Source organism: Magnolia sinica, chromosome 10 (assembly GCF_029962835.1).
Source record: "Magnolia sinica isolate HGM2019 chromosome 10, MsV1, whole genome shotgun sequence".
Classification (NCBI taxonomy): Eukaryota; Viridiplantae; Streptophyta; class Magnoliopsida; order Magnoliales; family Magnoliaceae; genus Magnolia; species Magnolia sinica.
Genome location: NC_080582.1, coordinates 83,688,504 through 83,832,682, shown reverse-complemented (window position 1 = coordinate 83,832,682; position 144,179 = coordinate 83,688,504). Strand labels below are relative to the sequence as shown.

The 144,179-nt window shown below is 39.5% G+C and overlaps 3 protein-coding genes and 1 long non-coding RNA gene across 9 annotated transcripts; 3 read left to right on the top strand and 1 right to left on the bottom strand.

The window, feature by feature from the left end:
- Positions 1-30,440: 30,440 nt before the first annotated feature.
- Positions 30,441-49,493, top strand: LOC131217211 (villin-4). The gene is made up of 24 exons (XM_058212058.1): positions 30,441-30,597; positions 32,011-32,129; positions 33,488-33,587; positions 40,611-40,679; positions 40,800-41,036; positions 41,131-41,308; positions 41,396-41,528; positions 41,690-41,852; positions 41,952-42,099; positions 42,233-42,333; positions 42,684-42,839; positions 44,917-44,985; positions 45,097-45,165; positions 45,276-45,413; positions 45,627-45,755; positions 46,253-46,400; positions 46,594-46,604; positions 46,772-46,912; positions 46,997-47,122; positions 47,357-47,422; positions 47,835-48,159; positions 48,250-48,458; positions 48,539-48,724; positions 49,055-49,493. Exons 2-23 carry the CDS (start codon positions 32,074-32,076, stop codon positions 48,650-48,652), a joined length of 2,886 nt encoding a protein of 961 aa, XP_058068041.1. The 5' UTR covers positions 30,441-30,597; positions 32,011-32,073; the 3' UTR covers positions 48,653-48,724; positions 49,055-49,493.
- A 4,522-nt stretch (positions 49,494-54,015) lies between these two features.
- On the bottom strand, positions 54,016-86,473 carry LOC131217209 (ribulose bisphosphate carboxylase/oxygenase activase, chloroplastic). 6 transcript variants are annotated; one of them, XM_058212057.1, is made up of 13 exons: positions 86,021-86,472; positions 81,497-81,582; positions 75,495-75,504; positions 72,081-72,143; positions 70,359-70,472; positions 70,027-70,088; positions 69,592-69,646; positions 68,797-68,998; positions 65,848-65,954; positions 65,370-65,425; positions 56,059-56,151; positions 54,611-54,744; positions 54,016-54,438 (listed from the first exon to the last, which is right to left on the bottom strand). In XM_058212057.1, the coding sequence occupies exons 1-12, from the start codon at positions 86,412-86,414 to the stop codon at positions 54,637-54,639; spliced, it is 1,350 nt and encodes a 449-aa protein (XP_058068040.1). In that variant the 5' UTR covers positions 86,415-86,472; the 3' UTR covers positions 54,016-54,438; positions 54,611-54,636. The 6 variants fall into 6 exon arrangements, 5 of the variants coding, with proteins under 5 accessions (XP_058068040.1, XP_058068038.1, XP_058068036.1 ...); XM_058212055.1 differs by lacking the exons at positions 72,081-72,143; positions 75,495-75,504 and having other exon boundaries at positions 54,016-54,434; positions 54,596-54,744; positions 70,359-70,416; XM_058212053.1 differs by lacking the exons at positions 72,081-72,143; positions 75,495-75,504 and having other exon boundaries at positions 70,359-70,416.
- A 9,179-nt stretch (positions 86,474-95,652) lies between these two features.
- LOC131217652 (uncharacterized) lies at positions 95,653-96,888 on the top strand. Its single transcript, XM_058212600.1, has one exon. It carries the CDS (start codon positions 95,653-95,655, stop codon positions 96,886-96,888), a length of 1,236 nt encoding a protein of 411 aa, XP_058068583.1.
- Positions 96,889-119,776: 22,888 nt separating this feature from the next.
- LOC131217208 (uncharacterized) lies at positions 119,777-133,253 on the top strand. The gene is made up of 2 exons (XR_009157225.1): positions 119,777-120,088; positions 132,533-133,253. It is a non-coding gene; the product is annotated as an uncharacterized LOC131217208 (long non-coding RNA).
- Positions 133,254-144,179: the final 10,926 nt, after the last annotated feature.

Genomic DNA, 144,179 nt, shown 5'->3' with positions numbered 1-144,179 from the left:
CCAATCTATTCATAAGGTCACAAAGGCTTAGATGAAGAGGAAAAACAAATTTCATAATGATCCAAAACTTGTGTAACCCCTAAAAGGGTTTCAGTGGTAGACGTTCAATTCCCCACTACCTTTTACAGTGTGGTCCACTTGATAGCTAGATCTCTCTTATTTTTCATCTCAAGCCTTAATATGAGTATGCTAAATAGATAGATGGTTTGGATATAACACATACCTCATAATGGGACCCACAAAAATCAGTAGGGATTACAACAAGAATTAAAAAAAAAAAAAAAAAAAGAGGAAGAAGAAGAAGCGGCAGCCAACGAGCTGGGGTCGACCGGGTCAGAGCTGGCCCTATGGCTTCGGATTATAATCGTAGCCATAACTGTAGTGCTCTGCACTTTTTTCTCTTTTTTATTTTTATTTTTTACATGGAGAACATTTTCCCCCTTATATTTTTTTATAGTACATAATTATATAAATGTATATATATATATAAGTATATAAAAATATTTTTCTATCTTTTAATTCATTTCTTTGTCTATTTATTTAACAAGTATATCTCCTAAATTAGTATGATTTACTGAACTTACCGCATATGATTTTGGGGTAGGAGAAGCTAATTTAGCCAACCAACTTAGTTATTTTCCAAGATTCCATTGGGTCGATGGTCAAAAATCCATTTTATTTAGTTCATGGTCAATTTCAATCACTTCGCGGGCAAACTAGAAATTGAGCGGGACAAACATGAAATTGAGTGGGCAAATTGAAAATTGAGCGGGGCAAGGTAGGAATTGAGCGAGGGAACCTAGAAATTGAGCGAAGCAAGGTAGGAGTTCAGCGAGGGAATCTAGAAATTGAGCGAGGCAACCTAGAAATTGAGCGAGGCAACGTAGAAGATGAGCGAGGGAACCTACGATTTGAGCTAGGCAACCTAGGAATTGAGCGAGGGAAGTTAGAAATTGAGCGAGGGAAGCTAGAATTTAAGCGAGGGAACCTACAAATTCAGCGAGACAACCTAAGATTTGAGCGAGGGAAGCTACAAATTATGCGAGGGAACCTATAAATTGAGCGAGGCAACCAGGATTTAAGCAAGACAACGTAGGAATTAAGCGAGGGAACCCAGGAAATGATCGAGGCAACGTAGAAATTTAGCGAGGAATCCTTGGAATTGAGCGAGAGAAGCTAGAAATTAAGTGAGGGAACCTAGAAATTCAGCGAGGCAACCTAGGATTTGAGTGAGGGAAGTTAGAAATTGAGCGAGGGAACCTAGAAATTGAGCGAGGCAAGGTAGAAATTCAGCCAAGAAACCTAGGATTTGAGCGAGGCAACCTAGGAATTAAGCGAGAGAAGTTAGAAATTGAGTGAAGGAAGCTAGAATTTGAGCGAGGGAACCTATAAATTCAGCGAGGCAACCTAGGATTTAAGCGAGGGAAGCTACAAATTGTGCAAAGGAACTTAGAAATTGAGCGAGGCAACCTAGGATTTGAGGGAGACAACGTAGGAATTGAGCGAGGGAACATAGGAAATGAGCGAGGCAACGTAGAAATTCAACGAGGAATCCTAGGAATTGAGCAAGGGAAGCTAGAAATTAAGCGAGGGAACCTAAAAATTCAGCGAGACAACCTAAGATTTGAGCGGGGGAAGCTAAAAATTGAGTGAGGGAACCTAGAAATTGAGTGAGGCAAGGTAAGAATTGAGCGAGGCAACCTAGGAATTGAGCAAGGGAAGCTAGAACTTGAGCGAGGCAACATAGGAATTGAGCGAGGCAACCTAGCAATTGAGTGAGGGAACCTAGGAATTGAGCGAGGGAACCTAGGAATTGAGCGAAGCAACATAAGAACTCAGCGAGGCAACCGAGAGAACCTAGGAATTGAGCGAGGGAACCTAGAAATTGAGCGAGACAATCTATCAATTGAACGAGGCAACCTAGGAATTGAGCAAGGGAAGTTACCCGGTCGGCCGGGTCAGAGCTGGGCCTATGGCTACAGATTATAACCGTAGCATAACTGGAGTGCTATGCACTTTTTTCTCTTTTTATTTTTATTTTTTACATAGAGAACTTTACTCTACCTACATTTTTCTCTAATACATACATACATACATACATACATACATATATATATATATATATATATATATATATTATATGCATATAAAAAAAATTTCTCTCTCTCTCTCTCTCTCTCTCTCTCTCTCTCTCTCTCTTTTTTCATTTATTTCTTTATTCATTTAACAAGAATATCTTCTAAACTAAAATTAGTTACTTGATGTACCACATATGATTTTAGGGTAGGAGAAGCTACATTAGCCAACCAACCTAGTTATTTTTCAAGATTCCATCAGGTCGATGGTCGAACATATATTTCATTCACTTCGCGGTCAATTTCAATCACTTCGTGGTTAAACTAAAAATTGAGCGGGGCAAACATGAAATTGAGTGGGCAAATTGAAAATTGAGCGGGGCAAGGTAGGAATTGAGCGAGGGAACTTAGAAATTGAGCGAGGCAAGGTAGGAGTTCAACGAGAGAATCTAGAAATTGAGCGAGGGAAGCTAGAAATTGAGCGAGACAACTTAGAAATTGAGCGAGGCAATGTGGAAGATGAGCAAGAGAACCTACGATTTGAGCTAGGCAACCTAGGAATTGAGTGAGGGAAGTTAGAAATTGAGTGAGGGAAGCTAGAATTTGAGCGAGGGAACCTACAAATTCAGCAAGACAACCTAGGATTTGAGTGATGGAAGCTACAAATTATGCGAGGGAACCTAGAAATTGAGCGAGACAACTTAGGATTTGAGCGAGACAACATAGGAATTGAGCGAGGGAACCTAGGAAATGAGCGAGGCAACGTAGAAATTCAGCGAGGGAAGCTAGAAATTAGGCGAGGCAACCTATGAATTGAGCGAGGGAACCTACAAATTGAGCGAGACAACCTAGGAATTGAGCGAGGCAACGTAAAAATTGAGTGAGGGAACCTAGAGATTCAATGAGGAAACCTAGGAATTGAGCGAAGCAATTTAGGAATTGAGCGAGGGAAGTCAGAAATTGAGTGAGATAAAATAGAATTTGAGCGAGGGAACCTAGAAATTCAACGAGGCAACCTAGGATTTGAGCGAGGGAACCTAGAAATTGAGCGAGGCAACCTAGAAATTGAGCGAGGAACCCTAGGAATTGAGCGAGGGAACCTAAAAATTTAGCGAGGCAACTTAGGATTTGAGCGAGGGAACCTAGAAATTGAGCGAGCAAGGTAGAAATTCAATGAGGAAACCTAGGATTTCAGCGAGGCAACCTAGGAATTGAGCGAGGAAAGTTAGAAATTCAGCGAGGGAAGCTAGAATTTGAGCGAGGGAACTTAGCAATTGAGCGAGGCAACGTAAATATTCAGCGAGGTAACCTATGAATTGAGCGAGGCAACCTAGGAATAAATTGATGGAAGACCTAAGAATTGAGCGAGGGAAGCTAAAAATTCAGCTAGGTAACGTATAAATTGAGCGAGGGAAGCTAGGAATTAAGCAAGGCAACGTAGGAACTGTAACGGAGCAATTCATAAATTTGATGGAGATATCATAAAAATATGATGGGGAACTTCCACGGATTCATGTAATGTAACGAAAAATTTTATAAACTGCTTGGTCAATTTCATCGGTCAAATTCACCGAAGAGAATTTCATGTAAAGCTCGGTCAATTTCATTAAGTGCTTGGCCAAATTCACTAAAGAGCAAATTGTTAAGCTAGGTCAATTACATTTAAAGTTTATTCCAATTCATGTTAGCCTCACCCAATTTCAAGCTTGCCTCGCTGAATTTCTACGTTACTTTACTCAATTCCTAGGTTCCCTTGCTCAATTTTTAGGTTGCCTCGCTCAATTTCTAGCTTCCCTCGCTCAATTCAAAAGACTTTTTTTTACTGCATAAATCTTATCTTCCAGAACCCTAGCCGAGGAATGAGGATAATCTCATTTGGTAGCTCAATCCTCGCGGTCATAATTATGCTAATTCTGCCTACAAATTTCTTCAGGTGATCAAGATGGCCCCCTTTTATAGTAGATGAGATTAGGATGAAAGGTATTATCTCAACGCTTCTTTTCTCTGTCTTGCTCTTAAAAATCGTTCAATCCAAAGTCCTCGGAGAAAAAAGATATCTCTCCTGATAAAAAATGAGAGGGATCTCTCTTATATATTATATCTATGAGGAAAGATATAGAGATCTTCTCTGTTCTATCTATTCCTTTATGTATGAGAGGATAAATAGTCTCTCCAAAAAAGTTGTTCTCATCTTTGTTGATGATTTAACTAGCGCTCAATCTGTTGGTTGCCTCGCTGAATTTCTACGTTGCCTCGCTGAATTTCAAGGTTTCCTCGCTCAATTTCTAGCTTCCCTTGCTCAATTCTTAGGTTACCTCACTGAATTTCTACGTTGCCTCGCTCAATTTATAGGTTGTCTCGCTGAATTTCTAGCTTCCCTTGCTCAATTTCTAAGTTGCCTCGTTCAATTTATAGGTTGCCTCGCTAAATTTGTAGGTTCCCTCTCTCAATTTCTAGCTTCCCTCGCTTAATTTCTAGCTTCCCTAGCTCAATTCCTAGGTTTCCTCGCTGAATTTCCACGTTGTCTCACTCAATTCCTAGGTTGCCTCGCTCAAGTTATAGGTTGCCTTGCTGAATTTCTAGGTTCTCTTGCTCAATTTCTAACTTCCCTCGCTCAATTTCTAGCTTCACTCGCTCAATTCCTAGGTTGTCTCGTTTAATTGATAGGTTGTCTCGCTCAATTTTTAGGTTCCTTCGCTCAATTTGTAGTTGTCCTCGCTCAATTCCTAGGTTCCCTCGGTTGCCTCGCTTAAATCCTACGTTGCCTTGCTCAAATCCTAGGTTGCCGCGCTCAATTCCTAGGTTGTCTCGCTAAATTCTCACCTTGCCTCACTCAATTTCTAGGTTCCCTTGCTCAATTTCTAGCTTCCCTCACTCAAATCCTAAGTTGTCTCACTGAATTTCTAGGTTCCCTCGCTCAATTCCTAGGATTCCTCGCTGAATTTCTACGTTGCCTCGCTCATTTTCTAGGTTCTCTCGCTCAATTCCTACGTTGTCTCGCTCAAATCCTAGGTTGCCTCACTCAATTTCTGAGTTCTCTCGCACAATTTGTTGCTTCCCTTACTCAAATCCTAGGTTGCCTCGCTGAATTTATAGGTTCCCTCGCTCAAATTCTAGCTTCCCTCATTCAATTTCTAACTTCCCTCGCTCAATTCCTAGGTTGCCTCGCTCAAATTATAGGTTTCCTCGCTGAATTTCTACCTTGCCTCGCTCAATTTCTAGGTTCCCTCGCTTAATTTATAGGTTCCCTCACTCAAATCCTAGGTTCCCTCGCTAAATTTCTAGGTTCCCTCGCTCAATTTCTAGGTTCCCTCGCTCAATTCCTAGGATTCCTCGCTGAATTTCTACGTTACCTCGCTCATTTCCTAAGTTCCCTCGCTCAATTCCTATGTTGCCTCGCTCAATTCCTAGGTTGCCTCGCTCAATTTCTAAGTTCCCTCACACAATTTGTAGCTTCCCTCGCTCAAATCCTAGGTTGTCTTACTAAATTTGTAGGTTCCCTCGCTTAAATTCTAGCTTCCCTCACTCAATTTCTAACTTCCCTCGCTCAATTCCTAGGTTGTCTAGCTCAAATCGTAGGTTCCCTCGCTCATCATCTGCGTTGCCTCGCTCAATTTCTAGGTTGCCTCACTCAATTTCTAGATTCCCTCGCTGAACTCTTACCTTGCCTCGCTCAGTTTCTAAGTTCCCTCGCTCAATTCCTACCTTGCCCTGCTCAATTTTTAATTGTCCGTGAAGTGGAGGGAATTGACGGTGAAATGCATGGAAATGACCATGAAGTGATTGAAATTGACCACGAACTGAATGAAATGGATTTTCGACCATCGACCCGATGGAATCTTGGAAAATAACTAGGTTGGTTGGCTAAATTAGCTTCTCCTACCCCAAAATCATATGTGGTAAGTTAAGTAAATCATTCTAATTTAGGAGATATGCTTGTTAAATAAATAGACAAAGAAATGAATTAAAAGATAATTTTTTTTTTTATATATACTTATATATGCACATTTACATAATTATGTACTATAGAAAAATATAAGGGGGGAAAATGTTCTCCATGTAAAAAATAAAAATAAAAAAGAGAAAAAAGTGCATAGCACTACAGTTATGGCTACGGTTATAATCCGTAGTTATAGGCCAAGCTCTAACCCGATCGACCCCAACTCACTAGCTTCTTCTTCTTCTTCTTCTTCTTCTTTTTTCCTGTTGCAATCCCCACCGATTTTTGTGGGTCCCATTATGAGGTATGTGTTATATCCAAATCGTCCATCTATTTAGCGAACTCGTATTAAGGCTTGAGATGAAAAATAAGAGAGATCTAGCTATCAAGTGGACCACACTGTAAAAGGCAGTGGGGAATTGAATGTCTACCATTGAAACCCTTTTATGGGTTATAGAAGTTTTGGATCATTATGAAATTTGTTTTTCCTCTTCATTCAGGCCTTTGTGACCCTATGAATAGATTGGATGGAAAATAAATGTTATGATGGGCCTTACAAAATTTTTAACGGTGAAAATCAATTTCCCCGCGGCTCTTTGTGGTGTGGTCCAGTTGATCTTTGGATATGATTTCTTTTTTTTTGGATAATGCTCCGAAATGATCTCGAAATATGGGTGAACGTTGTGGATATAACAAGTACATAGCTGCGGGGCCATGTAACTTTGATCTCTTCTAAGCCGTTCGTACAACTCTCAGTTCGAGGAGCGTCAGCGCTCGTCTTCGCAGTGAAAAGGAGGGGTAGTCTCGTCCTCAAAGTCGCTGTCCGCACGTGCTAGTCTAAGTTAGTAACTTAAGTTTGTATTCTTCATAAAAACCGCTGGACAAAAGGTTTAGTCTACAGCGGTCATTTTCTATTATGCCACAATGTAACGAGTACACACGCAGGTACACCTGCTATTACAGAGTACGAATTCAAGTTCTAAACTTTCCATCTGGTTGAAATGTTGAGAAAATCTTTTTCCTAAAAAATAAGGTAATTTCACTTCCCAGATAGGCCACGAAGCTATTTTTTAAAAAACCGTCCATTTTTTTATATACTGTAGAAATTTTTAAAAGTAAAATGGCCTGATTTATGGACTAGAAGATCTAAACAATTTAACTCATCTAATGGAAAGATTTGATCTCTTACATGTTCTCCATAATGTCATGTGTGATTGCGTCTGAATGGCCCGAACCGTAGTCCAAAACGCACCAAAACCACCAACAGCACGTAATCTTTATGAAAATCTAGACGCATGTGAAGAAATTCTGTCGTCAGTCTCGAAAAAACTGTGGCATTATCGTAAATAATAAACAAAAGTTTGACTAGGAATAAACAAAACAGAGAAAGCCAACATCCACATCGCTGTATAGAGTTCTATCCATTTCGCGATCGGTAAATACGTAGAAGATTTCATAGTAATCGAGACCGTTGTTACAGTGGGAAATAACATAAATAACATATATGAATAAAATACATGGAATTAGACCTTATATCCATCCAATTTTTTCACATAAAATAAAGGTTCTAGATGCAGTCTACAATCAACCAGAAAACGCAGAAAGAATATATGGTCATTTTCCATAAATCACCGAGATATTTTTCATGAATATGATCCACGTGGAGGGACAATCTATATACAGTCCAGATTACCAAACACATTTGACACGTGTAGAAACAGAAGGGAAGTACTTACAAATTATATACAGAACGTTGTATATTAGAATTCCTCGGATACGGGAGAGCGAGAAAACAGAGAACGGCCGCGAGTCTGCAAGCTTCGAGACAGGGGAACCAGGTCGTCATGGCCCAGCTTACATACTGCTGGTCGGATGTCACATCGCCTCGACCGAATCACATGCTTACACGTGTCGTACTCTCCCACGTGAGCTGCTGATATTCTATGAATTATTTGATAATACGGCAGCGTGTAACACTTGATACGCATGCACTCAGAAATTGTCCACTTGGGGTACACTAAATCAACTTCACCCGACTAAATTGTGGAACCCAATATCAATAAGCCCTAACAAAATCAGACTAGTTAAACATTCCTACGCTCTGATCCGTGGATACTTGTTTGTTGAAATTGGACGGTTGGATTTTTTCATTTTTATCCGTCCAATAAATGGCCACCAATCCGATAGGGAGACAATCGAACAGTTTAATTTTGATATCTATACCTGAACTCATAACTTGGGTAGTTTAAAGTTTAAATTACCTTTATGCAACGTATGTAATTCCTAAATGCCTGCGTATCATCTATCACACTCTGCCAGAGTATCATTATTTTTCTCTCGTATTCCTCTTTACAAACATGTCTCGCATGTGTGGCCCAGATTTCCCGATTCATTGTTTGTGAAGCCGGATGATGCGCATGATGAGTGTGATCTTATCTCCGTTATGCGAATGTGGGCCCTTGCTTGGGATTGGAATCATGTACAACATCCGCAAAGCCTAACAAGCCCAAGATCTGCGAAATCCACTCCGTCCATCAAGTTAGAAAACTTGAATCAGCCCGGTAAGAAATTCAGATAGGCCACACTACTGGAACAATGTAAAAATGTGTCTAAAACCTCTGAGTTCATATAGTTTGGCCTGCCAAAGTATTGAATTTGGCCGATTTTTGCACGTTATTCACATCCTAGTGAGCCACGCCTGGTGAACGGATTTGATGAAAGATACGCATCATGTGGATAATTATTTTTATATTAGTGAGTAGTTGGTTTCTTGAATAATAGAGTGAAAAAGACGTTTTTGCAGTTGCAACCTTTCCGAGCTCCCCACATTGTGAAAATAAGCTGGATTTCATTAAGTGGGCCATGCATGTACAGATAATGGGTGGCTAAGAGAAACCTGACAACGGTCCATATTCAAAGAAATTTTGTACCTTGCATGGTGATTAGTGAGTCATCTAGCCTGGGGATGCGGATTGCGTCCTACCCTCACCTGTATATAGCCATGAATGGTGAATTCTGTGGGTAGGCCCACTGTAATGTATCGTTCATCCACTCATATTATTTTTAGATATGTCACAAAAATTAAATAAAGTCAACGCTTAAAAGAACCAAACAAAATAATAAGCTTAGGTTGCATAAAATGTATGAAACATTAAAAGCTAGAGTCATGTGTAGCCTACTTTTTTCTTTTTCTTTTTTACATACGCGCACACACCCACACAGTAGTTTCACCACTTATGGGTCACTCGAACCCATGACCGGGTGTTGAAACTCCAAGAATCTACCACTGAAGCAAGAGTACATACCCAGTGGGTGTAGTCCACTTGAGTGTTGGATCTTACTCATTTTTATACTTATACTTCAAAATGATATGAAGCAATGGATGGACATGATAGATAAAATAGATACATCACGGTGGCCCACCCACAGAACTGCCGGTTCATGGCTAGAGACCGGCAGGGTAGGATGCAATCCACGTCCAGTTGTACGCTCGTGCATGTCCTATGGATTTGGGACATGCGTGCCATTTCAACTGACATATTCACAAGCGCTGCTCAATATATCACAAGCCAGGACACATCATATGCGTGCAAACTACTAGACAGGGGGACCATATGCTAGATTGATCAAAAACATTATAATGATTTGACAATTTTTACCATTGATTGATGGGCATTTCTTTGTTCACTCAACCCTTTATTGCTTTTCATTTTTACACAAACAGTTACAATCACAGTCTAAAAACTAGAGAAAGCTCACCTGAGTTAACCCAACTTGACCAGATTTACTGGGAGTTGAACTTGCCATGACTCGAATATCAGAAAAAATCATAGCATTGGAAAATTAAAATGGTCATACTATATGAATTCTAATGTTTTAATGGTCCATTTTTAAGTTTTTCATTTTTTTAGTACATGCCATTATTGCCATGTTTGAGGCACAGGGATTCAACCTTAGTGCACTTGGATATTCTATTCTAAAACCAAAAAAATGGTGGAATGGATTCTGGCCATTCATTGGGTGGACCATATATACAACTGTATATTTATTGCCTTCAAAATAGGCTTATCGAGCCATCAGGTGGCCACATCTTTCTATAGATTGATAGCTCCAATGGATTCACTGGTGATTTAGAGTCAAATGCCCATGTGTGGCCCATCACTAAGACTGGCCTAATTTCCGGCCAAGGAACATAAAAGGTGGGGTCCATCTGATGATGGGCCTGGATCTTTAACTTACATGCAACATGGGATCTGGAGAGTGGGATTTGAAATCCCATTTTGCCATTATTGCTACAGAATACAATGGGATTTCAGCCGTTGGATCTGGAGTCATTTTGGTGATCCCAACGGTTGATCTGACTAAAAATGCAGATGAAGTAGGCTTCCTTGAAAATATTCGAGATCGGATGATTGCAACTGTTTGATGATGGCCCACCAAACCGGTTTATATCAAAGGAAGTGTTCAGAGATCAAAGTGTTAAGAAATCCTAATCTGAGAGTTTGATAAATGGTTATCCCCCATCCATGGTGTGGCCCATTATATAAATGGTTTAGATCACCCAATATGATCACAGATCCAACGGCTACACCTCAGATGTATCCTGTAGCAATACGTCCGGATGTATTATGGCATTACATATCCCAGGTATTGGATTGATCCGGAAACATTGGAGGGGCATTTCCGTAATTTCAATATTTTTATGTGTTGTCCGGTATTTCATTGTCTAGGAAAATGCTATCCTTGGCTTTTCTCGAAGTGATAACTCCAGGACGTCTTTCTCTTGGCTTGAATTGCAGGCAAATCGCAGCTAGTTACGCGGACTACCGAAGTGAGATCGTAGCTCGCCATTTAGGTTCCGTGCAAGACCCGCTTCTTGAGGTGAGCCCCACCGTTGAACGACCACCGTCGATCTTCTTATTTGTCGGCAACCTAATCTTGAATCTCAAAAGTCGGCGCAATTCAACGATTTCAAATGTATATAGATTGAATGACTACAGCCCATGTTTGTTTACGATGGGACATACCCCTTGAACGGCTCCAATCACCCGAAGACACGGCCCAACTAGAGGACTATAAGACCGAGCTTCTTGCTTGTAATTGTTTGCTTTGTTTTTTTGTTTTTTTTTGTTTTTTGATAAATTTTTGTTTACTTGTTAGTATACGCCCCTTATATATATATATATATATATGGGAAAATGTACTATGCGCTCGAGTCCGTCCCATGAGGTTGAGCTGTGTGGGCCCCTCCGTGATGCGTTTCGAACATCTACCACATTAGTCAGATGTGTCATTCCATCGTGGGCCTAGGTCTCAAAAATCAAGTCAATCTGTGACTTGTGTGGACCACACCACATACAGAAGTGGGAAGGGGCCGTGCACCATTAAAACATTCATAATCATTTTTTGGGCCCACCGAGATGTGGTTTGCAAATCCAGCCCATCCATTATGTGTGTCCCACTTGGATGAGGGTTCAAACCAAGTTTCAACAACATTCAAAACTCAGGTGGGCCCCACCAAGTGCTTTTATATGTTTTAATGGTGTCTTCACATGATTTTAGATGGTATGGCCCACCTGAGTTCCGTATATGGCTGATTTTTGGGATATCCCATAATTTAAAGGGAATCTATCATATGCACGATGTTGATGGTCTACACGCATCACGATGGGGCACACAAAGTTTGACCTCACGGGAGCTTATCGTGAGGCTGAGCGCATTGTACCTTTTCCATATATATATATATATATATATATATATATATATATATATATTGTTAGCATGTAATTGTTTACTCAAGGTTTGTTTTGGGTTCCATATGGTGTGTGCGGGTGTGCCAAAAATCAATTCTGTGGCCTGATTCAAATTAAATAACTTAACCCCAAACATCAACATATGTAGGAATATTAAGTGTGATAGTATATGGGCGAGATCTAAGAAGACTAATTATCTATTCAACCACTTGCAATATTGTTGTAAGATAATTAAATAATTACTGGATGATATGATTATTTTTTAAAAGATGGGCTGCAACTTGTCTTTAGTATGAAATGACTTTTATACTACGAGATTTGGTGATGCATTTTTGAAAATAAAACTAATTGTATTGAAACCATAAATAGTCAATCATAAAAGCGTAGAATTAGATTACGGTTGATGATTACTTTTACTAGATTATTATTACTCCTATGGTAGAACTATAATATGATAAAGGATGATAATTTAATTAATTTGATTGGCTTTTTCATAAGACAGTTTGCTTTGCTAAGCTTATTGCTACTTATAGATATCTAGCGTAATTTTTCTTCAGGCGTTTTAGTTTTTCTTATTTCAACGGTTATGTTGAATCTTCATCACACTGGTCTTTTATATGTTTTTGTTTATTTATATCTCTAATTATTATTTTTTTGTCACTCAACCACTTTTCATCTCCTAAACGTCTTGTTCGCATGTTGTCATCAAATGATGTAGATTTGCTTGCTAAAAAGCATTCCAAATATCTTTAAATATGGGTAAAATAATAAAAAGAAACTTACCCTGCTAGTTATATCCATCACCTTAGCCTACAATTAAGAAGACCAGGGACAGCTGGAGTACTGATCTAACTACTCCTTCGAACTTGCATTAGGGCATACTAATGGCGGGCACGCTTTGGTGGATCCCTAGATCCACCAAGGTCGATTTCCTTGGACATGGGGGTCCACATTGATGTAAATTTATTTACATCCATGCCGTCAATCAGCTTCGAAAGCTCACTTTAAGGCATGATACTAAAAATGAAGCAGATTCAAATATTAGGTGGACCATACCACAGGAAACGGTGGTGATTGAATACTCATCATTAAGAGCTTATTGAGGGCCACTTGATTGTTTTATTTTCCATCCAACCTGTTGATATGATCACGATGACCCGGATGAAGGGGCAACATAATATATAAACTTGATCCAAACTTCCGTGGCCTGCAAGAAGTTTTAACCGTTAATCACCCCTGTTTCCTGTGGTGTGGTCCACCTAAGATTCGGAATATCGTTTTTTGGATCATGCCTTGAAATGATCCGTCAAAACAGCTGTACAGCGTGGATGTAAGGCACATACATGACAGTGGGCCCCACAGCCAGGGATCCACGGTTGTAACGTGGGTCCCTTCCATCAATGAGATTTTCGCGGATTAAATAATTTAGTAATCTGGTGGAGTGCCAGACTATCACCATCATGAGAATTAAAATACTCTACCAATCTACCCTTTTCATTGATTTCTTCTCGCACAATTCGGTACGTGCCCTCCATCTCTGGCCGTCGATCACAGGGCTGGATTTCTTATCTACTCCAGCTACAGAAAAAGTAAGGATGCCGAATCCACTACAACGCATTGTCCGGAAGCCTAACCTACAATGCGATTTGTGGGGGCCCACCGTGTCGTGGCCCCTCGTGTTTGGTTCCCAAAATATGGAGGCGGATTACGTTCTAACCCAAGACGGACTCCCTCGTCGCAGGGGCTGTGGGGCCCACCGTGATGTATGTTTTTTAATCAATGCCGTTCATGTATTTTAAAATATCATTTTAAGGCATGTGTCCATAACGGAGGGAGATCCAAGGCTCAATTCTGCCACACCATACAGTAAACAGTAGGAATTTACGCTGCCGTAGAAATCTCATTGGGCTAAAAAAGTTTTTTTTTTCACCAAACTGATATTTATGGTTTTCCTTCGTCCAAGTCCACGTGACCTTATGAATAGATTGGATGGCAAATACACATCACGGTGGGGCCAGGATGGTTTCAATGGTGGTTGATTATTACTTCTTGTTCTCGTGGTGTGGCCCATGTGAGCCTTGGATCTGCATATTTTTTGGTTCCATGTTTAAAAACAATCTGTTAAAATGGATGGAGGAATAGATAAAACACATAGGTCGCAGTGCGCCACAAAAGAGCCCTTCCCCAACCGAGTCCAGTACACAATCCACGTCTCAAACAATGGTACTCGGATTGGGTATTGATACTCCGGTGCCAACGTTGGTGCTGGAAATAGGGCTATACACGAACTGAGTTAGCTTGAATAGCTAGCTCGACTCAACTCGAAAAACCTTGATCTGACTTGGTTTAAAACAGAGTTGGAGTCAAGTTGAGTTGATTTTTTGAGCTTGAAATTTTTTTTTACCAAGTTTGAGATTACCCGAGCTGGGATCTACTTGATTCAAACCAGTTTAATGACACTGGTTATTTTGATATTGATGTTGCTTATCAAGTGTTTGATGAAATAGCTCAACGAAGTGTTGCTGATGGCAAGAAAGATCTGTATATGAAACAAATACTATTTTTTTTTCTTAATTTTTATATTGCTTAAAAGATATTAGATGAAATACATGTAAAACTAATATTGCTATTTTATATATAGTGAGATTTTGAAGGTGCGATAGGCAAACTTAGCTTATTCTTGGCTTGAACTCAGATCAGAATGGCTTGATCTGCTAACTAAATTGAGCCAAGCTGGCTAGTTAGGCTCAGGGACTGAGCCGAGCTAATTAATTAGGCTCAAGGACCGAGCTGAGTTTGAGCTTGGGTCGGCAAGTAACCGAGCGTGGTCAAGTTGTGCTTGGCTCAACTCGTGTACACCTGTAGCTAAAAAGGTTATATGAGCCCCACCTTGATGTATGTGTTTTATGCAGACAATCCATTCATTTTTTCAACTCGATTTACGGGCATAAGCCAGTAAATGAGGTAGATCCAAATCTCAGGTGGACCACACCATGGGAAATAGTGGTGAGCGAATGCTCACTATTAAAAACTTCCTAGGGTCTACCGTAATGTTTGTTTACCATCCGACATGTTGATTAGGCTTGATCCAAAACTACAATAGCGCTCCAAAAGTTTCTAATGTTTCGCGTTCAATGGTCACTATTTCTCGTAGTGTGCTCCACCTAAGATTGCTTGTGATCTACCTCATTTTTTTCCATGCCTAAAATGAGTTGATAGAATGGATGGACGGCGTGGATAAAACATATACATCATGGTGGTCTCACACAGCTTTAACAGCACCGACCAGGACGGACGTAGACAGTGGAGGGTAACCACCGAATCCGAGTCCGAATATTCGGTGCCTCCAAAAGAAAATCAAGCCCGTTCCAAGTGTGCCACGTGTCTAGATAGATTTCGGTCGACTTTTCTCCCTGCGGTTGGTTTGTCAGTCCCACACGCGCCTCCACAGCGGACGCGTGCTGACCTGGCTAGTATCTAGGACATCCCAGCCGTGTATCAAGTGGGGCACACCATGTTGATCATCTGGTGAAAAACTCAGGCCGGTTAAATCTCAGGTATCCGGACATGTATGAAAAAAAATACGGACGGTTGAAAAAACACAAGCAAGTGTTTCCCATTATTCTTGTACATCTGAGGCCTACCTTACATATGGATTTTTAGCCAGATACCTAGACTATAAATCCCACCTGATAAATGGCTCAGATTTCCAACTTGGCACATGTCTCCAACTGTAGATGTGCATTAGGTACTAGGTGGCCCACATGATGGCCATGATCGCCCCACCAACTGAATGGCACGGATCATGCACACAAGTGCCACATCAGCACGTGCGAGAAGAGCAAGATTTTGATGACCCCATTTTCTTCAAAAGCTGAAGATCCACGTCAGAATGACAAAGCTACTTTCCCCACAAAGGAATCCAACGGTGGCTCCTACTTCTCTCTCTTTATTTCTGTTTTGCACTCTTCCTTCGCTGGCGCCATGTGCTTTCAAAACCGCATCTGCACTGGAGATCGCCTAGCCAGAGGCGGTCTTACCTCCGGCGCGTTGGATCAACGAAGCGTATTCGTCACCTTATAAAATGATACTTGTAAGATGATTGGTTCATCCAGGTCGCTCATCTAGTTGGTCCCACTATTGGATGGTTAGAAGTTGAAAATCATCCCAAATAGATGATCCTGTCTACAGGAAATATGACAAAAAATTCAAACTCAAGGGTTATATAGATTTAGCTGAGAAAAAGATACAGGTACCATTAATTGGACGGTCTTGATTGCCATCCTCATTTACGATCATACACAGCATTGTACAATTAGTTTTTTTTTCTTACTTGGGAATGAAATCCAAGACGTGAGAAAGGTGTGCCATTCATCAGGCGGGCTACACCGTTGAAGTCAATGTAGAGCCAGCTCAAAGTACGCGTGTGGCCCACCAGATGGGTGGGCTTATCCCAAGTTTGACTCAGGTGATCTTTATGTACGATCCCCTATTTCACGGCTGGATTACACACTGACGTGACACCTAAGCGAAAAATAAATATGCTTTATCGCAAGATGCAAACGGTGTAAGTTTCTCCGTTCGAGGTGGGCGTGATTTGCGTGAGCCCTGCCAAGAAGTCGTTCCTGCAAGAGGAAGCTATGTGGGGCCGTGGAGATGTCCGTGTGACATCCACTCCATCGATGAGTTTTGTAAGCTTACGGTTGGACACGTGTTAAAAAATGAGGCTGATCTAAAACTCTAATGGGCCCCACTCACTCAAGGAGGACACGAATTGCCTGTGCCCCTCAACAAAAAATTTCATGTGGGTTGAAGTAACGTGGGGCTACCATCGTGCGCATAGCTGTCCATTAGTTTTTTGAGCTTATGTCGTGGTCCAAAAATAAAATAGAACTTTATAAGTAGGCCCCATCTCATTTGAAAAGGACATGAGGTAGGAGTAATATGCGGCCATTACCATATTTGCGTGACATCCGCTCTCTTCATCAGTTTCCCAGTAGAGTTGGGCATCTAGTCAAGTCGGACTGAGTTAGGGTTGACTCGGCTCAATCTAGTTATGAAATAGGCTAGATCCGAACTCGACTCAACTCAGTACCAAATCCGGCATGCATAAACCAATCTAAATTCAGGTCTAGCTTGGACTAATTTAGACTAAGTCTGATATGATAAAATGTACTGAGTTGGTTCGAGTTGGTACCAAGTCAAATTAAGAGATGAGGGAGAGAGGGAATGGAGAGGAGAGAGAGGAGGGTGGTGGGCTTGGAAGAAGAGGAAGGGACTGGCGAGGAGAGAGAGGGTGGCAGTGATGAAGGGGGGTGGTTACCGGGATTGGAAGAGGAGGACGATGAGGGAGGAAACGAGGGTTTGGAATAGAGCTAGGGTTTTTTTATTATATATATACCCGGAACTGAGCTGAGTCGGTGCCCTCCACACCATATCTGGCCGTCGATCACAGGGCTGGATTTCTTATCTACTCCAGCTACAGAAAAAGTAAGGATGCCGAATCCACTACAACGCATTGTAGGTCCAGCCTAACCTACAATGCGATTTGTGGGGGCCCACCGTGTCGTGGCCCCTCGTGTTTGGATCCCAAAATATGGAGGCGGATTACGTCTAATCCAAGACGGACTCCCTCGTCGCAGGGGCTGTGGGGCCCACCGTGATGTATGTTTTTTAATCAATGCCGTTCATGTAATTTAAAATATCATTTTTAAGGCATGAGTCCAAAACGGAGGGAGATCCAAGGCTCAATTCTGCCACACCATACAGTAAACAGTAGGAATTTACGCTGCCGTAGAAATCTCATTGGGCTAAAAAGTTTTTTTTTTCACCAAACTGATATTTATGGTTTTCCTTCGTCCGAGTCCACGTGACCTCATGAATAGGTTGGATGGCAAATAAACATCACGGTGGGGCCAGGATGGTTTCAATGGTGGTGTGATTTTTACTTCTTGTTCTCGTGGTGTGGCCCATGTGAGCCTTGGATCCGCATATTTTTTGGTTCCATGTTTAAAAACTGTTGATGCAAAAATCCGGTTCGTCCTCTTAGACCTTCGAATACCTGCACGGAAAGAGGACAAAGGAGACCCTGGCTTGAGCAGGGGACCCTCCGATGCCAAAGTCAGGCCTGGATTCTGGGTCTAAATGTATTGAGGGGTTTTGAGAAAGAATTTTTACCCTTTGATTGCTATCTTCGGTCTGTATTGAATGTCAAACTCACTCAGTTCGATAGCCCACTTCGTGAGTCGGCTGGAAGCTTCTGGTTTCTGCAATACCTGGCGAAGCGGAAGATCGGTCATCACGATGATGGTATGGGCATGGAAATACGGCCTGAGTCGGCGAGAGAAAGTTATTAAAGCCAAGGCCACTTTTTCCAAGCTTGGGTATCTCGTTTATGCTGGAATAATGCTTTGCTGACGTAATAAACCGGCAGTTGCTTTCCTTCGGATTCTCGTATCAAAGCCGAGCTAACCACTGCCTCAGATACTGCTAGGTAAAGGAGCAGGGACTCCCCTGATTCGGGTTTTGATAAGAGAGGTGGAGAACCGAGATATGATTTTAATTGTTGGAATGCCACTTCACATTCTTCCGTCCAACCCATTGTTTATCTTCCTTTCAACTGTTTGAAGAAAGGGAGACATTTATCCGTGGCTCTGGACAGGAACCGATTAAGTGCTGCGACTCGTCCAGTCAACCTTTGGATGTCCTTAATGGTTTTAGGGGATTCCATATCAATTAAAGCCTTTATCTTCTCAGAGTTTGCCTCTATTCCTCGCTGACTAACCAAGAAACCGAGGAACTTTCCAGAGCCCACCCCAAAAGCACATTTACTCGGATTCAGCTTCATCCGAAACTTCCGTAGGATGAGAAACGTTTCTTCCAAATCATTCACATGATCTGCCGCGTGTATACTTTTGACGAGCATGTCGTCAATGTATACTTCTATGGTTCGGCCTATAAGCCGAGCAAAGATTTTGTTAACTAATCTTTGATAAGTTGCGCCGGCATTCTTCAGACCAAATGGCATCACTCGGTAACAATAAAGGCCTTTGTCGATGACAAAGGTAGTTTTCGATTTATCTGTTTGATGCATTACAATTTGATTATACCCTGAATATGCATCCATGAAGCTACGGAGCTCATGTCCAGCGGTACTATCTACTAGCTGGTCTATCCTCGGAAGCGGAAAGCTATCCTTCGGGCAGGCTTTATTTAAGTCAGTATAGTCAATACAGACTCGCCACTTCCCGTTGGATTTCTTTACAAGCACGACATTCGCGACCCATTCTGGATAGTGTATTTCTTCTATGAAATTAGCCTGGAGGAATTTGTTGACTTCTTCTTCAATGATGGCGTATCGTTCAGGGCCGAGCGGTCGTCGCTTCTGTCGGATCGGTCGATATGACGGATCGATGTTGAGTCGGTGAGTCATCACAGAGGGGTCGATCTCGGGCATATCTTCATGACACCAGGCAAATACGTCGGCGTACCTACGGAGCAGGGCTATCAGCTTTTCTTTCAAGGGGGACTGTAAAGACGAGCCAATTCGTACCGTCTTGGATCCATCTGTTTCGACCAAGGGGACTGAGATAAGATCTTCGACCGGCTGCCCTCGTTCATGACTGTCGTCCCGAGGGTCCAATGATTCGATCGTTGATATGTTGATCGGACTTTGGCATCGGAGGGTCCCCTGCTCAAGCCAGGGTCTCCTTTGTCCTCTTTCCGTGCAGGTATACGAAGGTCTAAGAGGACGAACCAGATTTTTGCATCAACAAAAACAATCTGTTAAAATAGATGGAGGAATAGATAAAACACATAGGTCGCAGTGCGCCACAAAAGAGTTCTTCCCCAACTGAGTCCAGTATACAATCCACGTGTCAAACAATGGTACTCGGATTCGGTATTGATACTCCAGTGCCAACGTTGGTGCTGGAAATAGGGCTATACACGAACTAAGTTAGCTTGGATAGCTAGCTCGACTCATCTCGAAAAACCTTGATTTGACTTGGTTTGAAACTGAGTTAGAGTCAAGTTGAGTTGATTTTTGGAGCTCAAAATTTTTTTTAACTGAGTCCGAGATTACCCAAGCTCGTCTCTACTCGATTCAGACCAACTTAATGACTCTGGTTATTTTGATATTGATGTTGTTTTTTTTTTTTTTTTTAAGCTTGTTAGTACCCCCTTGCAATCAGTTCACACTTCCCCCACTAGGGATCGATGCCAAGACCTCAGTGTTGAAACAAGGTATCTTTCACTTAGTCTACGAATTGAGCTTTGGACCGATACTAAGACCTCAGTGTTTGATATTGATGTTGCTTACCAAGTGCTTGATGAAATGGCTCAACGAAGTGTTGTTGGTGGCAAGAAAGATATGTATATGAAACAAGTTCTATTTTTTTTCTTGATTTTTATATTACTTAAAAGATATTTGATGAAATACCTGTGAAACCAATGTTATTATTTTATATATAGTGAGATTTTGAAGGTGCGGTATGCAAACTCAGCTTATTCTTAACTTGAACTCCGCTTGATTTGTCTTGATCTGCTAATCAAATCGTGCCGAGCTGGCTAGTTAGGCTCCAGGACTAAGCCAAGCTGATTAGTTAGGCTCAAGGACCGAGCTGAGTTTGAGCTTGGGTTGGTTACCAACGGTGCCTAGTCAAGTTGTACTTGGCACGACTCATGTACACCTGTAGCTAAAAAGGTTATATGAGCCCCACCTTGATGTATGTGTTTTATACAGACAGTCCATTTAATTTTTCAACTCGATTTAGGGGCATAAGCCAGTAAATGAGGTAGATCCAAATCTCAGGTGGACCACACCATGGGAAATAGTAGTGACCGAATGCTCACCAATAAAAACTTCTTAGGGTCTACTGTAATGTTTGTTTTACCATCCGACATGTTGATCGGGCTTGATCCAAAACTACAATAGTGCTTCAAAAGTTTCTAATGTTTTGCGTTCCATGGTCACTATTTCTTGTAGTGTGGTCCACCTAAGATTGCATCTAATCTACCTCATTTTTTTCCATGCCTAAAATGAGTTGATAGAATGGATGGACGGCGTGGATAAAACATATACATCATGGTGGTCCCACACAGCTTTTCCAGCACCGACCAGGACGGACGTCGACAGTGGAGGGTAACCACCGAATCCGAGTCCGAATATTCGGTGCCTCCAAAAGAAAATCAAGCCTGTTCTATGTATGCCACGTGTCTAGATAGATCTCCGTCGTTTTTCTCCCTGCGGTTGGTTTGTCAGTCCCACACGCACCTCCACAGCGGACGCGTGCTGACCTGGCTAGTATCTAGGACATCCCAGCCGTGTATCAAGTGGGGCACACCATGTTGATCATCCGGTGAAAAGCTCAGGCCGGTTAAATCTCAGGTATCCAGACATGTACGAAAAAAAAACGGACGGTTTAAAAAACACAAGCAAGTGTTTCCCATTATTCTTGTACATCTGAGGCCCACCTTACATATGGATTTTTAGCCAGATACCTAGACTATAAATCCCACCTGATAAATGGCTCAGATTTCCAACTTGGCACATGTCTCCAACTGTAGATGTGCATTAGGTACTACGTGGCCCACATGATGGCCATGATCGCCCCACCAACGGAATGGCACGGATTATGCACACAGGTGCCACATCAGCACGTGCGAGAAGAGCAAGATTCTGATGGCCCCATTGTCACGCCCTGAAATTCGGTACTCGAGTTGGCTAGACCCAGGTCCGAATCTCAGGTCATGATTCAATTTTAAACATTCACAACCACACTTAATTAAAACTCATTACAATAAACAATATTCATCAAATACAATCTTTAACTATTACAGCCTAAACTCACTTCTAAGTTCTTATTATACATTTTTTTTCATCGGTACAAATAAAAGATAAGTAAATTGATGATTGGATCTTCACTCCACTTTGCCTTTGACTAAACTCTGATGCCCTGAAACACTGTTATTTTGGGTATGAGCACAACCGCTCGTGGGATCTTATCCAACCAAATATGAAATTTCTAGATTTATATCAAACGAATAAATAATAAAAGTACTTTCTGAAATTCCAAAACATGAATCAAAATATTAAATATTTCATATGACATGAATGCGATGCTAGAATCATAAAGACGTACTGAATGCCACACTATCAAGAATTCAAGAATAAAATTAAATAATCACCACATCTTACAACACCGTACCTAGGTGTATGACCACGTTGCATTAACGCCCACACACTAGTACCTCATGGTGAGGGACTCATTTATACGTTAGCTAGTCAGACTACTGCTCCAGTTGTACCTCTGACGTATGTCCGCGCACACAAAGGAGACTCCGAATGATCCAACGGGTTCTAGAGTCTTTCACCCAAGGGACACGATTGCCCTACTTGCTAGCTTTAGGGTCTCTCACCCAAGGGACACGATTGCCCTACTTGCTAATACCACAATCATTTCTTCATTTTTCTTTCTTTTTCCATAATTTCGTAATCAGTAGAGATGAATGCATGTCATGAATTAGTTCAAAATCAGTAGCGAAATAATTTAATTATTTAAATCTCGATACAACAATGCAAGTTCTATACAAATGTACAGAAATTCGATGCTGTAAAAATTCAATTCCTAAAATTTACTGAAACATCAAGCTAAAATCAAATTAATTAATATTATTTTAAACCAATTAATTTAAGTCAATTACTTTAACACAAATTTAAAGTCTAAATCTCAACATTAAATTTCAGAAATAAAAGTTAGATTAAAATCTAACTCTACAAGTTAATCAGATTCAGTAAATGCTAATATTTAGAAAAAGTAGATATTATGTATAAAGGAATTTGACAATATTAATTTAAAGTCATTATGTCAAATAAATAAATATTCTAAAATATATAAAATCAGAAAGTTCATAAATGGAGGAGAATCACCCACCTGATATTTGGACCGTCGATTTCTGGACTAAACCATACGCCCACGACTTACTTAGCGTCTCATGCTAGACCTGACCCACGCTTACGCTCTCAACGAGTTTCTCCCACTGACGCAACATATAGCATTAAGTTGCTGTCTACACTCGCTGGATGCGTGAGAAGTTGAGTTTCAGGACACCATCTACCAAAAGAAAATAATACCTAAGTGATCTATTTAATGAATGGTTTGGATTTCAGGTTAGTCTATTTAACCATAGTTGTTTCCAATCAAGGTTTTCTACTGTTTGTGTTGTTGGGCTGATATGGTATATAAGATAAATTACTGTTTTACCATCTAAAATATCAACAATATAAATTTTTATTTCTAATTAATAATTTTAGATATCATTTTATTAAAACTTTAATAATTTAAATACTTAAATAAAATATTATTTTAACTATTATTTAATTTAGGAATTACACTGAAATAACGTACAAGAAATTTTATTTAAATTCTAACTTTAATTAAATTATTATTTTTTACTTAAATAATGTTAAATATTAGCATCAAAATATTTATTATTTTTATTCACTAAATTATAAAATTAAAATTTTTATTTTATTTATCACATAAACTTGACAAATACACACACACACACACACATATTGAAATAACTTGATTATTTTATAACAATTTTAATTTCTTTTTGATAATTCATTGTGAATGTATATTTAGGTTTAATCGATAAATTATTTAAATTTTAATTTAAACAAAAATTTTGAACTACAAGGAAAAGGTATACATATATTTTTTTTTAGTTAAAAATCTAATATTATACTTTATAAAAATTTTAATTTAATAAAGTTTTAAATATACATTAATCACTAGAATTCCAAAGTATAAAAATCTAATCAATTTAGTTTTAATTCCAAAAATTTAAAAATTTTCTTAAACTTAAGTTCATTTAAATTTAATTTAATTAACTCTTCAAATTTTAGAAATAAAATTTGAATTTTAATCTTTACATAACAAAAATTATTACACTGATTTATATAATATAACATTAATAATGTAATTAAATTATTATTTGATAATTTAAATTTTTTTTTTTTTTTTTTATTTTTATCTAACTATTTAAATCTAAATTCAGAATTTTATTATTATTTATTTTTAAATCTAAATTAAATAAGGTTAAGAAAGATATTAATTTGAATTTTGAATACTATTATTATTATATAAATTATTTGTTATAACATTATGTCAGTATGATTAACCTTGTTTTATAATTGACTATCTAAATTAATAAATTTACTTTTGTTTGATACATTTAATATAATTATTATATTACTTTTATGTTAAATTATTAATATCATCATTTACATAATTTTTTTTTAGAAATAATAAATTATATTTATTACACTTTTATATATTATCAGATAAAACTTTTTTTTTTACTTATAACATAATCATATAAATAATATTAAATACTTATGTATTAATTATGTAATATAATATTATCTTACACATGTTTACTTTAATTACGTTATATATTTTTTCATTATTTTTTTTTAACATACAATTATATTGTATTACTACTATATTATTATGAAACATAATATTTATATTTTACTATACCTTAATGATCTTATAAGCCTTTTTATTTTATTTTATTTTATTATATATCTTATTATATACCATATTAATACTGATTACGTATTACAATTATATAATTTATAATTTGTTATTATTATTATATATTTTTATTTTATTTTCATAATCATATTTGCTTATATATACTTATCAATCTTACATCACTTATATTCACATTTCTGCATAATGAATCATCAATACTTTAAATAATTAATTATATGTTCTGTTTGTACTATAAAATATTGTAAGATATTATAATTTATTTGAAATTTAATTTAAAATTTTTTTTTAACAAAACATTTAAGAATTAATAAAATAATTTTAAATAAACTATTTATTTAATTTTGTAAATTTATTTTATTTTATTTGTATATAAATTATTTCAGTATTAAATATTTAAAAAAGAATAAAATAGAAATTCCTAAATAAGTAGATTCCCTACAAAAAAAAATAATTTAACTGACAATAATATTTCTACGAAAATTTAGATTAAATAAACATAATCATAATTGAAAATGATAAATTTCATGTTAAGATCACCTACCTTAAAGTCTGATGATCCGGCCCCGCTTTGATCTCTCTCTCTTGATTTATAGAGCTCTCTCACTCCTTCACTCATTTTTTTTAATGTGATTGATTCCTTCGATTGTTTCTTTTTTTTTTCTTTTTTTTTTCTTTTTTATAAATGGATGCGTAATGGAATGGAGGAGTGAGAATTATGGGACGGTTTCATTTAGTGGGAGCTTCGGCGGCCATTACCGTACAAAACGGAAGGAAAGTGGAAAAAGTGGTTTAGTCGTGCGGAAGATATAACTTTCATTTTTATTATTATTTTTTTATTTTTTAAAATATAGTGGGTCCCACTAACAATAATTTAAATCTAATCCGTCCATCATCTCGGCCTGGCCAAGAGAAGATATAAAGCAAAAAAAATGAGGCTGATCTGAAACTCAGGTGGGCCACATGCCAACGGACGGCGGGGTTAGTTCCCACAAAAAAAATAGGTTGTTCTTGATTTTTATTTTATTTTTTAACAACAATCTAGTGGTTAAGATCAGATTAATCTCAGTGCACAGTCAATAGTTGATGTTGGTTAGATTTGGATTAGTTAATAATTAAACACGTGGTCTTAAGTATATAAGTTGAGAGGGTGCATTATAAATAAATTTATATATATTCTACCAAAATCATGTAATCATTAATGACATCAATTAATAGTTCACACTAAGCAAAACGATCACACATCAACGATCACAATTTACATGAGCCGATAGATGCATGTGTGCATGGGTGCGTGGATGTATGCATGGGTCTATGTGTGTATAATCCAATGAAGGCAATTGTACATACATGTATGTGTACGCACGTGTACCAAAATTCTGGGTTATTACACCCATTTTCTTCAAAAGCTGAAGATCCACGTCAGAATGACAAAGCTACTTTCCCCACAAAGGAATCCAACGGTGGCTCCTACTTCTATCTCTTTATTTCTATTTTGCACTCTTCCTTCGCTGGCGCCATGTGCTTTCAAAACCGCATCTGCACTGGAGATCACATAGCCAGAGGAGGTCTTGCCTCCGGCGCGTTGGATCAAGGAAGTGCATTCGTCACCTTATAAAATGATATCTGTAAGATGATTGGTTCATCCAGGTCGTTCATCTAGTTGGTCTCACTATTGGATGGTTAGAAGTTGAAAATCATCCCAAATAGATGACCCTGTCAACAGGAAATATGACAGCCAATTCACACTCAAGGGTTATATAGATTTAGCTGAGAAAAAGATACAGGTACCATTAATTGGACGGTCTTGATTGCCATCCTCATTTACGATCATACACAGCATTGTACAATTAGTTTTTTTTCTCACTTGGGAATGAAATCCAAGACGTGAGAAAGGTGGGCCATTCATCAGGCGGGCTACACCGTTGAAGTCAATGAAGAGCCAGCTCAAAGTACGTGTGTGGCCCACCAGATGGGTGGGTTTGTCCCAAGTTTGACTCAGGTGATCTTTATGTACGGTCCCTTATTTCACGGCTGGATTACACACTGACGTGACACCTAAGCGAAAAATAAGTATGCTTTATCGCAAGATGCAAACGGTGTAAGTTTCTCCGTTCGAGGTCGGCGTGATTTGCGTGAGCCCTGCCAAGAAGTCGTTCCTGCAAGTGGAAGCTATGTGGGGCCGTGGAGATGTCCGTGTGACATCCACTCCATCGATGAGTTTTGTAAGCTTATGGTTGGACACGTGTTAAAAAATGAGGCTAATCTAAAACTCCAATGGGCCCCACTCACTCAAGGAGGACACGAATTGCCTGTGCCCCTCAACAAAAAAGTTCTGTGGGTTGAAGTAACATGGGGCTACCATCGTGCGTATAGCTGTCCATTAGTTTTTTGAGCTTATGTCGTGGTCTAAAAATAAAATAGAACTTTATAAGTAGGCCCCATCTCAATTGAAAAGGACATGAGGTAGGAGTAATATGCGGCCATTACCATATTTGCGTGACATCCGCTCTCTTCATCAGTTTAACAGTGGAGTTGGGCATCGAGTCAAGTCGGACTGATTTAGGGTTGACTCGGCTCAATCTAGTTATGAAATAGGCTAGGTCCGGGCTCGACTCAACTCAGTACTAAGTCCAGCATGCATAAACCAATCTAAATTCAGGTCTAGCTTAGACTAATCTAGACTAGGTCTGATATGATAAAACATACTAAGTTGGTTCGAGTTGGCATCAATTCAGATTGAGAGACGAGGGAGAGAGGGAATGGAGAGGAGAGAGAGGAGGGTGGCGGGCTTGGAAGAAGAGGGAGGGAGTGGCGTGGAGAGAGAGAGGGCGGCGGCGATGGAGGGGGGTGGTTGCCGGAATTGGAAGAGGAGGAGGATGAGGGAGGAAGAGAGGGTTTGGAATAGAGCTAGGGTTTTTTTATTATATATATACCCGGAACTGAGCTGAGTCGGTTTCGGATCGAGTTGAATTTAACCGGATCAAGCTTCGGGCCGAGCTGAGTTGACTCGGTTTGAATTTGGATGAGGGGAAACCTACTTAGTTCGCATTGACTCGTTCATTCAGTTCAAGCCGAGTTGGTCTGAACGAGTCGGACATTCAAGTAATCCCCTGACCAGCTTCATTCGCAAGTTAATGTTTACAGATATGTCCGAAGATTCTGTAAGTATGTTTCAAGAAGGATGTTAATTGGTCATAACCGGCCAACCGAAAGTTCTTTCAGGAGGAAGCTACACGGGGTCTATTGTGATGTCTATGATCGATGCATCCACTCCGTCCATTAGTTTTGTAAGCTTGGGCTAGTATACAAGGTAAAAATGAATAAGATCCAAAACTAAAGTGGGCCATGGAAGGAAACGGTGGGTACACAATGCAATAATTAAAACCTTTCGTGGGCCCACAGAGGCCATGTATCAAGTTCATATTTGCGTTTTTCACTCATCCCAAATGTAGTAACCTTATGAACTGTTTGGATGGCATATTAATGTCATGGTGGGCCTCCTAAAGATTTCAATGGAGGGTATTTTCATCGCTCCCGTTTTAATGTGGTGTGGCCCATTTGAGTTTTGCATCTGTCTCGCTTTCGGAGTGGCATCTTAAAATGACTGGGTGAAGCTGCTGGATAGAGTGGATGTTACACGGACATTACAGTGGGTACCACGTAGCTTCCACCTATACAGGAACTTCCTGCTGTAGGGGCACATGCCACTTCCCGAAGGAAATGTTTGGTTTTGCCCAGCAACTATACAGCTGGGGCCATGTATTTACAGATAGGTTAGCCATGCAATACTGCTTCATTCCATGACTTTCTTTCCAACCGTTGGTGGATGTGACGTGGACTAAAATTCCACCGAAAGTACGATTCTAGCAGTGACGTGGCAACAATCCAATGAAAATGCTGGAAAGAAAACATTCCATCCAGCCATCCAAATTCAATAGCCAAAATGAGATGGTTGTTAAGATCATCGTATCAGCCTAATTTTCAGGACATGCTTCCTCCGGAAACGGATTGACGGCTCCCCTTGCCACTAGCCCGGTGGCTGATAGTCTGTGCTCTGTGGGCCCCACCATGATGTATATGTTTCATCCATGCCGTTCATCCATTAAAAAAAATCATTTTAGGCTTAAGTCCAAAGAAAAGCATAGGGATACAAGCCTCAGGTGGACCACACCAAAGGAAAACAATAGTGATTGGATATCCACCATTAAAATCCTCCTAAGGCCCACTGTACTGTTTATTTGACATCCAATCTGTTTATTAGGTCATACAGACCTAGACCAAGGGAAAAAAACAAAGATCAGATCGATCCAAAACTTTTATGGGCCCAAAATTTTTTTAATGGTCGACGCTCATTCAACACTGTTTCCTATAATGTGGTCCACTTGAGATTAGAATATATGTCATTTTTGGTTTCGTACCATAAAATGATCTATAAAAATATATGGACGGCATGGATGAAGCACATACAACATAGTAAGGCCCACAGAGCACCAACTACCAGCCAGTGGCTGGTGGCGGGTGGCGTTGCTAATCCGTTTCCGCTTCCTCCACAGTTGGCGATGATCAGTACAATTTGATGGACCTACAGAGAGCCCTTGAAACAAAAGCTATGTGGAGCCCACGTTAATGTCCAAATGATATCCAATCCGTCTATCATTTGCATCCGCTTATGTTAGAATGTGATCTAAAAAATACAATTGATCTAAGGTTTAGCTTGGCCACAATACATAAAAGAGTGGAAATGAATATTTTTATCAATGAAATATTTTTTAGGCCCACCAGAGTTTTGGATGAGGCTGATGTTTTATTTTTCCCTTCATCCTGATTGGATTCGTCTAATGAACGGATTGGATGTCATATACATATCACCAAGGTTCGTCCCCACTGTTTCACGTGGAGTGGTCCACTTCATCTTTGGATTCGCCTCATTGCGTTGGCGTCCTAACGTAGGACGGGGATTGCGTCCTACCCCCGCCCGTCTCTCACTGGGAACGGGCAGCAGCTTTGAGTGGCCACCGTAACGTGGGTCTTATCCACACCATCCTTCTATTTTTTTCCTATCATTCTAGGGTATACGGCCAAAAATGAGGCAGATCCACGGCTCAATGGGACTACACAATGGGGATTAAACTCTTACCGTTGAAAACTTCATGGAGGCCACAAAAGTTTTGGATGTAGTTGATATTTGTGTTTTCTCGTCATCTATGTAACGTTATGAATAGGTTTGATGGCAAATAAACATCACGGTGGGGCGTAGAAAAGTTTCAACGGTAAGAATCATTATCACTGCTGTTTCCTGTGGTGTGGCCCACTTGAGACTTGGATCTTTCTCATTTTTGGACCTATACCCTAAAATGATACGAAAAAATGGATGTACGGTGTGGATAAGATCCATACATCACGGTGGCCACTCAAAGCTGTTGCCCATTCTCAGCTGGAGACGGGCGGGGGTAAGACGCAATCCGAGCAGAAACGATGGGACGGAGTGGACGTCATTCGCACACATCAAGTGCGCTCCACAGAGCTTTTCGCTACAGGCTCTCAGAAATTCAACCTAGCGGGACTACATTTTCCGCTAGTCTTCCTGACCATATTTTCAAGTAGTCCAACGGAACACCATACTCTCTTCAAACATTACCCGCTGCCGCAGCCGCTGAAGCCCTCAGCGCGACGCGGTCGCCAGCCACCATAGCTGCGCATGTAAAACCAAAAACCAAAGAAAAATCCAAATCCCTTCAAACTCTTGCCCTCTACTCACCCACCAAAACCCCCGAGGGATCACCAATTCCGGTAGTCCCCACAAAGGAGGACTTCCGAAGCTCGCTACCACCATCATGTGGGACCACTGCGCCTACCCTCCTTCTCTTTTCCGTTACTTTTTCCTTGTCATGGCCGGTGGCCGTCCACCCATTCTCTCAAAATGACAAAGATCCCTCAAAAAATGAAAATTTCCGTTTTTACCCTTCCCATTCACGGAACGAAAATTTTTCACCTCGGGTGGTAGAAATAGTTAATAAACCTCTAAACAGTCGATTATTATTATTATTGTATTTTAATAATTAAAAATAAAAAGAAAATTACAGTCCCTGTTCATTCATGCCTCTTAGTGATAAGCACGCCTGGCACTCATCATTCTCTCTCTCTTTAAAACCTTTTGGAAGCTTTTCCTCTCTTCTTCTTCTCAAAAGATCGCTTCATTTCTAGGGTTTTTCTCTCTCTCCTCTATCTATCTACCTGACAAGGTCGGCATAGTCCAGATTTAGGTATGATCTTACTTTCATGAACCTTTGATTTGTTCGATTCACGAGAGGAATCTTTGTTTTTTGTTTTTTGTTTTTGTTTTTTTTTTTCGTTGTTGTTGTTTTTTTTTTTAAAAAAAAATTGTATTAAAATTAGGGAGTGTTTGGGAGATAATGGTTTCTTTCGGGAATTGATGTTGCTGATTGGGTTGGATCGTGCTGAATTGTGATGAAGCAGCCTGTATTCGGTCGTAAGGTGTGGGGTTTGATTTGATTTTGTTTGCTTGTGGCCGTTGGGTTGGAGAGTTTTTGATGTTTCTGGTCGTGTCTTCTTTCTATGGGTTGTTGGATGGGGTCTGGATTCTGGGGATTTGTTTTTCTGTTGTTTGCTGTGTTTCTGATTTGGGTTTTGGTTGTTGGAGTGAATGGATCTCTTGTTGGTTTGCGTATCTGACTTTGGGTTCTGATTGGGGAGTTCTGTCCATTTTTTATGTTGTGAATTTTTGAGTTGGCTGCAAATTGTGGTCATTTTGGATTCGTTGCTCCTTTGAAATAGTGAAATTAGGTTCGATTTGATGTTTTCTGCCTCATACTGCTTTCAAATGGATGCATCTGTTTGTCGGATACGTTTGTAACCATCTGTAATCCGAGTGATTTCATTGTGTTGGTTCTTTTTAATAGCTCTTGTATCGGATGTAGATGTTGGATCCTTGGTGTTCTTGATGGATTTGTTTTTCTTCGTGGAATGAAGTTCTAGTTTTGTTTTCTGAATGGCGTGCATCAAAGAGACCTAACAAGCACAAAGTATTCCTTTCTGTTATTTAAGCGGCCAGTTTGGATCATCTGCAACGTGGGATGCAAGTGTGAATCTGCTGCCCAAAAATAGAATTGAATGATAATGACTGCAAATGGAAGCTGTCATTATTCAATTCTCATTTTGTGGTGATTTTCATTGAATGGAGCATTTGGGACATACCACTGTCTGCATTTTGGGGGATGCACCAGATGGTTCGTCTCTAAAAATGCAGATGTGGGGATAAAAAATTCAGCTGTCTGGATTCCGGTTACATCCAGAGAGCTGCTAAGCCTTCTAACTTGATCAGCCAAGGAGCAAAGATAACCTGCATCCACCAATCTAGTTCATAGTGTCCATTGGTCTCTGAACAAGGACGCGTATTGGAGAATCTTTAAGATGCATGTCTTCCTTACATATTACACGTCTGACTTCTACATCATTGTTTCTGAAGTTTCTGTCAGTGGTTATTTTGTAAATTTTCATTTCGAATTTTATTCAAGTTATTTGTGCAATCTCAATTAGAGAATGCGCAAGACTCTGTGAAGTGATACCTATATTTTCATTTAATTTTATTGAATGCAAAGGCAATGCAACTACTATGGTATTGCGCTAGATTATTACTGATGAAAAGTTTATTTCAGGACATTTCAACTTTCTTCTTCCAGCCAAAGCGTACAGAGAATACTTCAAAACCCAAGACCAATATGGCTGTTTCCATGAGGGATTTGGACCCTGTTTTTCAGGGAGCTGGGCAAAAGGCGTATCCTTCTTCATATAAATTACTTTGATGAAAATGAGGTTTTTCCCCCTAATTTTTTTAATGTTTTTTCCCTGATTTTTTTTTATTGTCGGCATTCAAGATTACTCATTTCTGTATTGCTATCAAATGGCATACATTCACAAGTCACCACATGCAAGCTTCTTGTATGGACATGAATAGTTCCTTAAGAGTTGTGCTCTCTACCAGAAAGTCTTTTGACAATGATTTGCTGACTATTACAAACAGTAAAATTGTCATAGGATGGTCAGTGCAAACATAAGAAACATTATGTCATTATCTTCTATTCGTACCCTACTGGCCTATCTGGGAAATTAAAAGGGAAATGAGAGTGTGAGTATGTTGTGGCTTCCCACATCTATTGCTATGATCAAGTGGAAGCTGTAGAAGGAGAGAAACAATGCTTGAGGATAAGGTATTTGCACTGCTACCTGTCATTGGAGTTGGGATGGATGAGGTAGAAAATAATATTTTGGTATTGTACTTTTATTGGCGGGTGGAATTGTACAACTTGAGGCTATCGCTAGTTGGATGAAGATTTGCTTAGAACTTTCCCTGAAGGATGGCACTTACTTACCGTGGAGCTTATTCTAAAATTTTCTAGGATGATCCTTTTAGCTTAAACTTGCCTGCGGGCTGCCGCAGTGGTGCCATGTTGAGACTGTTGGCCTTCATTGATCAGAAGGATAAATAGGGTTGTGAATCCTTAAAAAATAATAATAATAATAAATTTAAAAGGTAACACTACCAAGGATTGAACCCTTGATCACTCACACACACTACACTCTCTACCATCTCATTTAACGAGTGGGAGACATCCACTGTTACTTCCAATATTCTCAACCAGCTGGTTATTTTCGAGGTTGAGCATATTCACAGGGCTGCAAATTGGTTGATGATGGTTGATAATTTAGCTAGTATTGTGTGTTTCATAATCCTTTTATTTCTTCTTGCATTATGTTGAAAAATTCATTTGTATCTGGCAGCTTATATTTTTCTACTCCATGTTTTACTCCAGAGTAAGTTAGGATACATGACCCGAGGCTTTGCTTAGTACACAAGGGTTTTCAATTCTGACAACTGGAACATTTTGGTTCAGTAATCCATAGTCCAGATCACTGGTCTTTTGCATCCCACCATGGATGGACCATGCCCAAAAAATAGGAAGAACCAATCAAGCATGAAGTGTCAGAATGGATGCAATTTATGGCACTGCTTTCCTCCTCTGCAGCTCCGCTTGTGGAGCTGCTATTTATTCCATTGTTGTATCAACATTATCATTTTCAATAGTTCTGCTTGTCATCAATTGTGCATACTTTATAGCCCTTGACTACTGATAGTGGAATGGAGATCTGGCGTATTGAAAATTTTCGTCCCGTGCCTGTTCCAAAATCTTCCTATGGCAAGTTTTTCACAGGAGATTCATATGTAATTCTGAAGGTATGCTGTCACATTTCTACTTAATCTCACACTGTTTCTTTTATCTGCTATTTGATTTACCTCTTGCCAGCTATTTGATTTTGAAAGTCCTTAACAAAATTTGACGAAAAAACAAGGGTTTTAAGGATGTTGCATATGATGGGCTTACTTCATGTGAGATTAAGAATTGGCTGTTTGTTGTTTCCATCTTCACTGAAGCAATAGTTTTAACTGAATAACTCTTCACCCAGCATTGGAATATGAATATTTGAGAACCTCATTTTCTGCAGTGTGGTTTCTACAACCTTCGTCACTCATGTTTCTTTTCTCCATCACCTCCATGAGAGAGCTTTAATAACATGATTTATGGGCTTGTGTTGGAGTTTAAAATTATTTTGATGCATGTCCAGTCCAGTTGCTAAGGTGTCCATAGGTGGTTACTCTGATTTCTTGGAAAAGCTTGTTGCATTGCATAAAAGTTGGAAAGATATGGTATTCTCTATCATAGGAGGATCTCATTTTACATGATATTGCTTAATGTTAATCCTTGTTTAACATTTTGTAATTCCTTTACAGATCTTCTTTTGGAAAACTGTGGAAAAGAATACAAATACCCCTGATGTGATTGATTCCTCTGTTTGAGAAACAAAAAGAGGGGAAACCAATTTCCTTTTTCCTAGATTTTACTAAAAAAAGAGAGAGTTAAACACGAAGATTTGCACGGATAGAGAGATGGCTTTTTTGGTTGGGCGATTAACCTTTTACATTTACATGAAAGCAAAACTCATAATCAAACTACGGAATTACTGTTGGATTCCAGGATTCCACAAATTTCTTCACTTTTCCATTTCATGAATTTACTATAGGGGTTTTGCATTTCACTTTTTGGATTCTCTCTAAACGAACAGGCCTTTAGTGACAGGCAAGTAGTCTAGGTATTGATTACTGCAAAACATATGATGTTCTGCTGTAATGTCATCTTTTGCAAGAATATGACTGCATGTTGTGCGATTTTGGTGTTTTCAATCTCTGATGGAGATTTTTTTTTTTCTAGATTGAACATGAGGTTTTCAGTTTCTTCTAGAAATTCATATTGTTTTATAGATGCCTGAAATCATAATACATTTATCTAGGAGTTTCAAAGTTTCCCAGTTCACTTATATCATGCAATATTATTGTGATGCATTTGGTGGAAGTGCTTGAGTTGGGTACGTAACAACTGATGATGTGGATTGGCAACCACTGGATACTTTCACACATGGAGACGTTTGTCAAGGAACTTGACTTATTCAGGACTTAAATCACTTTCTTGGAATGTTCGCCCAGAATCCACATATTATGCACACTATAATTATGCTAGATGTTGTTTGCCCTTTCTTTTTGTACATACGTATATCATTGTAGTAAAAAGCACTGAGCGACAGGTCCTGAGGTGCTAGCTGTAGCTGAGCCTGATTACAATATTACAATGCATCAAGAGCCTGATTAGAATATTACAATGCATCAAGCTGTAGTGGGGCACTTTTGAAGCATTTTGACTGTGCAAGCTCCCGCTGAGCCTGATTGCAGTGAATCAAAGCTGCATGGTGCACTTCCTAAGCTTTTTAGAATTTGATCTAAGAATTCCAAGCATAACTTGTTTCCCATGTTGAGGGAATGGGTATTTTGAAATTTGATGGGATCACTTGTTGAATCTAAATATAGTCTTTCTTCAATGGGCTGGTGGATTAAGGAATCGTCCCTCTATTGTGCTTCCTTCCTTTGGAAGGCTGTTGCTTGTATAGCTGTCAAGGTTTTTTATGGCTTGAGTTTTGTTGTTGGGGATGGGGTGAAAATCAGATTCTGGGAGGATATTTTGATGTAGAGATTCTTTGCTCCGACCACCCTTCCCTTCATTGGCCAATCCATGCCTTATTGTGGATATTTCAGTTGCTAGTTGTTTCTCAGGCCAGGAAGCTGGTGGTGTTTGGGTTCCTCCTTCCTGTTGGAACTTAGTGGACTCTGAGATTGATGACATGGTCTGTCTGCTTTCTCGATTTCTGGGGATTTTACTCTCTCCTAAAGTTAAAGATTCTTTTTTTTTTTTTTGGCGGCATGGCAAATTGAGAGTCTCTTCAGTGCAGTCCTTTTACCTGGATCTTAGCCCAGTCTGGGAATTCTGGGTGTAACAATCATACGATCCCGTTTGGTCTTATGGAGTTCCTCTTAAAATTGCAGCATTTGCATAGCTTGCTGGTAGGAATCGAATTCTTACAATTGACAATTTTCAGAAAAGAGTAATGATATTGCCAAATGTCAGTCTTCTGTGCCTTGACGATGTGGAGTTTGTCGATCATCTTTTTAGTCACTGCACCTTTTCCTAGGCTGTTTGGTCTGGTATTTTTATCCATTTGAAGGTTTCTTGGGTTATGCCGAGATCTATGGAGAGCCTCTTCCAATATGGACCCAATGGTGGAGGGGGACGATTAGGTAAAGCCAGATGGAGGGTTATCCTTTTAGCTGTTCTCTGGGTCATTTGGAGTGAAAGTAATAATTGCTGCTGCTGTAATAAGAATGGTTCTTTTGTTGGTGTCTTCAATCAGGGTATGTTGTATATTAGGGACTGGGTTCCCTGAGGGTTTTTTGTGCTTGTTGGGGTTGGGTGGCCTGGGGGCTCTGTGTTTTTTTTTTTTTTGCTTTTCTTTTTTCCTTTTCCTTTTCTTGGTTTTCTGGCTTTTGGCCTTAATAAATTGCATCATCTTTCAAAAATACTTGTTGAATAGGTTCTCAAGGAATTATTGGAGTAATGGGAATGCATATTTATTTGGTGTGCAATATATATTGTGGTCATGGTGGAGTTGACATCTTGGTGCCTTCATTTAGTCCTTATTTGTCTCTCCAGTCCCTTATGGCAGTGTTATGCAGTTAAATGATTTGGCTTGTTCAGGCAAGAGGTATAGCTTCCACAGATGGTTTTGAGATTTCTTCAATAATATGCTCCTTGAAATAAATTTATATTGTGGGAGAAAACAGTAGTCATTCTTTATAATTATTTGTTTATGATATCGACATGAATTATTTGCACATGGCCACGTTTGTCAAATAAAAAAGTGTGGTACTATAAATATGGAACAAATTTATAACCTCGATAGGAAAGAGGATCAATCCTTAGATGCAAAAGAATGTAAGTAGTGGGTATCCTTAAAATTAGAAGTAAGCCAAGGAGGAAGAGAGAAAGTGGAGACAGACCAGAGTGCTTTAGCTAAAAGAGGGAGATAGGAATACTAAGTCCTTCTATAGCATGGCTAATGCTAGAAGTAACATGATAGTTGACAAGGAAAGAGTCTATGAACACTAGAACACATATGAAGCAATTGAAAAATTATTACTCGGACGTGCTAACTGCTGAAGATTGGAATAGGCCAAAGTTTGATGACCTTTTGAACAAATTAACAATGAGGAAGTTGACTAATTGGAGTGACACATTTAGGAGAAAGAGGTCAAAGAGGCGGTGTTGAATCTTGATAGAGGCAAAGCTCCTAGGCCTGATGGTTTTCCAATGGCATTCTTCCAAGTCTTCTGGCATAATGTTAAGGACAACCATCTCAGATTTGTTTCATAATTTTATGAAAGAGGGAGTCTTTCTAAAGACTTGAGGGCTTCAGTATTGCGCTTGTTCCTAAAAAGGAAAGTGTTGAGAACTTCAAATCCTTCACGCTTATAGGTCTAATAGAAGGTCAATATAAGATTCCGGTAAAAGGTTTAGCGACAAGGCTGAGGATGGTGTTGAGTAGAGTTATTTCAAAATCATGAGGGGCATTTGTGTACGGTAGATAGCTGTTAGATGGCTCTCTCATTGCCCATGAATGCATTAACACTCGTTATAAAGTGGGTAGGCCAGGTATTATATGCAAGTTGGACCAGGAAAGGGAGTGCGACTATGTGGATTGGGGATTCGTAAACCATATATTAAGGCAATTTGGCTTCAGGGCCAAATGGAGAAATTGTATGCAAGCATGTGTTAGTTTGGCTTACTTTTTTATCTTAATTAATGGGTCACCTAAATGCAGTGTTCAAAATATTGATACTATCGGCCGATATATCGGCCGATATTATCGATATCGCACCACTGCGAGACGATACACCCCCGATAACCACCGAAAGATACCAAAAAATTCAAAATCCCAATATCGGCCGATATATCGTCGATATCGCACGATATATTGACGATATGGCGAGATTTCCTCTCCATTATCGTCGGAGACAAATGCATGGACAGAAAATCGGATCCGGCTTGTGAAGAATTAAAAAAAATTGAATTAGAAAAAAAAAAGAAAGAAATCGGAGCGTACCTGGCTGGAGGTGGGCCACTCGACTAAGTAGGATTTTCTGCAAATTTTCTTCAACTTCCCCCTTTGTTGGAGATTCCGGCGAGGAATCAGGCCGTGGTCGACATTTCCGGGTCACAGGAGAGAAATCTATCGACGTCCGAAGAAATCCAAGCGAAATCCGGAGAAATCCTCTCTAAAATGTCGAGAAATCATCGTGAGATCTGAAATTTCCTGGATTTGGGCGAGATTTTAGGGTTCCGGAAGGCCGGAACCCTCTCTGCGTCGAAAAACAAGAGCGTCCGAGCCCTCTGTAAGTGATTTTGGGTTGGGTGGTGTACCGCACACCACCGAGTGTTGACGTCATCAAGTGTTGTGGGTCCCATCATAAGGCATGTGTTATATCCAAACCGTTCTTCCATTTGACGAGCTCGTCGTAAGGCTTGAACCGAAAAATAAGACAGATCCAGAGAACAAGTGGACCACACTGCAAACAACAGACAATAGTGGGAGATTGAACGTCTACCATTGAAACCCTTTTGAGGTCAGAGAAGTTTTGGATAAATATGATATTTATTTTTCCTCTTCATCCAGGTCTGTGTGACCTCGTGAACAGATTGGATGGAAAATAAAAGTCATGGTGGGCCCTATGAATGTTTTAATAGTGAGAATCACTGTCCCACTGCTATTTGTGGTGTGGTCCACTTGAGCTTTGGATATTAATTATTTTTTGGCTCATGATCTAAAATAATCTCTCCAAATGGTTGAACAGTGTGGATATAATAAATATATTATTGTGGGGCCATATAACATTAAATCTAGTCCAAAAGGAAGCGGATTGGCTGGTGTACCACACGAGGACGCGGATTGCGTACTACCCCCGCCCGTCCCTAGCTCCGAACGGGCAGGTCTGTGGTTGGGCCCACCGTGATGTATCTGTACATCCAAACCGTCAATCCCTTTTCTCATATTATTTTAAGGTATGAGTACGAAAATGAGGCATATCCACCGCTCAAGTGGACCACACCAAATAATAAGCTTGGTTGCATTAAAATGCACTAAGCATTAAATGTCAGTGGGATTAAATGCAAGAGTCATTTTGTAGGGCCCACCATAATGTTTATTTTCCATCCAATCAGTTCATAAAGTCACAAAGACATGAATTAAGAGGAAAAACAAATTTTATATTGATCCAAAACTTCCGTGAACCCCTAAAGGGTTTCAATGGCAGACGTTTAATCCCCCCATTACTTTTTTCAGTGTGGTTCACTTGATCGTTAGATCTGTCTTATTTTTCGTCTCAAGTGGACTATACTCAAGGAAACAATGGTGGTTGAACACAGTACCATTAAAAACTTTTTAGGGTGCACCTTGATTTTCCCTATATTTTATTAGGCACTTAATTTATTGATAACTTCACATAAGTTTGAATGAAGAGAAAAAACAATTATCAGCTTGATCTAACCTTTTGTGGCCCACTAATGGTCAATCATCATTGTTTCCTATGGTATGGTCCACTTGATTATTGGATCTGCTTCATTTTTTTTGAATAATGTCCTAAAATGATATGAAAAAACGGATGGATGGGGTGGATACTGAATATAGTTGTCATAGTTCAATCGCACAACGCATATCTTAGTACAATATACAAAGGAAACCTATTATGTCCATTTCTTTTTTGAGATTTTATGATTTAAAAGTGTGTATTAGGGTCTTTTTAAATAATCCCTGAAGTTTCATTGAAAAAATCAACAATTATCTTAATGTTTCCCCATGTTTCCCAAAAGTACGATAAATTATGCGATACAAACGATATATCCCATGCGATAACCGATACGTATCTGTATCCCAAGGGTGCGATACATTGTGCGATACCGATATTTTGAACACTGCCTAAATGTTTCTTCAGAAGCTTTAGGGCTTGCGTCGGGGGGATCCACTCTCTCCTTTTGTTTTTGTGTTGTTGGCAGAAGCCTTAAGTAGGATTGCTTGCCAAAACAAATGAGGAGGGTTGGGTTGAGGATTTTCCACCGAGAATGCAAATTCTCAGATTTCATGTCTCCAATTTGTGGATGATATCATTCCCTTCGATGACATGAAATATAGAGTAGAAAACTTTGAGGAAAGTGATGAGGTTTTGTGAAGCAGTATCCAGTCTTAAGATTAATACTAAAAAAAAGAGAGAGTAACATTTTGGGTATTTATTTGAGTGATGAAGATGTGGGCCCCTTTACTTGTAAGTTCAGGCGCAAAGCTAGTAAGCTTCTTGCTTTGTATCTTAGGTTACGTCATGCATTGGGAAGCCCCGGAGTATCTATGGGATGTGTTCGAAAGGGTGGAAAGGGAACTACTGGTTTGGAGGAGAAGTTACTCGTTGTTTTGGGAGAATCAATCTCATTAAATCAGCCCCAGTTAATATGCCTGTACACTTTAGGTTCCTATTTCATTGCCCTGCAAGTGTAATTTTACAATTGGAGAGGATTCAAAGAGTTTTTCTGGCAAGGTTTGGAGGAGAAGCATAAAATCCATCTAATGGATTGGAGGGATGTGTTAAAGCTGAAAGATCAAGGAGGGGCTGTATTGGGAGATTGTGATAGGGATATATTTGCAGATAAATGGGGTTTGGGTCTTGTCAAGCTAGATGATATCTTCAGTATTTTTCAGTTTTTGCATGCTGGTCATCTCTTCAATTAGGCATCATTCTTTCTGATTTTTTTTCTCTTTACTCATTGTGCAGACAACTGCCTTGAAGAGTGGTGCTTTTCGTCATGACATCCATTACTGGATTGGCAAAAACACAAGCCAGGTGATTGTTAATTCTTTCTGTTCATATTTCTTTGCTTATTCTTTTCCTCAAGAGCATTGGGAGCATTATCCAGGCAGACTTTGTTGTTTGATAGCCATTTATACCTGTTAAAAAAAATAGGATGAAGCTGGTACTGCAGCCATCAAGACTGTGGAACTGGATGCAGCACTTGGAGGACGCGCTGTTCAGTACCGGGAGGTACAGGGGCATGAAACCGAGAAATTCCTATCTTATTTCAAGCCTTGCATCATACCTCAAGAAGGTGGGGCTGCATCAGGGTTCAGGCATCCTGATGTTAATGAGTATCAGACCCGTTTATATGTCTGCAAAGGAAAGCATGTTGTCCACGTAAAAGAGGCAAGTTCCAACCGCATTATGCTAGAAGGCTCATGTTTACTTCTCCCTCTTTTTTTAGCTAAATTTTCTAACACTTGATGTTCATTTAGATCAGATCCCTTTTGCTCGGTCATCACTCAATCATGATGACATATTCATTCTGGATACCAAGTCTAAAGTCTTTCAGTTCAATGGATCCAACTCATCTATTCAAGAAAGGGCTAAAGCTCTTGAAGTTGTCCAGTACATCAAAGATAGTTATCATGATGGGAAGTGTGAGGTGGCTGCCATTGGTAAGTGGATGTTTTCATTTGGAACCTCAACGGAGATATTGAACAACCAAAAATAATTGATTTCATTTGTTGTGTCATCTTACATAGAGGATGGAAAATTGATGGCTGATGCTGAAACTGGAGAATTCTGGAGTTTCTTTGGTGGCTTTGCTCCACTTCCTAGAAAAGCAGCCACTGATGATGATAAGCAAAATGAAGCTTACCCTGCAAAGTTGCTTTGGTAATTTGTTCTCATGAGTTCATTTTCAAAGCTGCACATGTCAGTTTGCCTGATAATCCTTGACAAAAATATTTTCATTTCATAAACTAGGTATTTCCGTTTGGAGTATTGGTGGACATGTAATTTCACTAGTCTGACAAAAATCATTTGTGGTTTTCCAGCATTGAGAAAGGGCAGGCACAGCCCGTTGAGGCTGATTCCCTAAAAAGAGACTTGCTGGACACGAACAAATCCTACCTGCTAGATTGTGGACTGGAAGTTTTCGTGTGGATGGGCAGAAATACTTCTCTTGATGCTAGGAAAAGTGCAAGTGCTGCTGCAGAAGTAATACATGGGCTTGCTTGTCGAATTTTCTTTTAGCTTGTTTCTCTTAATGCAAACTAATCATGCTTTTTCTGTATGATCTTTAATTTCATTGCACAGGAGTTACTTCGTGGTCCTGACAGGCCAAAAGCTCACATAATTCGCATTATTGAGGGGTTTGAGACGGTGATTTTCCGGTCAAAGTTCGATACATGGCCGCAAACAGTTGATGTAACTGTATCTGAGGATGGTAGAGGCAAAGTTGCAGGTCAGTAAAGGAAAGTTTTCAAATGTATAGTAGTCATGGCCCATAATGCGAATTGTTTTCCTTCATTACTGGTCTTACTACCATGGATTAAATTCTAGTTTCTCAAAACTGATTGTTTCCATTGATTTGGCAGCACTCTTAAAACGTCAAGGATTTAATGTGAAGGGCCTGCTGAAAGCTGCTCCACCAAAAGAAGAACCCCAGCCGTACATTGATTGCACTGGCAATCTGCAGGTGCTGTTATGATTCATCTTCTCTGTCTGCTGAGATACCTTTCTTTCTTTCTTTCTTTTTGGTGCAACTGAGTTACCTTTCACACAAATAAATAAATAAATAAATACAATCCTGTTGAGTTAGTTTTACTGCATTGTAAGAATTGAATTTATGGTTACAGCTCCCATAGTAATAATGTTTTAAAATAATGATGTAACCTGACTTGTAGATTGCACCTGAAAAATCCAGAGCCAGTAACTTATAACAATAATAGCAGCAGCAGCAACAATAATCATAATGATAATGACATATGATGATGATGATGAAAATGGATCTAGTATCTAACTATGGTTTCCAGCTTGGGTGCACAGGTTTGGCGTGTGAATGGGCGGGAAAAGATTCTCATTCCATCTTCTGAACAGTCAAAGTTTTATAGTGGAGATTGCTATATCTTTCAGTATACATATCCTGGCGATGATAAAGATGAATATCTTGTTGGAACCTGGTTTGGAAGGCAAAGCGTCGAGGTAAAGGAATTTCTTCTGCAATTTACAGTCCATTACTTTCCCATCTGGTATATTAATTAGCACTAGGACTGCCTAGCATAATGGGCATGATGTCTCGAGGCTGGATGCTAACTCATGAAAAAGTAAAACTGAATCCGAACTGAGAACAATGCCTATCTTTATCAGGAATCAACTATGTCAATCCTTTTAATTGATGTGCTTCATGATATATCCTATCGATTGCGTTCATTGTTCTTGTCGTAGTTAAATACATATCAGTAGGTTGCAAAGGTCTGGCCCCCTTGGGCTGGCTAAATATATATGCCAGAGTATTCAAGCCCACACATTAATCTGGCTAGATACTGGCCTATTTACGACTCGAGGCGTACAGTGCAGCCCAACTTATATAAAGATATTCAGGTTGAATCTATATGCCGGTGTATTGAGGTCTCACAATTAATCAAGGCTAGATGCTGGTCTATGTATGTCTGAAGGCCTGGCTGCCCCAACTTATATGAAGATATTCAGGTCTAGTGCATTGACTAAAAGGCCTGTACCAGAGTCAGCTTTTTGGGTGCACCGGTTGCACCTGAACAAGCCTTGCTGCTTCTCAGCCTGGCCAACTTGTGCAACCTTATGCACAGCACATTGCTGGATCATCATTATTCCAGCCCCTTCGGTCTTAACAGAAATGCTTCGACAAAGGAAATTGCCCAAAGACCATTTCACTAGAAAATAGTCTCTTCCGAAATAGAGGTTGCAAAAAGCACTTCTGGAGGTGTTACCAAAAGCACCCTTAATTGCCAAACACATTGCCCATATAGTGTAGCTGGCCAATTAGCTGTCTTGTAGAATTTTCCTTTGAATTTCACTAGCACGCGGTGAGCATTCCATGTTCCAGAGGGATATTTCCACTTCATCCGCATTGTGTCACTTATATTTCAAACATCCCCATCAATCTCTCCATCCCTTTGAATGAATATAGAGCCAAGGTAATGAAACATGTCGCTTTGAGGGATCTCAAAGTCATGGCCAGTATATTTTTCAATAATTTGGATATTTATAGGATAGTTATAAGACCAGCCATGCTTTATGGGACAGATGTTGAGAAGTTAAGAAACAACAAGTTCATAAGATGTGTAGCTGAAATGAGGATGTTGAGCTGTATGAGTGCAAAGACAAGGATAGACTTAGAAATGGATGCATTCGTGGGAACTTAGGAGTAGCACCAATATGTAATAAGATGAGGGAAAGTAGACTTGAAGGTTTGGTTATGTGCAACGGAGACCAAGAACTGCGTTGGTTTGGAGTGAGTTGGTGCAAGTTGAAGCTCTAAAAGGGGAAAGGGAAGGCCCAAAAGGATGTGGGTGGAGGTAGTAAGTAAGAAAATACTTAATGGCCTATGGTCCAACTGAAATTATGGCCCTTAATAGAATGGAATGACAGAAAAGGATTCATGTAGCCGACCCCAATTAGTTGGAATAAGGCGTAGATGATGATGTTGCCATGATTTATTTGACTTGGTTTTCCTAGGAATAGTTAGCTTGTGTAGTTGAAATGGTGATATCTGAGTCTCGTGTCTGTCTACTGGGTTATGTCTTGCTCTATTGAAGATCTTCTCATGGTGTGGCATGCTTCGGACGGAGGCTCTCTTGAGAGGAAAAGATGGAGACTCGTATTGTTGGCAACTTTGTGGTTCCTTTGCGCAGAGAGGAATGATTGATGCTTCTGTAATAAAAATATTGCAGTTGCCGGGGTTCTAAGCAAAGTCATTCAGCCCTTTAGGGATTGGGTGCCTCGATGCTTTTTGGGGTTTTCAGACAAGGGGCTGTCTGTTGTTGTACTCTGTAGGTTAGGTTTTGGCTAGTTTTTTTTTTTTTTGGAAAGGTTTTTTTTTTCTTGTTTTTCTGTTTTTTTCTGGTTGTTTTGCTGTCTTTCCTGTTTCTGTTTGGTTTCTCTTTGGCTTTTGCCTAATAAATATCATCTTTAAAGGAATAAAATAAATAAAATAAAAATGCATATTTCCTTGATCATGGTTGTTGGTGCTCAGCGGAGATCTTTGTTACCTGGAATAATCATGTACAATTCAAATATACAGGAAGAGAGGACTGCAGCAATCTCACTGGCCAGCAAAATGGTTGAATCTTTGAAGTTTCAGCCTGTTCAGGTATTATCTTCTATTATATAGGATGTCTTGCTTGATATTTAAAAATAAAATAAAATCTTTTAGAACTTTTTTTATATTGGTACTTCATGTTTCCTGGATCTGCATTTACAGGCTCGCATCTTCGAAGGCAAGGAACCTATTCAGTTCTTTTCTATCTTTCAGAGCTTTATGTTATTTAAGGTTTGTTAAAATATTGAGATGTACAATGTGTAAAAGGACTCCATTTTCATTTTTATTTCCGGATAGGTCTTTAATGTTTGTCAAACACTGATAGATTTGAAACTTCACAGGGTGGTGTTAGCTCTGGATATAAGAACTACATCAAAGAAAAAGAAATCAGTGACGAGACATATACAGAAGATGGTGTTGCATTGTTTAGAGTTCAAGGTTCTGGCCCGGATAATATGCAGGCTATTCAAGTTGAACCGGTACATCCTGCTCAACTTGTAGCTCTCTCTATTTCCTTTTTATAGGAGTTTGGTGGAGTGTAGGGCTCCCCTGTAGACAGTGGTTATATAAAAAGTCTTTGATTTCAGACTGTTGTGATGATCTGCTTGATATATGGGCACAGCGAACTTTCTCGGCCCAATGGATATTGTACATTCCCCAACTAATTCTGGCTTGTGTTTTATTTCAATCAGGTGGCATCGTCTTTGAATTCCTCTTATTGCCACATATTACAAAATGGCTCTACTGTTTTTACGTGGTCTGGAAACCTTACCACCTCAGAGGACCAGGAGCTTGTTGAAAGACAGCTAGATCTGATAAAGGTTTGTTCTTTTTAATAGCCACTTACTATCTTCAGATGGCTGATTTCATACCAAGTTATTTTCTTTGCAAAGTGAACTGGTAACTGGACATGGTTTGCTGAATACTGAATACATGTTTTTTTTTTTTTTTTGCGTAACTGCCACACATTATATGCAATTGTGCAAGGATTGTCACTGTTTAGTGATTCATTTCAAAATAAATTTGGGATGTGTACTCATGCAAATCACATTGTCCACTCAGCTGATGACTATTTGGGAGTAATTTTGTCTGGAATTACTGGATTCTCTGTTCTGTAGTTCAGGCAGTCTATTTGCGTTCTATTTTACAATGGCTCTGAAAATTTATACTAATGATCTTCATCCAGAACTCTAACTTGTAGCATCCCTGTCATTTCTATTCCACTGCTATTGCCTTCTCATATTTGTTGGTTGTCTATGCCCTGTAATATCCTTTTCTAGTGGTTACTTTGAGTAATATCCTTGTCAGTCTTTTGCAGCCTAATGTACAGGCCAAACCACAAAAGGAGGGTACAGAAACTGAACAGTTCTGGAATTTACTTGGAGGTAAATGTGAATACCCCAGCCAGAAGATTAACAAAGAAGCAGAAAGTGATCCTCACTTGTTTTCTTGCACTTTCTCAAAAGGTAGGAAGAGTATAAACTGTTAATGACCTTCATTTGTTTTTTTTCCTTCAATGGCAGCTGTTAATGATCCTCATTTGCCTTTTCTTTCAATGGCCTCATTTTATTTTATTTTATTTTATGCTCCATATATGAGTCTAATGCATTTGGTGTTTCATTGAAACAATTGGCTATGTACGTGTTCGTGGAAATGCAGGCAATTTAAAGGTGAGTAATGTGGAAGTTCTGACATTTTTCTGCTCTTTTAGTAGATTCTTTAACCACAAGTAAATAACCCTAAAAAAGTAAATAATGATAATTATGCACCTCTCTTTGTATTTGCCCGTATCGGTGGTTCTTCTCGCTCTTGTTGCTGAACATAGTTGCCACTACAGGTGACAGAAATATTCAACTTCACCCAAGATGATTTGATGACGGAAGATATATTCATTTTGGACTGTCACTCGGATATATTTGTTTGGGTCGGGCAGCAAGTGGACTCTAAAGGCAGAATGGAAGCTTTGAATATTGGGGAGGTAGGTCCATTAAAAAAATTTCTCGTCCTCTATGCTATTTTCTTGGTCAGGCTCCTAACTCCTTTTTCTTTTCCTTTTTAACAGAAATTTCTTGAACGGGATTTTCTTTTGGAAAGATTATCTCGAGAGACTCCAATCTTCGTTGTTACTGAAGGGAGTGAGCCACCCTTCTTTACACGCTTCTTCACTTGGGACTCTGCAAAATCAACAGTAAGAAACTAGATGTTTCAGGAGGAACCATACACATTTAAATGATATGATTGTGTATTCCTGTTCCTTCTCTGCAATTTTCCCATCTCATTATACTTTTGTATTCTCTGAAAGAGTTCTACTCTTGCGTTCCTTCTTGTTCAGACGTTAGATTCCATGGTCCTATAAAATTCTTAGTATTATCATTAAAAGGTTGGAGCTCTCAAGGTTCTTGACATTTACTTTTGGTCACAGATGCATGGGAACTCATTCCAAAGGAAGCTTGCAATAGTGAAGAATGGAGTCACCCCAACTTTAGATGTAAGAGAAACTTATTTTCAAGGCATCAAGGTGCTTGTGGAATTTTTCATTTCGATCATGGATGCCTGCATCTTTTTCATCTTTCCAGCACTTTCCTTTGTTCTTTATCATTTATATTACATTTTTCCTCTGGATCATTTAGAGTGTGGTATAAGGCTAACGTGGGCTTGATCTATCCAATGGAATGCTTGTGCCTTTTTCCCTTTTGTAGTTTATGCTCATATTTTCTTCAATGATGCATCCCATTTTAAGCAGAGAATCATTCTAGAGATTTTTTATTTTTATTTTTATTTTAATTTTATAAATGACAAAGCATTTTTCTGTTTTCTTTGAATTTATTTTGTTTTTTGAATGTCTTTTTTTTTTTTTTTTACAAATTTTTTACTGAATTAGAAATTTGTCACATGATCAGAAGCCCAAAAGGCGAACACCCACATCACATGGAGGAAGGTCTAGCGTGCCAGACAAATCCCAGCGTTCCAGAAGCATGTCCTTCAGTCCTGATAGAGTTCGTGTAAGAGGCAGGTCCCCTGCCTTCACCGCGCTTGCTGCCAATTTCGAGAGTCCAAATGCAAGGAACCTTTCTACTCCACCTCCAGTCGTTAGAAAGCTGTATCCAAAATCTGTGACACCAGACTCTGCAAGCCTGGCTCCCAGATCAGCAGCAATAGCAGTCCTCACCTCTACTTTTGAACCTGCAGCTGCACGGGAGAGTATTATACCACGGTCAATTAAAGGTATGGATTGGTATGGTTTATTGATGGAACATGAATATACATCTTGGCATTGGAAACTGAAAATTTGAACATTTTTTCTAATGTGTGAAGTGAGCCCCGAGGTCCCCAAATCAAAACCAGTGGCAGAGTCCAAGGAGAACAATAATTCTATGAGCAGTAGAATTGAGGCCCTTACTATACAGGAAGATGTGAAGGAAGGTGAGGCTGAAGATGACGATGGGCTCCCCGTATTCCCCTACGAACGCCTAAAGATATCATCCCCTGATCCTGTCAAAGAGATTGACGTGACCAAGCGAGAGGTAAACAAATCAAACATTTGATAAAATAGTAATTTTTTCCTTCTAATCGCCTTAAGTTTTTCAACTTGTGCTGAATGCAGACGTACCTATCTTCGGAAGAATTTCGAGAGAAATTCGGCATGGCAAAGGAAACTTTCTACAAGCTACCCAAATGGAAGCAGAATAAGCTTAAAATGGCTCTTCAGTTGTTCTGAGACTACCAGAGACTTGTAGTTCATGTCCCATCAACCAGCATGCAGGCTGTGAAGAACCAAGCCTGCAAATCTGTATGATATTTCATATTTTACCATATCCCTTGCTGTCATTTTGATTTCTAAAAGGTGCCCGAACACTCCAAATAGCAGTTGGTGGGACTCCCATACCATACACACTATACAGTACCCTGGGCTTTTGGGAAGTGCAGAAAATGCAGCTGCCTCGTGCTGCAAGCTTTAGTATTCCCACTTTTTTCTACCCAAAATCACAGTGGGATGAGAACCGAGACTGGTCATTATTTCACTTATGCTTTGGATTTAGGGCATCTCATTTGGTTAAAGGGTAGTTGGAACACAGACATGCCATACATTTTTATTTGAAATGCCTTTATTTTTGTGCAGAGGGACCCAAACTTAGGTGTGAAGGGTAAGCGTCAGTGCCTTTTTAGCTGCTTCTGCTCCCCAACAATTCCATGCCATGATCGACGACTGCCTATCGGGGTTTCCTCATTTTTCCTCCCATGTTGTTTGGATATCCATCTTTCTTTCTTTTCTTTCCTTCTTTAATTATTATTAGCTGCTTGGTATTCTTTTTGGTCACAGGTTTTGATTGTGAGCTTGCATTTTTGTTTTCTTTGCTTTTTTTTTTTTTAAATTCAACAATTGTTTCTACAAGAATGATTAAGAAAAAAAGAGGAAAGAGTCGTGCAGACTTCTATGACTGTATTTGTGTATTGGAGGGATGATGAACAGTGTGTACAGCTGAGTGTAAAACATTTATTTGCGAAACCGAACAGTCTTGGTTTGTTTTTCAGAAATAAATTCCTCTTTTTTGGGTGCTTGTGTCTTTGCTCTTGGTCCTGATCTCGAGGCTTGAGAAGGTTTCCATACAGGGATACTCAGCCTTTTTCTGCTAAGGCTAGAATCATGAGGTTTTTGTTCAGTTAATTTTCTTTGGTTTTGTTTGATTTTATTAGCTAGAACCATATTTTATGTTTTGACTGGACTTGGTCACTGATGTTCATCAGCAAGGGGTCATTTGCTGGAATGAGCCTTGTGTGTGTGCGTGTGTGTGTGTGTGTGTGTGTGTGTGGGTTGATTTTCATTTTTCTATCCATCTGCTCAATTTTTCCTATCTGCAGTTATTTATTTATTTATTATTATCCCTATGCTTTTCTTCTTTTGTTGATCGGTAAGCCCTTGCATGACCAAGGAGACTCCATTTGGGCACATATCAGCATTAATGTGCTACTTTATGATTTTGACAAATATTGCTTAAGCAATATTGCTTACGGCTCTATGATTTTGATCCATTATTGCTTACGCATTAATGGGCTACTCTAGTTGTAATATTTTCCATGCAAATTTCCGCAGACCTTATATTATTGCAATATCTTCAAAATCTTGGAAATTCCAAAAAAGTCACCATGATTTCATTGCAATAAATAGTTAAGACTTAAAATAATTCGTTTTGTATTTAAAATTATTTATTAATTTGTAATGAATTTTTGTAATATTTTATTTTCAGCATGATATTTCCCATAATGTCGTGAGCAAAGAATTATCCAAGAATTTTCCAGGCTGGAAAATTGCAGAGAATGAGATTGAATTGGGCTGACACCTAAGTGATGTATGTATGGCATTAAGTTGGGTTCATTTGGTTGCTTGCATCTGTAATGTATGGCATGTCTGTAATTTTCTAGCCTGGAAAATTCTTGGAAAATTATCCCCTTTCAACATTTTTTTCTCAGGTGTTGGCCCAATTTTGATGTATGTATTGTATATCCATGTTGTCATCCGTTTTCAAGGCTCATTTTAGGCATAAGCATATCCAAATCTCAGGTGGACCACACCATAGGAAATAGTAGTGATTGACCATTAAAAACTTCTTGTGGCCCACTAAAGTATTGGATCAAGCTAATATTTATTTTAAACCTTTGTCCAGGTCCGTGTGGCCTTATCAATGGGTTGCATGGCAAATAAACATTACGGAGGGCCTTAGGAAAATTTTAAATGCAGTTTTTAATGGTGGGCGTTCAAACACCACTGTTTCCTATGGAGTGGTGCACCTGAGAGTTGGATCTACTTCAGTTTTGGGATCATGCCCCAAAATGAGCTGGAAAAATGGATGGACAGCGCAGATATTCAATACATACATCAAGGTGGCCCACGTTCTGGGCCACACCTAATCCTCTCCCGAGAAGAGAATGGAAAAAGGGAATTTTACAAATTACTACCTCTCATTAATGCCGAATTTACATTCTGGTACCTTTTTCAAGGGAGCGAATGAGGTGTAACCTGGGTAACAGCATAGTGGGTGTTCAAGGGAGAAATTAAGCTTAATTATCGTTTCAATGCTTTCCGTTAGTTTCTTAGCAGAAGTTGGGGATGGGCTGCGGAATGAAGGGGTTGGCAACTTGGGTTGACCCACCATGATGTTTTTGTGAAATCTACTTTGACCACCGAATGCAACACCATGTGTTAGTCTTAGGGCCTAAAAATAAGCCTATTCAATGATTCAGGTGAATCATACAATTGAAAAGTGTATCGGCCATGCTCACCCTCCAAACAATTTCATATTGTGTGGCCCACCTGAATCACGGATGTGTTTGATTTTTTGGCCCTGGGCAAATATTTTGGTTTGGAATCTAATGTTTGGAGTACTTTTTATATAATCATCACGGTAGGCCCTGTAGAAATCAAGAGTGGACATCTCTATCCCAATTGTTTCCTTTGGTGTGGCCCACTTGAATCTGACATGATTTTTTTTGTCATGGGACTAATATGGGATTATTGATCAAATTGTCATAGTGGATCTGGCATACACATCCAGGTGGAACCATTAAAAATCAAGGGTGGCCTCCTAGGTTTCTTTTATTATTATTATTATTATTATTATTATTATTGTATATAAGAGAATGTGGCCAGTCCAACCGGTTGGACCACAAGTTATGATCCAAAGGGTGGATAACTTCCAACCTATTAATCTAATGCAACATCCCTCTGTTTCAATAGGTTGGCCCCACAATAATGATCACCTATTGAAAAATCAGCTCCATTTAATCATCCGATGGACCAAGCCATAGAAAACCATTTTTACCATTAATAAATAGCAAAATACAAGTGAGGTCCCATAAATGAGTAGATGTGACTGACTTTTGCGGGAAGAAATCATCACGGTCATTCAACCTATTATACAGGTTGGATGTTGCATGCATGTGAAAAGTTGGAAGGCATCTTTTAGATGACCCTAATTTGTGGTCCAACTGGTTGGACATGAGACCTCTTTTAAATTCATCGACCGATAGTTGATAGATGGTTGCCCGCCCTTGGTTTTCTAAGGGCCACTGTTATGTATATTTAAAATCTACTCCAACCATTAGATGTGTAATCCCACATTAAGTAGGATCAAAATATTAGCCTATTGTGATTTTAGGTGGGCCACACTAGAGGATATAGTTGGGATAGAGATGCTCACTCTTGATTTTTACGGGGCCCACTGTGATGATTATTTAAAAACCACTACAACCATTAAATTCCAAATCAAAATTTAGGTGACTTTTATATGAAGAAATCATCGTGGTGATTCCAACCTATTGGACGGGTTGGATGTTTTATGCATGCGAAAAGTTGGAAGGCATCTTTTGGATGGATCCTAATTTGTGGTCCAACTGGTTGGACGTGAGACCTCTTTTAAATACATCAACCAATAGTTGAGAGATGGTTGCTGGAGATTGTTTTTTTAAGGGGTCCACTATAATGTATATTTGAGATCTGCTCCAACCATCAGATGTGCAATCCCACAATCCCACATCAAGTAGGATCAACACATTAGCCTACTATGATTTCAGGTGGGCCATGCTAGAGGAAATAGCTGGGATAAAGACATCCACTCTTGATTTTTATAGGGCCCACCGTGATGATTATATAAAAACCACTACAACCATTAGATTCCAAATCAAAATTTAGGTGACTGACTTTTGCATGAAGAAATCATCACGGTGATTCCAACCTATTGGGCGGGTTGGATGTTGCAAGCATGTGAAAAGTTGGAAGGCATCTTTTGGATGGACAATATGGAACTTCAAATGTGTAAGTTTGTCCTTACACTTAACGTGATGCACTTGATCCTTATAATTATAAGTCGTGTTTGTTGTAAATACACTAATAATACTGCATATGTGCTCTAGAGATACATTGTTCAGTCAATGTCTGCAACCAACATTGAGTATTATTCGTTGTACACACCTATGGAAGACAGCTTCGGTTGCTTGATAGCGTCCAAACCAAATAAAAGGGTTATTACAAAAAGGAATATATTGGCTTCATTGAGGATTTGAGATAATTGTTCCGTCCATGTGACCAGGGGAATGCTTATTGGGAAGTCAATAGAAGTTTCGAAATAATAAGCTAAATCTCAAAACAGGCTGATAAGCACGAATGTAGGTCTGCATGATAAAATACATCGACTTCCTATGAGCGGGTTAGATTGGTTAGATTGTATGGAGCTTGGTAAGATTCTTACAAAATCTTCACAAATTCTAATAATTATTGCTTATTTGTCATTTCACAAATAATAGTAACTTGTATGTTAACTTGCAGGACGATATATCTAATTTTAGAAAGGCCTTGTCCTTTGATTGCCTTCAATAGTTTAGACAGATTGAAAGACTGAAAGGTAAATCGGTTGATGCTAGCTAAAATACCACCCGTTTGGAAGCCAACTATACGCTGCTAACAAAGGACACTACAAACCAGACCTGTGAAGCCAAATATCTGATATGTGAAGCCAGAACGCGGACACATGAAGAAAAATGCAAAGTTAACAAGCCAAAATGTAGCAATGTATAGTTATTTTACTATCTATTTTATTATTTTTGAAAATTGAGCAACAAATATATGTATGAATGTTATAATAATTGTTTCATATTTAATTTTTTTGAGCAACAAATTATATATGAATATTGTAATAAAGAAATGTGTAATTGAAGACACACATTGTGGTTCGCCGATAGACACTGTAGATTGTCGATAGTGAGTGTAGTTCGCAGATATACTTTGTGGATCACCAATACTGACTTTGATTTGCCAATACATTCTACGGATTGCCAATTCTGACAGTGGTTCCACATCCACATTCAAATTCAGCATTCACATTCACCTTAACCCAGATGGTGGGAATACTAGAGTTCTAAGCTCGGTGATTCAACTTGCAACTTTGCCAAGGCAACTCAAATTGACGGGATTTTGAGCTGAGTCACTTGGATACAGAATAGGCTGATTGGTCTGGACTCAAAAAGTCTCGTTGTCAACACAGCCCACAACGACATTGGTATGGATTTTGATTTCCGGTACTCTCACAATGATGTCGAATCTAGGCTTACCATGAAACCTGTTTCTTTTAACTAGTAAAAAATTGATCTTTGGCAGTTTTATGCATTTGTTTAATAGCAGGATAATGCATTTTCTGTAGTCTGACCAGTAGAGAGAAGAAAAGGAACCAAAGGGATATCCTAACACAAAGGCGACTCAAGTGAGTAGCCTACTCATGCGCACACATGCCATACAATGGCAACTTTGCAATCCTAGCTGCTCATCACCTGAGCCCTGAAGAGAACAGGCGGCTAAAGAAAATTAATTCAATGTCCAGATACAACACAGAGGTGTGGCCCATCTGATGATTGATGAATAAACTGGCCTGTCTTTGGGGTAAAGTAGCGTTAACGGTTTGAGAAGATCATGTGCAGCGTCTTGCATGCCTCATTGAATGCCTAGCTCCATTCTGCCTGAGGTAAGACCCAGTAAAAAGAAAGTCAAATATAGTTCTCTTTCCCAGAGGGAAAAAAAAAAATTCCCAACTCATGGCATTTCATAAGGCTAAAACTAATTATGGAATCCCATTTTTATCAAAGAACAAGCAATGCATACGTCACAAGACTTAACCATGCAGATACATACAGCCATGTTTGTAGCAGACATCGCTTCTAGTCATTGAGATTCTTCATGTATTCCTTGGAAAGTCTGGTGTTTGTTATCAATTCCTGTTCCTTGATGAGAGAATGCCCTGACTGGAGTAATGCCTCCAACGTTTGCTGTTCCACACATAAACCAACCAATTCAATGGCTTGATAACTCCATAAAATCTTTCACATTGGCTACCAATTCGAATACCAAGCAAATGGCGTGCATGGTTTTAACATTCAGGGACTAAGACCAACCCATTCAGTCATGAGTCAAGTCATGACTCATGGAGTCAGGGGTTGACTCATCCAAGCCGGGACAAGTTGGACCTATTTTCGCTACTGACTCGGGTTGCTGAACCGGATTGGACTCAACAGAGTCCAAGTTGGCTCGGAAGAATCACATCCGACTCGGACAAGTTGATCCATGGTGGCACGTGTTCTGAGCATCTCACTTTAGTGGGCTGAACTAAGTAATGTATGCATAAAAGCAAGCAAATCTAGGCAATTTGATACAAATAAAGTACAAAGGCATGTAGTAACTACCAACAATTTTCTTCCAGCCGTCGAAGGGGCCATTATTCATTACAAATTGCTCTACACCAGTGGTATTACAATTTATGCAGACTAAAGAACCATTGTGCCGGAGGTCACTGTAGTTCTGGACTTTTCCTTATGTATTTGTGAGAAATGCAAACAGGACTTGGGCAAGTGACAATGTGGCACACACATGAGAGATCTTGCTCAGCAGGTGAGCACTTCTGTATAGATACCTGGTCCAAAAATCAGACCCATGCATGACATGGCTCATACAATGGATCACACATGTACAATGCATCTGGCCGTTGGTCAGTTTCTTTTACTCATCAATTTATTCATCAATGCAGGCCATCTGATGAGCAGCTTGGATATCTTACAAGTGTGCCAGATCAGCATGTGCGAGCCAAGAGTTACTTCGTAGAGCCTTTAGACTTTTCCTTGTGTTTCAATCAGCTCATGGCCACTACCTGCTGATCCAATAAATGCCCATTTGAGCAACTCAATATAATTATTCCAGACTGAGAATACAAATGCCTAAATTTTCATACTGGCATTATAGAAACAATGTTTGCACATATTTTCGTGAATAATCATAAAAAAGACTAACCGGGGTGCATTTGCTTGCACCAAATATAATGATTAATCAGTCTAATTTGGTGCAAAATTTCATGATATTTCATGAAATTCGGTGCAACAAAACACACCATTAATTAAATTTCCATGCATTTCATCGCCAATTTAAAGGAAAGATTTCAAATAACTAACCTTCAAAAAAAAAAAAAAAAAGATTTCAAATAACTCATTTTGGGAAAAGCTCAACTACAGTAAAGCCTTCAATCAGAGAGACTATAATAAGAGAGTATTGGTGCACATAAAACATAGTATGAATGTGGATAAGTACACTACCTTTGGGGGAATGAATGTAGGAAGCTTGTCATCCTTTCTTCGTTTGAGAAGTTTCTCCCCAAGATTTTCGTAACCACCAATATCACTTACCCACTACACATCAGAAGGAATCAGATGATGTGAAAAAAAAAAAAAAAAAACCAACTGCTAGAATGAACCTCCAAAGAAAAGATAGAACATGCTTCACTGGTATCATGAAGTCATTATTGATTATTTATATAGGCATCCTTTTTTTCTTTTTTTCCTGAAAGATAATGCAAGATGATGAAATTTTATTAAAAACGAAAGCAAAACTACAACAAAAGGCCAGCCCCACAGAATGACAAAAGCAACACAAACAGGGACATCGAGACAGCGACCCAGCTACAACCCAAGAAAATCCATATTACAAGCCTTTAACTGCGAAACAGAGGAAGCCCATTCAATGCTCAGCAGTAAGCTCTATGGGAGGTGCCTTTCACAGATTTTTTGGAATTATCAAACCACCTGACATTTCTTTCTTCCCATACCGCCCACCAGATAGCGAGCAAAGCCATTTTCCAAAGCATTTTCTTGGAATTGCCAAGACCCACACCATGCCGTGCAACCAAACAATGACTCGTCGATTCTAGGAAAGACCAAGATATTAGGAAGTGTCCCATAATATCTGCCCAAATCGGACCAAGAAAAGGGCAATCCCAAAAAGATGATTAACTGTCTCCTCATCTTCTTTCTGACCAACTATCCGAAGGCCACAACCTTAGGAGGAGCTTTGTAGAACCAACCAAAATTTGTGTATTCATGATGCAATTTTATTAGGGCCAAAGGCCAATAGAACAGAAAAACAAGACACCAAGGAAAACAAAAACTAAACTACAAAACAACAACAACAAAAAAAAAAAAAAAAAAAAAACTGCAAACAACCATCCTGAAAAACCAGCCCCAAAAAGAAAAAAAAAACTCAAGCCGCCCAATCAGCAATATACAATAAGTAAGCCACCGGTTTACCCAGGCAAAGAGGGAGGCCAAGATAGGAAGAAGGGAAGGACCTGACTCGACACCTGAAAATCTCAATAAGACGAGAGAGCTCCAACATGAATACCCAAAATTTCACTTTCAGATGGATTAATATTTAAACCCAATACAACCTCAAACCATATGATCGAAATCCTCATATTGGACACCATAAATTCCTCACCCTCACAGAACAAGATGGTGTAATCCACAAACTGAAGATGACTAATCAGCTAAGGGTAATTTTGGACTTCAAAACCCTTGAAAAGACCCACAAATTGACCTCTGGATAGCATTTTGCTGAGGGCTTCAGCTACAATCATAAAAAGGAAAGGGGAGAGAGTCCCTTGCCTACGGCCCCGGGAAGCTTTTTAAAAAAAACAAAGGGTGATCCATTGCTAAGAACTGAGAAAGTAGCCAAGGATACACAATGTCGAATCCAGCATATCTCCGTTTCTCCCCAAAGCCCATCCAACCCATCATGTAATCCAAAAAAGACCAATTAACATAATTAAAATGAGATAATGTGACCCAAAAACTTGACTTGCAAGTCCTTCGAGTCTTGTAGACTCAAGGACAGCAGAAATTCTGAAAAGCTCAAAGGTAACTAACTATTTAGTTATTTCTTAATATGAAAAAATTTAAAAATATATATAAATTAACAAAAATGTACTTTTTAAAAAAGAACGTCAGGGTGTCCCCACCCAATTTTAAGGTGAGACTATTCCATACGGATGCTCTCAATCACCCACAAACCGTGTGCATCAGGTAATCCCGGGAAGGGGAATCGAACTCGCATCTATGGGGAGCACACCCATGACGCTAGCCATTCGCCCAAACCCTGTGCAGCGAAAACCCGAAACTCAATGATGATTCAAGAAATGGTTTGCTGGATTCATACCAAATGGAAGAGGAAATATCTAAAAAATCTAAGAAATCATAGCAAATTTAAGAAATTATTTGCTGGAATCATACCATAAAGTCATCGACAGTGATTTAGATAACCATATGTTAGAAAATTGGTATGAAAACAGAAAACCCAACGATTCAATTTGAAAGTCCTTCGAGCCAGGTAGACTCCAAGACTTAATGGAAACTTGGAAAAGGCTTAAAGGTAGTTGATGTAAGGAGGCTGCACATAAAATTCAGTCTAGGTGGAAGAAGTGGAGAAGTGCCTCTGGAGTATTATGTGTTTGCTGCATAACAATCAAACTAAAGGGAAAATTTTATAGGGTAGCTACAAAGCCAGAATGCTTTATGGGACAGTGCTGGGCAATTAAGGAACAATACATTCATACGATGGGCATAGCTGAAAAAAGGATGTTGTGATAGATGAGCGGCAAGATGAGGCAAGATAGAATTAGAAATGAATGCATTCGAGGGAACTTAGGAGTAGTGCCAATAGGTAACATGATAAGGGAAAGTAGACTTAGATGGTTAGGTCATGTGAAACAGAGACCAACAACTGTGCCGCCTAGAAAAAGTGAGTTGATTCAAGTTAACGGCTCAAAAGTGGAAAGGGAAAGGCCCAAAAGGACATGGGTGTGGTAGTAAGAGAAGACTTTATGACCTATGGTTTAACTACAGATATGGTTAGAGTGGAATGGTGAAATAGGATTCGAGTAGCCGACCCCAATTACTTGAGAGATAATGATGATCTCTTGTAACCATATAGTATAAGTGTATAACTAAACCATTATGAGAGTGATATCCTCTTATTCTCCATCATTTTATCTTTTAATTTCTCTGTTATGTTTCTCTAATATCATGTGTTAACATAGTATCCAAGACGGATTGGGGTTCATTATGCTATTATCTTCATCATCATGCTGCCACCACCATCTTCATCCCGCAACATCAACACTGATAAATCCTAGAAAATCTAGGAGATCCTAGGAAACAATCACGTCCACTTCAAGAACTCCAGGAAACTAAGGAAAATCCAAATACTGCCCAATCAAAACTCGAGATAATCAAGTTTCACGTTAAGTTGATTTGAAATCCAATCTAATTGATTCTTCTAACTTTCAAACTAGGTTAGAAACCATTGTCTAGAAAGTTTGATCAAATCAGTTCGAACCAACAACATGCTACTTGAATAGCTTAATGATGCATTCTTGGTAAGTTACAGAAGTTCATTATGAAGAAATGCCAGCTAAATTTGCATGCTCAGGAGATTCTTTCTAAATACTACTATTGCATGCCAACATGCCCAAGCAATAAAATAAAAAATGGGTATCTTGTTTAAATAGAGAATTGAACAAATAAAAACCACAAGAAAAAACATCATGTAAGGCTTTGTTAAAAAAAAAAAAAAAAAACGAAAGAAAGAAAACAAAACAAAACAAAACAAAATTGAGATTCACAAGGTTCACGCAAAAGATGCAATCTATACTCTGTTTATTCATATGAGTCTTGGAAGTGCAGAAATATGATAATATTTGCACTAGTCTTCGAGTTTTCATTGCATGCAATTAAACTTTATTTTATTGTTTAGACATGAACATTCTGCATTGTTAATTCAGCTCAAGTCTTCTACAATTACCAGGACAATATATCCTTTTTAATCCATATCGTATGTCTCTTGGATCTCAATAACTTATGGTCCTTGTATTCAAATTCAAAGACAATGAAAAAAACATATGACTAGGCTTTTTTCATCCTGCCTCAAGCACTCCAAATTGATGATCAAATAATAAGAATGATTACTACAATCAGGTCACATGAATACCCTGCATCCGGGCAATGGTTGGGATCAAAGCGACAGTTGAATGTTGGCTGAGGAAAAATACACAAGGGTAGCAGATTGATCCAAAAGATGATGGATTGAGTTTGTGTGATGCCAAAGTGCAACAAGGTTCTCATGGGAAGAGGATTTAATGAAAAGTGTGGACACAAGAGCCCTGGAAAAGGTTTATATTCTTATACGGTGTGTTGATGACTTGCAACTTGAGCCAAAGAGCACTAGAGATCTTTACAGTTGGGTCCATCTAGAGAGTTCTTTTTTGAGGTGTTTTCTCTCCATCTATGTGGTAGGCACCAGTGGATGTGAACCTAAAAAAGCTATATATCTGTGGATGGCCATAGGGAACTGGTTTGTGACCTTCCCATCACTGGATAGTAAGCACTAGATAAGAGGTGAGTGAGGATGTTCTCGCTCCAGATTTAAGGGGGTTTTCTTTAGTTGAGACATTTCTATAGGGTCCTTCGCCACTAATTATGAATTTGACTTTTTGGATCCTCCTTTGGAGGAGTTGATTAAGTGGGCATAATCTTGTAGGAGATGTTGGGTTTGTCTATGGCTCAAGTGGTTGGTTTACTTTTGGCTGTGTGATGGGGACATCACGTGCACATGCGCACGCACGCCGCCCCTTACGCACGTACGCTAGAAGGAGGACCCCACCGTCGATCTGGATCGATGACGACGTCCAGGGAGGGCCTCCTAGTTAGGAGACGAAGTTTTGATTCAAAAAAGTAGGTCCGACAGTAAAAAAAAACCCACCATGAGATCTCATGATTGTGGCCCACTAGTCGGATTGATCTCATACTTTAGGTCTTGCTTATTGATATGATTTAGAACATCATGAACGTTTTAGATTTCTTTGTTTGGTTTTTATTTTAGTTTACTTCATCGCCAAGTAATAGATTGCGCATATGGTGCGAGTTTTGGGGTATAGGGTTTTCCTATAAATAGGCACCCCTTGTAGCTCTTTTGATTGATTGAAGATTAATAAAAAAAATTCTGCGTTTTCCTACTCTCTGAGTTGTAAAGCCTGATTGGGTGCGAAGCCCTCCCTTCATCGAAGAGTTAACTACCGTTGTGCGAAGCCACATCGATCCCGGTTCATCCCCATCCATCGCCATCTCTACTACCCATCTTCTACCATCCCTTCTTCTCATCTCACCCCATCATTTATACTTCAAATCAATCATCAATTGCAACAATTCTCCTCCCTGCAGCAGAATTTCAGAATCTGGCCTTATAGGAGGGCTGAAACTTTGGCGGAGCACCATGCACAAACCGTACATCGGATCGAGTTGAGATTTGGGAGTTTTGGAGTCCATCCCTGGCTAACCAGGGCCAAGGTGGCCCTTTTCTGAATAGTGGGCCCCACACATGTGCGGCTGGGATCACACGCGCGGTTGTCTGGGTCATTGTTGTTGTCCACGCGTGCGGTACTTCATTGGTTCGCCTTTCTCCTCTCTTTCACTCTGCTTTCATCCAAAATCCCTAAACCTAATCCTAAATTACAAAAATCTCCAATTTTATGCCCTTTTTCTTGCCCTAGGGTTCCCCGAATTGGAATTTCTGAATCCCTTGGATTAGGGATTGATTACTATGCATGTGTGGATGATTATTTCTTATTTCTTGCCAGCTAGTTCCGAATTGGAATTTTGAATCTTGGATTAGGGATTGATCACCGTTGGCATGTGTAGGATGGACCCACATAGATTCCCCTTAATTGAATGTTTGGGCTTTCATGTGGGATATGAATTTTTAATTGATCCAACCCTATCATGTGTAGGCTTAAGACCCTCGTAGATTCGCCCCTTAATTGAATGGTTTGGGCTTTCATGTGGGATATGGAATTTGTGTAAGTTTTGAATTAAGGTGATCTTAAGCCTAAAATCGCATTACATGTTTAGGGTTTGATTGTTTATGTCCATTACATCAAATTTGGTCATCATATATGGTCATTTAGAGGTCCATAAGACCACGACATAAGCTGCTAAAATTTTCTGTTATCCCCTTATTTGAATTATTTTGGAAATTAACTTAGTTTTCTATTTCGAGGTTTAGAAACATTCCTTTTCTGTTTTTTAGAAACTTTCTTAATTTGTTTTTAGAAACTAATTTCCTTTCCTTTTTCTTTTTCTTTAGAAACTAAGTTGATTTTTTTAGAAACTTTTTTAATTTATTTTTTTTAGAAGCTTTCCTAATTTGTTCTTTAGAAACTTTCCTTTTTCGTTTTTAGAAACTAGGTTGTTTCTTATATGTGTGTGTGTGTATATATATATATATATATATATATATATATATATATATATATATATAAATTCTTATATTTTTGACAACTATGTTGCTGAATTTTGGCTTGCACCCTACACTAAACATGGAGCAACTGCTAGAGTCATTAAATAAATTGTCCCAGCAGATCGAGACTTTGGGTAAACGCTGGGAACAACATATAGACCAACGCTTTGATCAATTTGAAGTGTGCATTACCCAACTAAAGGCCTCCGCTGGGACAAACCCCACCATTGGGATGGATGTCCAATCTCAAGCAGGTGGCCAGGAGGATAGACCAATGAATGGAGTTGGCCAAGGAATCAGTTATGGGCGTGCACCCGTACACCCACCCCATGAGAGACATCAAGACCACTATTTTGAGGGGTACACCATGTGCGGTCTTGTGGCTGGAAAGAGTGCACCAAAAGCTAGTGTAGAGTTACCCACTGAGGCCATTCCGGTAGTGGATGAGTTACGTGATATTTTTCTTGATGATCTACCGGGTGAGTCTCCCCCTAGGAGGGATATAGAACACACCAGAACATGGGACACCGTAATACCTACAGCCGAGTTTGCCTTTAATAGTTCTTTCGATAGGTCCACAGGTCTCAGTCCTTATGAAGTCGTTACTGGTTATAAACCTGGAAAATCTATTGATCTTGTCCCTATGTCACTGTTCCATAGGCCGTCAGAGCCTGTAGAGTCTTTTGCGCATCACATTCATTCATGGCATTAAGAAATCAAGCAGAAGATCACTACTAGTAATGAACATTATAAATTTTCTGCAGACCAGCATAAACATTTCAAAGAATTCAATATTGAGGACTGTGATGGTCCGCATCAGGCCCAAGCGATATCCTCCAAGGGTCATTCGTAAGTTACACGCACGTAGCGCTGGACCCTTCAAAATTATAAAACAAAACGGTCTCAATCTATATGAGGTAGATCTTCCACCTTTTATGAAAATTAGTTCCACATTGAATGTGGAGGATCTAGTTACTTTTCAGGGGACCACTGATACTTTGTCCGACCCTTCGCCCACCCATTCTAATTCCCCAGATTTATCCCTTGATCCATGGCCTCCTCCCGACCCATCTTTCCAGCCCCTATGTCCCGTACCTACCCCTCCTGACTCATCTTTCCAGCCTCTACGTCCCATACCTACCTATCCCGACCTATTTTCCCAGCCTCTACCTCCCATATCTACTCTTCCTGACCTTTCTTCCTAGTCTCTGCCTCCCATACCTAACATTCACACACCCAGAGAGGAAATAGAGGATATTCTGGACCATTAGATAGTTTCAACGCCGGACGGTGGGTTTCAGAAGTACCTGATTAAATGGAAGTCACAACCAGCTTCAGATGGCACGTGGCTCACTGAGGAGTTTCAGAGACTTGATCCTGACATTCTAGAGCGGTTCAAGAGTTTTATTTCACTAGTGACAAAATCTTCGCAGTAAGGGAGAATTGATGGGGACATCACGCACACATGCCGCCCCTTACGCACGTACGCCAGAAGGAGGATCCCACCGTCGATCTGGATCGATGACGACGTCCAGGGTGGGCCTCCTAGTCAGGAGACGAAGTTTTGATTCAAAAGAGTAGACCCGACAGTCAAGAAAAGCCCACCATGAGATCTTATGATCGTGGCCCACTAGTCGGATTGATCTCATACTTTACGTCTTGCTTATTGATATGATTTAGAACATTATGAACGCTTTGATATCTTTGTTTGGTTTTTATTTTAGTTTACTTCATGGCCAAGTAATAGGTTGCGTACATTGTGCGAGTTTTGGGGTATAGAGTTTTCCTATAAATAGGCACCCCCTGTAGCTCTTTTGATTGATTGAAGATTAATAAAAAATTCTGCATTTTCCTACTCTTTGAGTTGTGAAGCCTAATTGGGTGCGAAGCCCTCCCTTCATCGAAGGGTTAATTACCGTGGTGCGAAGCTACCTCTATCCTGATTCGCCCCTATCCATCGCCATCTCTACTACCCATCTTCTACCATCCCTTCTTCTCATCTCACCCCATCATCTACACTTTAAATCAATCATCAATTGCAACAATTCTCCTCCTCACAGCAGAATTTCATAATCTGGCCATACAAGAGGGCTGAAACTTTGGCGGAACACCACGTACAAACCGTACATCGGATCGAGCTGAGATTTAGGGGTTTTGGAGTCCATCTGTGGCTGACCAAGGCCAAGGTGGCTCTTTTCTGAATAGTGGGCCCCACACACGTGCGGCCGGGATCACACACGCGGTTGTCTGAGTCATTGTTGTTGTTCACGTGTGCGGTACTTCATTGGTTCGTCTTTCTCCTCTCTTTCATTCCGCTTTCACCGAAAATCCCTAAATCTAACCCTAAATTACTCGAATCTCCAATTTTATGTCCTTTTTTCTTGCCCTAGGGTTCCTCAAACTGGAATTTCTAAATCCCTTGGATTAGGGACTGATTACTATGCATGTGTGGATGATTATTTCTTATCTTTGAGTATCGTTTGGTTCATAATTTTTATTGATCCAGCCCTATCATGTGTAGGCCTGGACCCGCATAGATTCCCCTTAATTGAATGGTTTGGACTTTCATGTGGGATATGGAATTTGTGTAATTGGTTCTGAACTAACGTGATCTTAAGCCTAAAATCTCGCATATCATATTTGAATTTCATGTCCTGCATCACTGTGGGACACTTGTAAAGTTCTCCTGTGCTAACAGATATATCAAACCACTTTGTCAATGGGATGCTCTGGTAGAGCACTCCCCTGATGTCATTTATAGAGCAACTTGATATCTTGTGGAGGATAGCCTGCGGAAATGCTAGAACTTTGTCATTTGGGGAGTACAGGATTGCCTGGAGGGAAAGCTGATGCCATGGCAATGGTGGAAAGCTTGGCAGTCAGGGGAGTTAACCCACCTTTGCATTTAGCAAACCTCATCTTATGAGGGCTTGTATTGTATTAGCTTCGCTTTGCTTATTACAATATAGGCTTAAAGTAATTCCCATGAAATCATGCCATTTATTCTTTTCTGATGTTTTAATATCAAATAATGTATTTCAGAATTTGTATCCTAGGCTTTGTTCATCCAAATTTTTGCATGGTATAGTTTCAACATGATATGAAACCAACAATATTTTTGCACATGCTGAAAAATTATTCTTTTAAAATGTAATTAGTGAACCACAAGTGCCTTACAGCAATTTTACACTTTTGACTTCAGCTAAGCTCAAATGATTTATCTACTACTTCCAAAAAAAAAAAAAAAAAAACCAGCTGTTATTGATTTCCAACTTTCGAATACCTTGGAGATTGATCGATCGTATGTTCGGGACCTAAGAGCTCCATAAAAATCCAAGGCTGCGCAACAATAGGAAAGTTGATAGTTCCTTGACATTGGTCTTGCACTTTTTGTAATAATGAATAAAAATCTCATTAAGAGTGCAAGAAAGAGAACATGAAGGCAAAACATCAAACAATAGAATCAAAGAAATTTTCTTTTTTCAGTAAGTTATAAATTTTATATTATTATTATTATTGCATTTGAAAGATAAATAATGAATATGCGTAGTCAGCTGTGGCAAACGGGATCATCACGGTAGATAATTTAAAGAAGCACCAACTGCACTTGCCAAAACATGTGCTTCATGTGTCAAAATCAAGAGGAAAGTGTGAACCATTTCCTCCATTTTGTCGTGCTTGGGACTTGGGGTGAGTGTGTCTACAATGCTCGCAATTTAAATCAACTGTCCCCATAGTTTATATGGAAGGAGTAGATATACCTTGATTAGGGAACGTGTCCACAATGCTCACAACTTCATCCCAAGTTATCCCATCCTTTTCATACATTCGATGGACAATATTTATTATGTCTTCACGGTTTGGTTGCCTGATTCACAATACAATGATTCAGAGAAGTGAAATCGTCAATGAAATTTCCTTTAGATATTGTCCTCAGGAAGCCATTGTAAAGAGTCACAAGGGCAAGTTTGCGACAAACCTGCCAATAAAAAAGTAATGTGACAGAAAAAAATGGGAGTGAACATAAAGTGAAGGTAGCCACCAATTTGACCATCTATCGTACGTTTATCATTTAAATAATTGATAGCTATTTTGTCACTTATTTTGGGGGCCAATTTTTGGACGCCGAAAGATTTCCAATGGCACAATTGAGACCATTTGAAAGTCCATTGAGTTAGCTTTCTAACAAAGCTCAAGATCAAGCAATTTTGAGGGAATTGAGTGAGTTGTGGCTGATTTAAGGAAGAGTTGTATGGTTGTGATGGAATTTCAGGCATTTTATTATTAATGTTTTGACAAGATAGATGGTTAGTATTAGAATTTATGAATGTTTATAGATAAGGTTTTTCTTTGAAAAAAGTAAATATATATTTTTTTTCTTTGAAAATGATAACTTCTTTGAATAGCAGCGAAAGCCAACATGCAAAAATCACAGAAAAAGGAAAGAAAAATAAAAAGCAAAAAACAAGCAGGCCAGGCGATCAGAGGTGGTCCTGTCCACAATAGCTACAAGCAACCCCCTAGGAGCAAGAGACTACCTATCCCCATTCCTTCGGTTTCCAAGGCAAGAGCTTGAAACTTTCCCTTTTCTTTTTTTTTTTCTCTTTTTCCTTTTTCCTTTAAAAATAAATAAATAATAGTAATAATAATAATAATCCTACAAAGGATTGATTTTGGGGGTGTTGGTGCTCCTACATCCTATTGGTGGAGTGATTCCACCAGAGGTCCTAGGTTTGATATGACTTTAAACCAGAAACCTCAATTACATGTAAATACTTGTTTTTCTTTGTTTTATCTGTCATGCATCAAACCCTCTCACTATATACTTCTTAATTGAAATCTTCGAATTAAAGAAAGACTTAAAAAGATAAGACAATTTTACTTCTATAGAAATTCCCGAGAAATTAAAACCACTTATAAAAAAGATAAAATTAATAGATTTGTTTTTGTTGATCTTCCTCTCCCAATTTTATAATTTTTTAAAGCTTTAGAAGATTCCTAGATTTTTTAATTTTTATTTTTTTGAAAGATACTGCATTTTATTGAAGCCATAAAGGCAGAAAGAGACAAAAACAAGGAGAAAGCAAAAGGGAAAGAAATTACAAAGACACCCTATAGGGGTCCCAATCCCTTATGAACATATGAGCCCTATAGACAACCCCACGAACCAAAGCAGTGCAATTACAAAAATAGCGATTGTTTCTTTCTCCCCAAACTAGATGTTTATTGTATTTTTTCCTTAATTATTCTTTTATTTGTGTGTGTGTGTGTCAATTTTTATTTTTATTTAATTATTAGTAAATTTATTTTTTTCCAAAATATTCATTTTTTACATAATGAGATTGTACCATTTCAAAAGGAAATGATACAAGATCCTAAAGTGTTTTCTTCTCTCTCTCAAAAAATAGAAAAATAAAAATAAAAAGTTAAGAGAGAGAGAAGGAAAGATAAAGAAAAAGTAAATAAACAAGAGGAACTGCGTGGTGCTCACACCTAGTAAATGCACCACCTAAAATACACAAGACATGCATATCTAAACCATTACAACTCAACTAAACACAAGGAATAACCCAAGTATTATGTAATTTCTTATTGGAAAGGAAATTTTTTAGTGAAGAGATTTATCATGTTCTACTGGAAATGAACCATTTCGAATTATTAAATTTATTCACAAAATATTTATTTTTATTTTATTAAAATTTCCTGCAAACCCTACTTTACAGGGTTTGGCAAATCCAAAACTCCTTACCAGTGTTGGGCTCTGACATCCATGTACATGTCCATTCAACATAGATGGAAAAGATCAAATTCGGCAGATCATTACAATCACAATTCTTAAGATAATACAATGAAGAATAATTATTGTTCACAAGTGAATCATGTTAAAAACTTTTCCTAACAATATCATAAGTTGCATTTTTTGCCCAATTAGTACGTTCACCGCAGTCTATATAACTAACAAAATTATCCCCCCCCAAAAAAAATAAAAAATAAAAAATCTATATCACTAACAAGTTTACAATTGAAATCCTAGATTTGCATTTCAAGTCTCAGGTTGGGTAACCTTATCCTTACCATTATCCCAGTACCCAACTCGGATACTCTGAGGTTTATGAAGGATCTGGGTTTCAAAGAGCTCAATTAGTCAAGAGGCGAAAGAAAAAGAAAAAAGGAAAAGGAAAAGCACAAGTGTTCATGGAGGAGATTGAATTGTCCTAGTGGCCATAAAGCTCATAAAATAAACAGACAGAAATGTTAAATATGCACAAACTGGAAAATTTATATTATCATTAAAATATATTGTTTTGGGTATTGCTAACATTTCTCCTTTTAAAAGTTTATCAAACTTACGTCTCATGAAGAAAATAGTACACGAGTTCATGTCCTTGGTAAGACAATATTAGATTTCACCAATACGTGGGAAATGGAAGTACCTTGTGACAATCCAGAAGCAAACTTCAATTCACATCATAATTTTAGTTACAAAAGTGTAACCTAAAGGATTGTTTTTTAGAGTGCATTCAGTTTGTTGAGTATATTCAAGAAGAGCATGGTGGTTTTACATGCTACATTTGTTCACATAGCAATATTTTATTTCATAACTGCAAGTGGTGATGGGTGGGAACTGATAGTTTGTTGAGAGAGAGAGAGAGAGAGAGAGAGAGAGAGAGAGAGGAAAAGAAGACGTCCGGCTATCCTAGTCCACGCACCAGTAGAATTTATCCATCCTTCCATCACGAATCAGGGGAGCATAGAGTGTTGAAAAATCATTTCCCGTTACAATGACGGGAACTCGCTGTGTGACATCTGATTCTCTCCAATCTTGCCCAATGCTTACTCTTGTCGGATTGTCTGACAAGTTCATAAGAGTTCCAACAACAATTTGATTGTTAACTGTCATTTGAGTGTTTCCTACATTGGCACAAAATGAAAATGTTCAAAATCTGCCTTCCTGAATACAAGAACTGATAGAAGTTAGCTGCAAAAGATACATAATCACATGATGTAATTCATTTTGTTATATAAAGCAATACCAATCGAAAATATGTATCTAGGTCTTTGAAATTGACATATTTAAGACAGATCTGTTTCAAAATACTCTTTCATGCTAAAAGAGATTTAGCAGCAATTCAAATGAACGTTACTCAACTGCAGGTAAATACAGAAGCAACCAGAAACATCTCCTATGCATGTCATATGCTTTTCACAAGCCATGAGAGTTGCTCCCGTGAGGCAGACTATTACTAAGTAATTTTCTTCAGAACAATGATAAAAAATTTGTAGTGTTAACAAAATCCACATTCAAGAAGCGTGACATATGTGCAGAAACGATGATATTGATCTACCCAAAAAAAAAAAAACAGCATAATATACTTGTGCCGATTTATCTTCCCAAATCCTGAAGTAATACATAACAGAACTCTCTCTCCAACCCAACATCAGGATTATTTATCATCGAAGACATCTTCCCCTGGATTAATCAAATAGTGTTCAAATAGACTCACCAAATCTCCCCAGCCCAGCATCAAGATCATTGATCATCAAACAGCTCATTTTCCCCTGTATCAATCAAAGCAAAGTAATGAATCCATGCAAATTACATCACAACCTTAAAGAGAACGCAAGTCCGACAGACTTGCTGATTGAACTGAATAATCAAACAGAGAAATCTGCAGATCAAACAGTGAAGACATGTTGTACGAAGATGGTTCTGCAGTAGGGTTTACTTATTTCACTGACCAATTTTGGATGAAAAAAAATATATTATTTTTTGATCAATTTGGCATAAAAATCACAGGAAAATAAAGGTTCTGTTCTTGTTTGGTTCATGCATCCCACAAGAGAAGTTTGTTTTCTCTAGAGAAAAAATCCGAAATCACATAAGCCACCACAACCCTAGACATACATATTTCAATAGTGAAAGTGAAAAGGCTTCTAACTTTGTTCTCGACAACTTGGGAAGCTGTTCGATACCGATCCCGTATGAGTCTCCCAGGTTCTCCTGGAAAAGAAAAGGAAACAAATTTAAATACGATTCAGAATTTCCATAATAACATTTGGACAACAGTTGCACAATCATTTATGAAAGAAGAAGATAAGGGCATGCAAATCACAAACCATTGCACTCCAAGAAACGCATCTTCCATAGGGAATATTTTGCATTTTAATTAAACAAGTTTTGGATGGCAGATTTTCTTGACAACTTTACGGAATGCATTAGAGGCAAGAAGGCTCCATCCTTGTATATAACATGCTAGAATCTTGTTTTTACCTGCTCTCTCTGATTCCAGTTCCCCTGCTGACATAATCACCGGCTCAATTCCCATCACCTGAAAAATAAGTTCTGTCTGAAATGATTTACCTTGACCTTTTCCTCCCCAAACACCTATAAGACCAAACTATACCTTTTAGAATATCCCAAAACAAGGTAAAGAAATCCCAAGTATACTGTATAAAGAACAGCGTACCCCATGAATCTCATTGACACAGATCTACTGTTATGCAAATGTCACAGGTGAAACAAGCATGTCTAGAATTGATGACAAATCTTAACACCAAATACTAGATAAAAGTGAAAAACAAGCAAAAAAGTTGTTCTCAAGAATCACAACACAAAAATGCTTCAAAATGTTTCAAAATATCCATGTTTCAAGAATCACAAGAAACATCTCTATGTGCAAATTGGAAAAGATCAATGCTTGAAAGATGGTAATGACTTGAAAGCCAGGTCTAGAATCCAATGATTGAACAAATGATAAGCTGCCAAGACCACTGAACGGAAACACTTTGCTTTCTTGGGTAAGATAGAGGGAAGTAAAGAACATCAACCCTCAGCAAGGAAGTCTGAAAATGGTGCACTTTGTTGAAATAGAAGGTCTTATATTACTCGTTCATGACAAGTCAGCCTGCATGAAAATAATGTCATCCTGAAAGGGATATAAATGAGGTAAAACATATATAGTTAGCATGTCCTTGTACAAAATGACTAGGAGTGTTGACAGGCTGGGCCTGGCTGGGCTGAGGTTGCTCCAAGACCAGCCTTCAAAGTAAAACCTAGGCCTGAGCTTAGTTGCAGGATCCTTCTAAGTGTTGCTCCTGCTTCAAGCTGCACCCGCACTCCCACTTCCTAGCTGTTTATACTTGCTAATGATATAAAAGAGATGCTACCCTATTACTGCAGCTGAATTTGTTGCCGCTTTGCTTCACACTTTGTGCGGCTATAGGCCTGAGCCCGGCCTGGGCCTGTAATGGGCCAAACAAACAGGTGTGTGCATGGTTCGGGCCTGTGATGATACAAACAAACAGGCCTGAGCACAGCCCAAGCCCAGCTCTTCACCCACTTGAGAGCAAGATCTGGGTTGTTCATTAGTTGTGCCCCACCCTGCATATACAATGGCCCAAAAGCCACGCAGGTCTGCTCATCAGCCAGGACACATTTATGAAAAAAAATGTATATGGAGAGAGAGAGAGAGAGAGAGAGAGAGAGAGAGAGAGAGTGGCGTCGAAAACACTAAAACAGTCGGGGCCGGGCTGATAAGCTTTAAGACACAGCTCCAGCCCACTCTCGTTAATAAAAGGGCTTAAATTTTAGGCCTGGGCCTGACCCTCAGGCCTGATATGCCAGCCGTCAAAAACACTAAAACAGTTGGGGCCAGACTAATAAGCTTTTAGACAGCTCCAGCCCACCCTCTTTAATAAAAGGGCTTAAATTTTAGGCCCGGGCCTGACCCTCGGGCCTGATATGCCAGCCCAAGCACTCCTCAAAGTGGGCCTGGCCAGAAAGCCTGGCAGATCAGCCTGGCCAAGTCACAGCTACTCAGCACACATGTCACCCAGTGACTAGCATGATCAAACTAAAGATTTCAAATGCATGGTGAAAAAAGAAGAAGAAGAAGAAGAGGAAAGGAAAGGAAAGTTGAACCTCGTCTGACACCATATCAGTGCAAACCAAAAGAAAAGACAAAATAGAATACTTTCTTCACATAAGTTTTACCTAGGATTAAGGGAACTTTGGTGTTGAGTAGGTGGGCAACGTAGTTCTTTACAATGTGGCACACTGCAAAGGAATAAAACACACATCAATGAATTAAGAGGGAAAGCTTCTAATCAGATGTTGGTTTATGAGCAGCGCACAGATCAAAAGCTGATAATACAAATTACCACTTTCACTATCCAACAATTTACTTGACATGAGCTTTAGATATGTGCCCACTCCTTACCATCCCTCTACACTTTGGTTTGGTATGATGGTATCCAATATTTATTATTTTTTTAATATTAATATTATTATTTTATTTTATTTGGTTTTTTGAAAGCTAATGCAACTTTTTCTTATTAAGAGAGCGCCAAACGGCGAAAGCTTACAACAACATCCCAGCAATCTCAAACCAATGTATATGGTTGGAGGCTAGATTACAATTGATCCACTCTAAAACAATTTTGACCCCTTTTACAACTTCTGACACCGCTGATGTCACCACCCCCATAAATAAATAAATAAAATAAAATAAAATAAAAAGAAGAAGAAGAAGAAGAAGAAGAAGAATATAGGCCCTGGCTTCACCTAATGCATGTTGAATGTGGCTACAAAATTATCCAAATGGACCAAACCACAAGAGCAAACGCACAATGAATGAACAAGTGGTTCACCAACTCCACATTCCTCATGCACATTAAGCAACAATTGGTATCAAATAAAGATGGCATTATACCAATTATTTCGAGCAAACGCACAATGAATGAACAAGTGGTTCACCGACTCCACATTCCTCATGCACATTAAGTAACAATTGGTATCAAATAAAGATGGCATTATACCAATTATTTTGAGCAAACGCACAATGAATGAACAAGTGGTTCACCGACTCCACATTCCTCGTGCACATTAAGCAACAATTGGTATCAAATAAAGATGGCATTATACCAATTATTTCGGACTATCCTTCTACAGCTAAGTTTTTACACTAAAAATGGCATCCGATGAAACTAGATTTGAATACATTGATAACGCTTTGCGATTAAGATGACTGTCAAAATCATGATTAGCACCGCGTCCTCATGATCATGTGGAATCTTTGGATAGGATGTCTATAGCTCCTACATTTTATGGGGCTAAGATTAGTCTCCAAGATGTGTATATTACAATGATGAATCTTCCAACAAAAATATCATCACTTGTTCTACTTTTTCTTGAGATGCTCCTAATATGCTAAATTGGATTAAAAAAATTATATTCACTCAACTTAAACAGTCTTGTACATTTAGATAAAATTAATGGCTCTACATATTTATTACATATTGTGTAGTCTTCTACCAATTAGATAAAATCAACGGCTCCACATATTTACTACATATTGTGAATATATTGCACAAGTTGGATGATAATGTGCAAGGTAGCCAAAGCATTTCAGTGCTTTTTTACAATGCAACCAGAAGGCCCCACTAGCATATCTAATCTGGGGGCATTTTCACACCAGGCTCGAGTGGGGTGGCTGCAAGGGCACACTCGGGGTGGGTGGCCTGCATAACCCATGGATTTGGGGCCCGTGGAGGCGGTTGACTCGTGTGAGGCGGAGCCCATGGATTTGGGGCCCACGAGGGGGCGGAACCCATGGATTTGGGTCCCATAAGGGGGCGGAACTCATGGATTTGGGGCCCATGAGGAGGGTTCGGTTAAGGACCTAACCCATAGATTTAGGGCCTGGGCTATGAGATAAATGGATTAATTCGCCATGCTCTATCAATTTGAGCTTTTAGAGCAAGTGGTTAATTATCCTGCATTAAATTGGTATTAGAGCAGGAGGTCTCGTGTTCAAGACTCCTCACCAGGGGTGATTAATGCGTAGGCATGTTCACACCGGGCTCGAGTGGAGTGGCCTGTGGGATGCAGGGGTACACTCGGGTCGAGCCGAGTATCGCACTACTCGTACTCGGCTCTTAATGCCCGAGTCGTGCTCGTACTCGACTCTACTCGGCCAACGAGCATGGACTCCCTGCTCGTACTCTACTCGCCCGAGTACAAGCCGAGTACGAGTAGATAACGAGTCGAGTCAAGTCCAAGTTTTCGAGGCGAGTACGAGTACGAGCAGAAATTGGCCAGATTTAAGGCCATCCAAGGTCCATATTTTGGACAAATTTGTGGGCCGTCTAACAGTCCAAAAATTGGACAGATTTAAGGCCATCCTCGCTGTCCAAAATGGACAGATTGTGAGCCTTTCTCATGGCAAAAAATTGGGCAGATTTGAATCACAATAGGCATACAATAATAAAAAGAAAAAGAAAGTATGGATAAGGATTAGGGACTCATACTCTTTGCGGACGAGTAGGGCAGGGACGAGCGTGCAGGGCAAGGACGACGGATGAGTAGGGCAGGGACAAGCGTGCAAGGCAGGGACGATGGACGAGTATCTCCACCCTTTGCGTGCAGCGGACCAGCGGTGCAGGGCACCGAACAGGCCACAGGGACGAGAGAGAGAGAGAGAGGGAAGAAGAAGGACGGCCGGACAGGGGACAGGGGAGGAGTAAGAGAGAGAGAGGGAAGAAGAGGGACGGCCGGCCGGTCACTGGGAGAGAGAGAGAGAGAGAGAGAGAGAGAGAGAAGGGGGTTTTCGTTTTTGAACGGGTGCTGTTTGAAAACGACCCAGACGAGCAAGTTTTTTTTTAAAAGCGAGTTATATATACCGGTACACGAGTCGAGTACGAGTTGAGTACCGAGTCGAGTACTTCTCAACTCGTACTCTACTCGTTTTCTAAACGAGCCTTATAAACCCGCTTGTACTCGGCTCAAAATCACACGAGTTGAGTACGAGTCGAGTATTCCGAGTCGAGTCGAGCGAGTACTCAAGCCTTAGTCTGCTCGTGCCTGTGGGATGCAGGGGTACACTCGGGGTGGGTGGCCCGCATAACCCATGGATTTGGGGCCCGTGGAGGCGGGTGACTCGTGTGAGGCGGAGCCCATGGATATAGGGCCCACGAGGGGGCGGAACCCATGGATTTGGGGCCCATGAGGAGGGTTCGACCGAGGATCTAACCCATGGATTTGGGGCCTGGGCTATGAGATAAAGGAATTAATTCACCATGCTCTATCAGTTCGAGCTTTTAGAGCAAGTGGTTAATTGTCCTACATCAATATCACTTTTGTAGCACTCATGGGTTAAAAGTATAAAAAGATTGATTGGAATTCCAAATCCTAGTGTCACTATAAAATGAATATAATATACAGATGATGCATGCTGAACACACAATCTTAGTGCCTAATCAAAAGATACGTTGGGAAAGGAGGTACAATCTTGAAAAAGGCATCTGGAAAGACAAAGTAGAAAATGCTAGAGTTATCTCCGAACCGCTTTTCTATCCGAGAAAATTTCAAGATAGTTGCTTTATCCTTGCAAAGTTCCATAGAACTTACCAATTTTATCCTGCAGAAGGACCAACATTGCATATCAAATTTTGCCATCAACATTCCAAAAACATATTGAGAATAAAATAAAAGTGTGCATGGAGTCATCAACTAGTAAGAAGTGACAACTTCTTGGGGATATGTATTTCTACTATGTTTCCTAAAAGCATTAAAGCAAATCAAAGCGGAGACATGTGACGGGTTTTTCATTGAAACAAAATCAGCACAAAAAAATAAAATAGCATCAATAGTCTAGAGAATTTATCAAGATATGGACAGTTTCCACTCAGTTCACAATCAGAAAATTCACTCGAACAGTTTTGCAGTAGCTTGATACCATAACGAGGGAGCATCAATATGAACTGGAAAGACTAGATTCTCTATTGATGAAAATAACAGGACCATTTGCTGATCTGAAAGTGGATTTTGCACCAGAAATTAACACTGAAGTAATAATTTGAAGATGAAGAACCAGTCCAAGAAGTGTTCATCTCTAATCTCCTCCTTGATAAACACTGCAAATACAGCTTCCCAAGCTAAACAGATTGATGGGTATGTTACATGAATATAACATGGTAGCTCCAACTTTACAGTCCTCTGCTGTAAATGATGTCATTTAATTACCTTTGATAGCCAAAGGTTCAAAAATAACTCTAAAATGACAATCCTAAGTACCTGACTGCTGGCCTAAAAAACAGAAGGTGACACGAAAAGCACTTTCTCATGTTTAACTGCGCACTTTGGAGACCACTATAAACTTCAGATACATGGATTGTCCCAGGTATGCTGGTGTAGACACCCCACCCTAGGGTGAGTCTTGGATATCTTAAAAATGATGAATGGTTCAGATTTGACATATTTTCAGAGTTGGATTTAAAATTGGAGTTATGTCCGGGTTGATTTTATGGATGATTTGTTGTTTAAAATTGGGAGTTTGGGACGTTTGACCCTTAACTTGGCCCCAATTAACGATGAAGGTGATGATAATGAAGTGTAGGGCCCCACAGCCATTTTGAGTCCACAAAATGTTTTGTTCTGGTATGCAGCAGAAAGTGGTAAAAGTTTACAGCCTCAAGGTAAAAGGTAGTAAAAGGTTTATTGGCTTTCAGATTTGACATGATTTGCGATTTTAAGTCAGAGAGTTCTACCACCTTTTGGTAGAAGTGGTAAACGTTTGGCCACCCCTGGTTTTTTCTGCTGATTTTTGGCATTTTTTCTTAAATCATGGAGTGATCAATTGGGTGAGTTTTAGGGTCCGTACTGGAGCATTTTGATTACTTTATTGCATAGAGAAGGAAGTGCTTTGAATTGAGGTTTTTGTGTTCAATGGTTGGCCTTGCATCCGAGGATCCAGTATTGTTGAAACTGTGGGTTTCAATGGAAATCTTATTTTCAAAGAGGATTTTTCCGATAATAGTGATGATCATTTTGATAAACTTTTGGGCCCATGACATGATATATTGAACGAATTTTCCAATGACACCAAGATCCTTTTGATCAAAGGTGTGCACAATTGGCAACCATGGTGTGCCGTAAAGGCCGTTACGGGGCTGTAAAAAGAGGTGGGCATCGAGCCGAGTCGAGTCGAGGTGGGCCAAGCTTGGCTTGGCTTGTCCATGATGTACTCGAGTTCGAGCTCGAGCTCGAGCTTGGCCTCGAGCTCAACATTGAAGCTTGGCTTGTTTGCCAAAGCTGTCGAGTCGAGTTCGAGTCGAGCTAGTGGTTCGAGTCGAGTCGAGTTTACCTCGAGTCGAGCTCGAGCTTGTTGGGTGAGAGAGTAATGGATTTTGTTCTTGATCCTCCTCTATTGATGAAAAATTCAAAAATCTTAAGAGAATCAAAGCAAAACCCGATGAAAAAACCAAATAAAGCTTCGAATCAGATAAGGAAACCTGTAAGAACCGATCTGTTATTGATCTTCTTCCACCAGCAGAAATCCAAGTACTAAAAAAGAAACAAAGCAGAACATAGATCAGAAATCCAAGTAAAGAGATCTAGCCAATCAGGTCATTGGATTTCCTTGAAGCTCTAACAAATCTGAGAAAAACCTATCTCGAATTTCTTGAGTTTCTCGCCTAAAAAGTAAATCTCAAGAGATTGAAATCATACTCTATTGTGGAGCTGAAATGAAAACTGATGGTGGTGGTCCAGGCGGGCGTGCGGCTGGTAGTGGGCAGAGAAAGAGAAGAAAGGGAAAGGGAAGGGGGTGCGTGCGGTCGGGTAAAGACTTTAGGGTTTGTTTTTTTATTTTTTTATTTTTAAGTTTAAACTTAAAACTTATATTAATATATATATATAATATAATATAATATAATATTTAATATATTTATTAATCGAGCCGAGTCGAGCTCGAGTTCGAGTTTCGAGTCGAGTCGAGTTGAAATGCCCCCGGTCGAACTTGGCTTGAACTCAACTCGAGCTTCAAATAATTAGCTTGGTTCGGCTTGAATCAGCCATTCAAGCCGAGTCAATTCAAGCTGACTCGAGCAGAGTCGAGCGAGCTTTTCAAGCTAGCTTGACTCGTGAACAGCCCGCCTGTAAAGGCCGTTACGTAAAGGTAACGGTGGCAACCCTTACATGTTATGGGATCGTAATGGTGGTAACAACCGTTATGGAAAAAATGACCCGTATCCGCCATTAATGGGACGTAACCTGTTACGCCCCCTGTAAAAGCCGTAACAACCTCGTTATGGTCTGTTACAGGGCAAATATAGGTTTTTCGGATTTTTTTTTTCAACATTACGGGGCAAAAATGGGTTTTTCGAGGTTTTTTTTTTTTTTTTTTTACGTTACGGGGCAAAAATGGGTTTTTCTAGTTTTTTTTTTGTTTTTCAAAAAAAAAAGAAAAAAAAAGAAAAAGAAAAAAAAGAAAAGAGACCGTAACAGCCATTACAGGGACCGTAACAACCGTTACGACCCGTATTGCAAAAGCAACAATAGTGGCCATTATGGCCACTGTTACCGTTACGGAATACCTTGTTGGCAATAGTCCACACAAAATGGATGGCCAAAAGTTGTTTTCTACAGAATTTGCTGAAATGCCATTCCGAATTTTGCCGACTTTGATGAGATCATTTCTCTCCAAGATTAAAATTTGAGGGTATGTTGAAATTTCCCTTGATCATGTCTTAATTCTCTCCTTTGCCATTGTAACTAAACTGGTGGGGTGAAATTACCATTTTCTCCTTTGAATTTGAATTGCAAATGATGGAATGTTTTTCTTACGAATTAACCTTTGTGAGTTGAATTACCATCCTACCGTTTAAATAATGATTCTCATTAAACCACATGTTTTTCCACTTATCCTTTTAATGATCCTTAATATTCCTTAGAATTGCATGGATGCCATGTAGTTTCCCTATAAATACCCCCATCCTTGCTTTGGAAAATGGCCTTTGATCTTTTCATAATTCTCTATAATTCCTAGTTTCCTTCTCTTCCTATCAACTAGCAAAGAGATTTTCAGCAAGAACAGAGAACGGAGATGAAGAGCATTCAACGAGTTGGAGAAGAATTTATGCAATGATTTGGGAATGGAACACCACTCAGTCATTTTGGCCTGAGAAACAGCTTTAACAATCAGCGGTCCTTTCTGATCCCTTTTGAAGATTGTAGTAGATCAAGGTTATTCATTTTAAGAGATCTCAATGACAAAACCTCGATTAACTTCACTTCGATAAGGATTTTTGTATCTTGTTGATCATTTACATTCCTCTTGTTTTGCAATTGGGTGATTTTTATCTTTATATTGTTATGTAAAATTTTTCATAGTGAATGCATGAATCTCTGCTGTGAGCCAGATTTATACAAGCCATTGAGTAGAGACTGCGAATCATAGGCAAGGACAGGTACCTAACACCTCTAATCCTACTCAATCCTAAGCACCGATTGGGAGCAATCTCACAGCTGGTGAACCAGGTACACTTGTATGAGGTAAGCTACCCATAGATAAAAGCCAGTATGCTGGGGTAGGATTAGTCTTTTGCTATATATTTAGAAAATATAATGGTATGAGTATACTTACACCTTATGTTTTGCATATCCTAAAAAGCATAATTAAGAATGCACTCAGCCACAATTTCAATTAAAACATAGTAGCCGCAACTAAAAACCTAAATATCTTAATTTCCTTCTTAATATCTATTCTTCCCCTCTTTCAAAAGAATATTTCCTTGATATCTCCCTCTCCTCCAAATTTCTTTCTTGGTCTAATAGAATTTTGTTAAGGATCATGGTTTTTTTTTGGCCATTTCACTCTTAAAAGAAGGAAAGGTATGAAAATCAACTTATCTTCCAATCTTTTGAGTTACGTAACATAATGGTAGAGTATGACAGTCCATGCACATGCCAGAGCCATTGTATATGTGGTGTGCATGTAACTCGATCCAAACTATGCAACTCATGGGCCTCATTGTTGAGAGGTAACCCACAAAATGTTCTAAATGGATGATCCTAATGTTGGGTTTGTGTCCATCAGATCAACTATCACAAGGGAAATTAAGCAGTGGTCCAAAATACAAATGTCCACTATCTGTATTAGGATAATTCAAGCAATTTAGGTGCATAGTTTGAATCCATGCACGTGTGTGCCATTTGTATGTGTATATAGTATACACTATATCCATTGTAATTCACAAGCAACCCTCCATGGTAAGAATAAATGGTTATGTGGTATTCCAACTGCTTAAAATGTGGCATATGCCCCGATTAGTTAGGTTTGCTAGGTTCAACAACTTTAGCGGCTTCGTATTTGAATATACCATGCAAAGTACCGATGTAGTATACAGTACACTAATATTTTGGAGAACCTAGCCACCATGGTCCTATTGGATGGAATTTTAATGGTGGTTGGTCAAAGGTGAGGCCTACTGGATGGACATTTTGGATATGGTTGGACCATTCACATGCCTGATACACTTACCTGCATCGTAACAGGGTTCAAGAGAGTAGCACTGAGGATAAAAACTATACACTACGAACTAGTGGACCCCTGGCGATGCTGAGGATGAAAACGGGTGAGAAAGAGATAAGAGTACCTGCGAGCTGTCTCAGGTGGCTCCCATAGTGCATTTGTGGAAACAAAGAATTAAGCTGATTTGATATTAGCCACACAAAAGAGGAATGTTAATGGCATCCATTCATATTCGTTGAAGGGGGTATTAATGAATGCTAATGTTATCCTTTCATACTATTATGAGATGAGGGGAGGATTTAGCATGCACATCAAAACATCGTACGTTCAATAGTCTGTATCATAGAATCATGTTCCCCACTTCTACATTCTCAAAACTCAAATGCTTCATTACAGAACTTAGTTGCATGATCCATCTAACCAGGTGCCACCCCCACTCCAAATCACGCTTCAGACACACATTCCTGCTCCTGCTTCCTAGTCGTTTATACTTCCGACATCTGGAAATTCATTTAATTGTTTTCTACATAGATATTATTATTATTTTTCCTACAATAGTGACATTATTTTGTGCATACTTCAAATCACATTCTGACGAGCTGCCTACATGCAGCAGGCCATATATCAATTCCAAGAGAAACACCATTCTAGAATCTTCCACTATGTAGTTCAACAACATCTGACACGTACTAATTGTTTGGTACCTACCCACATGGCAAAATCCCTAGGACTTAGCAGCGCATTCTGTCGCAACACTTGCTCTAGTCTAGACTATGTCCAGGTAGATGTTTCAACCTTATGGTGGCTTTCGGTTTCGTCCAGGTTGCCCTTTTCAAAGATCACCCCCTCTGTGACTTGAACACAAGCCTTGGTGTTAGCTCTCATCCTAAAAGTGAGGTGCCTAATGAATATGCCAAGCTAGGCCCTTAAACCACTTGAGCTTGTAACACTAACAGCCAATCTAATTCAAATTTCTTCAATTTCAATAAATATTCTAATCGCTGCAACAAATTCTAAATATCAACAAACAAAAATAATGAAAAATAGTTACAGAAAAGAAAATGTTAAAGCATAAAGATAAAAAAGCAGAAAAACTCACCATAAAAAGAGGCGCAATGTAATAATCACCCTGGAGGTACTCGAATGACCTAGTCACCTTTTGCCTATAATCGAAAACTATATCCGCTGCAAAAAATAATGATGATGATTACAAAATATGAAATGAGAAGGGAATTCATGGGGAAGATTATATGATCCCATCCATGTGTGCGTGCATGCTTGTGCCCTCAATTTATACGAGTGGGGCCCATGTTCTATACAAATGGGGCCGACGGTTCGGCGATCCAGACTGGTGATCTATGGTCCTCATCATGAATGTGTTGTGATCCACCAACCATCATTATAGGCCTTGAAAATTGGATGCTTACGAAAAGGCAAACAGGCAGTCCAAATCCAACCCACAATGGGCAAAAGATTGGATGGCTAAAATCCACTGATCTGGGAGATACTACAGGCACGGTTCATCCAAGGAGGGGCTGATCAGATAAACGCTCCAGATCTCTAAAAATGGTTGGTCCCACTAGTGCAATATGATGACTCAGCAACATCATACATATCATCAGGTAGAGCGTAACTCCATTGTTTCTTATCTTGGGACCGATTCCTCTGCAACTTTTGTAGAATGAGCTTATTGTACAACATTGCAAGTGGGCCCCACCATGATGTATGCACAACACCAACTCCATCCATCATATTCGCTCCCTCATGTTCTGCTTGGAGCCCAAAAATCAGACCGATCCAAAGCTTAGGTGGGCCACACCAAGTAAAATCATACCTTGAGCCCCTAAAATCACATGGTGTGGCTGCCTCAGTTTTGGAATGGCCTGATTTTTGGGGCATCCATTCATCCCAACGAGGCGCATCTTATGACTGAACTGGGTGGCATATAAAAACACGGTGGGCCCCACACAATCCGGAAGGCTGCAATGGTGGACTTCCCCATTGCCTACTTTTACCCTATGGTGTGACCCACCCACATTTCGTATCAGGCTAATTTCAGTAACGAGGTGTGAATTTGAAAGGCATGCGCCTAATGGACAGGGTCTCATGGACCCTACATCAAGGTGGGTCCCACACACACGATTATGGAATAAGCTTATTCTACAAACATTGTAGGCACAAAGAAATTCTTAGGGTTCGTTTGGATGCCTGAGACTTTCGTAAAATGTAACTTACTTACCTGTAAGTTACTTACAAGTAATGTTGTCATAATCGTTATCATATCGTAAATCATAAAGGGGTCTGAATCGTATCGTATCGTAAATCTTATTGTAAATTGTGAGATTTTTTTAGATTTTCATAAAACATGTCACAAAAAAATATAAAAATTGTACATAAATCAAATAAAAATAAAAATATAAACACATTAATCATCCATTTTGTCATGAATATGCAAAAAACAAAAAAGATGTATGATATATATATATATATATAGAGAGAGAGAGAGGAATGCTCACCTGCGCACCATGAGAACCTTTTGAGAACTCATCTCACATGATATGAGTACAAGATCTAAACCGTCCATGTGATGCAACGCCCCATGAAACCCTCTTCACGTAACTTTTACCCTGATCCAAAACTTTGGTGGGCCATGGAAAAATGAAATAGTTTCCTCCCTTGATTTGCCTCCCTCTTTTTCCATGGCCCACCAAAGTATTGGATCAGGGTAAAACTTGGGCCCTAGGGGTTTTATGGGGTTCTGCATCATGTGGATGGTTCAGATCTTGCACTCATATCATGGGAGATGAGTACTCAAAAGGTTCCCACAAGTTATCGTGAGAACTGGTATGCAGGTGAACATTCCGATATATATATATATATATTCCATCTCATGTACATGTAAATTTTCTATATGATTCAAAAAATAACATTTTCCCATTCCCATGCAAACATAGAAAATTATAAATTAATTAAAAATGAGACAATTAGTGAAATTTTGAAATAAATGAGAAAACTCATGAAAAAAAAAAAAACTATTTGGGCCCACATAAATTCCAAATCTCACAACTATCTCTCAAAAAAAGAGAGAAGAAGTTGTATGTGGGGCGTACATAAGTTTTAAACACAAAAGCCCTAAAAAAGAATTGTAAAAAACAGAAAAAATAAATAAAATAATCAAAATGTTCTATTTTTCTTTTCCGAAAGAAATAAAAACCATATTTTCACCAATATATGAAAGAAATGAAATAGACAGGAATAATTGAATATTTTACATTTATTATTATCTATTTTAACTTAGAAATCGAATGCAACAAGCGGCGTTCGATTCTGTTGAGTAACAAAAAAATATGTTGATTTCTTTCTCTAGGTTTTCTATGGCTCACAAGCTCCTAAAGTCCTCAAAATCTCCCAAAGGTTGCAAAATATATGTTTTTCTAATAAGCGTTGTGCCTAAATATGTTTTGATACAGAAATCCCTAAAAAAATGAAAAAAATCAAAATTCTGACTGAACACTACTGGTTTTGGGAGTGAAATATCGAATGATATGATTCACAATTTAATCATATGATTCACTTCAAAATGTGATTTGACCGTATGATTCATATTGTACGGTCATATGATACAATACGAATCATATGATTCGTATCCTGAATCATATGATGATGGCAACACTGCTTAGTGTTTGGGGGAGGAATCTTACAAATAAGTTATTCTCAACCTGTAACTAAGTCTCAGGCTATAAAAAAAAAGTTACAAGGGAAAGGGCTATGCTTTTACTTACAGGGGACTTTCTTACAGTCCAACAGATTCTTTTTTTAATTTGGCAGAGGAATGGGGAAATGCAGCTCCACCCATTGAAGGTCTCTCCCTTCCGGAAATTGGAACAGAAAGTTCTCTCTCTCCCTTCCAACGTTTGTGACCAAACACTCTTTTTTTCCCGTGTTAGGGTCCATTTGACGAACGTGGATTGCATATAGGTGCTTCTGGATGGTGCTCTATGGGCCACACCATGATGTATGCGTTTTATCCATCCCGTCCATCCATTTCGGGTCTTTTTTTAGGGCATGAGCCCAAAAATGAGTAAGATCCAAATCTCAGGTGGACCATACCACAGGAAACAGTGGTGATTTAATGGTCACCATTAAAAACTTCCTGGGGCCCACTACAATATTTATTTGCCATCCAACCTCTTGATAAGGTCACACAAACCTAGATGAAGGGAAAACACAAATATCATCTTGACCCTCTTGATGGCGAGCATTCAATCACCATTATTTTATGTGGTGTGGTTGACATGACATTTGGATCTGCCTCATTTTTGGGCTTATGCCAAGAATGAGCTGGAAAAATGGATGGACGGCATGAATAAAACACATACATCATGGTGGGGCCCACAAAGCACCATCCAGTAACGAGTTGCTACTGGTAATATAAGTATGCAATCCGTGTCCTGTTACCCCCGAGACGCACGAGAGATGAGGCAGGCTGTGGGGCCCACTTTGATGTCTGTGTTGTATTCATGCCATCCATCCACTTTGCCAGCTCATTTTTGGGCATGGGCCGACATGTGAAGCCAATCCAAATCTTAGGTGGACCACACCACAGGAAACAGTTTTGATTGAATACTGACCATTAAAAAATCCTTGTTGGCCACATAAGTTTCGGATCAGATTGATATTTTGTGCTTTTCCTTGCACCCTGTCATGCATGGTAGAAAATAACAGACAGCCTAATTGTCCATTTTCTGTACATGTGCAGCTTACACAACAGTTGGACAGCTTATGTTTTGAACAAATGATCCACATGGTTGGTCCCACCTGATAAATGGCTCAGATGTCCTAAAAACATTCTAGCAAACCTGCATGCCATTGGACTGTGTCAGTATGATTGACCGTGCCGTTGCCAATGGTCTGGATGAACTAACCATTGGCCCAATTGTACGCACTGGGTGCACATCCAGCAATAACTGTCCCGATACATCAGACTCGTATAATTCCTCTATCACAGTTAGGAACAGTCCAGATCAAATTGTAATGATATTTCCTTGCATTTACAATGTGGAAGTGGCCTTCAAGTTGCAGTTATGCTCCTTCGATGTAGTTTGTTTGTATGTTTCTCTCCCTTGCAGCATTGTAAACATTTTTTGGATTGAAAATGAGAATTTAAAGTTTCCTTGTTGCTTACCTTAGTGTTCTACATTACATGTATTTTGAATACGTGGGCCCACTTTTATGGCCCCCTTATGATTAGTTTAACCTAAGAAGCAGCTCAACCATTCATCTAGATGGGCTTAACAAAATGGCTGTGTTAATCAGATTTTGGAACAATTCCCTACTTCAAGCTCTTTTTGGTGTAATTCTTACCTGTAACTAACTTACGGGTTATCCAAATACAAAAAGCAACTTACCTATAACTATAAGTAACTTACAGCTTACATCCAAACAGAATTACCTGTAAGTTACTTACAATTTAAAGAGCTTACAGGCATCCAAATGTGCCCTTATTTTTTTTGCCAGAAGTAGAAAACACAAAAGAGAAGTTGCACATGTGTAAAAAAATGGGGGGCATAAATGTCATCTTCCATAATTCATGCACAAACAGAGAGATAGAGAGGGGCAATACAGTCTTTTCCGAGGAAATTGCCAACGAAGAGATCATCGATCATCCCTTTCCTGGCACCGACGGCGATGTTCATGTTTTCCGCCTCTTTCCCCAGCCTGTACAGGTAATCTTGGCCGTCGGAATCCTTCGCCTCCCACGACGACTGCTCCGAAATTCTCTTCTTCTTTTCCTCCATCTCCCCCGGCTGATTCGTATTTTCCTCGTTTTCCAGGGGCGAATTGGGAATTTGGTGGCGAGAGCAGAGAGAGACTCTGCTTCTGCTTGGAGAAGAGAGAGGGGATTTCAAGGGATTTGGAAGCCAGGGGTAAGATGGAAAAGAACCAGGGCGGTTGGGGAAATGGAAGACATCCGCTGTTGCTATCGTGCGCGCGGTGTTGTAGTTGCAGAGCGACATGGCTTATCCTGCGCACCCTCGCGGGAAGACGGGGGTGTTTGGCGCCACAAGAGGAATGATGATGATCATAGGATCATATCATCCGTTTTTAAAAGTTGGATACTCTGGCATAGTGTAATGGGTGATACGCCGACACTAAAAATTTCACACTTCGTAAAAAATTTCATTCAATCTAAACTTTCCAAATTATAGGTCCCACTTTAGATATACCATAAGCTAAAAGTTACAGTTTTCTGTTAACATAACCATCGGATTTGTAGAGTTTTAGTGGACGGTGAGAATAAAAAATACCCAATTGTCCCATTTCAGCAAACAAATCAGTGGTTATGATTGTTCAACCAGTCTGATTTTCGTCATGAGAATCAATAACAGTGGGTTACACAATTTAAGCTATTTATATAAGTTCTAATTGTCTGCGTATCAAGCACCATACATTGACAGATTATCAAATAACTCCTCTCATTTAACTTTGTAAAGCTGTACAGTATACTCTGCAGGGCTAAGGATCTGATACAACTGGTTGTTTCATAGGGTCATGATACAGCTACTTTCTTAAGACGCGCGAGACAGTCCATTAATAAATCTGGACCGTCTGATCGTTCTTGCTAGGTTGTGCCAACTGATCGATTAAAATAGTCACATTAACCGCATAATTCTAAACAACCAATCAGGATGCTGCAAAAAAATGGACGGCTAAAAATGAGCAGATAAAAATGGGTATAATCATTAATCTGGAACATGTTCTCGATCGGCCTATCCATGGATTCAACATCATTCTCAAGAAAAACTTTCTTACATGTTATTAACATCTAATCTATTGCTTGAGAAATAGACGGCTATAATAAAAAGTCTAGCATGCAGTGAGTCAGGATGATTCGATCAGTGTGATTTTCGCATCTTGGCCTGCTAGTAATGTCATTTAGTGAATGGACAGTTCAGATTGATGATTGGATCATCACAAGTATATAAATCCCCTAGTCATACCATAAGCTAACGATACAGCTCGTTGCATTATAGATGGCACTAAGGTGTGATCTAGGCCGTTGATCAGGTTTTCCCATGCGTATGCATACGAGTAATTTGGGCATTGGACGGACTTCCTGATTAGATAAATAAGTAGGCGGTTGGCACGACAAGATATGCCGGCCTAGAGTTCGTTCGGTACACCGGCTTTTAAGTTTGTACAGGTAGGGCAATGCTCACTTATCCAAACCATTCATATGATGGGCCTCACGGTCCACTGAAGATGTTGGCAAGTTTATAGTTATAAAATAACTGGCCATCTTTATTGAGAACTGATTCGCCTAAATGTAATTACCGCAACATGTGGTACGGGACCATCTTTCTTTCCACAGGGATTCCTGGGGCAACTGTTGTCCTTGTGAGAAATCCACACCGTCCATCTGATTTTTCAGATCATGTTTGACATGTTCTAAAAAACGAGTCAGATCCAAAAATCAAGTGGGCCTTTCGATGGAAAAATGTAGGTAAGGAAATTCCTGCTGTTGAAGCCTCCTTGGGTTCACCGTTATGTTTATATGCAATTGATAAGGCCGTCTTTATTGAGATTAAATAAGTAAATAAATTATATGTGAGCTTTTTCTGGCTGTATGCCTCACTTTTAAGCCACCTTACTTTGTCTGCCTTTCAAAGCTTGCTCTCCAAAATTATTACCCTCATGTAAGCGTGCATTTTTATTGGACCAAAATCCCCATCTTTACTCGGAGTGTAATTTTAGGAAGCCGATGACCCTATCACTACGGATTATAACCCTAGACATAGCCAAACATATATTCAACAAGATAAACATGAAATTCACTGAGATAAACCTCTAACTACAAATTATAACCGTAGCAAGTGGCAGGCTTCTACTATTAGCTACGGTTATTAGCCGTAGCTATATACTTGGCTCGGTGATTTCACCTTGGCCTTTTTAACCTTGTCTACAGCTACGGTTATAATCGGTAACTGTCGGGAGCATCAGCTTTTAAAAGTTACATATCTTATAAAGCAGGAGTATTTTGGTCCAATAAAAATGCGCCCATACAAAAAGGTGAACGGTGGCTTAAAAGTGATGTATAGAGTTGAAAAAAGCTCATATATATATATAGGGAAATAGTTCTATGCGGTCGGCCTCATCGAAACTTCCCATGAGGTCGAGCTATGTGGGCCCCACCATGATGCGTATGGAGCATCTAACCCATCGATCAAATGCACCATTCCATGGTGAGCCTCAAGCTTAAAACTCAAGTCAATCAATGACTTGTGTGGGCCACACAACATGCAAAAGTTGACGGGGGTTACCCTCCCATTAAAACAGTCATAATCATTTTTTGGGCCCACCGAGATGTAGTTCACAAATCCAGCCAATCCATTATATGTGTCCCACTTGGATGAGGGGTCAGACCAAGTTTTAAATGCATCCAAATTTTTATGTAGGCCCTACCAAATGCTTTTATATGTTTTGGCCATGTCTTCACATGATTTTAGATGGTATGGCTCACCTGAGTTCGTATACACCTGATTTTTTTGGGATATCTCATAATTTAAAGGGGACCCATCAAATGCATGGTGTTGATGTTCGACACACATCACAGTGGGGCCCACACGGCTCGACCTCATGGGAAGTTTCCATGAGCTCGACCGCATAGAACCATTTCCCATATGTGTGTGTGTGTGTGCGCGCGCGCCCACAAGTTTAAACTGAACTCGCATGAAATTTTTTAAGAACTTATCATACATGATATGCCTCTAAAATTTGAACAATATGACTCTAAAATTTAAATGGTCCACGTGAAGCAACACCTCATGAAACGCCCCGGGCGTAATTTTTATTTTGATCCAAAACTTTGGTGGGCCATGAAAAATGAAAAGAGCTTCCTTCCTTGATTTGCATTTCTCTTTTATATGGCCCACCAGAAATTTAGATTATGGTGAAAATTTATCATATGGGGTTTCATGGGATTCCACATTACATGGACCGTTCAAATTAAATGCCCATGACACGTGTGCAAAGGTGTGCATGTGCCTAGGTGAGCATGCCTCTCTCTCTCTATATGTATATAATATATATGGAAATGGTACCACGAGGTCATCATGGTCGAGCTGTGTGGGCCCCACCATGATGTGAGTCAAACATCAACATCATCAGTTAGATGTACCATTCCAAGGTGGCCCACATGCTTAAAACTTGGGCGAGCCATACCACATACAACATTGTGAACGGTTATCCTCCCATTAAAATCTTCATAATTATTTATTGGGTCCACCGAGATATGGATCATAAATCCAGCCCATCTACTATGTGCGTTCCACTGGGATGAGGGGTCATTTTAAGTTTCAGCTGCATCTAAAACTTAGGTGGGCCCCGCCAAGTGATTTTATATGTTTTAGCCATGTCTTCACATAGTTTTAGATGATATGATCCACCTTAGTTCTGTATATGGTTGATTTTTGGAAGATCTCATAACTTAAAGGGGACCCATCAAATGCACGGTGTTGATGTTTGACACACATCACGGGGGGGATGCTCGCCTAGGCACTCCTCATGAGAACTCATGAGAACTTTCTCAGAACTTAACTCCCATGATGTGAGTGCAAAATCTAAACCATCCATGTGATGATCCAAAACTTTGGTGGGCCATGGTAAAAGGAAATAGTTTCCTTCATTGATTTGTCTCTCTTTTTCCATGGCCCACCAAAGTTTTTTGGATTAAGGTGAAAGTTGGGCTCAAAGGTTTCATGGGGTGTTGCATCGCGTGGACTGTTCATATTTTGCGTTGTGGGAGATTAGTTCTGAAAATTTTCTCCAAAGTTCTCATAAGAGCTAATGCGCAAGTGAGTAATCATCTATGTGTGTGTGTGTGCGCGTGCGCGCGTGTAAAATAAAGGGTTGCTCCAAAACTAATGTAGTCAATGTTTCAACAGTGTGTGGGCATCCTACCCCAGTTGACAAGCTAATTTAAGTTGGATAATCCCAATAGATGACATCTAAGTGTAAATCTTAATACAAACTTTAGGTCCATAAACATTATAAACTTAAACTCTATGAGTCTTTAAAACTTGACTTCCCAAATTAACTCACCAAGTTGACTCACTAGGTCACTCTGGGTTAGCTCGTTGAGTAAAACCCAATCAAATAAGTAAACACAAAACCAAGTTGAAAGTCAAAGCCCATAAGCCCAACAGAGGTCCACAACTCGAACAACGAGCAACCCTCATAGCAACCGGAGTTCCCATATAGGCCTACACATGTTGGAGACCTGCCAAAATAGGGGGAGACCCATGCCATGGCCTCCACTCGACATGTAGCACCTCCTTTGCTTTGGCAAGGAGTTCTCATGTGTTAAACCTCCCTGAGAGACCTTTGCTCATGTGCAACTATGAAAATACCCCTATATGCCTCATTCGAACCCAAAATTATACCTTAACCAAGCTATCTAGCCGTTTGGATTGTGCCACGTGATGATCCAAAAATCTTAGCCATTCAACTCTAGTCTAACCTTAAACTTCCAAAAAATTACCAAAAAATCGAGTTTGGAGGCTATAAATAGCCTTTTTCCGATTCTCATGTCAATCATCTAGTATATTCTTAAATTGTGTGGAATAAGATACCACAACTATATACAGAAATTTGACAAAAGTAACAAATGAATGACTATGTCCTAAAAGGAGGTGAATAAGACCAATTAAAATTATGTCAATTAAAACTCAATTGCTTATTTAAATTAAAATTTTAATTTAAACTAAGTAAGACAATTGACACCAAGGGCCTGTTTGGGAGCATGGCTTTGAAACCTCTTATATTTGAAACTCCTTGTATTAGAAATCATCTTGTTGTGTTTGGCACCCTATATTCAGAATCCCCTGTAATCTAAAAGTAGCTATGCATATTATATATTACCGGGGTTTGAATTTAATTACTAAATCAACTTTAATATCTCTAATTAATATAAGTATGTGATGTTTGACACAATAGTTGTAATAAGGCCATTGAAATATATACTTTGCCCGAAAATTATGAAATTCAAAGTCTCGAATGGGCCACAAGCACAAGATCATATTCGAGTGACTAACCAGTGATATTTAACCACCGATTTACAAAAATAATGTTTGGATGACAAAAATCATTGTATTAAGGCAAAATTTCTACTGAAACCTCTTCCATCTTCATTGTTTCCCGCGGTGTGGCTTGTCTAAAGTTGGGAATCTGGATGATTTTTTCACCATGACCTATGATCAATGACAACACTTGATGAAAGGAGTGGATTTTACATATACAATTAGTGTGTCTCACAGAGCTTGGGTGTTTTTCTCGCTGCATAAAACATGTGCTTTTGGGGATTTCAATCGGGAACGGATTAGGCGAGACCCCGGATCCACCGAGGTGGATGGGAACCCCGACTGTGGGGCTCACAGTGTTGTATGTGCCCTAAATATACACCGTCCAACTGTTTTGAAAGCTCATTTTAGGGCATAATCCAAAAAATGAGGCAGATTCAAATCTTACATTGACCATGCCACAAGAAATAGTAGTGATTGAATCCCCACCATTAAAAACTTCATGGGGCCACTGTAATGTTTGTTTTCCATCCAACCTGTTGAAGAGACCATACAAATATTAGCTTGATCTAAAACTTTTATGGCCCATGAGAGGTTTTTAATGGTCGATTACCATAGTTTCTTGTATTATGGTCCACTTGGGATTTGGATCTACTTCATTTTTTTAGACCTCTCCCTAAAACGAGCCTTCAATACAAATGAACGGCATGGATGTAGTCACATACACCCACAGTCAGGGGTCCCACCTACCCCGGTGCATTAGGGGTAGAGTTGTACACAAGCTGAGTTAGCTCAGTCAGCTTGCTCGACTCGATTCAGGAAAGTTCGAATTACCTTGGCTTGAAATTGGATTCGGATTGAGTTGAGCTGATTTTTAGGGCTTGAAAAAATTTCGAGCTAAGTTCGAGCTTGCCCAAGCTCAATTCAACTCGCCTCGAACCCCAACTCGAATCAAATCGGCTAAGTGACTCATTTATTTTAATCTTAATGTTACTTTCCAAATGTTTCATAAAATAACTCAACGAAGTGTTATTTATTAGACGACATTCATTTTAGGGTATTCTCGAACTAGGTATTTGACGGAAGATTGAATAAACAAATCACAAGAAAAAAAAACCCCTACATTGTATGACCGTTCTCATATCTTAATCTTAATGTTGCTTGCCAAGTATTGGATAAAATGCTTGCAAAATCTTGTCATTCTTTTGCATTCAGAGTACGAGAGATTGAAGATGCATCATATGTGTTTATAAAAAATCACTTAGACTCGAATTCTGCTAAGGCCAACCAGGCTCAAGGATTAAGCCAAGTTTGAGTTCAACGTAAGCTTGCCAAGTTCAACTCGGTTCGAGTCGAGTGGTGTACAGCTCTTCCGGGTCTCACCTAATCCGCTCTCATTCTGGGTCCCACTCGAAGAATGGAAAATGGCTAGTAACAGCAATCTTTGACTAAGTCAGCTTCCCCGTGTCTTGGTTGGGAAAATTGGAAGTGTACCGGAATCCTCCAGGGCACCACACAGGTAATAACACCCTGGCTCTGTGGCACCCACTGCACTGCGAATTTGATATCCACTCCGTAAATCAGATGTGCCTTCTTGTATTAACTGTACATGCTAAAAAATTAACACGATCAAAATCTTAGGTGGGCCACACAACGTTGAAAATTTCTACATCATACCTAAAATCTCTTAAAGCTTGTAGACGGAATGGACCTTCAATCTTGCCGATTTTGGTTTATCCTTTAATCCTAGGGTGATATATTTGATGAACGGGTTGGATGGAATATTCACACCACGGTGGGCGCCACACACAAACCTATGGTTGGCCTTCCTTCTCCATTGTTCCCTGTGTGTGTCCAATCTGAGTTGTGGGTCAGGTCAAATTTTGGTCCCATGGAGTAAAATCAAGAACCTCACCGGATGGACGGAGTGGATATCATATAGACAAAAATGTGGACCCCACAGAGCTCGGGTGTTGCAACTCTGCGTAAGCAACAAGTAGTTTAGAGGATTCCGTTTTGAAGCGGTTTTTTGCCAACCTAAGAACATGATACTACACCCCCACAATAGCTTGTATTTCCTTCTAACATTCATTTTCTTCCACGACAGAATACATTCAATCTCTAAAGAACCCTTCTGTCTCTCTCATTTCCTTCTAACCCAAAGGAATCTCTCTCTCTATCTCTCTCTACTATTCATTTCCTTCCAACCCAATACGTTCAATCTCAAAGGAATCCTCCTCTCTCTCTCTTCCTCTCTGATTTTGGAAATAGAGATCCATTAGCTCAATCAAGGTAATGTGGAATTGTCTGATCTTTCATTTAAACACTAGATATTGCAGCATGAAAGAGGAGTGCTATCTGCATCTCCCATCTCCATGCGTCAAAATACTGGCCTCCACCCACCTATTAGCACACGTACGTGGGATCCAAGACGTTCACGATGTGGGGCCAACCTTTGATTGTGCCCTATCTTAAAAACCAGCCCAGCCCACTCATCAGGTGGGCCACAAATACACCTTGAGAAGGGACCTTTGATTATCTTTTTCCTAATGTCCTACTTCTTTGGTACACGTGTGGCCCACTTGATGAGTGAACTGGCTAGCCGTGTGGATATGCATGGAGCAGATCTCTCACACGTGGGACGCTTGTGTTTGGCATGTGTAGTTAAGCGGCTGTGATTGGCATTCATCGGAACATTTAGCCTTTTCTTTTTCTTCAGGTAGTATTTGTTAGGGCCATGATTTTGGAGATTTAACGGTCAGGATAGAAAATTTTTGATACTCTTGCAGAGTATGATTTTGTATATGCATGCAGAGAGAAATTGTCCACATGACGTGCACATAACTCAAATCAAACCGTTCAAAAGTCGGACCCACCAGGTTGGTCGCAAACCAACGGTTACACTGAACTGATGTTCTAACTGGCCATCAGGCTCGGTGGGCTGGATTCGATGAATAAACTCCCATTAGTCAGAGGTTAGGATCATTCAATCAAATGTGATTTTGGGGTAATGACCTATCTACAGTGGGTCCCACTGTTCGGACGGTTTGATTTACGGATTATAGAGCCTTGTAGCTTTAAAAATGTATAGATCCAACTGAATCAGCAAAGAACCCTTGGCTAAATCGTCACCATTAGATCATGAAAGTGTTATTTTATTAAAATGTCACTTCCAGCAAATTTCAGTTTTCAATTGAATCTTGATTAAAATAGCCAACTTCGTTCTCATAGTGAGGATTCAGATAAGGGAACTCTCATGAGTCAAAGGTGTTTTGATTGGTGGATTTCAAACCTCTATGGCTGGGAATGTTATTTATTTATTGCTGAATTGACTGATCGACCATGCATCAATAATAAAAATTCAACATGACAATAATAAAGGCGTACTTGATTAGTAAAATATTTTCCATATCGGCGTCGTTCCCTATGGATGATAGTTCTTCCACAATTCACATAGTACCAAAAGCTTCAATGAGATTAGGATTTTCTTTCTCATGTGGATGAGGGGATCAAAACATTTATTCATAGGAAAGATGATTAAAGAAGCTTACCCATCATACTTTTCTCTTCTAAGGTCTGCATAAGTTTCCATATTCATCTTGATAACCGTGTATGAGGATGACAGTCCAATATGTTTCGGTATTCATCTTAATAACCGTTTATGGGGATCACGGTTCAAGCATCCTATCCTAAACCTATTTGCAATGATCACAATCGTAGTAGGACCCACTGAATCGCTCGATCTAAATAGTTCAACGGTCAAATCTAAACCAATAATCATGTGTGGCCCACCTGATAAGAGTCTTACATGGAAACCTCACTGGTTTAAAGGCGGTGTTTGGATGCACTAATGAATCTAATTGCAAACATACATTTTAATAGTACTCCAACTTGAGACTAATGTAATTGCATCTCAAGCCAAACGCCCCACATGAATGCTATGTAAATCTTATTTGATCCTTTACACTTTACTAACGATAGAAATTCACTTTGAAATTGCTCCAAACACACGAATCAGATTACGATTTTCAAATGTGGATACGTTTGATGATGGACACTACATCCGTGGCCATGATCTATATATTATCTTCAATATGAATCTCTCATTCACACTTGCATTATTTTCGTTCGAATTCTCAGGTCATTCGGTTCCATTTCACCTGAATTTCAAAAGTTCATGGCTGCAAAAGTGAAGGCCGACAATCACGGAAAAGAGAAGAGCCGATCATATCTTTCAAACCGACCAGAAAACATCGATGTCTCCCATGGAAGAAGAGCTCCCAAATCACCAGTTTTAGGTTCGCCCAATCAAAACCCTCTGATTCCTTCAGAGAAAATATCTCCAAATTATCTCAAACCGACGATCAGCTTCTCCAATGAATTTTGCAAGTATGCCAACAGACAGGCTTCCGTAAGAGTGACTCTAAAACGCTTGAAAAGCAGAAAATCAGTCAATAAGCCTCAATCTCCTTCCCAAATTAAAAAAACACCATTTTCGTTTAGTCCTAAAGCAAAATTGCTCAGATCTTCATCTTTTTCACCTAGAAATGCGGTTTCACCCAAATCCAATTTGAATAAAATACTGAAGTATGGAAATTTTCAGCCATTGGCGAAGACAAGGAGCTTAAAAAATGAAGAAAGTAATGTAAGAAGAGAAGCTAGAGATGCTAGTAATAAGAGTACTAGTGATAACAAAAAGCCAAATACTATATCAGATGGGCCGAAAGAGGAAGATCCGGCGGATGAGGTTGTGATAGAGATGGTTTGCACCATGGAAACCGAGCATGGTCACCATGAGATTCTATCCACACATGATCAGATATTTTACGATAGTAAGCCCGAAACTTTCAACGAAGTGGGCCTAATAAACGAAGAGTTGGGGGATATTAAAGAAGATATCCATGAAAAAGATGAAGAAGTACGAAATGAGGATGGGGTGAAGATCAGAGAAGAGTTGGAGAAAATTATAGATTTCGACTGCGAGGATGGTATGTATCAAAGGGTGATAATTCAAAGAATAAGGGCAGTCCCCATGGATTTTGGTAAAGAGGAGAAGGCTACCAAGTTGAAGTTTCGGCAAAGGAAGGAGATTGATGGCAGTGAGGAGAGCAACGACATGGAATTTGAGAAGTTGAAGTTCAAAGTAAGAGGAGATGCTAAAGGCGTTGAGGATTTTACGAAGTTGGATTCGGAGAATGTGGTATTGAAGCATAAAGAATTTCAAGGGAAGAAAGGGGCGATGGCTTTCAACGACGTGATCGAGGAGACAGCGAGCAAGCTTGTGGAGGAGAGTAAGAGCGTGGTGAAGGCCCTTGTCGGAGCCTTCGAGACCGTTATTCTGTTACAGGAGTCCGAAAGCCAGAGTCCACGGGCTGTGGACGATGATGGGAAGATCCCGAAGGCCAAATTATGAGCCGTCTATAAAAGTTCTGGCAGATCGAACGGTGAAGATTACGTGTAAGCAAGGATTTAAAACTCATGATTCAGATCTACTCGTATGTGTGACCCATGAGCTCAACCAGATTGGCTCCGAATCGACTCAGATGAGTTGCATCCAACAATTCCCAGTCATCCATCCATGTGTATATTATTCACTCTTTTATTTATTTATTCATTTATTTATAATATCTTATGAATGAGAATTATTACCTACCAGCTGATCGCATGCATGACAAGAATCGTATGATTTTTTATGTTTTTTTTGGGCCTTCAACCACGCAATTTTTGTAGTCCACTTAGATTTGGATCTGCTTCACTTTCAGACTATGCACGCTTTTTGCATAGAATCCGAATTCTCTGCTTATCACAAATTTTTTGTAAAAATATTTTCATGTATCTTGATTGGTCCACATCATGATGCAGGGAGGACGAGAGGTCGAGCACCGTCTTCCTTGGGGAATAACTGTTAGAGACTAATCTAAAGGAAAAGAACAAGAAAATATAAACGAATGAAATAAACAAGTTTACGACCCTTTAAATAGAGATACCAAGCAATAAGAGAAAATTCAGAAGGCATGTCTGCTATTGCACAAGGTTTTTGGCCAAAATATTAAGTGTCCTATTTTGGCTTCACTAATCTGTTCTCCTAATTACTCTAAGCACTTCTCGCATCCGGCGTAACTTCTAAAGCTTACTATTTATAGTAAAACGGAATTAAAATAGGGAAACGACTGTTAATTTAGTGGTATTTCACAAATCTGGCTTGTGCAACCCAGTGTAGCGTGTTGAGTGGCTAAAGTAGCTCATTCTACTAAGAAATCATATATTTTATGCCTGATAACTCGTTCCGAATTGCGAGATACGCCCGATTTAAGGTCCGATAGTCCAAATCACTTCTCTCGTCTACCGAGCCTTTTCTGATCCATCTTGGGCATGATACTATCCAGGACCCACTCTACATCACATCATCATTAACATTGTTAACATTACTATACTAACCATAGTGTTTTGATGATGTGATCGAATGAGATTGCAACAAACAAAAACCTTGAAAAAGAGGATCCGGAATCTTTTGCATGTAAATGTTACATTGGAAGATGAATGCTAAAACACGTGCTCTTTAGAATGCAGTTGTGGGAACCGTGACTTTTTCAGGCGGTGGGTCGATCCATGCTCTGTTTTGCGGCCTGCTGCTTGGACGGTTACCCCATGACAAGTCATATGGGAGCGTAATAGGTGAAACCCGGACTCACCCAAGATCGTGCGGCCTTACCTTGGGACCTACCTTGATGTATTTATACCTTATCTATGCCTTATTTATGCTGTTCATCAGTTTTTTTTATATCATTAGGATATTATGCTAAAAATGATGTAGATTCAATTACCGGGTGGACCATACACAATAGGAAACAGTGGTGATTAAATGCCATACCATTTAAAGCCCCCTACTGCGCATCTTAATGTTTCCTTAGTGTTTATTTGCCATCCAATCTGTTGATAATATCACGTGAGCCATCACTGTTTTATATAGTATGGTCCACCAGATAATTGGATCTACTTCATTTTTTGATAATGCCCTAAAATGATCTGCAAAAATGGATGAATGACGTGGATACAAAATACCCACATCAAGGTGGGCCCCACAGTAAGAGCCGCACAGTTTTGGGTGAGTCCGGGCTGTCACCTAATCCGCTCTCTAAGGATATAGGCCCATTCATTGTGTTGACCACCAGATCAGACCAACTGTCCGATTAGTGCAATATCAAGTGACGTTGGATAAACTCCTCCTCCTAGCTAGTGACATCTTACGTGATCTGGGCCACTCATCAACCGGGGACCAGCGTGAACATCCCCCACATACAGATTACGGATCGTTGGCCCATTGGCCCATTTGATTAGTCCACCAGTCTGATATTTACTTAATGGGCCAGTACAGGTAAGAAAAATCAAGATCTTGAATTGACGGACAAAATCAGCTCAGCCCAACTTGTTCAAATCTGGACCAAGCACAAACTAGGCCAGAACCATTGACAGCACTAAAGTAGGTCGCACTTGGACCAACTAGTCAAATACGATCACGAGCTAAGCAATCATGCTTGAGTTAGGTAACATTGCTACCATAGCTTGCAAATGGCCTAAAAAAATGACTTTTATTGGATAAGCACATCCATTAAAAACTAATTTTTTAATTAAATTCATTTATTAATTTAAACTAATAAGATAATTAATACTTAAACTTCCAAGGTAAAGTTGGTCTAATCACATAGATTACAAAAGATGCAACACTATAAGTAAGTATTCCATAAAAGAGCTAATGATCTTGTATGTGCATACAACTTAAGCATCTAGCATATAATTCAATCAAGCATTCATATAATTCAACTAATCAAACATTATCATTCGTAAATAAAAAAAAATTATAGTGGTTTGACTACTTTTCTATTTCACTTCTAGTAGATGTACTCTCCTCAAATGTATCGGTATTTCACCATCAGAGATTTTCAATTAGGTTCACATCTAACATTTATAATAGTTTATCTTATGTTAATCACCAACGTACATGTACACTCCTATATCGGAGAAATACGTTTCCACCTGTGTTGGTGGCTCCCGCGGAGATTTAGTAGGTTTTTTATTGGATAACCAACAACCATTAGTGGTTCTAATCTAAAGCTTTATGTCCAATCTCATCGGAGAATCTCTATAGAGACTAATACGTACGTATTCATGTTATGTGGATTCGAACTTACACAAGAACCTAAGTCCTATAAAAGAACTTATTTAAGTTTGAGTTACAAATCCTACACTTAATCTTATACAAGGAGTGAGTGTATGAACTCTATAATTGACAACTTACTTGTCGAATCAATCCATGTTGTAGAATCTTATTTGGGATCCTTGATTGATGCTCTCATGTACTTCAACAAGCTTTTCAATCGCACTCACGATCGTTTATGCGGATGCTTTAGCTCGTACGATCAACTACCTTACATATGATGCTCTAAGGAGGTGACGAAGGTGGTGGAGTTAGGTTGAATCTCGTACAACTAAAGGCTTGAGTTGATTCATAGAAGGAATGGGATTCATCTAAATGGCTATTTTAGAGAATTTAGACGATAATTTTCCTATAAGTTCAGTGTTTAATCTCTTGTACATGGAGGAGATCAAGTTCATTTTTAAAGAGAGCTTGGAATACTTATTCAAGTAATAAATCATAAGGAATATAACTTATATCGCTTTGGTATGAAGTCTAGAAGAAGGATTTTCAAAAGGAAAACAATTAGGTTTCATTTACACAAAAAACACATCATCATATCCAAGAATCTAATGTTCATTTTATAGAAAAAAAAAGTTTCCAACGACTATAAAACAACTAGTTAACAACTCTATAGATAAGATTGAAATGTTATTCGATAAGATGGAAGGTCATTCAATAGTATTGATTTGTTTTTCGATCTCATTGGGAAACTTCAGGAATTTTCTGTTAGTTGCTGGAATGTTTTTTTATCGTATTGAGCTGATCTTTGATTTTATCAAGTCCCATTGACAGCTTGTCAATGGAATCGAGAACCACTCAAAAACTCCTATTTTAAGTTACGTGTTTACAACAACTTAGCACTTCTAAAGCCTAACTAATTTTGATCAAATTAAAATCCTAAGGTCAAGAGATGATCAATTAAAGGTTTATTTATTTAAAAATGGCTCATCTAAAGGTTATGTGATTTTGAGTCTAAGACTAGATCACCAAGGTACCTTATGATTTATCTAATTTTCACTCCTTGATACTTTATGTCATCTTTTGTCATCAATCTTTAACTTTCAAGGCTTACAAAACTCAAACACATAGACCCATGTGATTAACAAATACATGTCAAAGCAAGTGCGCTAACAATTTGGTGCTATCCAAACAGGTGTAAATAATAATTATCTAACTAATGAGAAATTTTTAATAAGGACATTAACAACATCCCTATAGATTTAAATCTACACATGGTAGACCAACTATTATTGATGATCTAGAAGCTCTATTCAATTATTCCTTGGCACCAAGAGATCGTGTAAAAATCACACTTAAAAAATGATCCTAAGCATCCAATCAATAACATGAAAATTGGACAATTAAGATTGAACCTAAAAATAAAATTAAGTCAATCATCATCTTAAAACATCTATTCAATGGATTCTTGGAATGGTTACAATTTGGAAGAACAATTTGGAAGAAGCACATTAATTTAGTGATGCTAATCATCCAAACCACCAACATCCGAAGGGACATAGTTTTCTCATCAGCAATATGATTTTTGCACCATTGCTTGCTCCCAATTCTTCAATTGAATTAGCACTTTTTCTCACACACACCACATGAGATCAAACTTTTATTTAATCACTTCTCCAATGAATCATCATTCAATTTTCCGATGTGTTTTTAGTGTCCTCAATCCTTCTTGTGGCTGCAATGTGCCATTGCACATGTGCGGCCATATAAAGCTTGTGTATGGGGTGTGTGTGCGCGTGAGTAAGTGTGTGGGGGTGTGTGTGCGTGGGGATATATATATATATAAAGCTTGTGTGAGGTCTTACACGTGAATCCCATTTTTAACATGCGCTAGCCTAAAAATCAATCAAGGTGGGACATCATGTGGGCATTTGATCTTACACTAGCGTCGTCTTAATGTGGGTGCCCATGTACCTGGACTACATATAATTAGGAGTGTCAATGGGCCGGTATTGGGTCTGAAAAATCAGAATTTTGATTAGGGTTGGCCGACCGGCTCAGCCAATTCAAAATCCGGGCCGAGGCCTACTCAGGCCCGGCCCCTTGACAGCCCTACATATAGTGCATCAAACGTTCAACCATCCAAGCTTCAAGACTCATGGGGTGTCAATGGGCCGGGCTTGGGTGGGGTCAAGGTGTGTCCTGGCATGGGCTCTAAAGTAATATCGAGGCTTAGGCCCATGGGCTTAGTATTCCAGGCCAAGGCCTGCATGAAAGTCCCAGCCTAGCCCACTACAGCTCGACTCACTAAGTCGGGAATGGGCTACCACTAGGACTGTACACGAGCAAAGTTAGCTTGGTTAGCTTAATTGACTCGACTCGAAAAAGCTCAATTTGACTTGGTTCGAAACTAAGTTCGAGCCGAGTCGAGTTGATATTTTTAGCTTGAAAAATTTTCAAACCGAGTTCGAGCTTGCCCAAGCTCGACTCAGCTCGGATCAAACCAGTTCAGTGACTCGGTTACTTTGATATTGCTATTGCTCACAAAATGTTTGATGAAATGACTCAATTAAGTGCGACCGGTGGCAAGGAAGGTACATATATAAAACAAATACTTTTTTTATTCTTGATTTTTATGTTAGTTACAAAGTGTTTGATAAAATACCTGTAAAACCATTGTTGTTGTTTTACATACAGTAAAATTTTGAAAATGCAAATCATGTATTTGTGAAAATACTACACAGGCGAACTCGGCCTGATCTTGGCTCGAACTCGCCGAGCTGCTTATCCAACTAAGTTGAGTTGGCCAATCAAGTTCAAGGACCGAGCTGGGCCAAGTTTGAACTGAGGTCAGCAAGTGGCCAAGTTGAGCCAAGTTGTGCCAAGCTGGACTCAGTTCGGCTGGTGTACACCTCTAGCTACCACGTACGCAACCTTTTGTCCAAAGATAGCTAATTTTCCTAGGATTGGTTTAGGTGTGCCCTTACCGTGAGGCCCACCTTGATGTAAGGATTCTATATCCACACTGTTCATCCATTTTGCCAGATCATTTGAGGGCATGAGCCCAGAAAAGAACCAGATATAAATCTCAGGCGGACCATACTATAGGAAACAATGGTAATTGAATGTCCCACCATTAAAAACTTCAAAGGGCCCACCGTATTGTTTTCACATTTTGTATTTGCCATCCAACTTGTTGATAAGGTCACGTGAAAATAGAAGAAGAAGAAAAAAACAAATATCAGCTTGATCCAAAACCTTTATGGCTCATTATCAATTGTTAATGGGCAATCACCACTTTTTCTTATGGTATGGTCCACCTGAGATTTGGATCTGCTTTTTTTTTTGGGACTCATGCCCTAAAATGAAATGGAAAAACGAATGGACGGCGTAGATATATGATACATACATCAAGATAGGCTCCACAGAAAGGGCCGCACCGTCTTCTATGAGGCTGGGGCGCACGTTACTCAAATCAGACACGTGGCATACATGTTACTCAAATTAAACCGTACAAGTTGATGGGCCTTTGGTATTTAGATGGGCCATAGACCCAAAAAAAATAAACTGAAACCATGTTAACTTGCAGATTGGTGGACATCTAATAGACGGTTAAAATGAAAAGTAGTCAGCACTACAATAAATGTCCTTTTATCAAAGATCAGGATTGCCCAGTTAATCTGATTTGGGGATAATGGCATATGTACAGTGGGCCCCACAATCAACATGATTTGAGTTACATGTATGCCACGTGTGCAATTGCTGAGACCACTATCAAAAGAAGGCCAAAAAGCTAAAGAGGGAGAGCATGAAATGCTTGCTTTATATTAATGCGATGTTATTGCTCCACTTCCATTTCCCAATTCGCTCCACTAACTGTAAGGCACGTGCAATGCACGTGGGGATTCAAGGGGCAGGATTGTTTTTTTATTGAGCGGGGCATTTTCGAATTTTTTTTTTTTTTTTAAAGGGTAGAGATGGAGCCGTGAATTTGCCAACCTAATGGGTGGGCATCCTGGTATTAATAAGCCTGCAAGGAGTGTGGGGCCCACCAATAGTGCAGCAAAAAATTCAATGGGGCTCACTGCTGTGTGTAACATCCAAACCATCCATCATTTTCAGTGGCTAATTTAGGTCAGAAACCTAAAAATAAGGTTGATCCACAACTTTTGTGGCCCCCACAAAGTTTATAATGATCGGCATTCAATCATCACTGTTTTCTGTGGAGTGGTCCAACTGAGATTTGGGTCTGTTTCATTTTCCGGCTCATGCACTAAAATGAACTGGAAAAACAGATGGACGGTGTGGATATTAAAAACATAGATACATGGTGGGCCCCACAGTCCTGGAACCACCCGGATTCATTCAAGCCGCGTCCTATAATAGTTGGAGAGGAAACGGCCCCCTTAAGAAACATCTGATCAGATTTTTGATTTCTAAGCCTGCATTGAGTGCGCACATGCGTGGGCCCCACAAAGATAGTGACATGCAATATACGGGGGCACTCACAAAGCCAAAAGAAAGAACGATGTAGATCGATGGTGCGTTTTGGTGTTTGAAAAGGGATCACAGCCGTTAGAAAGTGGGCCTACCCGTACATTTCAAAGGCTAAGATTTTACACTAATGAGGAAACGGAATCCTGGAAAGAAATGGATGATGGTGATGACTCATGACAATGAAATCCCCACCTAGTGGTGGGGTCCACTCCAACTTTCACACATCATCAAGGCTCCCCTGCATATGGGTGGTTCAGTACTGGTAATGTGGTTAGGTGGGCCAAATCCTTTGAATTACGGTTCCCGTTGACCAGTATCATTAGGGCTGTCAACAGGCCGGATTCAAGTCTGTCTTAGACCGACCCAGAAAGGGATATAGGCCCGAGCCCTGTCCAACCGGCCAGAACTCAGACCCAGTGGTTATAAACAGCCCGAGCCAGGGCCTGGTCACCCACCTTTGTACAAGATCTTGAATGTTCATTAAGGGTGCCCCACCATGTATGATATATGACAAAAATGCCCTTGAAACCCTAAACGGGTTGTGCCGCCCGATCCTGGCCCGTTCAAAAACTTTCTTAATTTTAACGGCCGTATTTCACTCTAAGCCCCTCCAACGTGGGCCAGGCCGGGAAGCCCGGATATTCATCTAGACCCGTTGACAGCCCCTATGTTTACTTGAAAGTAGGGTTGCACACGGTTCGGTTTGGTCTAGTTCTAGAGTGAAATCGAAAACGGTTCCAGGAAAACTAGAACTGGAACCGGACCATTTGCACCTTAGAACCGAATTGGAACCGGATAGTAAAAACCGGTTCAATTCTATAGTTCTGAGCTTTTAATTATCCAACCCAATTGCATGGTTTTTTTTTTTTTTTAATTTTTATTTTTATTATCTAGCCAAAGCTCCTCTGCCGAAAATTTTCATTGAGAATAATCGTGTCATGGTTTGTTTTTATGACCCATTCGTGTTCCCAAAATAATTTTGTTGTCAATGTATATTTGTGTTGTGATCCATTTGATGAATGGTATAGTTTTTTATGTTTTTTTAAAAAATAAAATTTAAATATTCATTGACCAAGGGGTCCCATCTGGGTCAGTTCTGCAGAACCCAAAACTGAGAACTGAACCGAACTAACGGTTTTTTTAATTTTTGGATCCAGGACTGGAATGATGCACTTCAGAACCGGACCAAACCGTGTGGTCTGGTTCTGGTCCGGTTTACCAGTTCTACCGGTTTCGTGTGCACCCTTAGTTGAAAGTAAGACCGGCTGGTGTGGGCCCAGCCTACTTTAAGAGATATTCATGCTGGACTCAGGGGCCACTGAACTGGGTCAAGACCCAGCATTCCAGGCCCAATACCAGTCACCTGGGGTTGGACTTGAATCTACCAATATGCCCACATGGGCCACACCTGCAGGTGCTAGCGTAGCTTATTTAAAACCGTTGGATTGAGAATGACTGGGCTTGATCTTGGTATACTGTGCAAAAGCGGGTCAGGACAATCTGGGCCAGACGGTCCTGGCCCATAGCACAGCTGCAAAAGTCTGGTGGGTGACGACCGTTGTTATCTTTTTTATTTTTCTGGTCGAGAATGCGACTTTATGAAAGTCGCTGTACAAAATAATTTTGGGCCGCATATCAACAAGTTGAAATGGTGGGTCGAAAGCGAAAGATGGTGTTTGTCCCGATTCCAGTAATTGGAATCTTGAAAAGTAGTATTTTGTGGTGAAACGTCTTTGTTATGTCATCAAACTCTCTCTACCCACACACGTGCATTGAATGTTGTATGTCCTGTCCTTCCCACACATTGCCTATCACACGTGAGAAAACTTTCCTACTACTACGGTGGAGCATGATGGTGTTGATATGCCATCACTTAGATATTGCTTACGTGGCATAAACGAAAATTAAACCGTAAAAACTATAGTCCTAGTTAGATGGAAGTGGATTGCTTGCTTACTTTAGATAAAGACTAGGACCCGCCGAAAAACAAATGAGCGGCGGTTGCTTGCTGGCTTCAAAGCTTATTAGTAAAACGTGCATTCTCCTTTGACATAATAAAAAATGTGTGGCACATCACGTACTACCGACCTCAATGGTGTGTTGACATCACTGAGTTCTGTGGGCCTGCTATGATGTATGTGTTATATTCACAAGGTCCATCCATTTTGCCCGTCCAAGCTAAAAAATGAGATAGATCTAGAGCTCAAGTGTCAAATTACACTTGTTAGATTATCTGACATCAAATTTGTGGACGGTTAAAAATGAAAACTATCCTACGGTGTTAATTCAACAAACAAGTGTCTTCAACCAATCTGATTTGAGATTGTAATGTAGACACTTGTACAATTTCTAAGTGCCTACGTATCAAGCGTCCTATTTAACAGGAGTATTAAATAACTAATACCCACTTAGCATTATCCTCGTTCATATCTAAGATTGTGTTTGGATACTCCATGGTGTTGAATTGCAATGGTTGGATGCACTAGAGAGTGAAAGAGTATAGCTTCCTCACTGTAATTATTATTAAAATGAAGGGGAGAGAAATTGGAGGAAATGGTACAAGCTATAGGTAATGGCATGGTGCATGACCAGCCAGAAAGAAAGAAGAGTGTAAAATGATTTCAATTGTGGGTGGCCTATTTTCAACCTTTAGTGTAATGTGGGTTAATTGAGTCTTTGATCTACCTTGGTTTTCACTGATGCCTTAATATAAGCTAACATATCTATTATGAGTAAAATTGGACTGACAAAATAAACAAACTTGAAGACTATGGATGGCTAGAGGGCCGAAAGGCATGCATAAAACACACACCCTGATCCATAGCTCAAGTGGTAGACTGAGTGAAAGATACCTCATTTCAACACTAAGGTCTTGGCATCGATCCCTAGTGGGGGTGGCTAACAGTGAAGTGTGAGCTGACAGTAAGATGTATTAACAAACAAAAAAAATTTAAAAAAAAAGTATACATATAACACTCAATTCTTCTACTAATGTTGCATGTCCATATTATGACTTAGGCATCATAGGGTTCCTAACCTTAATTGGCGCCCCATGCAATCATATGACGTATATATGGAGAGAGAAAAAGGGGCACAAAATGATTTCAACAAGGCAACCCATCTTCACTCTTTTTTATATTATGGACTACTTGAGCCTGCAATTTACCTTTCTTTTGGGTGACATGATATATCAAATGCATGAAATGAATGTCACATTATCATCACGATGGGTCTTGTAGAACCTTTGTCACATGAGCTCTCTTACAATATACTTCATGCAAAGAGGAGAAAATGTAAGAAGGATTTGTTATGAAAAATTGCCTTGCTATAATTTAAACTTTTGTTTATTTATTATTATTATAGAGCTAAAATTAGCCAAATGATAATTATAGGTAAAATTAAAATAGTCCAAAGGTTTTTTGTATATAATAATGAAGGACCTGTTTGGGAGCCTGGATTTGGAACCCCCTGGATTTGAAATCCTCGTGGTGTGTTTGGCACCTGGATTGTGAATCAACTTTAATTCAAAAGTAACTAAACATGGTATATTTACAGGGGGTTTGAATTTAATTACTAAATCAACTTTAATATCTCTAATTAGTAAGATATGTAATTTTTGACATAATAATTACAATAAGCGTGCTGAAATATATGTTTTACCCAAAAATGATGAAATTCCAAGTCTCAAATGGGCCACAAGCACAAGATCATGTCTGAGTAACTAACCAATAATTTTTAAACGTTGATTTACATGGACAATGTTTGGACGGTGCTGATCATCATTAGTGGGCCATGTGCCCAATAGAATGATAGTATAGGTGACACACTTGTTATAATTGCTACTATTGAAATGATTTTAAGTGTAATCCAAGTTCTCTCGGTGGGTTTGAAACCCCTGTTACTTTATGCTGGCAAACAACTAAAGGATTTGAAACCCCCTCAATTCCCCTTGAATCCACCGTGCTAAATGATCCCTGAGTTTTTCAGTTTTTAAAATATTTTTAACTTAATTTAAAATGTCTTCTCACACTTTTTGAATATTTAAAGTTTTCTGCTATGAAATCGCCATTACATATGATAGAAATAGGTGTTATCATTTGGCATTGACTTTGTCATAGTTTGGTTTAATCGAGCAACCGAACAGACCATATACTTTAGAAAAGACATTAAAGCCAACAAAATCAGTTGGTGCAAAGATGGAACTTCTCACTTACCATAATAAATGTGTGTTGACTGTGAGTCACCTTGGAAAGTACGATCGTGATTGGTGCAACCAAACAAGCCCTAAATACAACCAGCTCCTCATTCAGCGAGGTCACGTAATAAGTGCCAAGATATGGGTGGATGGGACACGTGTAATAGATCCAGGCCATTCATCAGAGCATAACATCGGTCATCCGAACAGGAATTCAGAATTGAATAAGAAAAAGGGGGCATAAAAAAGAAGAGGTCCAACGGTCTAAATTCAACATAAATGTGTGGCTCAGTTGATGAGTGTACTACCTTGATTTTTGGTATTTGGAATGTTCATAGTGTGCCCTACCTGATGAATGGACCCGATCTTTGGCACGTGTTCCACCCTCTCACGTGAGGGCCGTAAAAAAGAGATTTGCTAGAATACATCCAGACACGTTGCTACAACATACATCGAGATTATATCCGTTGGATATTGGGACATGTATTTCGATGATCCCAACCGTTAAAATGATAAGCCTCAACGTAGATGGGGAAATCCGGTGATGAAACTCTCATATTAGAACAACATGGACATTTTGATCACATGGTGGGCCTTAACTTTAAATATGGTCCGTCACCTCAACCATTGGTTTTTGGCCATTGATCTAAAGTCCAGCCACCGTCGTGTTGTATCTCGTAAGATCAACCGTTCGACCTCACCGTACATGACCCACAGATCCAACGGCTACGGTCCGGATCCACCGTACATGCTTAAATGTGCCACATTCCACAAATGACGTACACAAAATCTGAAAAATAAAAAGTTCATTTTAATTGACCGTTAATTGAGAACAAAAACGCATGCAATTGATCAAGTGGTCAGAATCTTTCTCCATAGCTGAGATTTTTGGGTTATGTCCAATTAAAGAGAGGTCCCACCTACTGAATGGTCTAGATATGCTTACATGGTTCTGGAAATCTTTCTATCGTCCACCTAATTAAATAAATAAAATACACTGTGATACTTGGGTAGACAAACAGGAGAAATGCTCCAGTTCTCTCAGAGCACTCTAGCCGCATGGGACACTCAGGCAATCCATTCCATTGATCTAGATCGTTGATTAGGTCCAATGCACATTTCATGGGCTACCAGGAAAAAACATACTAATTGGACAAATATTAACCATTTGATCAATACCATTAAATATGGACAGTCAAGATCATTTACACAAAATAAGGTCCACTCAACAATTCGATGTATCTATTTGTTAGGGACCATCATGGATCGCTAATGATTCTCAAGAATCACTTTTGTTAGGCAATCACAACCATCCATCCATGGCTTGGAAAAAGGACGGCTGCATCCAACAAGGCCAACTAATGATGGGTTAGAACATCCAGTTAGTGTGGTTTTTTCATGATAGCCTATGAAATTTGTTCTGAACTTAATGGACGGTTGAGATCAATCAGTTAGAATGTCCAAATCAATCGATGCAACTAAGAGCACTATAACTTATGTTGCTCTCTAAAAAAATATACAATTTAAAATTGGTTCTTTGCGTTCCACAATCGTCATTTGCCATGATATGATTCTAATGCTGGTGGAATGCAGTCTACAAAGTAAGGTGTATATAAAATAGAAGTGAACACGTACAGGCAATCGTACCACAACTTATGATACAATGCCGTCTTTCCCACCAGCATGCCACTCTTGTAGGACACATCATTACCATGAAAATCGTAGGGTCCGAAATGAAGATCATCCCTTTCAAATATCAGGCTGATCGTTTAACAAGGTGGGTCACACCTGTATGTTCATTTGGATCATTGGTTGTCCATTAATTCGTATGTTGTGGCCCAATTAATAAGTTGAATTGTCTAGTTTTTGTTGTGTATGATCTTCCTAGTGGGGCCTACCTATATTATGGTACTGATGTCCTAAACTAGTGGCATCTTAATGGGGAAGAAGGTCCGGTTAGACAGGTTATGGCACGTTTGCCTGCGTATGATCAATTCTCTTTGTAAAAAATAAGAAAACACCAATCAACATAGGAATACTAGAAAGGTTGAAGCTAGGTTAGTGGTTCTGAAAGCTGAAGAATTGGGTATTTTCTTATCTTTACTCTTAATAATAGAGTAATGATAAGCATGACAGTCCATTGTCTTTTGTGTGAGGTGGCCCACCAAATGACTGCATCAGAGTGACTTTTGTTGTAGGTGCTTGACACGTGTGACACGTGGGAGTGGTAGGTTGCCCCACTTGAGTCTTGCTTGGATACACCCCAAGTTTTGAAATATGACATGTGGTGACTCAATTAGATTTTTTTTATTCATGACCTAAATTGTTTATGTCATAAGGCACTCTTTGGATGGGGATTCCTAGAAGATACATCAATTGAATATTTTAACATTTTCAATATCTTAGGTTGATAATTCAAGATAATAGTGAAATTGAGAATGATGTTAGGAGATGACATATCTCTTGACTTTTATGTGATCATTGTGTACTATTAAAACTAAAAATAAATTTTATTGAATAATTATAAGATAAGCTATGCTTTATAAGAGGAAAAGATGAATAGTTGAATAATAATGCATTGAATGTTGTAATGAGGATATTGAGATGAATGAGTTGCGAGACAAGGAAATATAGAATAAAAAATGAATGCATTCAAAGGAGTAGAGTTGTACACGAGCAGAGTTAGCTCGGTAACTCGCTCGAGTCGGTTCAAAAAAGCTTGACTCAACTCGGATCAAAACTCTGTTTGAACTGAATCAAGCCATTTTTTGGGAGCTTGGAATATTTCGAGTCGAGTTTGAGCTTGAGCTGGACCTAGCTCGACTCGGCTCGACTCAGTATTGAGCTCGGACTCGACTCGGATGGAGTTCTAAGCGAATATATAAGGGTTTTTTAAAAAAAATCCTCATTCGCCCAACCCTACCCATTTCGCCCAATCCAGCAACTCTAATCTATTTCTCCCTCCCTTTCGTCCAAATCGGCCTTCAATTCACCAAATACTCTTGCTGTTCTCCACTGCCCGACGACATTCATTCTTCTAGCGTTTGTCCAGACGATCTCCTCTTCCAAAGTGAGTCCCTTCTTCCGCTCTCTCCATTTTTTCCAGCGAGTAGCGTTCGTCCGAGTAGGAGAACACATTTGACCAGTGACCACTGGCCGAATAAACCCATCCGACTAGCTCGAATTCGAAAACTCAGCTCGAACTCAGCTTGGACTGGACCGAGTTGAGCACGAGCTGTTGTTCCAAGCTCGAAGGCCGAGTTGAGCCAAGCATAAGCTGAGACTCAAGCTGTCCGAGTCGAGCACGTGCTGGGCAAAGCTCAGCTCGGCTCGTGTACACCTCTACAAAGGAGCTTAAAGTAGTGTCAATAGATGTGAATTGTCTAATGGTTGGTGCTTGTGGGCCCCAACATGATTTGTGTTTCATCCATGCTATCCATTCATTTTTTCATATCATTTTATGATATGAGCCCAAAAATGAAGTAGATCCAAACCTCAAGTGAACTATATCATAAGAAATATTGTTGATTGAATGCCAATTGTATTAATTTTTTTTTGGGCAACAAAAGTTTTGGATGAAGCTGAACATATTTGTTTTTTTCCCTTTATCTAGGTTTGATGTCAAATTAACATTGGGTCCTATGAGGTTTTAATGGTGGGTATTCAATCAATAATGTTTTACTGTGGTGTGGTCCACCTGAGATTTAGATCTACCTCATTTTCAGGATCAAGTCCTAAAATGATATGGAAAAATGGATGAATGGTGCAGATAAAACACATACATCATGGTGGGGCCCATAGAGCACCAGCTGTGGTAGCGTCACTGGCTACACTGCATCCAACGTCAACGGGTTTAAGATATGGAAAAGTATATACTTAATAATGTATAACTAAGACATTAAAAAAAAAAAAAACCTATACCAGTTGGGAGTAAGTTCTATTAAAGTCCTAATATGGATAGAAATAAAATGAAATGACTTAATAAACTATGATCTAATTAAAATCATTATGTTAACCCTTTAGATTACTTTAAATTTATATTGGTCGTCCATTTTTAAAGCAAAGAGGCAAACTTCAATTGGTTGGGGAAAAAACAATCCCATTAAAGAGATTTGATTTGATTTGTATGGAACATGTATGTTGGGACCCATCAAATAAAGAGCTTGGATAATAGAAATATGATTTAGATTCAAAGACTAATCTAACATATCATATTGCAACATGTCAGGATGCACTCAAACAAAATCATTCGATGATTAGCCATTAATCGAATGTGATGGAACAATATTGGCCTTCAATTCAGAGAATCTTGTTTTATTATTGAGGATCTTTGCTTCTATCCATTTGCACCACAAATGGATGGGGCCCCGTAGGCCCCAGAATAATCTAATATTGCCGGTGCGATCCTATACAGAAACCTGTGGGCCCCAGAATGATTCAAGCCTAAATTGTCTAATACACTTAGATGCAAGATGAATTAAATGATCCACACCTTTGAAATGATGGACCATGTCGTGGATGAGGACGCCCACAAATCCTTTCATCAGCGTGCATGAGCATGATCAAGAGAAGAAAAAAACAACAGCCTTGAACAAAGAGGCCAAAGATGACGGTTAGGATCTTCCAGATTTTTAAGAGTTCAGGGGTATAGCCCATCACATTGTACAAGGGATCCTTACTCTTGCTCCGGTGGTGGACTATCAGGAGTTTCAACACTCGCTCAACGGTTCGAGTATTCCATAGGTGGTGAAATCCCACTGAAGGCGTGAGTGTGTGGGGTGTGTGTGCGTGTGTGAAAAAAAAATAAAAAAATACACTAGCTGTATACCATTCACACGTTCCAAAGAGACATGGACTGAAGGGATGGTACCGCACCGTTGATTGGATGGTTCCACCCAACCCGAAACTAGCCGTTGCGTCCATTTACCCAGAAACTCCAATAAATTTCAAAATAAAGAGCTCCAACCACCATCCGTACCTACCTGCTGAGGCTGATATAAAACTGTATGATCCTCGGGCCAAGGATTGCTGATTATACTCTCTTTCTTTTTTTTAAAAAAAATAGCCAGGTCTGCATGTCTGAGTCCGTACGTCTCAGGCCAGCATAGCGGAAACGGATTGGCTACTCCTCCTGACACCGGCCAATGGCTGATGGTCGATGCTCTGTGGGGCCCGACATGATGTATGTGTTTCATCCATTCCGTCCATTTATTTTTACAGATCATTTTACGATATGAGACCAAGAATGAGATATATCCCAATTTCAATTGGACCACATTACAGGAAACAGTGTTTAATTAGCGTCGACCATTAAAAATATTTTGGGGGCCATAACAGTTTTGGATCAAGCTGATTTTTGTTTTTTCCCTTCATCTGGGCCTTTATGACCTAATCAACAGATTGGATGTTAAATAAACAGTACAGTGGGCCTTAGGAGGATTTTAATGGTAGATATCCAATCACTTTTTTTTTCATGTGGTGTGGTCCACCTGAGATATATATCCCTCTCTTTTTTAGAATCAAGCTCTAAAATGATCTTTAAAAATGGATGAACGGAATGGATGAAACAAATACATCATGTTGGGGCCCACAACGCACCGACCACCAGCCCCGGGGCTGGTGTCAGGGGGAGTAGCCAATCCGTTTCCCAGCATAGCCCGCCCCTTCTATTAAGGCCTGTCCTTATCTCAACCACTTCCGCCTGAGCCAAATATCTTGTGAGCGTATCATGGTATGGTTCTGTCCGAGATCTCAGCCAAGACTCTGGGGTGACTGTTACTGCTTATATTAGAATTGAGATCCAACTAAGGAATATTTTACTAAATAATGAGACTCATTTTATATCATCACCTCTTATCAACTATAAATACGAGCACCTCTAATAGTGAAAGGTATACACAATCTATAGCTTAAAACCTCCTACTCATCCCAACCTGGATTCATTATCTAACTTAGATATCAGAGGGTCCCCTGCACTAATTGGGTTCTTCTTTGTTCGTCTCTTATGGAAGCACACAAAAGTCCAAGTAAGGCTAATCAGATTTTTACATCAACAATGTTTATGTAAAATACAATTCAATCATGAGTTGCCACATTTTAATTTTAAGGCTAAAAAACCATCCCTAGCTCGTGGTGGACTATTTGATTGGAAACAATGCATGTGGCTTTCCTCTTCTAACGATTTTCCTTTGTTTGTCCTACTTGAATCACAGTTTACATTAAGTTTTGGGACCTTATGTTTAAAGTGAGGTGACATACCTAGTGATTTGGTGCATTTCACTAAACGTCATGGTTGGGTCATTAATTCTTAAAATTAAAATTTGATTATATTCATGCTTGGTATCAATCCCTAGTAGGGGTGGTTAATAGTGAAGTGTGAATTGACAGTGGGATGTACTAACAAGCTAACCAAAAAAAAAAAAAAAAATCATGCAAAAGTTAATTATATAAATATATACATGACAAAAATATTTTTATACATGGCCCACCATGATGTTTATGTAAAATTTATTGAGGAATCGCGGAAGCACACAAATGAATCAAGTGAAGTAATTCAATTGCACCAAACAAACACAATGCAAACGCTCCGAATTTAACGTGGAAAAGCCCATGCGAGAAAAAATTACGACACGAAGTGACAAATATTACTATGAAAGCAGAAAATTATAATAATAGAGAGAACACCCAATTCGAACAACCTCAAATCAACCTAATCTATACTCTTGAAACCCTAGAGTGAATTAAAAAGCTCTAAATACCTCCAAATCCCGATTATACCCCAATATATAGTCTTTAAGAGAATCTCAATCAAAATCAGAAACAAATCCCACAAAATCACAACTCTGTGAAAAACTATGAATTCGTTTGATATCATCGAAACTTATCCTTCGATGACATTGAAGCCATGTCGATGGTATCAAACAAATACCTAAACATTCTAGAGTCAAGACATGAAAATTGGATCTTCTTCAATTGCATTGAACTGATCTTCAATGTCAATAAGCCATCTTCGGTAACATCGAAAAAGTATCCAGTTAGTCCAACAACCAACTAGAAAAAATTTTAAAATTCTCAATGGGATTGAGCATTGTTTAATGGCATCGAATGGTTTGTCGATGCAATCGACATACTCTGATTTTGAATAATTTAAGACTTCAAAAAACAACAAAATTGACCCTAGTCACCAATTGCACCACTCCATTTTAACTATGAGGCCTAAAAATCAACCCACTTTATAATTTAGGTGGATCATACAATTGTTAACAACATACGAGGCGTCCCTCTATCAACTATTGCACTTCTTATGGCCCACCTAGCTAACTTTTAAGCCCTACAACTAAAGTAGGATAATGTACTTGGTCATCAAGGTAGATTTCACTTAAACATCAGGACAGGGTCCACTACTTAAAATTGAATTCACGCAATTTTCATGTAAAGCTAGTTGAGTGAACACAGCATGCCTACAAAATTCTTAGATGTTTTTGTAAATTCCACTCTAGCCAACATGTGTGTTATCCAATTTTTAAAAAAGGTCCAAAATTCAGCTGAATCCATAAATTGGTGGGACCTACGAAGGCAAACAGTAAAGCTTACCCTCCAAACTACTTCCTTTCACATGGCACACTTGTGAATTGATTTTTTTTTTTTAATCCCAAGATATAAATTTTAACTTTGTATCTAGTGATTAGATTAGATTTCACGTAATCATTACAGTGGGTTCTAAAAAAATCAAGGGTGGGCATCCCTCTCTTAGGTGGTTTTAAACCACACTAATTTTTTTGTCCTATAGTTAACATGGGGTGACAAACCTAGTGAATGAAGTGAATTTCTCTTAAACATCATGGTGGGGCCTACTAATTCTTAAAGTCAAATTATTTAATTTTTATATTGTTGTCATTGGTGGTAATCACTAGTAATGAGTTTGAAATCACACCTAAACCTACTGCATTTAAAACGCGTGATCCCAAACACTCCCCACTTGTGGCATTTACCACTGATTATCTCTGTTTCTATCCGCTGTCTATTCAGGTTTGTTGAAGTGCACCAAAGTTGGTATAAGAGCCATTAAAAATTTCAGTGAAGCTAAGTCTACTAAAGTTGGTTGAAGTATGCTTGAAGACCACTGAAATGCATCTAAATGTTATCTAAGTATGCCGACATTCATCGAAGTCCATGTAAGCGTGCTAAAGTTAGCCTAATAATTTCATCTCAACCGTTCATCATGATTTTACCCACCAGAGTTTTAGCCAAAGGTCCACACACACGATGGTGCAGCTGATGAATGGAGTGGATCTCATCCACATGAAGCCCTCCATCCACGTCAGCGAATAGTCTCGGAGCCACGTGACTACGCTCAGTCACGGGAAGGAAATGAATTTACCGCAAGACTTCTTGATAAGGTTGCATGTAACTGTGACCGCGGATCCACCGAAGTGGGTGGGACCTCCGACTGTGGGGTCCACTGTGATGTATGTGACTACATCCACGCCGTCCATCCATATTGAAAGTTTATTTCAATGAATGGTGCAAAAAATGAAGCAGATCCAATTATCAGATGAACCATAATACAGGAAACAGTGCTGATCGACAGTTAAAAACTTCTCGTGGGCGACAAAAGTTTTGGATCAAGATAATATCTGTGTGGTATTTTCATCCAGATCTTTGTAACCTTATCAACAGGTTGGATGGCAATTAAACATTATCACTAATGGTGGGAATTCAATGAATATTGTTTTATGTGCTATCTTCAATATAAGATTTGGATCTACTTCATTTTTTGGATCATGTCTTAAAATGAGCTTTCAGTATGGATGGACGGCGTGGATGTAGTCACATACATCACATTGGGCCCCACAATTAGCGGTACTACCTACCTCGGTGGACCCCGGGTCTCATCCGCCGTAATATCAGCTTGATCCCAAAGTTTTGTGGTCACAAGAAGTTTTTAACGGTGGATATTCAATCCCTATTGTGTGTGTCCCCTTTGAGATTTGTAACTGATTCTTTTGTGGGAACATCCCCAGAAATGACGGGGCTTACATACATCAACGTAGGCCCACGGTCAGTGCCTCAGCTGTTACTCGGCCTCACCTAATCCCCTTCCTGCACCCAAGGATATGATTTTTTTTTTAAAGGCAAGCAAGAAGTTTTTTCTTTTGAAAGTCAAGCTAAATTTGAGTTACGGAAGGACTTTGAGTCTCCTGCCACACAAAGACATGTGGGGCCCACTTGGGATGTCCCTGTGAATTTCAATCTATCCATCAGTTTCCCCAATTATGTTATGACTAAAGTTCATAGATGATGTACATCCAAGTCTCAGGTGGGCCCCACCACTAGAATCAGTGGGGAGGAAAACGCCTACCATTGAAATCTTATTAGGGCCCACATAAGGTTTGGATCAGGATGGTTTTTGTTTTTTCTCTTCGTCCTCGTGAGAATTGGTTGGATGGCACGTAAAAATCACAGTGAAATCCAGGAACATTTCAATGGTGGGTGTTTCCCTCCTCACTGTTTCCTGTAGATCGGCCCACCTAGGTCTCGGATCTCCCTCATTTCTGGGATCTCATTCTAACATGAGCTGTTGAAACGTTTGGACGGAGTGGATCTCACACGAACATCTCAGTAGGAGCCACAGGGCTTTGTGTTGTAGAAAACTCCGTCCATCAGCGCTTGTCCTCGTGATGGGATCCACATAGCACACCAGCCAGGTCGGTGGTGTGTTGTGCACCAGACAATCCGCTTCCTGTTCAGTGTGCCCTACCTGACAAACGGTCAGGATGCATGACACGTCCGCGTTCGACCCCCTCACATGAAATAATGGTGCCCGTTCATCTGAGAAAAAGACCATGATTGGTGGCTAGTATCTACTGATATAAATTATAGTTGAGCTAGGTGTCCACTGATCATGGACCCTAACTGACCAACGGTTAGGATCGGATAGTTCTTCCGACTCGAAAGCCACTGACTCCATGACGGGGAGTGGATCTGGTGCGGCCAAGGCCTCACCCAAGACGGTGCGTCCCTTACTATGGGGCCCACCATGGTCTACGTATTGTATATCCACTCCGTCCATCCTATTTTACAGATTATTTTAATGAAATTTCCCAAAAATGAATAAGATTCTACGCTCATGTGGACCATAACGTAGGAATCAGTGGTGATTTACCTTTAAAACCTTCTTATAGGCCAAAAACGTTTTGGATAAAGCTGATATTAGCCTTTTCCCTTCATGCATGTTTGTGTGACCTTATCAGATGGAAAATAAACATTAGTTAGGTTTTAGGAGGTTTTTAATGGTGGAGAATTCAACCACTACTGTTTATTTTAGTATGGTCCAACCAAGATTTTGATCAGCTTCATTTTTAGGTTCATCATGTAAAATGATCTTAAAAAACAGATGGACAGTGTGGATATACAGTACATACATCAAGATGGACCCCACTTTAAGCGCCGGACCGTCTCTTTAGTGAGGCCGTGACTCACCTGATCCGCTCCCCTCAGTGCCATGCCAGACACGTGTCTAATCCATTAATGGCATCAAACAGAACCAATGATATCTTGCCACGTTTCTCATCCAAAGTTGCGATGCGTCGTTATCAGACGAGTGGGAGATGCTGTGGACGAGGAGAAAAGTATTGGTACTCTGCAGGAGCATGACTACTATTTTTGTAAAAACTGCTATTGTAGATTTTTCTTATAATATTTATCAATCTAAACTATTAAAATTACTAAATAATGTAAAATATATATATTATACTAAATTTATGATTAATTTATACTTATAAAACTGCTTAAACGGGTGATATTCATTAAAAAATGATAAAATAATATTTATCCCATAATTAAATTTATTTAATTAATATAATTTTATTAATAGAATTAATATATAGTAATTACACTATTTGAACGGATCAGATTACTCTATACCTTCTAAATATAGAATATCTGAATGCGTGACCATTGATTTTCGTACTCATGAAGTTCATGCAATAACTCCCCTGCAGACGAGACCATCGAGGAGCGGGGAGTGCTAGGGAGCCGCGCGTCATACCATACTTATGGTGCTCGGGCGCTTTCCTTACCTACGTGTTGCATCTAGATAAAATCTCAACCGTAAAAGTAGTGAGGACACTTAAAGATATGTCTAGAAACTTAAAATAATTTTGATTTGAGAATGATTCGATATTATAATCGGGCGATCATTTAGAAACGTTTATAAAATTTTCAACCATACATCAAATGTCAAATAAATACCCGTTTAAAATCAAATTTTCTATACTATTTTTCGATCAAAATCCAAGTAGTCTATTTTCCACTAAATTAACGATCCAGATTTAAGATGAGTTCCACGTGTATGCTACATCTGCTGCACGAGGCACTGTAGTTGTGATATAACGCTTAGCATCAGAGCTGCTGTCGTGTCGGGAATCGAGATAAAGAAGGTTGGGTATGGGAAAGGATGGACCGACACGTGTCGGTCATGCAGCTAGCTGGTTAAAGGAACGAAACGGTGCGGAAACCGGACTGCCGGGAGAGAGTGGCATGTACGGACGCCTGGCGCGAATTCCAAGAACGCGTCGTCACGTTCCCCTCCCCAGTATTTCAGATTTTCAGTATATTTTCGCGGACGGGGAGCTAGTTTTCGCCGGGTTTGGTATCGCAGACGGGTTCGGGTCGGGACCGGAATGGAGTGGTGGGAGAAGATGATATTGCCGATGAGGAGGGTTTGGGTCGCCTTTACTGCCCGAGTCAGGACTCGGAAAAACGGTCAGCTCTCTCTCTCTCTCTCTCTCTCTCTCTCTCTCGCGTTTGGAAGACGAATTTGCTTTGCCTCCGTCGCGACGCAGGATCCAGCGGGTGTCGCCGCCCACGGGGCGGACATGATGAGTTTTCCAATGATCAGAACCGTCCATGTTATGGAATCTATGATATGTGGGCCATCTTAAGAAAATTACGCGAAGCGGTTGAAAAGAAATTTTTTAATGGCTCGCATTCAACTGTAAAAATCTAAGGTTAGGATTGTCACTGAAGGGTGATTATACGTGGAGCAGCTTATTTATGGTAGTAACAAGAATTTGGACGGTTAAAATCATTGGACCATCTCAGTTGGCCCCAGTGGGTGGCGAATGCGTTGGATCCGGACCCTTGGATCATTCAAATGCCCTGGTTATGGATACAGGCCATTCTGCTCATGAGGTGGGCCCCGCTTGAAAAAAAAAAAACGGACGGTTGAAGAAATTGCTCGCCGTCCGAATTCAACGGCGCTTGTGGCACAGCTGATCTCAGATTTGCCTATTTCTCGGCCAGGGCATACACACAGCGAGCCACACCTGATCAACGGCCCGGATCTCGGGTACGGGCGCAGCGATAAGCCTCCTCGCTCCAGTTCCGGAGCCTGGCACACGTGGGAGGCTGACGGTTCCATGCATGAGGTGGGCCACGGCATTTTCTTAACCGTTCTTTTGGAACCCGTCTGGCCCACTTGACGAGAGTACGGACCTGATTTTTTCCTGACAAGGAATGCACACCTAATGAACGGCCTGGATCTCTCGCACCTAGGCCATGGCACGTTATGAACTGAGCGGGTTGATGGATGGATGATTACGAGCCCAAGATGCACCTCTTGCATCCTCATATTTACACGAGTCAACCTACTAAGCGTGTGGGACATCTAAGCGGTGCATAAGGTGGACCTCGCACTGAAGATGACCGTACACAACGGTTATTCTGGTCCACTCATCAGTCTGATCACTAGTGTGCGCTGAATGCGGACGGATGGAAGGTGCTCTTAAGACCGTTGGTATCGTCTTCTATTGTTGGCCCACCTGATGAGTGCACCAGACTAATTTTTGTGTATGGTGTGCGAGAAATCGGATTGCGTACTGAGTTATCTGTTGGGCCCACCGTGAATGTATGTGGTTTATCCACGCCGTTCATCCTGTTTTCTAGCTAATTTTTAGGCGTTGAGCCGAAAATTGAAGCACATCCAAACCTCATGTATACCACACCACTGGAAACAGGGAGAATAATGATTTTCACCGTTGAAACCTCTATAGGGCCCACAGTGATGTTTATTTGTCATCCAACCTCTTCGTAAGATAACGTAGACATGGACGAAGAGAAAGCACAAATATCAGCTCGATCCAAAACTTCTGTGGCCCCCAAGATTTTTTCGACGGTAGAGATTCAATTCACACTGTTTCGTATGGCGTGGCCCACTTGAACTTTGGATACGTTTCATTTTTGGGCTTCTGGTAAAATGGATGGACGGAGTGGATAAAACACATAAATGACGGTGGACCCCAGAGTTTACTAAGTATAAGTTACTCAGTACGCGGTACGCTTACGGGGTACGCGCGTTGGGGTACGTTACGAACCGCTGCAGATAGTCACTCGCTTGCAGGAAGACACGTGTAGTCGGTGTACACGTGCGTGAAGATGCTGCGTGCGGGACCTCCGCTGATTATTCTCTCTTTTGTCCTTTTCCTTTTTTATTTTTTCCGTCTTTGCAATCGTAAGGATCCGAATCCTCTGCAACAAGCTGCTTTACTCGGGGGTAAAACACCCAAGCTCTGTGGGGCCCACTGTTTTCATATGTAAAATCCACTCCGTACATCATGTTCTTTCCTACATTCTAGACTAGGGGAATAAAAATCAGTTCGATCCCCAAATCAGGTCAGCCACGCTATGGTGTAAAAACTTAGAGATTTTAAGAACAATTTACATTGTTTCCATTGGTGTGGGCCATGTGAGTTTTTGATCAGGCTAATCTTTTTAATGTACGGTTCTAATAAATATTCTGCCCTGATGGCCTGAGTGAATTTACAAATATAGCATGATGGCCCCTGGAGCTTGGGTGTTTTACACACCTAAAACTGTTGTAGAGGATTCGTGGTCGCATTTCTTCTGATTTCTGACAGTTGTAAACACCTCCCATCTCAATCGGGGGCGCCGCTTCGGTGGATCCCTGACCGTGGGGCTAACCTTGACGTATGTGCCTTAAATCCAAGCCGTCCATCCATTTTGAAATCTCATTTTAGGGCATGATCTAAAAAAAGAAGCATATCTAAATCTCAGGTGGACCATAGTACATGAAACAGTAGTAATTGGCCATTAAAAACTTCTCGTGGGCTACAAAAGTTTTTGATGAACCTGATATTTATGTGGTCTCTTCATCCAGGTCTTTGTGACCTTCTTAACAGGTTGGATGACCAATAAGCATTCCAGTGGCCCCCATGAAGTTTTCAATAGTGGGGATTTAATCACGACTGTTTCCTCTACTATGGTCCACCTGAGATTTGGATCTGCTTCATTTTTTAGATCATGCCTTAAGATGAGTTTTTGAAACGAAAGGACGGCGTGGATGTGAGGCACATACATCAGTGGGCCCCACTCCCACATTCACCAATCAAGATCTACCGAAGTCGCGCCGCATGATGTATGTGTTTTATCCACCTTGTCCATCCATTTTGCCGACTCATTATACGGTGTTAGACCAAAATTGAAGCATCTCCAAAGCTTAAGCGGACTGCATCACAGGAATCAGTGGGGATTGAACACGTACCGTTGAAAACTTCCCGAGGACCACATAACTTTTGGATCAAGTTGATATCTGTGTTTTCCCTTCATCTAGGTTTGTGTGACCTTATGAATAGGTTGGATGGGTTTCACCTGTGGGGGTACATTATCACCACTGTTTCCTGTGTGGTATGGTCTACTTGAGCTTTGGATGTGTTTCAATTTTGGGCTCATGCCCTAAAATGAGCTGGCAAACCAATGGACAGTGTGAATAAAACACGTATACCATGGTTGGCCCCATAAAATCCAGTCACCATAGATATTCGTGGTGTTTGGGTCATCACGCAATCCGCTTCCCTCCCAATTGACTGGATCCGGCTGAGTACATGGTGTTGGGCACATGGACATGTCATTGTGGCTTTGTAGATACACTCCATCCATAATACACCCCACACAAGTCACATGCATGAGAACTATTTTTTTATGATTTCCAACCAACATATCCCACCAATCCACTCATAAATGGAATGGAGTTTACCTGAAAAATGCAAATGGTAATTCTTGGTGAATAATGTAGTTGCATAATCTAGATCAACAATATGTGTGGTCATGTGGTTGTGATAACTCGGGAATTTGGAGATTTCTCCTTAAGGTTTTCTGTCTATTACTATAGCCTCAAATGGACTTTTATAGAAATATATAACCTAAATATAGAAAGAATTACTAATTACAAAATTTATATACATGAAAGGAGATCTATACATAGGAGGTGATTTGCTATTAGGTTGGAGTATTTTCACACTTGTTCAATTACCAATCCATAACCATGCCTACTTAGATTCACCTATACCCGGCCGGGTCGGTTATCCCTACTTCTAGTTTCAACTATAATTTTAGTAATTGCAAACATCTCCTCTCCGTTTGCAATTGGTGTTATAGTGTCGTAGCGTATTTTGTTTTGTCAAAAGATGAAAATACCCTTCAATTTATCGAAGGGTCGTGGCGGGAACAAAACAAGGCAACCTTGTACACATGGCATCTAAGCGTGAATGATAAACCTTGCCTTGCTTGTATATGTAGCATGTAAGTGCACATGGTAAGTCTGACCTTGCTTGTACATGCGGCACGTAAATGGATGCACTAAGCTTCACCTTGCTTGTGCACGTATCAAGCAAGTGCATGTGGTAAGTCTCACGTTTCTTGTGCATGTGGCATGTAGGTATGTATGGTAAGCTTCGGCTCGTACACTTGGCAGTTGAGTGTATATGGTAAGCTTGCATTGCGTGTACGCATGGCATCTAATTGCAAATGGTGGGCATATGCCTTATTTACAATGAATGTGAATATAGATGGTGGGCCCCACCCTGGCGGTGCACATGGCATGTAAGTGCACATGGTGATCCCTCATTGCTTGCACATGTGGCATCTAAGAGCATATGGTCCGCCTATGTTGCTTGGATATATGGTATGTAAGTGCAAATGAGGAGCGCAACCTTGCTGGTGTACATTGCATGTAAGTGCACATGGTCGGGCCACCTTGTACACATGGCATGTAAGTTCATATATGGTAGGCCTTGTTTTGCTTATACACATGGCACGTAGGTTCACATGGTGGGCCCGCCTTTGCTTGTATAAATATGAGGCATAAAAGTTCACATGGTGGGCTCGCCTTTGCTTGTATGAATATACATAGCATCTAAGTGCACATGATGGGCCCCATCTTGCTTGTACTATACATATGGATGTAAGTGCATAGCCACCACCTTAGACAACAAGCATAGAGCTAGATCTTGTAAATGCACGTGGTAGCCACCACATTAGACAACAAGCATAAACTAGATCTTGTAATAAAGATTGATGTTTTTCAAACTATAGAGGGGTCAAACATTCATTTAAAAAACATAAGGGCACACCCTTAAAAAAATGAATAATGTTAAAAATTAGGGGTGCAACTTGTCTTGGGCTCAACTTAAACCTGATTGCCCCAACTCGAAATTTTGGTCTTTTGGGTTGGGTCAGGTTGAGATTGGGTTGGGCTTAGACCGAAAATCCTCAACTTGACCCGAGGTGAGCTCGGGCAATCTAACCGATCTCATATTGCTATATGGTATAAATTATAATGTGTGATATATGTATGGTATATAATAATAAATTACCAAACCCTATCAACCCGAGATAGATTTTGGTTATGGATATTGTATCTTTGGTTGGACAACTCAAGTTGGGTCTTTAGTTGAGCTGGGCCATGGCCTAGTCAACTTGATTTTGGGTCGGACTTGGGTTAGACCTCAACGTGACCTAATACGCCCAAGTTGAACCCCTAGGCCTATTTGTTTTTTCATTTTTCACTGCAAATGGTGGTAAATCAACAATGACGACTTCTCACCAGTGTTGGGAAGAGAGTATTTACGCCTTGAAAACCGAGATCCCATTTTTTCAAAATCGGATGGGATTGCGTGAATAAAATATGTGGGTCCCACCATTTTACCAGCTTATTTTAGGGCACGAGCCCAAAAATGAGACTGATTATAAGCTCAAGTGGACCACACCACAGGAAACAAGGTGGATAACGATGTCCATTGTTGAAAGCTGACACCTTCCTAGGGCCCACAGACCACAATGATGTATATTTGTCATCCAACTTGTTCATAAGGTTAGATAGACATGGATGGAGAGAAAACACAAATATCAGTTTCATTCAAAACTTTTGTGGCTCCCAAGAAGTTTTCAACTATAGGTGTTCAATTCCCCCTGATTCAAGCGTTGTCGTCCATTTGCTCTTTGGATCATTTTCATTAATGGGCTCATACCCTAAAATGAGCTAGTAAAATGGATGGATGGCGAGGATCAAACACACATAACGGCGCGCCTCATAGATTTTAATTTTTCCTCCTCAGTATTGACATCAAAGCCCATCAAACAACGGTAGTTGTCAACGTCGCAAAGGCAGCTGGTATGAATTCCTCAAGTAAAATAATCACTTATTTACCACCATTTACCGTGGAAAATGGAAAAACAAACAGTGAGTTTGTTTTTCGGTAATTACTGGTAAATGCTCATAAATAAGTAATAATTATTTACTTCTGGAATTAACCGCCTTCATAAGATGTTGACAACTATGTTTGTTTAAAAGCTAAGATACTAATAACGAGGGAAAACATGAGGAGAGTAAAATATGTAGGGGCTACCGTTATATATGTCTCTGATATACATGGTCCATGTGTTTTACCAGCTCATTTTAGGGCATTAGCCCAAAAATGAGGCAGATCCAAAGTGCAAGAGGACCACACCACAAAAATAGGGGGAATTGAACACCTATCATTGAAAACTTCTCGGGGAACACAAAAGTTTTGGATCAAGCTGATATTTGTGTTTTCCTTTCATCCATGTCTGTGTGACCTTATTAACAAGTTGGATGATAGATATACATCAGTGTGGCCCTAGGAAGGTTTAAGCTTTCCACGGTGGATGTCATCATCCCCCTTGTTTCCTATGGCGTGGTCCACTTGAGCTTATGATTTGCCTCATTTTTGGGCTCACACCCTAAAATGAGATGGTAAAACGAATGAATTGTGTGGATCAGACACATACATCATGGTGGGACCCAAAATTTTTATTCACGCAATCCCTGCTTGATTTCACTACATGCGAACATAGTTTTCGAGGCGTAATTAACCCACTATTTCCCTCTCTTCCAAATGGTGGAGATAAGTCATCATTGTTTATTTACCACCATTTACCATGGAAAAACCATCAGACCCTTAATAAAAATATAGGGAATTCTCCTACATGGGGAAATCTGCAACAAATCCACAAACCATGAGGAATGTGTTTACAATTATCGAAACTGGAGGATGGGTGTTTACAGTTGTCAGAAACCATAGTGGAGTTGTTTATAATTATTCCATATTTTTACTACTATTTGTGTAAATGAACGATTTATTCCTCTACAGTTTGAAAATGACGAGCTACCTTTATAAGATCCAGTTCTTTGCTTGCCATTTTTCACTTACATGCCACATATATAAGTAAGGTAGGGCCCACCATGTGCAGTTGCATGCTACGTGTGTAAGCAAGGCACGTGAACATACACGCCAAATGCCAGCAAAGCAGGCTCACCATTTGCACTTACATGCCACGTGTTAAAAGAAGATGGGTGGCTGATTATCTACACTTGTAATGTTTACAAGTAAGATTGTCCCTCCATTTGCACTTATGGCTTGTTTGGCCGGACGGATCCCATGGGATTAGGAGGGATGGGTTGGATTTTAAGGTAATGATGGTGGTGTCAGTGGATTGGTTTAAGATCCATGGGATTGCTATATCCCGGGACAAGTTCACCAAGTTTATTTGGCACGCCCGGCATATCCTGGGATTTTACCTTCCAATCCCTTCCAATCCGTCCAACCAAACACGCCCTAGGCATGATTGAATGGGATTAGGAGGGATGGGATCAATTTTAAGGTAATGATGGTGATGTCAGTGGATTGGTTTAAGATCCATGGGTTTGCTATATCCCGGGACAAGTTCATCGATCTGTTTGGCTTGTTTGGCATATCCCAGGATTTTACTATCCCATCCCTCCTAATCCCTCTTATTCTGTTGGGCCAAACAGGCCCTTAGTGCTTGTTTGGCGGGGCGGATTGGAGGGGTTGGATGGGATTGGAAGGTAAATCCCAGGATTGGCCGGGCATGCCAAACAGACATGAGATTCTGATCCCTGGATATAGCAATCCCATGGGATTGCCGGCAATCCACTGACATCACCATCATTACCTTAAAATCCATCCAATCCACCCTAATCCCATTCAATTTTGCCTTGGACGTGTTTGGTTCGACGGATTGGAAGGGATTGGAAGGTGCAATCCCGAGATTGGACAGGTGGGCCAAACAGACTCGGTGATCTAATCCTAGGATATAGCAATCCCATGGATCTTATAGCAATCCACTGACGCAGCCATCATTACCTTGAAAATGATGCAATCCACCCTAATACCATTCAATCCCTTCCAATCCGCCCGGCCAAACACGCCCTTAGTGTTATGTATACAAGGCAAGGCACATCTTTTGCACCTACATGTCATCCATACGATCAAAGCAAGCTTGCCATTTTCACTTACATGCTACTTGTATGAGCATAGTTCAAAAACCCAAAAATTCGACTAGATGTCCTACTAGGTTGGGTTGACTGATGTCTTGACTGGACTCGATATTTAATTACTAAATACATAATGGTATTTAAATAACAGCAATGAGTTAAATCACAAATCTATAACTCGGTGACTCGACTCAAAACTCGGCCTCGCTGACTACAAGTGACTCGAACTGAGTGACCTGTTGGATGATTGCTTTTCATAATTAAAAATTGAAAGTATGGAGGATGAAATTTGAAGCCTTGCCTTTCCTAGAGAGTAAAGTGACTCTACTACCAAGTCTTTAAAAGTTCAATGTCAGCTTTTTATATTCATACTAATTCAAATAGATGTTATTATATAAGAACCCTTATTTATTTAGTAATTAAAATTTGAGTCCAATCGTTGAGGCAACATGACCTGGCCTGACATTGAGTTGGGCCAAGTTCTCATGTTTTTAAACCACGATTTTTATTAGTATTAAAATAAAAAGTTGATGTAGACTTTTAAAGATGAAGTACATCCAAGGGTTCAACTCTCTCTGATTTTTCAAAAACTTTATACTTTAAAAGTTAGTCAAAATAAATACATAGCTTATAGGCATACAGTCGAAAATCCAACAACTTTGATTGAGAGAGAGTTCAGCAAAAGGGACGTTAGCAGCTGAAAAGATTCTTTTGCCCCCGATTTTGACATGAAGGACTATTTTAACCTTTTGCACCATTTTGTAATTGGCTATCGAGATGGCATGGCCCGTCGTGATGTTTCAATGACATTCATGGCTTCCTTTTGTTTAAGCTGCATATATTGGGACAAGCCAAAAAATGAGGCAGATTCAAAACTCAAGTGTGCCACACAAGAAGATATAATGAGGATTGAACACTAACTGTTGAAACATTTTTGGGCCTAAAGAAGTTTTGGATGAAGATGATTTTTGTGTTTTCCCTTCGCATCTGATCCAAGTGTAAATAAGCAAATGTGCAAGTTGGATCCCATAGTAAATGGGTCATGAGGTTGGGTTAGATAACTTATTAACTATGGGCTTTTTAATCATTCACAAAATACAATATGGAATACGCTTGGATTTCTGGCAGTATAGGGGTTTTTGACTAATGGCTTAAAAGTTAGGCATTTATTTACAAAAACTTCTAAAGTTAGGCAGGTTTTCAAAAATACACCAAAGGATCAGCACGAATATGAAAATATCTTTTTTATTTTAATTATAAAAAGCAATCATCCAGCGAATGACTCAGTCCGTCAAATCAAATGAGTCAAAGAACCGACTATGTTGAGCTCACAAGCAAGTTATCAGGGTGATGGCTTGAAATCTCGTGGAGATGGTGACCTCGAGTTTTAGAACTCTGGTACAAGCAAGACTGCCTACCATGTGGGTTTACATGCCACATGTACAAGTGAGGTGGTGTCCACCATATACACTTATATGTCATGTGTACACGCAAGGCCACCTTGCTTCGCTCTGGCAACTACCCTTTTTGAGTTGGAGGGAGTTTTCATCTTTTGAAATGAAAGTTGCTAATGCCTCTCACAATTGCAAACAGTGGGGAGGTGTTTAGTATTGAAACCAAAGGTTCCAATTTCACTCTCAGCACTTTCATTTTTTTTTTTTCTAATTATGAAAAGCAATAACAGTGACTCAGTTCGAGTCATGCCGAGTCACGTCGAGTTGACCAAGTCAATGAGCCGACTCAAAGAGTCTGGTCGAGTCTCAACCGTGTTGAGCTCACTAGTGAGCTTCGTGATGACTCAGCTCGAAATCTTGTTGAGTCAAGTTGACTCGGCCAAGTATCGGATCAAGTCATGAGTTTTAGAACTATGGTACAAGCTCGAGTCATGCGGAGTCACGTCGAGTTGACCAAGTCAATGAGCCGGCTCAAAGAGTCTGGTCGAGTCTCAACCGTGTTGAGCTCACTAGTGAGCTTCGTGATGACTCAGCTCGAAATCTTTTTGAGTCAAGTTGACTCGGCCAAGTATCGGGTCAAGTCATGAGTTTTAGAACTATGGTACAAGCAAGATGGGACCTACCTGTGGACTTAAATCCCACATGTACAAGTAAGGTAGGGCCCACCATTTACACTTACATGTCATGTGTACAAAAGTAAGGCCACCTTACTTTTCTCCGACAATTGCCCTTTCAAAATAAAAGTTGCTAATGCATTTGACAATCACAAATGGAGGGGAGGTGTTTACAATTATTGAAAACTATGTGGGGGGTATTTACAACTGTCAAAAACCAGAGGGGAGATGTTGTAAAGTTATACCATTTATTCTATCCTTTTGGACTGGCACAGGCACATGAATGCTCATGCGCGCCACATGATTCACTTATATGAAATCGAGTCCGTTGATGGCTAATCCGGCTGGCCCGACGATTGCCTGGGCCCAAGTGTTTACAACTTGGGCTATGGTTTTGATCCATAACGTTCATTGGATGGCCCCACCTTGGGTGGACCATCTTTAGACCATTACTGATTTTTTACTTCTATGGTTATCGATTGATGAGCTAGGATTTTTAGGGTTGATCTATACCTGGTGGTTTGCATTAGATCAAGGGCCTTAATGAGTTTGTACATGTGTTCACCATCATCATCTAAGCCTTATCCCAACTAATTGGGGTTGGTATGTGCATGTGGACAGTTGGTTTTTATTATTTATTATTGTTTTCAAGATGTCCATTTCCTTACCCATGCATGTGCCTGATATACGGTTGGATTAGAGACATTCACCTTCAGAAATAGGGATTTTGATCAATTTTCCGGCCAGGACAGGTTAGGCTCAGGCCCCACCATTTTTTAGGCTTGGGCGTGGGCTACAATGCTAGGCCCATCTCAGGCTCGGGTGGGCCTCATGGTATTCAGCGGGGCTTTGCCTAGTTTGATCTGACCCATTGCCACTGCGATCTATAAATGGGCCCTCAATCAGATGGCTGGAATTGACACACGTCTGATGTGAAGTGGATTGTTGCTCCAATTCAATAATTGATTGTTATAAATGGGCCCTCAATCTTTCTTTTTTATTTTCCAAATTTATGTTTTGTAATTATCAACCTGTTGAATGTATTCTATCGTCAATCACACTCCCTTGAAAACAATTCAATTCAGCTTTTTTCTCAAGATATTATCAAGAAAATCACATTGAAAATAAAATATTTAAAAATATTGATTATAAATCACTAAATAATTTTTAAAAAATTGAATATTAAATTGAATTATTCTAACCATTGTTTGAAAACCAGAAACTTGGACTCGACCTGGTCGACCGATGAATCAAGACTTGGACGAGTCATCCCTGGGGTGACTCACCCGAGTATTGTAAATTTTGACCAGATCTTATATTTTTAGTTAAAATTAAATTATATATATATATATATAAAATTACAAATAACAGATCCATATGATATTAATGTATTTAAAATACTAATCAATACTGTACAGTATTATAAATTTCCAACTATATGAAAGAAATTTATCATTTTAGTACATATCATGTTCATTAGTACAAATGAGAGTGGAATTGCTATTAAAAAGTAAACTTCAGAAATAGTACTAATAAAATAAGAAAATCAATTAAAAGATAATTGTTTATTAATTGACTTAACATTTTTTTCACAACAGAACCAGTTTCATCACTCGGTGGATCATCCAACTCAATGAAAAACTCGGCCCAGTTGACGAAAACATGAACGAGTTTCATATGGAAGCGGGTCATAGCATGGATTGGCCATGTTTTTGGCTGATCCAAGCCAAACTCGGGTGAGCCCCTCGTTGACTCGTCAAGTTTGCAAGTAACAATTCCAATTTCTAAATATTCTCTTATAATTTCGCCATGAAATCACAAAAGATAAATAAATAAATAAAAATCCGATTGAAAATCTCAATTACCCAAATTCCGCCATATTTTTAAAATCTTGGCGATATTTGTCACAATGGGGGCTGGCAACAAGCTTCATTTTGACTGGACGAGGCATGGTACATCCCTTGTGGACGTGGGAAGGATGGCTTGTTTCCCACATATTGAGCATAGATGGAGTGTTGAAAGTAGCCCCGCATTATATTGGTTTCACTTATTCCATCTAATGCAACAATGGACTCTCTTGATTCCTAGAGTTCTCTTTGCTTTGGAAATCCAACATTAATTCCATTGTTTGGTTTGTAATGTAATTCTGAAAATGTTGAAAGGTCAACGGTCAAAAGACAGGAGGTATGTCTCATGACCTTATAAATTAACATTTTATTATGCATGTATTTTTTTTTTTCGTAATTGGAATTTGAATTAGTTTTTATTTTTTAAGCAAATAGTAGCAAACTCGATTATTGATGAAATTCATTTCTTAAGAGTATTCTGTCAATCCAAACACCTTCGCTTGATTATCGATGGAATTCATTTCTTAGAGTATTCTGTCAATCCAAACACCTTCGCTCGATCATCGATGAAATTCATTTCTTAAGAGTATTCTGTCAATCCAAACACCTCTGCCTCCTCCGAATTCAAATTCTTTTCTGTTCTTTTTATATTAAATGCCGGCCATTTGGATTTATTACAGGAAGTGGGCTCCTCAAGCTTCACGATGATGTGCAGACGTGTGGGTATCAAGATGTGCAGGTGATGTGGGAGATGCTAAGTAGATCGGAGATGGAGCTACCGTGTCCATCCAAGCACAAGCGGCCCACACCCTTCCGGAGGCTCTTTGCGTGGTCCAGTAGAAGTCAATTACTGGACCGTGTCTGAACGAACATGACCATGTCCCAGGCTTCAAATGTACATAATATCTTGCCTTTGCATCCCCAAATGAAAACCATATCTGGTTACAATAGAGAAGTTTCTTTGAGCATAGCATGCACCAAGAGTCGGCGAGTACATCTCTCCCGCCATATACAAAAATCACATGGGTGAACTTCTGAAATTTTAATTTTGAAATTTTTCTAAATCCCGCCACGCTATCTTTAAATGGCGAGTGATAAGATGTCCACCGACTCTCAGTGCACGCCGTGCACATCGAAGTTGTGTCAATGTATACATATATGTTTGTAAATGATATGATCCTATCTATGTTTGGAGTTTTTCCTCTCAGAAGTATGGAGTGGAGTCTTTCCAACAGGTTTTTGGTTTTGGGTGGGTTTGAGTGTGCATAGCGATTGCAAATTGAGGGCGGCAATTGCAATTCAGTCATTTGCACATCATTAAACTGTTATAATTGCAATATGAATGCATCCAAACATGACTTGTTTTAAGCATTATGAAATCGATTGGTTTTTCTTTTCTTATTTTTGGGTGTTTTTGGATGTGTATTGTGTTGAATTGTAAATGGATGCTATGGGAAATATACGTATAAAAACAAATGAGACATTAAGTAAATCTATACTTGTAATCCTATTCGTGATGAGCAACAACAACAAAGTTTAAGTTCAAATGTATAAGCTAGAGTATAATTTGCAAGAAGCTTTAGTGGGATTGCTTTATTAGCACCTCTCCACCTCTTTTGCCTATCAAATGGGGGACTAAAGTAATTCACTAGAAAACTAATATATATATATATGTGTGTGTGTGTGTGTGTGTGTGTGTGGGAAGGCTGAAAGTTGGACCCATGAGGTTTTAAGGGTGCCGCATCACGTGGACCGTTCAGATTTTGTGCCCATGACATGTATGCAAAGGTGCACATGGGTGCTCATGGAAGGTTCACAGGTGAGCATTCCTCTCTCTCTCTCTCTCTCTCTCTCTCTCTCTCTCTCTCTCTATATATATATATATATATATATATATATATGGAAAAGGTTCTATACGGGCCCCATCATGATGTATGTCGAACATCTACCCCATCAGTCAGATGCACCATTCCATAGTGGGCCTAGGGCTTATAAATCAAGTCAATCCGTGACTTGTATGGGCCACACCACATACAAAAGTTGAGAGGGGTTACTTTCCATTAAAACATTCATAATCATTTTTTGGGCCCACTGAGATGTGGTTCACAAATCCAGCCCATCCATTTTGTGTGTCCCACTTGGTTTAGGGGTTAGACCAAGTTTCAGACTCATCCAAATTTCAGATGGGCCCCACCAATTGCTTTTATATGTTTTTGGCATGTCTTTACATGATTTTAGATGGTATGGCCCAGCTGAGTCCCGTATATGGCTGATTTTGGGGATATACCATAATTTAAAGGGGACCCATCAAATGCATGGCGTTGATGTTTGACATACATCATAGTGGGGCCCACACAGCTTGACCTCATGGGGAGTTCCATGAGCTCAACCGTATAGAACCTTTTCCTATATATATATATCAGTTTTTTTTTTTTTTTTTGTTATTTTATTTTATTTTATTTGAAATACCTCTTAACATACTGCCACTGCAAATTTAAGGCCTGTTTGTTTTATTGATAAATTAAGAGGAAAATCAATATCATCATGATTTTACTATGGCTACTATAGCCAAACCAAACGCGAAAATCATAGTTCATATGCAAACATGCAAACGTATTCAAAAGAAGTAATTTGTAATCATTTTTTTATATGACATGGTTGTAAAAATAATATCAAGGGACAAGTAATTTGTAATATTTTTTTTTAATATAGCATGGTTGACATCAGTGTATTTTGTTGATGATTTAACATTAAGGTAATGTAAATATGATATTATTTCGATTTTACTGGTAATGTAAATATGATATTATTTCAATTTTACTGCTGAGTTTGAACAGAAAGTAATTTGTATACATTGCATATTTTTATTGTAATAATGTATACAAGCACACACGTTTTTAAGTATCAGGTTTCCTGCTGCCCCTAGTATTGGACCCCATCCTATCTACCACTGTAGATTATCTGGCCATCAAATCATGTGCTTCAACTACTTAAGAGCATACAGTTTTTACATACTCATCTTCATGTGTAAATTGCCCCCCTCAGTACAACCTGATTTAAGAGGGATATGTAAGGTGGGCTAACATGCTGGACGGTCCACATGAATGCTCAGACTTGGACTATCCATTTCCCAGACCACTGGTTGAATGGTTAGGACGATCCGATTAAAGTGATTTTAGAGGAATGTGCAACCAAAGTTGATCATGCGTGATGGACGGTCTATATCAACTAGCAGCCCTTCTTTAGTGAAATCAATATGAACTGCACATTTCAATATCCATTGATTGGATGGCGAGGAGTAACCAATCGAAGTGATTTGAGAGGGATGGGTCATCAAGGCTGGGCCCCACATGATCGATGGCTTACATGATGCATGTACAAATAGACCATATTTGGGCACCTAGTTTGAGCATAATAGATTTTTACACTTATATATAGTAGCACAAACAAACATAAAATGACTTACACAAGAAAAATAGATTAAAAAACATGAACTTGGTAAAATGCTTACATGGTAAAGTATTTACATGTGCAAATAAATTTGCAGTAAAATAATTTACCGCATAATGTAAATGAGTTGCAAACAAATGTATCGTAGTGTGTTCTTGATCATTCTTGGAAAGCCTAATGGGAAAGGATACATGTTATATCATACCTAGTTGGATGATAAGATAGAGAACAGTTGTGAGGAATTCAAAAGTAAACTAAGTAGTCGACCAAGCGGCTGATAACAATTTAGGAAGTCAAGTAAGCGGTCGATATTCATACTGGATGTTGATCAAGTATCTGATGGTCATTTAAGAACTCGATCAAGTAGCTGATAGCATTCAAGAGGTTGATTAAGTATCCAATAGTCATCTAAAAGGTAAACCAAGTGGCCAATGGTCATCCAGGAGCTCGATCAACCAGCAGATGATTATCCAAGAGCTTGATCGAGCGACATGCGATCGAGTCAGCAAGGAGGCCTAGAGTGGTTACTGTGACAGGTGGCAAGAAAGTCTTCAGAAGGTTATGTAATGCTAAACAGTTAATGTTATAAATAGCAAAAGAACCAAGCAAGAAAAACTCATCTCATACCAACCAAATCAAACCAAATATATCTTTCAATATACTTTCAAATACCAGTCAATTGACATTCCATATTATAATCATTTACTTTTCATGTCAAGCAAATTATATTTCTTAGTATAATCATTTTCTTTCAGCTTGTTGTTTATGTTCCGCAGTGTGATTCATAGCGCTAACCAAATATCTAAAAATTGTAGTTGTAACTTGAGTCTACGATTGCACGCTAGATTTAGTTCTTCACTCGAAAATGTGTGTTGCAGTTGTTCTATTTAACCGACTGTAAGAATCCATTTCTTATTTCATTTTATCTGTAATAAAAAGTTCATTAATACGGAAATCAAAGGTATAACCCATCATCAGAAAACGAACCCACCCTCTTAATATCACTTGATCCTATTTATACATTGAGTGAGTGATTGAATAGGCAACTGATCTCATCAGATCTCAATCATACATTACGTGTTTGCATATCTTGGGGCATGGGGTCATAATTGATCGGTTTGAGCTGCAATTTCAATTCTGGCATGCCCCCACACATACAGCCAAAGACCGACCACCAACAAAATGTACCACAAAGAATTAATAATAATAATAATCTCATATATTCAAAGTAAGATCCTTGTGGGCCTTTTCCTGAATTAGAACTTCATGGTCCACCTTGCACTTAGGGTAAGCCTGTCAAGTGTATGCGGCATCTGAGCTGTTGCTGACTGTGGCCCACCTAAAATATTTTCAGGTGCAAAGATCAGGCTGACCCACTTGCCAGGTGAGCCAAACACGTACGCACTTGATGAATGGATTGGATGTTGTATACGTTTTCAATGGCTTGGATGTTGTATATGTTTGACAAATTGGCCATAGGATAAGGTGGATGGTGATCACACCGTACAATTAGGTGTATATGGTCATTCCAACATGTAGAAACGGATATTTATTTATTTCTTGGATCACCCATTTATTAGATTGGGTCCCAAGATCACACATTCGGTTGAGGCCCATTAAAACTCAGTACATTTTAGTTGGCGTTTCGGCTCTTTGTCGAGAGGGATGTATTTATTTCTTCAGGCAGGTTTGGTTAGATAGAATCCAATATGGGCCATGAAAACTCACGTGAAATTCATGCGAGAATCCCAAGAAGTTTTTAATGGTATTGTATTCACTTACCATTGTTTCCTGAAATATGGTCCACCTGATATTTGTATCTTCTTCATTTTTGGGATCATATCCGGAAAAACAAATGGACAGCATGGATACAAAATAGATACATCAAGGTGGGCCCCACCAAACTGGGTGAGACTGGGTCTCACCTAATCAAATGCAAATCACTTTTCATGTTTGCTCATTTTTAGTAAGTAAGAAAAATAGTAGATATTTCCATGGAAATTGATTTCTTTGGAAAAAAAAAAAAAAAGCTTTCCACTTTCCAAATGGATGCAGATTGGGCATGCCCCCATCCGTTCACCTTCATGCATGTACAATTTCCATATCATTTTTAGTGTACAACCTAAAAAATGAGGCAGTTCCAAGGTTCAAATGGACCACAAAGAGGGATTAAATACCTACCCTTGAAGACATTTCAAGGGCTACAAAAGTTTTAGATGACATTTGTATTTTCCATTCATCCAGGTCTATGTGACGTTATGAATAGGTTGGATGGCAATATATCATCATGGTTGGCCCTAAGAAAGTTTATACAGTAGGTGTCATTATCATTGCTGCTTCTTGTGGTGTGGTCCACTTGAGCCTTGGATATGCCTCATTTTCGGGCCTAGATCTTAAAATGATATGGCAAGATGGATGGACGGTGTGGATAAAACAGCATGCTCACGGTGGGCATGCTCATGGCCACGCAACCACAGGTGCCAAACAGCATACTTGTGCGGGATCCCAGCTTTCTATTAGGTGGACCACACTATTGAATCTTATGGCTAAAAAATCAGACATTTTCATTCAAGTGGGCCAGAGCATAAAACAAGTAGACAGCCAAACCAATTTTCTCCAGGCATCATACCGTGGCCTATCTCACACACATGTCCATATTGGCCCGTGTGGCTGTGCGTGTATGACAGGATGGGCCAGGATCCCCATGCGCATGGGCATAGCAAACTTTCAGGACCATTTAAAAAACAGTGGCGGCACTTCAACCGTACACTTGGCGTAGTAAGGTGATCTAGACCATTCAAATAGTTGACCCCACTGTGGAAATAACAGAAAACTTACAATTACAAGATAATATCAACCAGCTGATAATTAGGGGAACGGTTTGGTGAAGCCAAATAGGACACTTACTATTTTTAGCTGAAAACCTTGCGCACAAGTAGACATCACGACCGCCTATAAATAGTAAGTTTACTATTTATAGTAAGTCGCGAATTCTAGGAGTTTGAGTTGTAGTTTGATTCGATTTCTTTCCCATTGCTTGATATCCCTATTTAAAGGGTGTGAACTCATTTTTATTCATCAATTAAACAAGTAGACAGCCAAACCAATTTTCTCCAGGCATCATACCGTGGCCTATCTCACACACATGTCCATATTGGCCCGTGTGGCTGTGCGTGTATGACAGGATGGGCCAGGATCCCCATGCGCATGGGCATAGCAAACTTTCAGGACCATTTAAAAAACAGTGGCGGCACTTCAACCGTACACTTGGCGTAGTAAGGTGATCTAGACCATTCAAATAGTTGACCCCACTGTGGAAATAACAGAAAACTTACAATTACAAGATAATATCAACCATCTGATTTTTTCCCCTTCCAATTTGGACCACTCATTATTTTTTTAACCGTCCATTCGATATCCATTAATTAGATGGTTGGGATTACTTGATCAGTTTGATTTTAGACATATGATCCATCCACAATGGTAAAAAAATTTGGATGGTCTGGATAGCTGGGCAGAAGTGGCACGTGCGAGGGAAATGGGTCGCCACCACTTTCAAACCGGTGCTAAACCAACACAGGACTACGGAGTCGAGGGGCTGTCAAACGGGCCGGACCTGGGTAGCTCTCGGCCCGGATTCGAACTGTTTCGGGCTGGCCCTTATCAAAATTCTGTTTTCAGGCCCGACCCGGCCCATTTACATCCATATGTCCATTCTATGTTTTGTAGCATCACGCAATAATTCAATAAACATCCATGCTTTGCTCTGGTTTTCAGTTTGTACAGGTGGGGCCTACGTTTCAATGATCTGAACCGTTTATATGACCAACCTGATCATGGATATCCAGACCTGTCCCTTTCTGGGAGACTAAGGTGTGAAATGCTCCACTTCCCACTTCTTAAGTGGGATTCCTTTCTCAAGTTATCTTGTTTTTTAATTCAACGCCTGGCATCATCTTTTCATGATCTTTGCATGGTTGAGATTGGAAGGCACCTAGAAGAACCAACTTTTGGTGCCTCTACTTTCCACACCGTACATGTGGCACTATATGATGATCTGAACCGTTCATTCATCGGGGATATCTTCAAGTATGCCACAAACCAAAAATTGCAACTATCTAACAATCCTAACCATAGAAAAACTGTTGGAACCGCAGAAAGATATATAGTGTAATCTAACAGAGTACACTAATCACACCGATAAGCCAAAACAATAAAAATTGACAGACCACTCAATGCCATTGAGAAAATGTTGATGACACGGCAGATGTTTGGTCTTCGATGGCATCGACAGACTATCATTGACAGATTTAACACATCAACAATAAAAACTGATTAGGATTATCCGATCGCGATCAAAATGCATACACCCCATTTTAAAAGGACAGGATTATCTGATCACTGTGATTTTTGTCGTATGATCTATTAGTCATTGTACATAATAAATGAATAGTTTTGATCATCATACACGCCATGCAAGTATCTTGCTTTTGGTGACATTCTATTCCTTACCATCTTTGCAAAATTCAATTCCTAACTCTCGAAGCTACTTTGAAAGTACTTTTTACATTTGAAAATCTTTCCAAGTTTTCTTTGAGTCATCACAATAATATGAAGCATTCCCCCACTAGGAGAAATATCCTTTTGAAGTGGGCCATATGCACAAGTGTAAATCAATCGAGACCATCCAAACGGTAGGCCATGCTATGGATGATGCAACTTATAAAATTTGTATATATCAGATCATTCCAGCCTTTGAATCAGAGTCTGACAATTGGACGGTTGAAAAATTAGTGAATGGTCCAAATTGAAGAGACAAAATGAAAGAGCTAGGACCACGCAATAGGTGAGGTTTTCGGCCACACCCCATCAAGAATGGACGGGGGAGATGGATGCGTAGTTCATACACTCGGAAGCTAGGTAGGGCACACTGATGTTTTTTAGGAAATCCATCCCGTCCATTAGTAGCTTATTTCAGGACGTGAGATAAAAAATGAGGCAGGTCAAAAGATCAAGTGGGCCACACATTAGGAAACAGTGGGGATTGAATGACTACCGTTGGAACATTCACACGGCTTTAAAAGTTTTGTATCAGGCTTTTCTTGTGTTTCGGTTCGTCCCAGTTGGAATGATCTTATGAACGGTTTGGATGGCATATAAATATCAAGGTGGACCCATGAAAGGTTTCAATGGTGGGGATTTTTTACCCACTTTTTTCTTCTCTGTGGCCCACTTGAGTTTTGGATATGACTCAAATCTTTTGTCTTGTATCCTAAAACCATTTGGAAAAATGGATGGACGGGATGGATTTCTCACAAAACATCACAGTGGGGCCACCTAGCTTCCGAGAGCAAGAACCTCATGAGACACCCTGTCGCACGCAATCCGCGTCCGAGGGTGATGCGCTACAAATGCTGCAGTGTGCATTCACCACCATTTATTAAAGATAGTTAATGGATGAAAAAGTTAGGCCACTAACCATTTCTTTTCTTCCTTTTTTTTTCTTTTTTTCTTTTTCTTTTTTAAACCATGTGCTCCGTGGCTACTCCAAAAAATAAAATAAAAATCGTTCTATGTCCACGTGGGTGGTTAGAATCATTCGACCAATCTGATTATCTGGCATGTTCAACCATGGTTGGTGATGTAAAGGGGGTGACGGACAGTTTCTTGGCTAAGATGGATAGGAAAAGGCCTGGCAGACAATGAAAATGATACGGACTGTCGGACCTTAAATTAGGCATATCTTGCAATTTAGAATGACTTATTAGATGTAAATTATAGAACGAGATACTTTATCCACCCAACCCTGCTATTCCAGGTTACGGATGCTGGATTTATGAAATACCACTAGATCTAAGGTGGTTTTTCTATTTTAATTCCTTTTTTACTATAAATAATAAGTTTTAGTTTGATTATAATTTTACATTCGTTGGGCTTTAGGAGTTGCGTCCAATAGAAGAGCTTAAAATAACTTGGAGAATATCTTAGTGAAGCCAAATAGGACACTTAATATTTTTGGCCAAAAACCTTGCGCACTTGTAGACAATGACCACTTATAAATAATAAGTTTATTATTTATAATAAGTTGTGAATTCTGAGAGTTTTAATTGTAGTTTGATTCTGATTTCACATCCCTATTTAAAGGGTTGTGAACTCATTTAATTCATTGATCAATCAAATTATACATTTTATAGAATTTATTTTCATTTTTCTTGTTCTTTTACTTGTAAGAGCCTCCATGACCGTCCAAAACGGTGATCAACCTCATCATGCTCATCCCTGCGTCAGAAGGGTCCTCAGTTTGGAGGGTCCGGATTGACGTACATGTGTGCAATGGTAGATAGTTGCCACTATTTAATAAATGGGGGTCAATGCACCCCATAGTCGGGCTTAATGTAGGTGAGTTCTTTTAAAGCATGGGCCCGTCATTTAAAAATAATAATAATAATAATAATTAATGCATTACAATAAAAATAGTGTCCTGATGAGCCAGTTCATTCACTTGGGCCCCATGGTTAAGTGATCTAAATAGAGGGCTGGCAATGGGCCTGGTCTGGGCCAGGTAGAATCGATATAATCTTCCTTTTGTATAGGCCTAGCCAAATATTGGTCTGAACTGGCTCTGGATTGCCTGTTGCTAGGCGTCCAAACAATTAGTTTGATGGTCATTAAGGGTGGCAATGGGCCCGGCTGCCCGGGTGCGGCGATCCACCAAGGTGTGTGGTACCCTTGACCATAGGGCCCACCATAATGTATGTGCCTTGTATTCATGCCATTCATTTATTTTGACAAATCATTTCAAGGCATGATCCCAAAAATGAGGTTTATCAAAATCTTAGGTGGATCCTAGTATAGGAAACATAATAGACCATTAAAAACTTCCCATGGACCACAAAAGTTTTGAATCAAGCTAATATTTGTGTGGTCTCTTCATGCAAGTCTTTGTGACCTTATCAATAGGTTGGATGGCAAATAAACATTCCGGTGGCCCCCATGAAGTTTTTAATGGTGGGGATTCAATCACGACTATTTCATGTGGTATCATCCACCTAAGATTTGGATCTGCTTTGTTTTTTTGAGTGTGCCCTAAAATTAGCTTTCAAAATGAATGGACAATGTGGATGTAAGGCACATATATCACAGTGGGCCCCACAGTTAGCGATCCACCGAGCTTGGTGGATTTGGGATCCACCCAAACCTCACCCCAGCTTCCTGGTTATGAAGGGTCAGGACTTGAGCCACTAAACTTGATTTGAGAGTTAAGCTCCAGTGTGTTTGGGTCTAACTTGGCCAAGGCCAATGATGAGGGTTCACGCCATAGTCATGGTGCATATTAATGCATATGAAAATCTTCAATACTTTAATAGAGCATGACGGATGATATGCAAGCACCCACCATAAAGTGTTCAAATGGTAAAGTCCATTGTAGATGGTAAACAAGACATTGACGTACTTATTAAACCATGCATATGGTGGATAATACGGTGGGGCATAGGACGCTAGGTCGAAAAATGATCTTATTCAATATAATTGTGCCATAGAAAATTCTAATACTTTTAATGGGCATGATGGGTGATGGTTGAACGGTCCAATTTAGGACCCCGTTTTAGACAGTGAACAATATATTTATGTACTCAGTAAGTCCATGCATGTGTGGATAATTGAGTGGGGGCATATGCTTAGTTGAGGAATGATTTTCCTTGACATAGGTTCAGTTTGGATCTTATAAGGGAGTTTTTGCATTGGAAGTTATCCTGGATAAGTTAGCCATTCTCAAAGTACCAGAATATCTTGAGTTCTACTTATTCAGCCAGTAATTACTTTTTTCAAATAACTTATTTATTAATTAAAAAGTTGAAAAGTATATTCAGTTTCCAGCGTCATAAGTATCTCTCGAGATTGTTTGGTGCCCCTCACATCCACTATCCATCATGTGGGGGTAACCTTTGATGCGGCCATTCATTGTGTGGGCTATTCATCACTATGGCCTGACCTTTACTGTGCATCATTCATTGTGTAGGGCTTACCATTGATGTTGGTCATTCATTGAGTGGAGCCCACCATCAATGTTATTGTCCATCATCTGGGGCCCACCTTCAATATCTATTGCCCATCACGTGGAGCCCACCTTTGATGTGGATCGTCCATCATGTGAGCCCTACCTCTGATGTGGGCCGTCCATCATGCAGGGCTCACCTTGGATAGGGGCCACTGATCATTACGCCTGACCTTTGATTTTCACCGTCCATCATGTGGGGCCTACCTTGATATGGAGCATCCATCATATGGGGCCCATCATTATCAATTATCTATCAAATGGAGTCCACCTTTGATGTGAATTGTCCATCATGTGGGACCTAGCTAAAATGTCCATTGCCCATCATGTTGATCCCAACTTTAATGTGGACCATCCATCATGTAGGCCTCACGTCGTCCATGATGCCAGCCCGCTTTGGATGGGAGATTTTTATCATTATGGGTTGAGCATTAATGTGGACTATTAATATGGGGTTCACATTAATTTGAAGTCATCCATCATATGGGGCTCACCCTTTATGCGGACCATCCACCATGTAAGCCCCACCTTCAATGTGGACAGTCCACATTTGGGGCCCCTATGTTAAGGCTGGTAAGAGAGAGTTATCCTTAGCATAGACTTTGACAGAGAAGTAAAAAAGCAACAAAAAAAAAAAGAAAGGAAAAGATAAGTAGCTTTTAGACATTAGTTACTTTTATAATAATACTTACCAAATACTTACTTACCAAACAAGTAACTTATTTGGTACTCTCTAAATGGCACAATGGTTCATAAACACATGCTCATTAATTTTACATGAGGTTAATTCCATCAACTCCATGGGATGTGTGATAGACATC

Coding starts and splice junctions, on each gene's coding strand:
- LOC131217211 (XM_058212058.1), top strand. CDS start 32,074: ATGGCTGTTTCCATGAGGGATTTGGACCCTGTTTTTCAGGGAGCTGGG. Junction 33,588..40,610: donor ATTCATATGTAATTCTGAAG/GTATGCTGTCAC, acceptor CTCATTGTGCAG/ACAACTGCCTTGAAGAGTGG. Junction 48,160..48,249: donor TATACCACGGTCAATTAAAG/GTATGGATTGGT, acceptor TAATGTGTGAAG/TGAGCCCCGAGGTCCCCAAA.
- LOC131217652 (XM_058212600.1), top strand. CDS start 95,653: ATGGCTGCAAAAGTGAAGGCCGACAATCACGGAAAAGAGAAGAGCCGA.
- LOC131217209 (XM_058212057.1), bottom strand. CDS start 86,414: ATGTCGCTCTGCAACTACAACACCGCGCGCACGATAGCAACAGCGGAT. Junction 70,089..70,358: donor ACTGGAATCAGAGAGAGCAG/GTAAAAACAAGA, acceptor TTTCTTTTCCAG/GAGAACCTGGGAGACTCATA. Junction 69,647..70,026: donor CCCAAGTTGTCGAGAACAAA/GTTAGAAGCCTT, acceptor TGATTGATACAG/GGGAAAATGAGCTGTTTGAT.